This window comes from Leptosomus discolor, chromosome 11 (assembly GCF_034619465.1).
Source record: "Leptosomus discolor isolate bLepDis1 chromosome 11, bLepDis1.hap2, whole genome shotgun sequence".
Taxonomy (NCBI): domain Eukaryota; kingdom Metazoa; phylum Chordata; class Aves; order Leptosomiformes; family Leptosomidae; genus Leptosomus; species Leptosomus discolor.
Window position 1 is genome coordinate 19,491,622 of NC_141401.1, and position 144,179 is coordinate 19,635,800.

At 37.8% G+C, this 144,179-nt stretch overlaps 1 protein-coding gene across 3 annotated transcripts; it reads right to left on the reverse strand.

Annotated features, from left to right (window-relative positions):
* Positions 1–17,454: 17,454 nt before the first annotated feature.
* VPS13C (vacuolar protein sorting 13 homolog C) lies at positions 17,455–114,136 on the reverse strand. Of its 3 annotated transcripts, XM_086471594.1 has the most exons (85): positions 114,037–114,136; positions 112,350–112,393; positions 109,952–109,994; positions 109,087–109,182; positions 108,221–108,322; positions 105,710–105,772; positions 103,500–103,565; positions 100,929–101,038; positions 100,045–100,104; positions 99,373–99,432; positions 98,579–98,659; positions 94,311–94,368; positions 93,855–93,982; positions 92,869–92,975; positions 91,771–91,942; positions 91,269–91,331; positions 89,942–90,077; positions 89,263–89,357; positions 87,268–87,410; positions 85,737–85,929; positions 85,463–85,577; positions 84,994–85,130; positions 84,178–84,304; positions 83,396–83,513; positions 82,913–83,042; positions 82,450–82,528; positions 81,333–81,472; positions 80,642–80,813; positions 80,160–80,227; positions 79,940–79,999; positions 78,078–78,241; positions 76,616–76,725; positions 75,207–75,310; positions 74,734–74,901; positions 73,622–73,926; positions 73,158–73,305; positions 72,233–72,341; positions 71,680–71,813; positions 69,790–69,946; positions 68,942–69,021; positions 67,998–68,057; positions 66,805–66,970; positions 65,675–65,791; positions 65,021–65,124; positions 64,397–64,564; positions 63,664–63,968; positions 63,137–63,281; positions 61,920–62,076; positions 60,909–61,000; positions 59,682–59,851; positions 58,894–59,132; positions 57,221–57,450; positions 56,358–56,450; positions 55,700–56,065; positions 54,347–54,436; positions 53,772–53,927; positions 52,457–52,721; positions 51,453–51,613; positions 50,808–50,929; positions 50,275–50,569; positions 48,533–48,922; positions 47,390–47,494; positions 46,469–46,633; positions 45,979–46,107; positions 43,991–44,124; positions 43,487–43,613; positions 41,771–42,006; positions 41,284–41,434; positions 40,113–40,253; positions 38,971–39,052; positions 38,799–38,868; positions 37,834–37,945; positions 36,811–36,924; positions 35,127–35,263; positions 34,790–34,871; positions 34,243–34,356; positions 33,915–33,990; positions 33,089–33,252; positions 32,593–32,638; positions 31,435–31,558; positions 30,627–30,741; positions 22,752–22,843; positions 21,325–21,448; positions 20,922–21,005; positions 17,455–17,983 (listed from the first exon to the last, which is right to left on the reverse strand). In XM_086471594.1, the coding sequence occupies exons 1-85, from the start codon at positions 114,134–114,136 to the stop codon at positions 17,882–17,884; spliced, it is 11,262 nt and encodes a 3,753-aa protein (XP_086327720.1). In that variant the 3' UTR covers positions 17,455–17,881. The 3 variants fall into 3 exon arrangements, with proteins under 3 accessions (XP_086327720.1, XP_086327721.1, XP_086327722.1); XM_086471595.1 differs by lacking the exons at positions 103,500–103,565; positions 105,710–105,772 and having other exon boundaries at positions 60,909–61,039; positions 76,616–76,732; positions 78,088–78,241; positions 80,160–80,236; positions 80,660–80,813; XM_086471596.1 differs by lacking the exons at positions 103,500–103,565; positions 105,710–105,772.
* Positions 114,137–144,179: the final 30,043 nt, after the last annotated feature.

Consider the following 144,179-nt stretch of genomic DNA (forward strand, 5'->3'; position numbering starts at 1 on the left):
GTCATCATGGTTTGGCTTGCCTGGTGTGTCTGTATCTACTAAAATACTTTCAGTTCATTGGCTAGATTCTTGAATTTCCAGACATATTTTTTGGCTCTTTTCTCTGGCTTCCTGCTTTAATTAAGTTTAGGGATCTTGAAGTCTGCTCCCACTAGGAGAGAACAAGAGCAAACCTGCTATTCCTGTGATATAGGACATCACTTACAAATAATATATACATATTTGTGCCCAGCAGGTCGAAGGAGGTGATTCTACCCCTCTACTCTGCTCTCCTGAGACCCTCACCTGCGATGCTGCATTCAGCTCTGGGGCCCCCAGCTTAAGAAAGGCAGGTCCAGAGCAGGGCCACGAAGATGATCACAGGGCTGGAGCAGCTCCCCTGTGAGGACAGGCTGAGAGAGTTGGGGTTGTTCAGCCTGGAAAAGAGAAGGCTCCAGGGAGACCTTAGAGTGGCCTTCCAGTGCTGAAAGGGGGCTGCAGGAAAGGTGGGGAGGGACTCTTGATCAGGGAGGGTAGTGATAGGACGAGGGTTAACGGCTTTAAACTGAAAGAGGGGAGATTTAGATGAGATATTAGGAAGAAATTTCACATCACATAAAATGACCACAAGCATAACCAGCTATGTAGTGCTTTGCCTAAATTCCAAGTATCAGCCAGCTGCACCATACTCATAGAATAACAGAGGATAAGGGATTTTACTACAGCAAACTCCATATAAGCCGTTCTCCTCAGAAGGTCTGTGTAAATCACACAGCATCTCAAAATTTTCAGCAAGTGAGCTTCCATGAAAGCTATTATTTCTGCTGTAGCACAATGAAGGATTAATTAAATATGCTGTGATTTGAGCAAGAGGCTCTATTAGCCATCTTCTCTAGATAAACCACAGAAGAGCCAAGTTAAAATATTTTTTTCTAGAGAAACTTGCTATAAATTCATTAACAGAAAAAGAGGAGAAAAAAGTAACACTCAAAAAAACCTCAGTCACTTCAATAAATTTATACGAGAAACTTAGTTGTGTTCTTCAGCTTGAAAGCCACTGGGCAGCCCTCTCTCTGACATTACTACTGCACAATAAACTGAAGAAATTATTTACTGGTCTAATAAGCATTAATAAAATAGGCCTCAGAGTAAAAAACCAGGGACATTTAAATATGCCCTACTCTACATTTGCCAAGAAAAGAAATGCAGAATGGCTGCGTAAGTACAGAGTACAGAAATAATACAGCAGTCCTAAAGAGTTTCCAGGAATTAATTCTCTAGAATTAAGATGGGAGTGTTTACTGTATCCTCATTTAAAAACACGGCAGGTGGCAGCATCACTGCCAGGTAGTATTGAGAAAATAAGTATTAGCAAGAAAGCAGGAAAACTCTCCTTCAATCCAACGTCTACCTAACCAGAATGTGGGCAATAGCATTAGATAGTCTTATTTAAATGCCCTTTCTTGAATTCTTACTAACAAAGTCGTTCTGACAAGAAAAGCTTTAGGTAATTTTAAAGTGGATACTTGTTACGAAATAGATGTTCTTCAGAAAAGGTAACAAACTATAGGGACCCAATGACCAAATGGAATTTATTTTTTTTTTAATAGATACATACAGATACAGAAACATCCCAGACACATACACACAAAACCCTTTTGTTGGGCCTTTTTCAGGTGTTCCATGACCATTCACTGATTTAACCAAAGTGTGCTCACCTGCACACTTGAAAATTCCCAAGCATCACATAACAATGCTCCGTTCCACCCCTGAAGGATCTACCATGGAATCAGAACAAAGTCGGCAGCCTTTACCCCGGTCAGTACAGCATTACTGATAACAAATGTTTCCTGCAGCATTCATTAATGCAAAGGACAGCACAGGCCTCAACACAACAATGCAAGATTTCCAATCCAAACAATTGCTAATGCTTATATCTGGTTTTCACACGCTTTCTGGCCCCTGGGCTCCAGAGGAGTTGCTAACCTCCATCTTTGATAACTATGCCATTGCATTTACCCTGCTAGCTCTTTGAAACGATGCAGACTCAACCATTTTGTATGCACTGTATTACTAACAGGTCTGTACATTATACAAATGTGTGTCATGCCCTTTGAAACCACAGCATGCAATCTCTTCCCTCCTGAGATTCTGACTTCATACACACTGAAACTGGTCTCTGGATTTAGACAGCGCGTGACTTGAGCCACCATGTTAAAACAACTGATATAAATCACTTGTGGAGGAGAAGGACCTTAACTTTTCAAAATCTTCATTTTGACTTGAAGGCCAAAACTATACAATCACACAACTGTGTGTTAACAACCTCTCATAGTCACAGAAATCTTTTGGATTTCAACTAGATGTTTAGAGAATAGTGCAGGAAATGACAGGGTATAACAGCAATCCATGCCTTTTACCAAAGTCAAGTCTGAAGGCATTGTCATAACAATGCCAATAGAAGTTCTACTTCATCTTCTTCCAGAGCATCCACTAGCAGAGAAAGAGTTCATGCAATGGCAAATAAACAAGAGAGGAATGGAAGAAAAGCTGCTAAAATGGGGCCACTGCAAAGAACCTTAAGGAATAGTCTCAATTTTTCATTACAGTCTGTAAAAAGTATCTTCCATGAAAAGAAACAGCTGTATGTTGAATCTAATTGTTACCCATCTCTTCCTGCCTCAGGCTAGGCAGTTGATGGGTGTTTGGGTTTGGGGTTTTTTTGTGTGTGGGTGTGTTTTGATGGTTTTTTTCTTTCAGGAAAAAACCCACAAAACAGCCATATTATATTGGTACCAATGATCTTGATCTAATTATTAGGCAGGAAAAGGGAAAAAAGTGAGATGAAATTCAAAATTACAAGGCCAAAACCACATATAATTAAAAAAGACACATAAATTAAGGGTTTAAGAAACAAGTAGTGAATATTCTTTCCAGATAAGAAATGGAAGCTTCCAGGTATTCGCATAAACCTCTTATTTAGTTCTATAGACTTAGAAACCTGGTTTTTAGAAATCTTAAAAGAACATCTGATCTCAAACATCGATGTAAAACTACCTATGCACTTTTTTCCTCTACTTAGTTGCTTTCTTCAAATACATACAATTTACATTCTAAGGAATGTATTTTCTCATCAGAATCAGAAAATGTGACCAGAATCACAGAACCACAAAATCATATGGCAAAAATAACTACTCAGCAGTTGCTTCTCTATGGTACTTTAATTTCAAATAAAGATAGACCAGAAGGAAAGACAACTGTGTGCTTTCTCGATGTTCCTGGATGTCCTTAAATGAGCCACTGTCAAGACACTGTGGTTTAGCGTGGAATACAAAGATCTTTTATGTAGGAATTTAACATCAAAACAAGAAAAACTTGTTTTTTAAAGTTATTTTATCATCAGGTATCATTAACAGTATCAGCCCCTCCATAGGCTTGTTTTGGGTGAGAAAGTTTTAATTTCTTGCAAGGTAGTTATAACTTTATATCACAACTTCTTTCTTCAAACTGCCAGTGCTGATACTTCCTAGATTCTAAACCACTGAAAAACACCTTTCTATGTGGTCAACAAGAAAAATAAACACTGTGTACAAAATTAGCTTCAGCCCAGAGGAAAACTGAACTCAGGACTAATTGTTCAGACTTCTCTGCACATAATAACCTGTTTGGACAAACAAACAATGGCAACTGTCAGCTACCATTGATCATTTACAGTATGTTTAGAGTGAATCTTAAATCACTGTCTCTTTGGAAAGAAAGAGAAAATTGAGATAGATACCGAACTGTCAAAAGCAGAAAGCTTTGTAATTGAGAGTCTTTCACAAAAACTTTTGAACTCAAGTCAACCAGCGGCTACGCAAGTTATTGTGCTTTTAAACACCATGACGACTCACTAATGAGCACATATCCATAGAACCCCTACACAAGACAAATGCTATAAGCTTCATTGTGAACTAGAAACAAGAGTCTTGGGAGGGAAATCTATGCATAATCAGAGCAAAAGCTATTTTCTTACAGTATATATGAAATAAATGCGTTAGAAAATGAATTTCAGCAATTAGAGGTGCTCACTGGTTCAACACCAACAATACTGAAGATAGAAACAACTAAAACACACAGATCAGCTAATTTTTGTTTTTCAAAGTTTAAGGCTTTTTTAAACTTTGTGGAAATTCTTTGAGGAATTTACTTATCGTAGAGGTACAATTTTAACTAACTCAATGTAGACCTCAGAACGCACAAAGACTTCTGAATTTAAATACAATCTAAAAATATTCACTGCTTTTATTTACAATCCTTCTAAAGTTCTTAGGAAAATGCTCCAGATAAGCATTACATCTTTTGTAAAAAGGAATGGCTAGCATCTGAACTTCCTCTATAGATTAGAGCTCTCGTTTAATTCTCAGACTGTTATAGAAATATCTCACAAAGAAGAAAACAAAGTTTAAGCAATTTGCTGTCCCTACAGATGGCCAATTCAAATGCTCAAACACCCACACAACAGAAATATAGCTCCAGCCTCTCTAGAATACTGATAACTTGAGAAGAATTCAGCATTATCTTGTGTTCTCCATTCTACAATATCACGAGAAGACTGATGGACTCAGCAGACAATTTTTTCCTAAGGCTTAATAGGATAACATAACAGGACCAAGTTGAGTTTAAAATCCAGCTGAGATTCACAGCTATGAGAAAATCTGATTTCCTGTTCCACTAATACCTTTTTCATTTTTTTCTTCATCACCCATTAGGGCGAAAACACTGAGTTTTGAAGGTTTCATGACACAATCAAAAAAAGAAAAAAGTTTCATCAGCATATGGTTACCTGGAATGTGGGAGACTGGTGCTCTAACCACCATGTTATGATTCTTAGCTGAGTGAAGAAGAGGGAGAAAGAAGTCTCTTGTTTTGATTTCAGTTTTTAACTGAGTATAAGCAACTCTCCTTCAAGTCAGTATGTGTCAACATATTTATGTTTTTAATTAATCTGCTTTCCCTCCCGTTAACACAATATTTCATTTATGAAAATTCAACAATAACACTCTGCTAAACTTTTTTGCATAACGTTATTCACAAGGCTAACAAGCCAGTATGTTCACTGTGGGTACACTCTCAGAGTTTTGGCTCAATGCAAGAAATTTTGCACTTTTGCAAGGAATTCTGAAGTTTTAAACATTTGTTTTCACTAGGATTGAAACCACTCACGTTTCAAAAAACATTTCCAAGACTCATGTGCCGCCATAATAGGGAACTGGATCTCATCAAGCAATGAGTAGGAGGTCTGGATAGCAAAGGATCAGTTTGTCTTTAAATCCATTTCTTGTAAAAAAAAAAAAAAGTCAAGTTTGACATAATCTGGCAATTTTTAAGATTTTGGTGAATCCATATATTTTGATTAAAATATTGTTCAGCAATTACTATTATATTTTCCAGTGCCCCACAGGAACTCTCCAAGTAATGGTTACAGAAGTGAAAGGCAAGGTATACAAAGAGATAGAATTTATTCGGCCTGCTTTAGTTTACAAGCATCAGCCAAAATGAACGTGTGTAAAGGGATTAATATTATCTGATGTTCATAAAACATCAAAGGACCACCAAATACCTATCATACTTTGCTACTCATACACATGCACTGCCAATGCACAGAATCACTTGAACAAAGATTTAACTTCAGTTAACAGTGTTTATGTAATTACATTTGATTACTTGTCAATTTTCAATGTCAAATACAAAAGCATTGCAATCCTATTTGCCAGATGGGAAACTGGAGTGTTTATGGGTGAGGCTTTAAAAAGTACATAAGAACTCTGCTGCAAGACACACTAGAAACCTGGGACATTGTTAGTAACCGCACAACAATCCCCAACTAGCATTGCAATCCCCAGCTCATCTTTTCTCAGTGAAAAGCAAATGCCAATGCCTTGGTGGATCAGCTGTGAAAGGAAATTTTAAATTATTTTGATCAGTGGCTACAGTACTGCTTACCTAGTGGCTAAGAAACCTTTAAATGACCATCACTTCTGCATATTTTGTTGCCGAAGTCTGCTACTCTCATGGCGTTCCAATGTTCCAAGCAGCAAGTGTTTGTTATGCTCCATAATAGACTATTCTTGTCAGCACTTCTTTGGAGATCTCAGCTAACGCATCTTGTATGCCACTTAGCTTGTACAAGCTGACAGAATTGTAAGACATAGAAGTCTCTTAATTTCATATTTTAACACTACCACTATATTCTAATATAGACCATGCTAGTACTCACTAGCATACAGCACCTTCATCACTCACATAAATGATATTTTAACCTCCAAAAGTTTCAACATCGAAGTAATTTCTCCTATGATGCACCCTTACAACTCTTATTGTAACTTTACTGAAGAAATGCAAGACTATATTGAGCTTTTTTTTTTTTTTTTTGCACCTCCCCCCCAGTTCTAGTCCAGAGTGAATGTGAAAAGCAGGGTTTGTAACTGTCTTAATTATAAAGGTTTTTCCCAAATGGAAATGCATTACCCCTGAAGACTTTCTTCCAAAGCCCTTATCACCTGTAATAGAATAGGCCTGGTGGAACAGTTGAATAATATATTACGCATGCATTCACTTATGCTATGATCTCCACCTGGATGCTTAAAAAGAAGCATGTTTTCTTAAGAAAAACAGACAGTAGAAACATTCATCTGTGTCGAAAAGGCAATGCTATTATTCTGCCCTGTGTCGCTTTTTATCTTGTGAACTGAATCTATTTCAGGTTCCACTGAAAATGCACAATGTCTCTTGACTGAACTGCTAGAAATTCAGGTGGCCCCAGTTCAAACACATGCTGTGCTCTCACACAATTTTCTTTGTATATTTATAAACTCGAAATGTTAAGAGGTCTTTCTTCCAAAACTCCTTGGAAAGCACTATAGTCTCGTGGCAAGTGGATAGCTGCCCTGATCCCAAATGCGTAGGTATGCTCACACCTTTGATGGACTTCATCCTGCAACACTTTTATTTCAATTTATCTTCAGTAGGTACGCTGGTGACTGGATCCTAAACCATGCCCCATTTATTGCACATTGGCATCTGTTTGACTACCGTCAGTGGAAGGATTTGGAGGTTTAACAGCCTAGCTGTTGCTCATCTGCCATAGGCCTTTCAAAATGTCACACACTTGTGTACCTGTTGGAGGATTAATCAACTACCTGCCTGCCAATAGGCTCCCTGCTAGAGTTTCAGACTCCCTTCTTTGCTTCTTGCCTCTGGTTTTGGGGCACTGTGTTGGCTCCACTCTGCCAACGTCAGCGTTATTCATCTGCCCCAGAAACAGGTCACAGACCTCAGATACAGAAAAGAACAGAGGCAATGCAGCCACTCGAACAGTGGCAATGAAGCCATCTGAACATTAAGACCTCACATCAGGGAACACTGTAACACTTCAAAACCAGAGTATTTCAGCTTCCAGTGGAAATATTTTTTTAAATATCTTTTCCAGTACTTAATTCTTCAATTACAACAAAAACTGAAATGTTGAGGAAATCTGTTATTTTTCAATGAAAAGTTTAGTTCAAATGAAACTCCATATCTTTAGCGTACAGCTACAGTTAAAAAAATTCAACTATTTTTTCAGCACTGCTAACTTTTGGGATGAGGCTGAGCCAACCTAACATCTTGCCATCATCCAAAGGGAACATTTACTCCTCTTCTTTCCCTTTCCTTTCCCTCTCTACCTACTCAGCTGACAGTTAACCTGGCAGAAAATGTATCCAGCATAGGAAAAGTGAAATATGCCTTTACTAAACTAATCCACTCCAGATAATCTAGTCGACTGTGTTCAGGTGTTGGTATCACCATACTTAATATACAGGCAAAGAGTAATATTTAACATGTGTATTTCCCACCCTTCCATTGTTTGTTTGATCTCAAGTTATTAAGACAATTGGTACCACTTCAGTTTCTTCCCAACACTAAATCACACCACTCATTTGAATTTACAAGCAGTCTGTATTTGAACGAACAACATCCATGTTCCCTACAGGTTACAAGAAGCTGAAGAATACCTAAAGCACAAAAGTCTCCTATAGTTGTCCTTCCATTAATCAAATATAGGCTGTGTCAAGCATACTAATATCTACTGGATTGTAACAACACTGTGGTACACACTGTACACATATACCATGTACTGATACATGAATTTTGGTGCAACTTTTGCCAAGGTGAGAAATGTAAGGCTGCCTTCTATTTTGGTGAACCAAAACAGAGAAAAGCAATCATTTGGTGCAGAAATGCTTTGATTGCTGCAAATGATCAAAACAGAGGAGGAAGGTTGTTGATGCATTGTTTGACTTAACTACGGTATTGCAGAAACCAAAACCCTAAAGAATGTGGATAATTGAGTAGTTTCCCCAAAAGATTAAGCAGGATAGATCAATTGTGTATACCTTGTGCTTAAGAACAGAAATAACCTTTAAAACTCCAAGTTCTCATTCTGATGTATATAAGTATGACATGTCAGAAGAGTAAGCGCAAAACAAGCAGTACTTAAGCTAAGTCTGTGATATGATGCTACAAGCATTTGGTGGCAATCTCACTAGTTCTTCCAACTGCTCAGTCCCACCACTGACAGGTTTCACTGGGGTTAAGCCACATGACTCCCCTGATCTGATTTAGAGCTTGGTTCGACAGACAGTTGGATTGACTCAACTGAGAGCATGGCATAGAAACAGAAATGAGTGGCTTGGACTGCCTTTGAACTCTACAAACCAATATTGTTGCTAAATGCGTCATACTGTCACACAACAGCCTGTTCCATGTGCCATGGTCCACAGAGGGGCCAAAACAAAGAGGAAGGCAGAACCATGATGAGTATCAGGGCCTCCTTGCAGAACTGCAGCACCAGTAAGACTGCCTGCCTAACTGGCTTTAGTATCACTTTAACCATATTGTTTAATGCTTATTATTTGCAAACACGGCCCTAAACATGGGCTAAGTGATGTATTTTCCAGGTCTACAAGCTTGCTTCAGTCCTTCGATTAGGGAGGGCTCCTACGTATGCCTCCATGTAGGAGCGCATACAAGAGACTAGATGGTTAGCTCTGGAAATGAAGTTTTGTGCTCACAAAAATCCCCCAAAACAATCACGTTAGTAGCCCCATGAGTACTTCCCCATATTATATGTTATAGCTATTTTCACAAACACATGTGCATAGAATTGCAAGGACTTGAAACAGATAAGCTACAACATCAAGAACGTGTGCCTTATATATAGGTTCAATTTATATTTCACATTGCAAATGTGCAAATAGAAAACTATTAGGAGCAGGACATGCTATGAGACATCTACAGAGGAAACAAAGAAACCCGCCATATACTCTTATCTATGACAAAAGTCAGTGTTATCCCAGTCTAAGAAAACTTTTAAAGAGCTTCTTACGAGTCAATTATAAATGTTATGACAGCTAAGTTATGTTTCTCTTTTAAACTTCAAACTACAGATCCCAGGGAGCAAGTACTAGTCAGACCATGATTCTCAAGTTTCCTGGCCTGCCCAGGTTTCTCCATTCCATTTTTTATTCCCCATTCGTCCTTTCTTCTAAGGTCCTAAAACCTTCAAATCCTCTAGATTAGTCAGGCAGGTGCCACAGAAATGACTAGAAAGAAATTAGAGGCCTTCCAGAATTTGTTACTCGGCATACGTAAAGAGCATCAGTGCTGCCACAGTCAGCTCAGTTTGCCCTTTGTGTCAAAGGAAGCCATGAAGCTTGCCTCAAAAAAGGCTAGACATTAACCCAGGACACAAAGAGAATCTAGCAGAATCCCAAGAATAAAAAGGCCAAATTGGGAACTGAAAAACAATCCAGGAATTACTTGCTGGCTACCCAGGATATACTAGATGAGACACAAAGTCACAAGGTCTTATCTTCTCGTGGATAGGATGAGAATAGCTAGGCAGAGACTAGAAAAGGAGTAAGGCAGCAATCTTGTTGCAAGTGCACGCAGTAAGCAAGTGCCTTCTCTCCCTCCTTCCTTTCTTCTCAGTTCTCAGCCCCTGTCTGCAAGCACTAGATGCTACAGCGTTACAAAATTGTAAGGAATGGCAGGAGGAACTGAGCAGCCCTCAGAAGCTAGCACAGAGAGTACTCTATGCCTGATAATACTAGAAATAGCCTGTTTTAAAATGTCTGATTCCCCTACAATGAAGATTGTCTTTTCTCCCATATGCCCACCAAGTAAGATTTTCTCTCATTAAATATTTTTTGCTAGCAAAAAGATATGGCGAAATTATTATTTTTAAACATTTAGACAGTCTTACCTACCTCCTGGTTTAGGTAAGTCTTTCCATACAATTGGCAAGAGAACCTTTAGAAAGTAGGAATTGGAAAGGATCCTAAAAGCAAAGAAAAGGACACTTGCAACAATACAGACACAAAAAAAGCAAATGGGCTAATACATCAATTCTTGCACACTGCAAAGGAACATACATGATATTCTGCAGTCCTGGAAGCCCACAAGTGGAAGAATGGCTCCTACAACTGAACTACAGAAGTAGAGTGAAGACAAGCTTTCTTTGGCAGCTGTGGCAGTAGCTTGTCGTGGCAGTCATGACCCAAATACACAACAGTGGTGCCTATTTTTTAATTTTTGCTTTGTTTGCAATTATTAGTCTTAGGTAGTTTTTTAAGTACAAATTGAAATAGGTGTAATATATACCCTAAAGTAATCTCTCCTGTTTAAAAAACCTAGGTGTTTATTAACTCAAGCTAAACAGTGGAAAGAACAAGTATGCAATCCTGTTAAACAGTTCTGCAATGGCTTCTTGGGCTGCCTTCACTACCCCTGAATTTATTAGATCCACAGAACAAAAACAGGACATACTTTATATGATGCTGTTACACAGCCATCTTCAGATTAATTTCTGCAATTCAACAGTAGCACTAGCAGAACCAGCACTTCAGTAAAAACCACATGGAAATGCTTTCATTCTAAAACATTACCCACTAAGAAAATTTGCGCACGTGGAAATCTGTGCCAATCCCTATAATACTATGTAAAAGTAAGAAATAACACGTGAACTATCATCGTAGTACATTTTTTCAACACTTCTAAAACTCTGGGCTTGGATCTACAGTTTGTAAAGCTTCTGACAGCCTCTGATTTCTAGCTCTCTGCTCTGCATTGACCATATCAACTAGATTATTTCAACAGTATGGTATCCAGGCGGGAGGAGGGTGGGCAGGAAAGCTGTAAGATAATAGCAGTGAAATATAAAGATTCATTCCCCCACCTTGTGGGTAACTACTGGAACAACAATTTACAGTAGCATCCTTTGCAACCTAGAGACACATTCATCTGTCAAATTTCACACATAGATTTCTGCTATACCATAGTGAGTTAAACTTGAAAAACCTTTGCAATTAAATCAAAGTTGGTTTAACTAATATGCTCTATTTTACTTCTAAAATATCACAAAAATGTAAGAGTATGTCTACTCTTTTGATGCTTATCAGCATCAGTAATCAATTACTCAAGGTTGGTCTGCTCTGTTAGAGTGTGAAGGATGTCTTAACAGTGTACAGAAAAAAAGTTAGCTATCTTTTTTAAACTAGGCTTTAAATTTAAAAGAAAAGTTTCTCCAGGACTGGCCCCATGGCAAGTCTGCTGATACTATTATAATTTATAAACTATTTTACATTTGCTCCCCAATACATTTGTCAGAATGTCATTACACTGAACATTCATTTTCTCTTGTTACTTGATTAAACACCTTTGAAGCCAGGAAGAAGTCTAAAGCTGGGTTGCTTAAGCCTAACTTACTGACTTCAAGATACTTTCTGTGCTGCTTTTACTGACAATTAACTTGCAACAATCCTTGGAATCAAGTCTTTTCGGACCCCTTAAGAGCACCTTAGACCAATGTCTAACTCTTTAAAAGTCAACAACAGATTTCTTTCAAGCAGGGAAATGGAAAGCACAGCCAGAGGCGAAGACGATAATAAAGACAAGAAGAAGCTTTATAAGGAACATACAGTCCACACACATCAACTAAGTCAAGGGCAGATTCAGGGCCACATTTATCAGAGCAGAGACTAGGACATGCACAGCTCAGTGATTTACTTATAAAGCTTTGACGATGTGTGAGAGGAATTTATGTCATACTTGATGGGGAAATGTTTCAAATTCCTAGAAGTTTGCTACATGACACAGTGTATGAGCAGCTTCCCTATTTTTCAAGTTTTTGTTTTGGACAAGCATTTTTCAGAATTATATATTACATCCTTACTGTGCTTACCTTTAACAAACAGCAGACTCTAGAAACAGTGTGGGGACACACACACACGATGAACACTGGAATTTGAGTGTTGTCGTATTACTAACAGATTTTTCAGTGCTCCATCTGCTGACTCTAGTAAAGTGTCTGGGAATGGCTCTGCCTCCCTGACTGAAATTCAAACAAAAATTTCTTTCCCTTGTTAAAATTCAACACAGTTATTGTTTTCAAGTAGCACAGTTTGTCGTCATAACTAGATGAGGTATTTTCCCAGTTACGGATGTAAAAGGAATTTGTAGCAGGATTTCAATACATTGTATTATCTTTTTATCAATTTTTTACCTCTGAAGATTTAGCCATTTTACAGATTTATCACCATCCTGCTTTCACTTTCCTTCATTTCCAACCTACCATGCCAATATTATGGAGTTCTTCCCATCTCCCTCACCCCCCTGCCCCAAAGCAATCTGAAGACTAGATCAGGATAGACAGTGAACATTCTCACCCTAAAATAAATAACAAAGAATATAAAATAATTTCAAAGTAGAAGTTTACTTGTCGACCTGTAGGAAGAGTGAGGATATGATGAACTGAATCAAGTTTTAAACTCACACGTCTCTTAACAGGTCAACTCTTCCCTTTTTGAAGTTATTTCTCCTTTCATACTCAAGCTTTTCTCCTTCAGACAAGTCAGGTGACTAGATTAAGCTACCATCTTAGTTGCTGACAAACATCTTGAAAACTCCAAAACAGGAGCAAATTGTAGCACAGAGATAATAAATGCTAAAGTCTGGACATCTGTATATTTGCGTCATTATTACTTAGTGACTATGCAAATGAGATTCATAATCCAAGGAAGGGAATTGCATTAGGATCATTAATAAACTGAACAATTTTCATATACTTGGAACAAATTTTATTTTACATCTAGCTGTCTAATAATCTTTTTTTTCCTCTTCTATGTGCCCTTCATGTGTTCTGTGGCATCTCCTGTTTAACTGATAACTGCCCTCTCCCTCAAAAGCATACCTTTATCCAGGAAATTTTAATACAGAGACTAAAGCTCTGATTTTTCCATAAGAACCTGAGGCTGTATACATTGATTCTCAAATCCCTCCACTTGTTTCTTATATTAAGATTTCTCTTGAAGTAGTCCGTTCGCTGGCATCTATTCCAAATTAAGTCTTCACACTCAGGTTTGACTAAATGTGACTTTATGAGCTGTTGAAAGAATTATTTTGTCAAACAGATACTAGCCAGTTTCAAAAGGCTTCACAAGTCAGTTTTCACTTTTAAAATCAAATCCTTTTTATTTTATTTTTAACTACTCCGAGTGACCCAAGATCCCCTTATACAAATAATCATTGTTAACCAAAGACCAAGATTAGGATATACCTAGTGTAATCTCTGTGTTACTCTACTGCAACAAAAGCATAATTACTACCAGCAATTAAATAAAAATATTGATATCTTGATTGTTAAGCTGAATTAAGTTATCCCCTCCTTCAACTTCACAATTAATCCCCTCTAAAACTATTTAATCTCTTACTACTAAAACAGTCCCTATTCAGTGTCTATAATAAAACCCCCCACATTCTTCCAGACTCTGCAAGTGTTGAGAAAATCGTTAAACATGATGGTGAAAGGTATAAAGTTGTTTTGATGGGTATAATTTAACCCAGGAAACACAGAACCTCACATCTTTGGGTTTCTTCTTTCTTTTTGAGGGGGAACAGGGGGTATTTCAGATTTCTTACTGCAAAAGAATCATGTAAAAGCTGGGCTTGGAAGCTATCTCTTGAGATCATGCAGTCCAACCACAGGTTGTCCAGAACCATGTTAACTCAAGTTATTAATATCTACAAGGATGGAGATTCCACAGTCTGAGTGTTTTTAAGTGTGTTAAGGGGTGGTGGTGGAATTTGGTCCTTTTAAAAGTTCACTTAAGCAGTTTTAAGTGGTTAGCTTATTGTAATTCTGTACAGAATGACTACTAGTAATAAACTTAATGAACAAAGGATCCTTTTAAGAGGAGAAAGTCTGAAAAAAATCCAATTAACATTCCCACTGTGAAAGAGATCCTAAAAATCCCTCTGAACAGTTAACACCAAAATGGACGAAGTTCGTGTAGTAAATTAGTAAAGAAGCTGACTGTATTTTCAACATACAACATTTCAGCATGTGAAGACTGAGCAGTCTCCCAACTGGATAGAAATTCAACGAAAATTATCAAAGTAAAATACTCCCTAAAAAAAAGCACACAGTTAAGTGGAATAGATGGCGCCACTCTGAAGAACCACACATATCCATTATCTATTCCAAAAGTTCTCACATCTTTTTTTTTTTTTAAAGCATTAGATGGTTCTAAATTCACAAGCAGAAGTATATTAACATTTTTTACATGAAATAGTTTGATTATTATAATTTTCCGCTGCTATCCTTTAAAAGGGTCACTAGGTTGAGATAGATCTACATTGAAGAAGGACATACTGTTCTCTACCTAGGAAGCAACTGAACATGCTGGGGGAGGGAAGGGCATGACAGAAAGGAGGGTACAGCTCAAGCAAGACACTGAGAAAACAGTTGTAAGGACTAAACACCCATCCAGTCCTTGCAAAAAAATACAAAAATTGTTTCTGAAGAGCCAGAGAAACCTATGATGAGCCTGAAAGCGATGGAGTAACCGAAGCAAAGCAAGGATACAGGCCTGACCTAAATGCTTGGAGTTCTAATTAACAAACTAGTATTCCACATCTTATACTCAGTAAAGGGTTTTGAGACAGCAAAAACTTCTGGTAGCTCATTCTAAGGAAGGTCTAGGAAGATCTCAACAGTTTGGCCAACTTGTGTGCTCAGTAATACTGAAACTTTAGGCTTCATAGAAACATAAAATCTTAAAGGTATGGGAAATCACTTTGTTGCCAGACATGAAAGAAAAAAAAAAAAGCCAAAATCTTTGAAAAAAGCTCTTTCACTTTGCATTGCAGCACCTGGTTGACATTCATCACTAAGGTTTGTCTGAAAATGCTCTCTACCCCAACAACGCCTCTTTCCTCCAGATCATCTACACAGGATTTATTTCTGCAGTTTTCTTATGCTGGACACATAGTTATGGACTAGACAAGAGACCTTCCTTGTCCCTTAAGTCCCTCAGCCAGCCCTTCAAGAAGATGTACCAGCTTCTTGAGCAGAAAGGGAACAGGAAGAGAAAGTTGCCAAAGTCAGAGAGCAAAGCCTAGGTACGGCCAACAGCATTTGCAGCTGGAGAATGCAGCAATGCAAAAGGCTAGATAAAAGACAAGTGTAAAGACAGAAGGGCACTTGGTAAAATAGAAAAAAACACTTGAGGTAGGTACAGGACAAGCACTGGAAACCTACTGGACCCAAACATCTATCTTCATTTAAGCAAGAAATGGAATTCCTTAGCAAATGATATCTCTCATGTCCTCTTGAGTGTGTGGTAAAGAAGGTCTTTCATTACTTCTTCAGCTGGGATTTTTAGTGCCATCTACCAGTCCAAATTCAGCTAGCAACCCAAACTGCGAAGACATGCATTTCAAAACAAAAAAATTGTTCTGTAGAACCCTTCTACTTCTTCAGACTATTTTAAATAGGAAGCTACTTCATTGTACCTAATCACATATGAAGTGAGAAAACATAAAATAACTACTGTTTACAATTCAAGTCAGAAAGTGAAGAAGTATAGAACTGAATCAAGCAGAAGACCGGAGTCAGAAACACATCATCAGAACTATTTTAAGCTCTAATTCTCCACCTCAAAATAGGCACATGGTACCATCTAAACATGCACTGAGAGTAGACTAAAGTGAAATCTATTTTCAACTATGAATTAAGAAGCAGTAAACATACCCCTATGCCTTACAAAGCCAGAAATCAAGCTGAAAGAAATGCTGGGCTGTAGAAAGCTCTTCTGCAGTACAACAGTACTCCAGTAATTTTTTTCATATAGTGCCAGTGACATGTGGCAAACCAACAGCATATAATGTATTTTAGAAGCAACAACTTTTAAAATCATAGCACAAACAATTGCATATAAAAATTTATTGTCTTTTTTTTTTTTTTTAAGCACAGGCTTGAAATACATACAACCTTAGTTAACGTTTGAGCAGAGCTTTCCAGAAAATTGGTGATATCACAGAATTAAAGGTTGCACCATGTTTTTTCCATCATAGGAAACTGGATTGAGAGTCATGTGCATACAATAGCAATAAAATCAGGTCTGCAGATGCTCCCTTAAAGTTATGTTTGGCAGCTTACTTTCAAATATCTTAAGCTTTCTAGTTTTGATGAGATCATAGGTACATGTTAAGAGTACATTTATAGAATCCACCAGCCCTTAAGTATAAAGAGAATTTAAAAATCCAGGACTAGTTCTCACAACCACTCCACTTAATGAATAGATCTATGCAAGAACATTGCCGTTTTTATTCACTGAGTTCCTATCTCTAGGTATTATCTGGTACAAAACTAAATAAAAACTCAGAAATCATTCTTTCCAAGTCAAGTAAGGTGGAAAGAGGAAATCTCCATGAGTATTTGCAAGGACACTTTGTATCTTATTTGAAAGCCAAGGACTGACACCAAGAGCTCTTAGTTCGCTGATTACTGAGCTCAAGTCTGTCTGCTCATGCAGTCCTTGACCCAGACAGTTACTTACGTGCCTAGTGTTAAGAACAGAACTTTTCTCAATGAAGTTTGTGGGATCATTCATACCATTGAGAACTAGGCATACACTTGAAATGTGCTTAAATATCTTGCTAAACGGAATGCTAACAGTCTTCCAGAACAGAAACTGCAACAAAAATATTCTATCAGAAGGGACTTTTAGCTTAATGAGATCGCACTCTTCCAGTGGAGTAATATACATTGAAATATGGAAAGCTAATTACTTTGATTTAAGCTTTTGACACACAATGCTGTCTAAAATCAGTGTGCTGTTCCTCCTGGAGAAGGCTTTAAGCTAGAGCAATACAACCAAAACTATGACACGTGAATAATACTTTCCATTTTTAAAGTGTAAATTTTCATTTACAGCATAAGTGACAACATTCCAAAGTAAGCATTTCCAGACAATAAAAGCCTATTTCTTTTATACATATTCAATCTTACATTGCTTCAGTGCAGTGTTTTCTAATATTAAACAGACAGGGAAGAAATTATAGTAGCTAAACTATGTAAACTTTCTTAATTTAAAGAGAATGCTGCCTAAAATAGAGAAGTTTTAATTAGTTTCAATTAGTAACATAAGTACTTTATTTTGCAAAATGTTAGAACCACAATTACTACAACCTATCTATAAACCATAAACTTAGATTGCAAATCAGATAACCACTTTATTTTAGAATCAATTTACAAGAACACCCAACATGAAAAAGGGCAGAAAAAAAATTTCAGAGTGGGAAAACATTTTAGCAAAAGTTGTAATTTTTTAAACTTAAGTGTGTATTTTAGAATAATGAAATCCATAGATCTAGAAAGAGTTAGCTTCCTAAAATAAAGTGTTTATGGCTGTTAACTTTGAAGGAAGACCTCAGATATTTTATCTTTACTTTCTGCACAGTATTTCCATGTCGCTTCTAATCAATTTTAGGGATAAAATTGCATACCAAAGGTCAAACCCAACAAATCCTGCCATTATCAAGAAAGCATTTGTGGTTTCTTCAACTGCAACGATGCTTGCTTCACCAACTTTTGTTGTTTTCTTGTTGCCTGGGCTTCCTGAATGGCACAACAAATCCTCTGTAAAGCAACATATTGAAAGAAAGAAAATTAAAGCACACAATGTGCAGTTTTCTTCCATAAGATGCTACTAAAAATAGCTAATTCAACAGACATTAAAGCCTACATACACACTGGCTAGCTTCTGATTCACATGCATAATACTCAATCCAGAAAAAGCTTCAGTGATACTGCCAATGTACTTCGATTTTTCAAGTAGAAACAGGCAGCACCCCAATACAAGTGAAGTAATTTTAAATAGATAAGAAAATGGCATTTCCAATACTATATGCTCTGAAGGCTTTCAAAGTCAGGCCTCTTAAAGATCCACCATTAAACTCGTGTCCAGTCAGCCTACACTGCTGGGAACTACAGCCTGTACTATTAACACACACACACACACTGTAAAACAGCAGTTAGCATTTAAACAGCCATTTCACGGAAGCGATATCCACTAACACAAATGTAAGGATGCATTCCTTCTGCCTTCGCTGAATTTTCAATATTCTGGGATCAAACGTCTCAAACATACTGACCAAGTACTGCAACATACTAGACCCATTAATCAGCACTTGTCAACTTTTAACATCCACTGTTCCTGTTGCTACACAGTATTTTTAGCAATAGTTTAAAATGCTGCAAGAGTAAGGTCTTTTGAGGAAAACTCAGTGTCAGATCAAATTAAGCAATTTTTTCTCTTCTAAAATGGATAGAAAAGTACTGAGACCCTACAACTACGAGATTCAGTCTGAGGTAAAGAACCTCAGAAGAGGGCTATGTTCAGGCCAAACAACCAAGAAGTTTGTATTATCATTATCTGGAAATATAAGAGAATCACTCACGATAATTAAAAGGAAATACAAACGATGGCAGACACTTGTGAAAATATTTACAATGAAAAGCTCTCTCAAACTGGATAGCCAGTTGAAATTAACAAAAGAATAAATCAAAAAAGAACCTAACAATAACTCTAAAATTAGAAAAAAGTTACATGAACAAAGCAGTGCAACTAAAACAGTCACTTATTTAATTCCTGAATCCAAGCAAACTAACAGTTAAAAAACTCCCATGTCTCAACTGTCTAACAGTAAACATATTGTTCATTATGCATAAAATGTGTATATGTAGTAATAACATAGTGGTATATCTCTCGTCTGAGAAAATTAATGTCAGTGTGACATGCATAAATGCCTAGGGGAAAAAAACCACAAAGCAAAATGTACTGGGGTAGCTTGGACAGTCGTGATGATTTTACCTAAGCCATTCCAGCATTTAGTGAAACATGAAGTGCTTGAAATGCTTGTCAGGGCTTTTTTATCCATGATTTCAATAAAAGTAAAACTCACTTATGCAACAATTAATATTAAAATAAAGAGTAAGTTAAGTTGGATGGACAAATATCATGCATCAGGTGTACTTGGAAGTATTTCAAGCATTTATAGATTTCTGATAACTTATGGAGGCCGGGGAAAAATTCAGAGGACAAACCTAAAACCCTTGTTTGTTTTTTAGGGGAGACAGAAAGAACAAGGAAGCTATAGACAACCTTAACTGGATCTTAAAGACATTTGTTTCATGCACATACAAAGGGCACCACAGAAGTCTTCACAGAATTGACAATTACTTGTGAAGTGTATTTTTTTGTGTCAAATTGGTATAGTTTTACAAGCAGGAATCTACGAAAAGGGGGGCGATGCAAAATGAAGAGTAACAGTGACAAGAAACAAAATTCCATGGAAGGTAAACGGGTAGTGTTCCGCTTCGGGACAGAAAAATTTATTTTCAGCGTATACATACTGGCATAAACACTAGTAAAGGAACATGCAGTTACGCAGTAACAGACAAAAAAAAGAGAATTAAACACAAAGCAGCATCCTTCTAGTGTGGCCTGTCTGTTCCATACAATGGTGCAGCTTTGGTCATGACACTAAGATACAAACAAACTAAAAGGATTTAAATCAGTAAACCAAAGCTGTGACTTGGAAGACACATGTAAGAAAAAGCTGAAGGAACTTTTTCTTTAGACAAAAGACATTAAAAAAATATTATAGACTCTTGCAATTTATCTGGAAGTGAAGTGTCTATAAAAGTGCCTCAGAATGATAGCAATTTTTTTTTCCCCTCCCCAGTCTAACCCATTCTTTAGAAGGCTCAATCAATTTAATAGAAGCAATTTGGCCCCTATTCCAATTCTAACTGCTGACTTGACATTTACTGGAGCTACAATTTCAAGTGTGCTTCCAAGATGCTGTGGATCTAATTGATTTCACTTTGGGTATTATGGAGAACTCCTCCTCTCTCATCAGGATACAGAACAAGAGTAAGAAGCATGGTTTCCTAGGTAAATTGTTCTATTGTTGAAGTACCTTGGAATTTATACAAATTGTTAGTTCAGCTTACGTGAGTTCGCTATGAGACCCAACCATTCACAGAACAAAAGCCCTCAAAATAAATCAGCCTCTCCAGCATCAATATGAACAAACATTTAGAGATAAACAGTAGAAAAGCCAGATACAGGGAGGGTGGGGAGAGGAATCGAAGTAAGCCTTTTCACAGAAGGTACACGTATTAGGTTAGTTCAGTGATCCTGAAATAACGAGAAGGTAGCAGGATTCAGAGGTATGTTGAATCCTAGAGACTACAAAGAACTTAACCTAGTACTTTAGGTATTTGAATTACTTTTCTTTAACGAGTTTTTATATACAAAACATAAGACTATGCAACTTCAACCATAAACTATTATTGCATATACTGTATTAAATGCTTTAGACTATCTTGTCTCATCATTCTCCTGGTTAAACTCATTTTTCAACACGAAAGTATGGAAAATGGTCCTCAGGCCCTGCAGCCTATTCTGTAACGGGTCTTTGAACATTACCATTTTTTTTGCATGGTGAGTTTCAACAATTGCTTATGATAGCATAAGGAAAGAAGATGAAAGAAAAAAAGAAGAACATACCCTTGCTGTAGTTTCATCCTGAAGCTGAATTGTCTTCACACATTCATGACCTGTACTGTTCTTCCTTTGGAACATCCTTTGATCCTGTTGTTGAGTGGAACAAAAATGTACTTCAGGTGACTCTCAAAACAAGAATCATAGAATCATTCCGGTTGGAAAAGACCTTTGAGATCATCAAGTCCAAAAGTCTTCATCCATCAGTCCACCTGATACTTAAATGGCTTGAATGTCAACTTCAGGTTAGATTTCAGTGTGGCCTCTGTCCAACCCAACTCATACTTTCAAGAAATCTTAAGTAAATCCTGTCTCATAGTCCCATAGTTAGCAGTTAGAACCAAAAATAACAGAATGCTTGGAACTCTAAATAGAGTTAAATAAAAAAAAGTTTACATGCTTTTCTTACCAAAACAGTTATTGTTAAAACATTTGCTTCATAGAAGGGACAGCATGTGAAGTCTTCAAATAAGTAATCCCACTCGGTTGTTAAATGGCCTAAGATTTCCACTTCTTTTACATATATCACTCTCCTGTTCAGAAGAAAAAAGTTAATGCTCAATTTCTCCCTGGGGCAAGAACTTTGCCAGAAAAACAACATCAAGTAAATAAACTTGTTTGAGAAGGTATTTTCTATGCAGATCAAAAGTATCCACTCAGTCACAGTGGAACCATATTTCCTTAACGTATATTCTGAGATAATCAGTTTATTCTTAAGACTCACAGATGATTCATGATAGTGCATAGCATGTGCAGGCCAACTTCATCAAAACCCACCCAGCCCTCCGAATCCAAGCATTTTACTCTAACTGGATACTAGAGGGTCATCAGTTAATTCAAACCAGCTCCTCAAAGCCAGCCTCCACCAGATGAAGGCAGTCAAACAGCTACATACCAGCTACACAGTGACACAATTACTACTAGACTGACAGATGATCAGTTGCTCCTGTTTACAGCTGCTAGCTAGCTGCCCCTTCTATTACTCTGAGGCTCCAATGTCAGCTAGCACAGCAGGACAAAAACAGGTGGCAGTTTTGAATGGAGTTAAATTAGAACTTTTATGCATGGGGAGAAGAATTGGGATAAGGAGAGAAGTGCATTATCTGAAGCTGCAAACAACTAAATCACCTAACTATCATTAAAGGACTTTGCCAGTATCTTGAAAAAGCTTGCTCAGCTGCAGCATGAATTTTGAGGTGTGCCAGATATTATAAAGCACAGTGGGGTGCCTCCTGTAGTTTCATGATGGATAAGCCTATCTCATACACTCACGCAAGGTGGAAATTGGTGACACTTGGGATGTGAAGATCATAATCCATGGGTTCCTTATCATGACCTGAACATACTTAGAAAGTTTTGAGTCCTCAAACTGCATATCCAAGATTAGTAACAGCTTGAATTCTAAAAATTGTCTGATAAGTTTAATATTAATTTTCACACTCATACAAAAACTTAGGACTCCATTTAGAGTATCTTTACTTCACAAAATCTTAAACACGTGCATTAGCAAAATGTTAGTTTGACTGCAAACACTTACCACAAACTAATTGGAAAAATTAGGAAAAAAAAAGAAAAAAATAGTATTTCCCTGCAGTATGATGAAAGGGTCACTGACTTGAGAGTAAACTATCTTACTAAAGTAGTATCCAGTATTGACATCATTACCATATCACATTTTCCACAGAGGAAACAAAATAAACTATAAAAAAAATCTAGAAGAATATGGATAAGGAAAGTACATATGCAGAGAATAGCAATCAGTTTAGACTTAGCCAGATGTCTAACCCACAAGTTGAAACCAAGACAACTCCTTAGAAAGCCTTCAAAACCTAATACCTATTGGTAACAATAAGGCTTGCTCTTCTGCCTCTCGGAAGTGCACAGTGGTATCGATAACTCTCCTTTTCCAGCTTTCTGATGTGCAATTTCTGAAACAGAAATAGAAAATAATTTGGGGGCTGTAAAAAGAAAACCCAAAGGGGTGTTTTCAATTCAAAAGCCTTGTAAAAAGTTACCTCCTTGAACTGGCTCTCACAGTATGCTCACTCCTGAAGTTGAGTCACTGAGAGGTCTGATCCAGTCCACTCAAAAGGTGGAAAATTGACACTGCAGTATGAGACTATGTCTTCAGCTCTAATTTGTTTTCTGTGTTAATAATTGTTTAGTAATTTTCCTGCTGTTACACCCCACGCTGCAGACTTGATTCAAGAGTGAAAATCCTGCAACAGTACCTTTAAAAGGCAGCAGCACATGACTCGGACACATAGAAATAAATCATCAAGTTACAAATACTCGATGCACCTCAAAATCAGGCTTCTGAAGCACTGTACAGACATGCCTATTCAACATTCAAAATAAGAAGGTATATGAAAGTGTAGATCAAAGCACTCATCGTGTCTGTTAGACAACTACAACTCAAATGACAAACTGAACACAGAGGTTAAAAAAAGTTTCAAAATAAAGTACTGTAGCGTGTCCTGGTCTCAGCTGGGATAGAGTTAATTTTTCTTCCTAGTAGCTGGTACAGTGCTGTTTTGGGTTTAGGATGAGAATAATGTTGGTAACACGCTGATGTGTTAGTTGCTGCTGAGCAGCACTTACACTAAGTCAAGGACTTTTGAGCTTCTCACACTGCCCCACCAGTGAGTAGGACGGGGGCGCACAAGAAGCTGGGAGGGGGCGCAGCCGGGACAGCTGACCCAAACTGGGCGAAGGGATGTTCCAGACTGTGTGACGTCATGCTCAGTATATAAACCAGGGGGAAAGCTGGCTGGGGGCCACTGCTGAAACTGGCTGGGCATCAGTTGGCAGGTGGTGAGCAATTGCATTGCGCATCACTTCATTTGTATATTCTAATTCTTTTATCATTATTATTTTCCCTTCCTTTTTTGTCCTATTGAACTGTCTTTATCTCAACCCACAAATTTTACTTTTTTTTTTTTTTTTTTACCCCCAATTCTCCCCATGTGAGGGGGGTGGTGGTCAGCAAGCAGCTGTGTGTTGTTTAGCTGCTTGTCAGGTTAAACCATGATAGAAGTGCTTCCTAGCTTATTTTTTTCCCCCAGTTCTTTGTTAATTTCTTGATTACATATTTTTCAGATTTCCTATTCTGTACATGCTGTTTAACTGAAGTATAGTATCTTCTAGAGCATGCCACCAGGTTTAAAATATTCCATCAACAATGAAGAGCAGCACAGAAGACAGTCTCACAGTCATCTCTAAATCAAGCTCACAGTAACACTGGCTTAAAGGCAACAAGGTTCACAGAGCGATACATCAAGGTATTTGTGGGAAATGGATAAACATCAAAACGTCATGTAGCAAAAGATATAACTGAAATCAATAATGTACTACCAATGGGAACACAACCTCAAACTGGGTATGACAATAAATCTGTGCCAACTACTGGTTCTCCAGCTATGAATTTGTTAAAAAGTAGGCAATTTGTTTCTGTCCACCCTACTTTGCCACCTGCTCGATTAACTAACATAACACATTAATTGTACTTGTGTAACTAGTTTGAATGAATGTTAGTTTTCAGGACAGAAGTGCTCTACTAGAATTAAAAACATGTTTTCTGTTATAATCCTGTACATATTTAGCAGCTGCAAGTTTGCTACAATCATGTTCCAACTATAACTGTCACGTACATAGTAAATATGTAATTATTACTAAAGAACCTTACCTGTATGTAGGTTGCATTAGATACAGAGATCATGAATCCTCTGGGTAGCAAACTTACCATAGTAACAGCATCATATCGCACCCATCTAAACCCAACTCTACTCTACCAGCAGAGCACTCCAATGGGAAGCCCCTAAAAGACCCATGCTTACCCTTCTCTTCGGGGAAGCCATATGTTGTTACATTTAAAGATGAAAACCCTTAGCACAAAAAAATGGAAACAAGGAATACACACATCAGGCTTAAAGCTAGTTCTACGTTTATTTTGGACTGCAAAGCTGAGAATAGTTTTAATATGCAATACGTACTTTCCTATACTTCAACCATCTCATGTCCCTGAACCTGCAAGTCAAAGTGCCATCCATTGATGTTGGAATTCTGTGAGACTATTTATAAGCAACTAGACAATGTTTAGAAGCCAGCAATACTGGTAACAGTAGAGCAGTTGGATTACAGTGTCAATCTCGGAAACAAGTGTTGGAAGGAGGATGAGCATACCCAGGTCTTTGTCCCAAGACTCTAGCTAATGAAAGTATCTGGACTCCATTTATAGCCAAGAAGCTTCTAACAAACACAGGGTGCCAGCACAGTAGTCACCAAATCCTGGTCAAAACCTAATACGTTCTTTGGGAACCGTGAGCTCTTTATACTTAAAAATTATGATGGTCATCAATAGAGGATTTTATAGAAACCCCAGTACTATAGTTTTCCTAAGTCAGAAAATAAAACTTAACATTTATTGCTAAGATCAAGAACTTTCAACTATCACTACAGAGAAATCAACTGAGATGCTAAAATTTAACTTACAGTACATGCATCTCAAACATCTACTCTACACTCTACCACTAAGAATGTTAAATCGGTGCAAAAAAATCCTTATAAAATACACGTTTCACTTGTAAATGAAGTTGAATTAGTAAAAATTAGCAAAGACAGTTAAATAGGCATAATGTCAATGCATATTAACTTTGTACTCTCTAAGCCAATACAACCACCTGTTTTAGCACGCAATCTGTTTTAATGGAAAATGTGCAGCTCCTGTGGAAGAAGCTAAGGAAACATAAGGAAGAATGAAGGCCGTACATGCTCTGCCTGGATGCAGAATGCATGCACCTCAGACCATCATTTAGCAAATGCCTGCAACTCGGTGCCCCAAAATTGGTTTACTGTTCTTCACAGCATAATAAGATGACCTGCAGTTCATCTGCAGCTGCTACTGTGGAATTCAGCCTCTCTGTATCAGTGAATTTCTCAAGTTGTTTCTGTGAGAACAAATTAAGGAGGGAGGACTAAAGATTCAGTACGTTTTTAGTTATTCCTTGTAAAGATACATTTCCTTCTGCATTTCCATAGCTGGACCTATAAGACTGGTAAGATGACAACAGAAGCTAAGACAACTTGACTCCACAATCAACATCATGGGCTAAGAACTCCATATAATTGAAGTAACCAAAATGGAAAGATCTTTTGTCAACTCAGCTTACAACAGTATCAGAGAAGCTTCAACGTTTACTTATATTTGCATTTTATTTTCATATATTTAAAAGTTCAACAATGTCTTAAAGCATCAACACACATTGCAACTGACCCCAAAAATTCTTTAAGCTCAAAAGAGGATTAATATTCAAGAGTTTAAATCAACGGCATAGTGTTTTCCTGGATTCTCTCCCTAGTGATGTGACGTTTTAAAAAACATTTTAATTCAGCATCTTCCAGCAACCAAAAATACAGGGTCCACATCTTCTATAAAAAATATCACTTTCTGACCACCTTAAAAATTTCTGAAACTGTAAAACACACACAAAAGGGAAGAAAAAAAAAAGCCAGAAAGACTGCTTGTCTCGAAGTCTCCTCAAAACATCCAAAGAAAGATCGCAGCATATGACTAAAATCAAAATATGAACTCACATTTTATACCTGAACCATAGTTATTTTAAAAACAACTAAAAATTAAAATACATAAACCACTGCCATCTATGACTGCAATTCAAAGGCTGTAATCCATCTTCTGAATCCTTTTGCTGGATATGCAGAAGTGAGATGTGCCATATATTTAAACAGATTTATTCATAAGCATGTTGCTTTATTTAAACTCAAAGCTTTGGAGAGAAAGCCTGTTTCTCATAACTTCAGAAACAATCCCGACGGTATTTTTAGATTTTATATGCAATATGTTACTAAAGAGTTCCCACTGAGCTCTGTGCCTAAGAGATGCAATATTTCTCAGAGCTATTCTCAATACACCTGATAGACATCAGCACAATGGTGGTAGTATTATGTAAAAAGGGGGTTGCACTTGATGCAATTCACCCCATGATCTGCACACTCTTAAAATTCAGGCATCTGTATCAAAAGCTTTTATTTTTATGAGAATACTAGAGCACTTTAAAGAAGTTCAACTCATTCTTATTTTATACAGAAATGAAAGAACCAGTGCAAATCTACCCAGCAGAACAGTGACTCAACCAGAAATAGAATCTGCAGTTTCTTGAAACCCAGCATAGTATTCTCTCTGCCACACAACACTGTCTCACCATCATGTCTCAATTATTCATGAAGCGTCCTGCATTCTTTATAAAGCTCCATGCTTTAACTGGGAAATGAAATGAAGTAACGCCATAGACATTGAATAATTTATGAATTGTACCATGTCAGACCCTAAGCACTGGGGGTAGAAGACAGTCTCCTCGCCAGAGCAGGCAGCCATACCTGTGTATTAAAAGGTAAAGACTCACAAAGCCAAAGGCATTCATTACCTGTTCTAGCAAATCTCATCAACTGCAAACACTCCTCCAAAGATTAAAACTCACGAGAACTTACTCCTTGGAAAACAATTCTCCTGGAGTTGCCCTATTTGTTCTTTGATTTCTCCGGCTACACATACTGCGCATTTATGTTTAACAAAATGCATTCTGTACTACTAAGCCTCACGAGCTAAAGACATTGCTTTTAAGGCATCAAATCTGACCTTCCATGTTTTGAATTGACTGAGCAGATCCGCCTATATACATTAGATCCAGCACTTCTTGGAAAGTGCACTGAGTAAACAAGTTTACACAAGTGAACTGATCTACTCCATCTGGCTACTGTCCTCATTCTGCACAAAAGAACCTTCTAAGTGGACAAAAGTAACTTGTCTTTTAAGACCTACATATATGCTCCTCCTAAACTGAGCTCTAACATCTTCCAATGTCTATATTTCCTCTACAAGTGAGTATTTAAGTGAAACATTTTTTGTCCAGCCACTGTATTGGACAGTACTGAGGCATTCATTCCTTAAGGTAACCTTACAAGGTTTCAACGTTCTAAGTGTATATTTATTCTAAAGGGACACAAGCATTAAAGTTAGTTAAAATACATGAGGGGGTAGGGATTCTGGTTAAACTACTTGTAACACTGGGTCAAAAATTGATCAAAAAATACACAGCACTGGTACCTGTAAGTTAAGTTATTTGCAATTAAACCTGTAAATGCATATAAAACTGACTTTCTGACTCACCTTCCTTGTTGAATATCCTATTTCCTGTAATGACACTGTCCCTCTCTTGCTTAATCAATTAAGCATTAATTGCTTAATTAATTCACATTAGAAAACAAAACCTTCCCAAAACTGACCTCTAGCATACCATCAGGCAGAAAAAAGAAGAGCAGAACAAAAGAAAAAAGAAAAAAAAAGAAAAAAGAGAGAAAAAAACCCCCACAAACACAAAAAACCCGACCTATACTCAGCTGACTTCTGAAAGGAATAAACTGTATTTAGCTAACTATGCAGAGGATTAGAGGATTCATTTAGTTAGCATACAATTCCAAGGATTGGATAAGGATCGAGCTGGAGAAGGACAAGGCCCCTGTGACTGGGAAGAAACATGTTAAAAAGATCAACCTGTGACAAAGCCATTTAGGATCTAAGAAAAATGCAAATATTAGACGGGCAGGAACTGCATAATACACAATTTTCAGTGTTAATTGTGCTACCTTTTCTTTTCTGATAGATTGAAAAAATATAGTGAAAAAAATTTCTAAAAATGTCACTACATGAAGAAATTTGGTCTGCTTACTATGTCATGACTTAATTTCATTTAATTAACTAAAATTAAAATTCAATAATTTTTTAAAAATAATTTTAAACCGAGCAAACTGACTATTGACCCCTAAATTCTAGAAAGGCATTAGCAGCAGAGAGATGTCTCTGCTCAACTTGTTTTTCATGTATGATAAGCAATATGCTCTGAGAACAGCTTGTTAAGCTTAGCTTGTTAATTTATGAGATGTTGAATTAGAAATGAAATTTATGGCATCACTTAATTTAGAAATATATATTTATTTTTATATATATATATATCTATGTCTATGTAAATTCTTGTTAACAGCTGAAAGTTTACATTTAAGTACGTTGAACAGTAAAGCCCCAGAAGATTCTGTGAATGAAACCAGAGCCAACCGAGCTGGCTTTATTTTTTAATTATTAAAATTTCATACAGAATTAGTGGTAGTAACCTGACATGATGGTGGTTCCGCAGATGTATGACAAGCCTATGGCAAATTATAGAAATCACAAATTTAAGTTCCCTTCCCATTTATATGGAAACAGTATTTCTATATCATGAAATTATAAGCATTTTCACAGAAGAACATTCCATTCAATACCACTATTTTAAATTTTACACAAGTATCAAAATGTTGCTTTCTCCCTTCATCCACATCCGTAGCTCTAAGAGAATGCTAATAAATTAATGAACTCAGCACATGCCCTACCATGTTTTTTTTTCTCCCAAGTGCCTCTGATGTTACCTCATAAGGAGGTATGAGGTACCTCATAACATATATATATATACGTATAACATAACAACATAACATATGAGGTACCTCATAACTTGTAAGGAGCTAAGCATCCTTAGAAAAACAAATATACAGGAAACAAACTCTCCCTGTCTCTCTCATCTTACTCACTCATCTAATCTTATTGAAGATGGTTATTCCAGTTTGTTTGTTTTCTTATCCTGGACAACACAAAACACTGTTGTATTCAACTGCTACACAGAAAAGATATGAATGAAAGGGAGAGGATATGTTAAACACAATCATGCCCTCAATCTAAATATGTAAGGCAGATAAAAGGCCATGATGGAAATAAAAAAGAAATATGGAAAATGTTTACGCCATTATTCCAGTTCTTGCTGCGTGAGCCAGGAGAGAAAGAGAAAGGAGAGAAACATTAGAAACAGAATAGGAAATTCGGATTAAAAGAACATCTGGAAGGAAGCAGCAAATATGCAAGTTTTGTTCTTAAAATGTTAATGTAGACAGTTATTTTAGCGACAAAATAAGCATTTTAAGGTAAGTTAAGATTGTGAAGGCTGAAATACAGATTAACTGGATTCCAATTATCCAGGACTTGAAAACAACTGTTATTCATCATCCGTATGTTAGCCACATCCTGATGTAGAAGCAGGCTAAATGTCCGCACAATGCCTACAGTCTATGACATATTGCTATAAAGAACAACATAAGGAAATACCAAAGGGTGGTATTTTGAGAATTCATGCAATTTTTTCAACTGCTGATAGCACAAAATAAAGGGATTTCAGTAGTTGCATTACATACTAAACAATTCATGCTGTATTCATCCTATTTAAAAGTCGCTTAATTTGTAAACCAGCCTCAGCTTTGTTATTAAGCGAAACATTAGAACTAAGTATCAAAATGGTTTTGTTTCCACATATTCAAATCTTAATCCTACTAATTCTTAATCCTACTACCTCCTTCCAGAGCATGAGATAAGCAATTACAGAAGATAACCTGCAGAAGATCATTTAACAGCAATGCTGCAGTTTTCTTGTCGCGTACAGCTTACTACAAGCACTGGGTCTTCTCTGCTATACGGGCCTGCCTTATCACATGGGCTGGGCCAAATTTTTACTACAGATAACAACTGCCACAGGTCGCTGGCAGCTTTTTTGTAACATAACCGTTTCTGGAACACTGTAGATTAGAGAATGTTAACTGTATTTACAACGCATGTCATACCTCAAATAAATCGTAACCCTCCGCTTCCACCCTATCGTACGGCCGGATGATGCCGTCTTCCCGAATGAAGCGTGGAGGACGGAGATTAGATACTTCTTCAGTTGATTCTGCCACCCTGCCATAGACAGTGGAAGAGCATTCTGGTAAGCTTACTGCAATTCTGTGTTTCACCAATGTATCTTTAAAAAGTCACCCTTTCACTTGCTACCTTCCCCACGTACACTTCCTAGGTACCCTACAGATGTAAATAGTACAGACACACTGCTAGTGAGAAATCCGAAGTAACAAGAGCCAATCAGACAGCTACAGAATTACTTGGAGAAGTAAACTCACAGCAGTGGATCATTTACTAAGGGTTCTCATGTTTATTAACATACTTTCCAAAGGTCCCCTTAAAACATAAGAAGCCCCTGATTTCAAACTAGCAAGTTTTTCTCCAAAAACTTCAATGGTCTATTTTTTTACAGTAAGTTTAAATGACATTTAGGTATTTGCATTCAGCAGTACACAATCCTACCTCAAAAGTAAAACACAAGATCTTTTACTTTCTCATTGGGAGAGAGAGTGAAAGGAGAAAATGGACTAGTTATCATCCACCTGAACTACAACACTGCAAGATGTATTTTCAAGCACCAATTTGCAGAGATCATAAAATACGTTAATTACTGGCTACTAGACATCTCTCAACCCCATATATCCTATTGCTTACTGTATTCAACACAAATTGTTGTGTGTCACTACTGGACCACTTTACTACCTGGCATCCAACATATGGAGAGTACTTCAAAACTTCCTCTTGACATTTTACCTTTGAATTCCCTGGAAGGTGCTGCTTGCCATATCTACGATGCCACCTGTTGGGCGAGCTACCACTCCTACAAGTCCCTTTCCAATCCCTTTAAAGAATCCAGCTGCACCTTCTTTCTTAGCTCCTTTAAAAGAAAGGAAACAGAAAGAGGAACAGTTTTAATGACCTACCTGAAAACATTAACCACAGAATTAAACCATTACTGCTTCAGGCTGCACTAGAACTGTTTTGTATTGGAAACAGCCCACAGCAATTGATTGCGTACAATCCACTTATCAAAAGTTCTCTATGAAAAGTCACACATTGCTTCCTTGTCTGCTGAGACACATCGCTGTTCACTTAACACCTTACCAGCCTCCAAAGCCAGCAAAACTGAGATGTTAACTAGATTCTCCTTCTCACACTTTCAGCCTGTACTGTAGGCCAATATATCAGGTTTTATAGGTTGACAGTAATAAGAAAATAATCTGAAGACTCAAAGATGCAAACTACAGTGGAAGTTAACTATTTCTATCTCAAAATGACATGGTTCTGGTGATACACAACTATGGAAGAGCCAAGACAGTTTTTAGAAAGCACGTGTGTTCATCTACCAATGAGGGAAGGACTACACCTCAAAGTATCTGCCAATAACCTATAAAATACAACACAGTAACAATTAACTTCCAACATTTAAATCACTTTGACATGAATTTTAATAAGAGGCATTTTATCTTGGACTTTTTCATCATGTATCATACTGATAAAGTGACAGTCTTCACAACAACAAATACTGATCTCAGGCATAAAACCAAACTGATTTTTAAGATACCTCCAACCTTGGGAGTCCCAAAAAACTTTTTCAATTGGTGCTTTTTAATTTATTATTGTTAGTAGCCTTATTGTGGCTTTAAACAATAACTTGGGTACTAGAGCAGGCCTAACAAAATACATCACAAAGCCAACCATTCCTTAACTCATCCAAAGGCTGAAAAGGTGGTAAGCCAATAACAGCTGTATTTAAGTAAATCATTGTATAAGGTCATATTTGAATTGGAAACATAAAAATAATCTTGCTACACCTTAGCACCACCACACTTACATTAATATTGCTTAGAATTATGAAATAAATCATGAAATATTGGGAAACTATCTAAGCAGTGTAACCTTAGTACCTACCTTCTACAGGTTTAGTGATTATGCCCGTCACACCTCCAACAACACCCTAAAACAAAGAAAATAATTGTTCCTACTTAGAAACAGGAATGCTACAGTCCAACTAGGCAACCAGATCTATCTCAACCTTCATTTTAAAACTTTATAATGAAGTTCAATATCAGAAACACTGTTTGGCTGGGGTTTTTTTGGTGTGTTTTTAATTAGTTAGCATATTTGCTGGACACGAGTAACTGTTTATTTATATAATTCACAGGAGAAACTGGTCCTTCCCACACTTTTCCTTTCCGAGACCCTACCTTCAATTCCTCAGGCTGGCCAAAAACAAGACCTCAAACACTAAAGCTGACACGCTACACTGGAGCTGCCTATAAACTGACTGCCTGTTTGTCTCTTCTGTTTAGTTCATGAACTCATAAAGACATCAAATTTGCTTGCATATAGTTTTCAAGCATGGATTAAGAGTTGGTACACCATACCCTCAACTTCAAATCCATACCCGTAACAAGCCTTTTCCTCCTTTGGCCAGGCTGTCACCGAAGTCTTTTGGCTGCCGACCCATTTCCTCTCTCCGTTTCTGCTGAAATTCTTTATCCATAGTAATAGCAGCCAAACCTTTTCCAACAGAACCAGTGATCCTAGATACCACCCCTGCTGCTCCACCTGATTGAACAGGGCAGAAAGCAAAAGTTCCTGTTCTTTCACAATTTAACAGCAGACAACACACAAGGAGCTACAAAGTTCATAGCGATTTTCCTGCACATTAAGTTTAAATATTATCAATTTACACAAAGCGACTACCACACGTTGTCCACGAGAAGGCTCCGGAATCTAGCCTGAAATCCACAAATACAGCAAAAGGTAATTCTTTACTCACTTTAGTACATGTTGTATAGCATATTGGAGGGAATCATATCTTCTCTAATTACTGTAAGACATAGCTAAATAAAAAACTAAGGTAACTGTAACAGTAGCTGGTATTAACAAACACTTCTCAGGCTTCTCCAGACATTTTAGGACCATCAGAAGGACTTCCCTTATTCATTCACAGCATGTTACAAATTCAGTTATATATTCAATGTTTTATGGTTTGCTTGCTCAGTCTACAAAACAGACATTTAGATGGTGTCAAGTAAGTTAGGTATGAATTATTTCTATCACAAATACTGGCAATAATATCTGACAAACTTAAATACTCATTAAAAAATTACCATATAGATATTTTAAAAACATAACTTTCCATTCAAAATAATAATAATGAAAAAATCTAAATGCAATCCATGAGTTAACCTGATTTATTAAAAAGGTAACGATATGATACATACCAACTGTGTGCCCAAGAAGACTTTTAACACCAATTACAAAGCCTTCAGCAAATTCTTCAGGTCCTTGAACAGCACCCTAAAAATGAAGCTTATTATGAATAGCAGAAAACTACAGATTTATGCACTGTTTCAGAAAAAAATAGCTACTCCTTTACACTTAGGAAAGCAAGGCCATTTGAATATGTTACTTCTTTAAAGTTAACATAACGAAGTTACCGCTTTCTTAATTGTTCAGGGTGTGAAGTACAGTGACAACAAAACTACAACCCTAACAGTCTATTCAATCAGGCTACTATTCATACGCAGTGGAAGAATCAGCAAGTCATACCTGGAACGGCTCATAGAAGAAAGCTTCAACTCCCTCAGACAAGCCTCTGATTAAGCCAAATGGATTTCCAAGAACATCTAACCCAAGTACAAGAACATACATCTGTTTCAGGAGCTAAATAATGAGGGGAGAAAAAAAAAAAAAGGCAAAAACAAAAGGAGTTTTACTAGTTGCTGTTACACACAGTTCCATGTCAGAACCCAAGGCTGGTAAATTTTTTAGCTTACTAACTAAGGTGTTAAAGAGCACTCAAGTATTCCTACTAGAACGAAGATAGGCTTAGGCACAAGATGCAGTATATGTATGGATAACTATTAGAACACTTTGGTGAATATAAATAAAAACAGCAGAAGCAATCACTTAAACGACATTTTCAGGACACTTTTGGATTTACATTTCTGTAATGTGCCACCAGATTCCTACTTCAGTACCATGAAATAAAAAAAATCAGTAACTTTTAGAGGTATTCACCTTTCTTTCCTACTTTCTGCATTCTGTAAGATACTTAGTCAAAATTTTATACAAAGGCTTGACTGAATAAGCTTACTTGTTCACTGTAATGTCTAACAACTCTCTTCATCAGCTGGTCTCGCTTGTAGAACTGATACTTAATTTCAAAGAAAGCAAGTCTGAAAGACAAGTAATTACACATTAGTTATAGATACCCTTCCTCCTTCTAAATAGTTCTCTTTTTGTTTCAGATAATCCTGAAGCCCTATTCTCTTAAAAAGGAGCCCAAACCCATCTTCCCTCCATTCCTCCCTTTCCCCAAAGGCTGGATACATTTATACTAGAGTCAGTCAGCAAAGTTCACCTTGGACCCAATTATTAATTGCACAGTAGACTTATTCAAAATATTTAAAAAAACACCTTTATTAGCTTACTTGAAAATAAGATCATCCACATCTGTTAGAGTAGCTCCAATACTTTTCAACAGCAAATTCAGAGAATGGATGGCTATCATTTCTTCCCCCTTATCTGATGCTTCTCCACCAGCAGCCAGAGACAGACTCAAATGCAACTGTCAAGATAAAATTAGTAAAACAAGACAATCAAGACAAGAGACACACACATCAGACAGGCTGCATGGTGCACATGTAAACAAACAAGAGGTGAAACAGTGGTAAGCGTATTTTTACTCACTTTGAGGAAACATACAATTTCAACAAACATGCTTGAACTCACAATGGTACTACTTTGATAACATACATATTTATTTATATTTCCATACAGAGAAGTGTCCAATTGCCCCAGAAGTTTAACTTTTGTTATATTTACATCTGTAAACAACTGTGTAAATGATGAGAGAAATAATACGTTAAATACGTGGAGCTTAACTTCCAGTAAAAGTTAAATTTTAAATTCTGATTTACTTAACTAGCTCGTGTGTATTTTTGCAACTAGTCACTATTTTGGAGAAATGCATGAGCTTTAGAGATCTGTCTTTAACACTGTAAAATTGGATTGTTTAGTGTTGATAAGACACTTATTTTAAAAGAAATCCACGTGCTTTTCTTAAGGATAGAGAGAGCAATAGAAAACTATGTTCCTTTTCCCTTGTTTATCATCATAGCCAGTATTGCTCCCTTCTACTCATTTAAAGAGAGCACAGCAGTTATCTGTATGATTTGACTTTTTAAAGATTCCCAATTTTTGTTTTTGTTGGTGTTTTTCAAAAGGCCACACAGCCATTTTCAGAGTCTTCCAGCTATTCAATGATTCAGAATATTGAGACGAGTCACTGAAGTAAGGTGAAAATAAACAAGGAGAGAAAAAGAAGCCCCTTCCCATACTTACAGGCAGGACATCTAGATATTTCAAATAAAGATGCAGAAGAGCCTTACAATTATAACCGTTTCTTCAACAACTTTAACCATACTAGCTAAAGGATAATACTAAACTATCACAATAGTGTCTTGTTCCTCTAGTGTTTTCCCTGGCTTCACATTCTTATAGATTTATAAGAAAAAAGAAACTCAGAGAATCTAAGTGTACCCTGATAGACATCTAGTGAAATCAGTAAAAAGCTGCAGGAAGTACCAGAATTTAATCATATGTACTGGGGTTTATGTACAGCTTTTATTTGTTCAAAGAAAAAAAGTCAAGTAATTTTTTTGCTCTAAATTCTTATTCAATCTATAGCCTTAGGGGAGCATTCTGTTGACTCAGGATAATGTATAATTACTCATGATCCTTCTTCCCTTGCTCCAAAAAAGTCTAACTGGCTCAAGAGACATAAAGAGAAGCCCGTGAAAGTGTATTTTATTACAATTTATCATACATTACTTGGATACCTTCAGGCCACCATTTTATCTATCTTTCCTCATCATTATACCCATTGACTATTCCCACTTAGCAGTGGTTAAGGGTTTGTTTGTACTCATGGGCAACTAAGAAAGTTTTCCAACAAAGTATCAAGTTCTAGAGGACATTGAAAAATCCCCATTAGGAAGACAGCATGAAGATCTCAGTTACCCAGAAGGTTGATCTGAGGATGTATTTATTTAAGGAATTAAGAGATCATTGATATCAAGTGTTTTATTAACCAAAAATATCTCTATCACATACCTTAATTGGAGAAATATGGAAATGCTCAAAGAAGCTGAGCATTGACAGGTCTGTTAAGGAAGACTCCATTAATTCAGTGTTAAGTGCATCCACATCTTGCTGAATTAACTTAAACTGGTTTTATTAAAGAGAAAAAGAAAGTAGAACAGAAGTTTATCTCACCAACGTATAAGTTATATAGCTAACAATATTATCTGCAAACATACGTTAAAAATATATACATATAAACAAACAGCAGAAGCACTAGTCACAGCCAAATGTAATAAAAATTAACTAGTTAAATAGCCAACACCTCCAAAACTGGAAATAGACTAATCACTTTTGTACGCCAGATTATAACAGTACTAAGACATTTCTTTAATCCAAGGTAAAAAAAAAAACAAAACAAAAAAACAAAACAAAAAAACCACCCCAACCCCCCAAAAACCCCCCACAAAACCCAACAAAATCACAAACAAACAAAACCAAACCACACAAAAACCCCCAAAACAAAACCCACCACCCCCCCCCCCAATTTCTGTGTGAATTTTTTTATATTCCCTTAAATTCCTTAATCACTTAAGGTATCACTTCTAAATTAATTTAGAAATATTAGTAAAATAACTCATTTCCTGAGGTTCTTTGCATCTTTTGCATTTCCCTCACAAAATTAGAATTTTTATACAGCACATCTGAAGACATGGATTTCTAACAAAAGCAAACTTTTAAGAATGATTCCTCTGCGCACACTAGAACCAAATAAGACCTTTCTGAGTACTACCCACCTATATAAGACTTAGAGACATGAGAATCTGAAACAGTTATACATAGTCAAGTACCAGTTACTCAAACTTTCAAATTAGCTACACTCACAGCCAACGTTTAACAAAAATACCAATGCTTCCACTGAAAATGATCTTACTGTGTCCCTTTACTCACCGTTGTCCAATGCAATATTCACTCAAACTGAAATTTTCAGAAAATCATGACACTCTTACCATAAAGGTCCTGTTTTGGCAAAAATCAGTTTCTCTCACACATTACCCTTTGTCTTTCAGCTTCTGGGTCTGTAGATGGAGTGAAAAGTTCACTAAGAGCTCCTAAAAATCCTTGGTCAATTTTCAGTGCCATTTCCTGGATAAGAACCATGAAGTATCTGAAATCGGAAAAACAAACAGTGTATACTTGTAGAAGTTTAACTTAAATACCACATGCTCACCCTATGCAATTGAAGGTTTGTTATGCAACGTGGCATATTGAGACTTACGATCTACAACAGCAACTGTCTATTTACAGTCAGAAGGGCTTACCAGCCTCACAAAGCTATACATTACTGTAAATTAAACATATCTTAACACTTTCCAAACTTACCTTACAAATTAAGCATCACAAAATACTTCTTATATTAATTAATTATGAAACCATGTGCTCCATGGATAACATCACCTGAACAACATATTTCTTGCTCTTATCCAACTGCCTCTCTCCAAAAGTCACATTACTGAATATTTATTTTATTAAAATTCATCATCCTCAAATATTATACCCACACTAGTTAGGTACAGATACTTGCATTAGAAACCATCAGTACAACTTTTTATCTCATTTTTAGTACAAAAATTCAAGACACGGACATATTAACTAAAGAACATACATTTCACAATAGAACACACTGTACTGGGCTACATTAGTCACTGTATGAGCTGTCTGTTGTTAGAGCACTAAATAAACCCAGCAACCAACAGGCAGACACGCAACTCTGATAGTATAGTACAAGAGGGAAATAATTCTGATTACTAAAGAATTTGCATGACAGTCCCTTCATGTGGTCAGGCCTTATCATTCTAAGAGAGACTTACTTTTGAAAGTGTTTTTTCACTGGGGACATTTCAAAACTCAATCCCAAGTCAAGAGTTGTTTGGATAGGAGAACATGAACTTTAAAACAAGATTCACTTTCAAAAAGCATTAAATCTCTAAAACTGTATTACATCACACCGTTAAACTCACTTGAATTGCAGTACTTTGCTGTACTCATTGAATCTAGTGATGACGCTGATGTCAATGAAGGGTTTTGGTTCTAAACAGAAAAAAAAAAATCTAAGTATACGTAAAAAATAAATTGCCAAGCTACTACTTCCAAGGCTGAACAAATCTGATCTTACTAAAGGCTTTCTCTTACCTGAATCCAAAGCAATTGACTTGGGAGGGGCTACAGGGTGAAATACAACAGGAAACATTGATCCTGGTAACTGATTATCAACCTAAAAAAATATTGCATAATTACAGGAATATTTTAATGACACAATAATCAAAGTCCATTTCCAACTTGTTTACAGACTGTCTTCAAGAACAATGTCATTCTTATTTGGGGGGAAGGTAGAAAGAGGAAGAGGATTACTCTGGTATTATTCTGGGATGTTACATATTTAGTTACAAAAGGTCAGATTGTTGGAAGTGTTGCACAAGGTTCACACTCACAAAGATTCATTTAGAACATTTGCAGCTGATGGCATACATTGATATGTATGTAACAGTGAAAGCTACCTTCAGGCAAAAATAAAACCAAAATGTGAAAGATAAAAGGAAAAACAAACTCTTCTCCATCAGCTGGTCAGGAAAAGTACCAGGGTCCTCAATGAGTGCCCTCCCCTGGGAAGGTGTATAAGTGCAGCAGGTGAAGATGAAGACAACAATGATGATTTCTCACCATTATTTACCTCTAGTACTAAACACTTCTCACTAGTACCTGCTTAAGTGCTCCACTGGTTAATTTAGCAACATTATTAGTACTGACTGGAGTATGCTAATCAGGTGCAAGTGTTGCACATTAATTCACTGTTAAGCTTACATGCAGATATATTATTACATACATTTTGAGTATTTAGAAGTGTCTGTTATCTATCCATCTACTAGACAGGTAGTTTTTGACAGCAGATCTCTGAACCTCTAGATATATTCTCTAGAACAAAGTGTTACATGACTATATACAAACTATGGTAAACAGACTTTGAAAAAGGTTGAGATATGTGTTTCTTTTAGAATGTCAAAACACCTCTCAAGAAATAAAACTTCCCATTATAGCACCCTGCTTTACCTTAACCCACAATTTCATGGAATTTTTTCGATACTACTTGCAAATTTCTGGAATGGCAGTTCTGCAGTACTTTTCCGTCAATGGGGCATTCATAGCACTTCTGCTACTCTGACATAGTAAGCAGAGCACCACGTATCTAAGATTTGGAGAGACTTCTTAATATAAATAAATAAAACAAAAGCCCTAAAGTGTCCGTTCAGTTTATAGACCATGATGAAAGATGGTACCTGCAGCCAATACAATTGAGCCCGTAAGCTTCTTTGGTGAGGCGACTGTTTGAATTCAACCTGAATTCCTGACAGGAAGTTGCGTCGGATGCTGCATCTGACTGGGAGACGCATTTCCATTGGAACCTTACTGAAATTCACCTGCAAATGTAAGAAAGCAGAGCTAACGTACAGTTTAATTAGAAAAATAATAAAACGTTATGTTACTAGTAAGTGAACTAGCAAAGAAAACCTGCATTTTTCCTCATTTCATGATCACATGGCTACTGAATTACTCAATACAATTATCTGTCTGGAAAGTAACGAAAACCACAAGTTAGTCTGATAAGCACATTATATTGCAACTTCAGTCGCCTCAGGCGGGAACCTCTGTCAACTTAATAACACTTTCTTCTTGAGTTATATATTACACACAGGCATAATTAAAGATATTTACATGGAGCTGACCACCTCCTCAACTGATGCTTTTACCCTGATCTTGAAACATTTAAGTTAAGAGAAACAAAAGGAAAAAGCTCTCCTTTATTCCAAGTCAAATGTAATGACCTGCAGATACAGGTTTTTGATACCACATACTTTAAATGTAGTACTGCAACGTACAAAACTTAAGTGTTCATACAGCTGAGGGTACATCTGTTTTTCAAATGGAAGGACGACACAGAAAACAAGCCTGATTATGGTGTTATAGAACACCTGTATTTTACTTAGCTATTCCAAGACGTTGAATTTATGCATCAAATATGTGTACGCATGTCTGAAAAAGCTCCGGTAAGTGAATTAATTTCAGGAGTGAGTCTTTGAACACTATAGGGTCCTTCATCATACGAAGTCATGGGAACTGCAGCTTACTAAGACAAAATGAAGATTTCTGCAGAGAATTTAAGTTATATCAATAAGAATATAAGTTCGTAACTAACATGCAGACACCAAGCAATCATTTCTAGCACATAAAACCAAAATTGTTTGAGATTCCTACTTCATAATACAAGTCTTGAAAATACCTCAATAGAGAAATATTCTGCTATATAAAATGTTAACCTATTCTAAGAAAAAGCTTGTTTTATGTTTGTGTTTCTCAATACAGCGTCTATCCTTACTTAGCAAAACAGAAGTCTGTTTAACTGTTACACATGTTCTGCAATCATTTAAACACTGAAAGCTCAAAACATACCTCAGTATTGCTGTCCAGTTTATGCCAACCTGGTGCTTGGAAAGCACTCTTACAAAGATACTTTTGATAGGCTTGTTCCAACAGGTTTATTTGCTTTTGACTAAATGGTTTCCACTTTTGCCTCGGTTTCAGTTCCCAAACAACACCAGAACTGCAAGACAAATACCAAGGTTAAAAATTTCAAAGTATTTAAACCTTTCTTATGTATGCAAACCATGTAAAAAGATATTATCCTAACTTTTCAGGCTCAAAACCCCCCTCCTATTTACTTTTACTTAACAGAAGCTAAGAAAGGAGGCATTGAAATCCTATTTATTCAAATTGCAAAACAGGAATAAAGGCAGAACTTAATTTTACTTAAAAAGGTTGCACTTATATTAATTTCATTTGAAAGATGTCCCCTTCAACTTGACTATATTGCTAAAATTATAATATGACATTAAATTTTGATTATTCAAAGGAATATTTAGGCTTCCATGTGCAGTACCTAGTAATTCCTATATAAGAGATTTCTTTTTTATTTTCATTGTTAACAAGCGAAAGTCCAAGACTATGGATTGACAAGTTTATTTCTTGATCAGGTTGCTCCAGCTCCTCTGCTTGTCGTGCTTTAGAAACTAATGCAACGTCATCTGTGAAAAGCAGCACACGCTGACGTCCATCCAGGAAAGACACCCAGTGTATCTGAGTATTTGCATTGTAAGGGAACTGGCCACATTCATCCTGCATTGGGGAACGGAACAAAAAAAAACAAAACAAAAGAAAAGAGTATATTACAGGAGCAAATCCATGATGTTGCTGTATGTTTATAAGCAAGTTTACTGGCACACATACAAAACCAGAACTCAGTATTTCTCTTGTTTATTCAGTTTACTGCATCAATCTGCTTTTGCAGTGTCTTTTATCCCAATCCTGGAAAGAAGCTGGGGCTTGGGATTTCCTCCATACCCCGCTTTTGAGAAGCAGGCATTCCAGCAGTATTTGTGGATGAGAATAATACTGGAAATTACTAGGAAACAAAGGCCTTCACAACAATAGAAAAGACTTATAATCGTAGGTGATGAGGGAAGGCGGCATTAAATCATACACCATGAAACAGTAAAACCAGACAGTGATTAAGGTCTCTGCTTTTCAAATGCAGATATTCCTTATCTGTTAATTTGTGAGGCAAACCTGAGGTTGTTAAAGCCCTTTTCTCAAAAGCCCAAAATAATCACAAATGTAACTGTAATTATATACTGAGGAAATCAGTGTCAAACTAAAAACAGTTTTAAATGTCAAAAGTTTTACCCAAGTAAGTGCTCATACAGTAAAGCACACTGTAATTGGTTAACTGTCAGAGGTTCAGCTGTGAGAAACTAAATCCATTCCCAGCATAACAAACACAAACTTGCTTTCCTGTCCCTACTTTTAGCTACTAACATTTTCAGTTTTCATTTTAAGTTTCAGTTAACATTTTAAGTCCTTGCCTAGTCAACAGAAAAACCAAGACACCTCTGAAGAATTCAGAGTTTAGTAAAAGGTGCAAGAGGGCTGCTATTTAGACAGACACATAGGACTTCATTTAACCTGCCTTCCAGTTAAGTGAGAAGTCTTCCTCCATCAATGCTTGCTTCCCCATTCTTTACCAAAACACTTGCCCAGTCTTATCCTAGATTTACCTCTGCTTCTAGCTATAGCTTTCCTCTTTCCCCCACTCATTTTTCTGTCTTGATCACTGTTATTTTGCCCCCACTTCATACATTGTCCTATTTTAATATTGCATGAGTTACAAACACCGAAATAGCTCTTAGTGAGCAACTCAATTTTCTGCTCCATGCAAGCATTTCCCATAGGAAGCTAGAGTCACCACAGTGAGGGGTTTTCTCCATCTTTAGGGAGATACTTCAGCTGAATGCAGCACTGCTACAAAATTGGTGAATTATTTATCCTCTATACTACTTAGCTAAGTCCACAGCTCATATATTTTATCCTCCTTCGTTCACATCCAAGAAAACCATGGTGAAAATGTAGGTTGGAGTTTATGTCCAATCCTCCAATTATATTAATGTAAACATCCAAAATCTTGCTACTTGACAGCCAGCTCAAAGACTCTTACAGGACAAGACAGATACCAAGTTACCAAAGAAGCTTTCTCCCAGAGAATTTTAATCTTGTTATAGTTCTAGATTGGTTCAGGATCTACTTCTCTTCTGAACTTTACCTTAAGTAGGTCATGTTCACCAAAATTTTGAGAGTAGCCCCAAGTCAATTTTCTTCTTTTAGTTGGATCTGTCCATGCAAACAGGCATACTTGCTTTGGTTTCAATTCCATTTCCTCTTGTAATCCACTGCAGGTTAAAAGAAAAGGGGTAAAACAACAGCATTCACTGAATATTGAAGTGGTGCAAGCAGCTCACAGTGCTATACACTCCACCCCTATAGCCTCCTGGGGTGAGGCATGAAGGGCCTAGGCTATCTGCTCCAAACCAGTCCAGCTGTTGCTAGGCTCTTGGTAACCTAAAATCTATATTCCCACTTTATTCTCTGCACTTTCTCAAACTATCAAGACTGCTTAAAAGGAGACAAAATACTTCACTAAAAGAATATGATAAAGAAAAGGGGTTTTCGTATTTTTCAAGGTACCATAATGGTAAGAGAGAACTACCTTTCTCACAAAGGATATCCCTGGTTAAACAAGCAATGGTGAACTGTTTCTTTCACATACCTCTGTTTATATCTGAGAGAGTCCCACGAAGTATGGTTAACAATAAGAGCTGGAGCAGCCCCCTCGTGGTAATCTGAGAAGCTTATGAGAGTAGAATGCTCAGAAACATTCACATCTACCAGTAAGCCCCCATTCTGGAGAGAAAGTTAGAAGAAAGTTCAATATATTTTCTATGGATAAATTCAAGTTAGAACACACTAAATTCTTATGTTTAGATCAGTCTCACACCAGCCTCTTAAAAATGAAAAGAAAAAAGGAAATGTACTCTGTGTTATCTAGTAACAGTAAGCTTAAACACATTGGTCACTGGCTTAAGACAGACATCAGTAGCATCCACAAACTATTTGTTCATTTAACTTAATTGAAAAATCATATTCAAATTATAACATTTTTAAGAACTACTTTATTTGGCCAAGTTCAGTAAAAAGTACAGGCAAGCATTCCCTTCACTTTGTCACAAAACTTCTAAAAGTTCTATTTAAAAACTGCAGTTTCCTGCATTCTCCTTAAAAATCTGACAGACTACTCTAGACAACTGGGCTAAAGGTATGACAGATACAGCAGTAGCACATTAACAAACTGATCACTGAGCAGAAAAGTTCTGATGATTAAACCTCTAAACAAATTATCCTAAGTTTTTCTTCTAAAGGCTTTCGAGATCCTGCTTTCCTCCAATATATTTGCAAGAAATTTGTGAGATAGGTACAGCACAACTTCTCTCATTTGCTTATGCGAAGGAGGTACTTCAATACTTTCCCTTTTGACAGCCTCTTCAGATGGCCGTCACAAATGCTGGTCTAGCAAGATAAATTGACAGTTTTGCTATGCTGGAGGTCTGGAGGAGAGGTGGGAGGCAGCACTTCTACCTTTGAAGAAAGTGATCCTACAGATGCTCCAGCTCACATCAGAGGGATGCAAGAAATTACATTTAGCACTCTACACAGCAGTAGTAAACCTCACTACATACAGGACTAGAAAGGATTCTCTTGCAAAGCTGAGCCATCTACTATTTTAGAACAATGACAGAAAAACCCCACTATTTTAATCAAATGCATCAACTAGGACACCAGGTCATTGATGGCATCTTGTTCGAAAAACATATTTTCAAACTGCTTTGGCAAACTTGGAGAGCTAGATTATCATCACAGCCACTTTTATTTCAGCTATTTATGATCATCTTTATCTCTAGAGACTTGTCTGAACATGCTACACTTATATACACATTCCCTAATGCTAGGCTAGGGTGAGTTCTGAAATAACTAAGATTCTACTAATTGAATTATAAGTTATTTTAGCCATGAACTGTGTGTTTCCAAAGTGTATTAGCTTATCAAGAAAACAGATGGACTTTTTACCACGGCATGTAGTGACAGGACAAGAGCTAATGGCTTTAAACTGAAAGAGGAGAGATTTAGATTAGATGTAATGAAGAAGTTTTTCACTGAGAGGGTGGTGAGACACTGGAGCAGGCTGCCCAGAGGAGTTGTGGATGCCCTTTCCCTGGAAGTGAAGGCCAGGCTGGATGGGGCTTTGAGCAACCTGGTCTAGTGGAAGGTGTCCCTGCCCAAGGCAGGGGGGTTGGAACTAGGTGATCTTTAAGTTCCCTTCCAATCCAAACCATTCCATGATTCTATTTTAGGATAAGTATCTAAATAAACTGAAGGCACCTAATAAATACCCTCTCCAAAAGAACAGATGTTAGAGGTGTCGTATGCTATTTTTAATTCAACAGCAATAGAGCTGTTCAGCTTCCTATAAGCTTGTCAAACTAAATCCACTTGACCACTTCACACAGCTATGAAAACATTAACAACATTGCAAATTTGATTCACAAACTTTTTTATGCAACAGAACTAAAGTGCAGTGCACCAACATCTTAAGGCACAAGGTTTCAATCTTGATGATCTCGGGGAGTCAAGCTTTCCCAAGTTCAATACCATAAGGCTAAAATGGAGTATTAAGAACAGACCACACAAAGTCAGTCTCACCAATTCTTCCAGTTTCAGCAGAGTACCATTATCCTGGGCTTTAAACAGGAATGGTTTGGACGAGCTTTCATAGCCCACCACTCTTACACAAAGTTCACCAGATGAGTCTTCAGGCCAAAATGGAAGACACTGTAAAGCAAGAAGTATGCATGACTTCACAGTTCATATACGTTCAGTACAGTAAGCCAGCAGTAAAACAGTCCTGCGTGACTAAAACTACTTCAAATGCTTTAGTTCTTATCCCAGTATCTACTGATGAATGTCTCATTTACATTTAGTAAATTATCCAAACTGAAGGACTTGATTAATTTACTAACATATGCAACTTGTGCTGCTCGAGTTGCCCTGAGATGTGAAGTGTATTCCACATCATGCCATCACAAGTGACAGAGCTTCTGTAAGAGAACCCTTTTTTCCCCTAAGTCACAGCTAGAGACCACTTGTTTGTTTACAATAACATCCAAAAGAAAAAAAAAGCCTGAAACACTACCTCTGAAGACGAGATATAATTCCATTTATTAGTTGGAAGAGAGCCATCAGGACCAATTTCTCCAACTTCCAGTTCCAGAGAAGATTTATTTGCTATTGTATAGAATGGAGTGAAGGTAACTATCCTTGTAAGGTTAAAACTGCTCATTTTGATGCTAACTCCAACCTGTTGAACAAGGACAATTTGAACAAACAATCAACAACAAGCTTAAGAGAATAGTCAGGATAGGAAGAAAGAAAAGCCAACATTACTGTAATTACAAAGGCAAGAACACCACACTCCTGCTCTGAACACCTCTAATAAAAGAACGAAACAACACGCAGTAAAATCCATGAACTATGCAACACAATTAACACAGTGTTACAGAGACAGTTTTAGCCGCAGCATTTTGTAGCTGTAGCATTTGCGGCGAAAACCTGACAGGAATCCCTCTACAGTAAATCAAGACAAGCTGAAATGACTGTATCTTCAGGGAACAGTTCAAGAATATATGGAAACACAGCTCACCACATATCTGCATATTATTATAAAGTGTATTCTTTATTCTCTGTAGTTGTGGAAATGTAGTCTTAAACAAGGCTGCTCAGTGAAGATCTAAACACTTGCAAACAGTTATGAATTTTGAATGTGAACTCTGATTTCCACTATGCAAGTTCACCATTGTATTTTCGAACAGCCTAGTAGTACACATTTGTTATATAAACCATGTCTATGAATTACACTGAAACTTCTGTTGGTGAAACTACTTGTCACCAGGTGCAGACCCGAATAGCTGGGGCATAAGAATTATTACCCTAGATGTTAAATATTTACATGATTTTAGAAGCAGCGTAAGCAGTGAAACAAAGGCCTTAAGGAGAAAAAGAAGTCAAGGCAAAAGAACCCCAAGAGATCTCCACAAAACACAGAAACCTGTCTTACCAGATAGTCCATGTTATTAGCTGAACACCTGACACATCCATAGCTTCCTACAGTATCAAGGGAAAAGCTACTGGACCAAGTGCTAGTTGAAATACATAACTGGATCTACACACAAAAAAAAGAACAACATGGAAAGTACTTCAATAAATTCATTTTAATGTCATAGTTCATGCATTATGGAGTGCAATTATGTCACATGTAGCAGTACAAAGACGACACTTAAGTGCTTTTAAAACCTTCTGTAAGTTAAGATGAGCTTGAGCATGTAGTATCACTATGTATATTCTGATTTATTAATCTGCGCCTGAGTTCTGGGAAAGATGTTACAGTAAAAGGTAACAAAATAGAGGAGTCCTCATTGGCTCTAATGTTCACGACAGCACACACAGATGGGAAAAAAAAAAGTACAATTTTGTGGTGCTCCACAAACTTGAAGAGGGTGGAGGAAATAATCAAAAGAAAATCTTGTCAGAACTCTACCTTCAACCATTTCTTCAGCTACTGTTGGGTGAAAAAAGCTATTTAAAAGGACAGAAGGGTCACTTCAGAAATTATCTTCTACTACAGCACTCTTCACTTGACCATGCAAATACCACATCAAAACAAAAATATGTTTAACATAGGACAGAAAATTTATATTGTGCATTTTAAATGTCAGAGTACCTAGCTGAGTAAAACATAAGCCTATGATTCCACTTTATTCAGTGGAAAATGCCTCCACAGGAAGATTCAGAGCAGCCTTCCTTTTCACTACAAAGGGAATACACACTTAACTTACACATCTACATTGAGTTCCCCTCCTCAAGCGAACAGTTTTCTGGTAGGGCAACCATTAAGCTTTCAGGACCTAATCACTCTACACATCAGCCAGCCTCTGGCCAGGATGAAAGTCAGTCAATGGGATGCAGTACAAGACCTGGATAAAGTCGCACAGACTTTTTGTCTACCTGCCTTCCCCTCTACTTAGCTCAAAAAGAATAATTAACAAGAAGAATGCAGCAGCCAAGTGAAAGCCTACACACTTAAATACTACCAAAAAAATTCCTTTGATAAAATACGCGCATGTTGTTTTTTCCCTCCTCAGAGCAGGAATTTGAAACACCACCACACCATCACCACCACCACCACCTAAAATAAGCATACCTTATTTTTACTAAAAATATTTTTCTTTTTGAAGGAGAACAAAACAATATCCCTGTAGTCTGCTGGGTGCTTCACGTGAGTGTCTTCAGCTCGATACTGCAGAATACGGGAAGTCTTGTTGATTATCCAATAGGGACTGAACACGGACAAGATCATACGGCTTCCAATTCGTCTAGTATGTATGTAAATATCCACTGTCATCGCTGTTGCGGAATGAGATGTGAAACACACAGAAAAAAATTCAGGCATGCCATCACAAATTTTAAGATGTCCATTCCAGTCTTTGCCTTGATATTTTATCAACACAAGCTCCATTATTTCTCCATTGATCCTTGAATTAAAAACATCTGCAGCGCTCCCTTCTGTCAGTTCACGGGCTTCTGCTGTTCCCTGTAGCAAAATTAAAAGGGGCAAATTAAGTCTTTAATATATAAAATTTATGTATTCAAAAAACCGGCATTTTATTCTTCTCTTGCAGGATGCACATGTTTCACATATCTCAAGTACCAAATGAACCAATCTCCAATCACTTTCATTTGGGCCTGATCCTATGAATGATTTGAGATCAATTGCACTTTTCTTGCAGGACAGTAAAGACTCCCTAAACCCAGATTTCAAGAAGGCAAGCTAGTTGCAATGTATTCCCTGTCTCTGTTCCCTCCCTCCCTCTTCCATGATTTCCAGTAGATTTTGGCAATGAGTTCTTATTCATGTACTTACAATACTGGGTGCAAAACTGAATTGGACTGTGCTGGAAATGTACAGCCAGGACTTTCCACATTAAAGAACATGCAAGGCAGAAAGCCGGCAGCTGTGCCATACTGTTCGGTAGCACAAATTTCCTCAGATAGTAGAATTGCACAACAGCAGCTTTTCCAGTTTTTACTGAGAAACAGTACATTTTACTGTATTGAACAGTAGCCATACTTGATTAGCCGAGGGATGTGAAGACAATAAACACACACCCATCTACAGGTATAGTGACTTCAGAAACAGATGCGAATTACTAGTTTCTACCTCCTCAGTCAAGGCCATGACACTCTGTTCTTCTACATTCTGTGACTCTGAGTACTGAAGTACAGTGAAGATAAGGAAAACTGGAAATAGTGCCATTAAAATGTTGGACAGAAGTGAAAGAAAGATCTAAATATATGCCACAGCCAGTTATGCAACTAGGACAAAACAGAACAAACTAGGATGATAGTTCTAAATCCTCAGACCTTTTCTATTTACTAAAATCATTCAGCTTTCATGAAGAAATACTAGATACTGAAAATACTGAAAGGAAAAGAAGTCTGCATAGCATCCTGCAAAGAACTCTTCCAGTTTGTGCAAGGGAGACCTCACAATAGTGCTCAGTAAAGAATCAGTCTCAGAATGGAGAGAAGTTGTGTTTTCTGCATAGAAGAAAAGGTGCAGAAATTTCAGATGCTTTTTCTTACACCTCTCCTTGTGAAACAAAAGATAGCTTGCAAAACACAAACAGGATCTCAGAAAAATGTAAGAGAGAAAGATCAATCCAGTCCTTCTGTAAGACAGAACTGGTCAGGTACACCCAAATTAATAACAATCCCCAGAACTCCCATAATCAATCCATCAGCTGACTCACTCAATGACAATAGAAAAATACAAAAAACAACATTCAGTATCTTCCACACTACATTCACCTCCACTTCTAAGTAAATATAATCTTACTTAAAATCAAGTAAGGGGTTTACAAATAAAACCATAAAATAACATACCTCAAGTAAATATCTCAAGGAGTATGGTAAAAGATTCCTCACAGTCAGTGTAGGGTAAAGGTGGATAACATAGGCAGGATCCCACTCCTCCCCATAAGTTGAAATAAAACTTAGTTCATCAGGTACAGCTGTTGAGCTGACTATTAGAGGCAAGAAATGTGTCTCGGTGGCTGGGCACTGTAATAAGCACTTTACTTCATTGCTCCTATGCAGCTCTTCCCTCCAGGCAATGTAAGTCGTGGACTCTTTAAACTGACCCTCTAACGTTCCTGTTGGTCGAACATATAGACGACACCTATGGGAAGATGACAGGTAACGGTACACAAGAGCTTTGCATTGACAGCTAACCACTATTGTAAAGTAATCACTAACATTCTGAAGGGCTTTTGCAGCACTAATTGTGTAACAATGGTAGCATTTTGGTTCCTAAGCCCAGGCAGGAAGAGTTCCAAACGCAAATTTAAGCTTCCACACTAACACTGTATTTGTGCATCAGTGTCACAAAGATTAGCCCTACAGAACAGAAACTGTACCTGTATGAATGTAAAGGAACATGAAATTCCTCTTCTGGCTTGGACATGCCAATTGGCTCCAGCAACTTGGAATCTCTGGCCAGTTTATAGATCATAAATGGGACTGAGAAATGGTTCTTGATCTAGGATCAAAATGCATAATTTTCATTACATTTCTATGGTACAAATTTTAAAAGAAAAAATATGAATAGCAACAAGGAAAAAACAAAATTAGTAAATTTAATTAAACTCTTCTGGAAAACAGACTTCTATGCATCTTAGTAAGAAATACAATTCTGAAGGAGAACAATATGCTAGTGCATGAGAAAACTATGCTACTTTAAAGTTCCATGAATTAAAAACATGCTTAAAATGTCAAGTCACATAAAAAGTATATATTCTAACCTCAACGCTGAGGATATTAGAAAGTCAAAAGTGAAAAGTAAACCCCAAATTTTTCATTTATCAGTACGACACACACATACAGAATACTTACTTAAAAAGTCATGTAACAAATAGAGTAAAATACTTAATAATTTGCTTTAAGTTACTTTTTGGAAAAGTATGATCTCAAAAAAACGCATTAAAGAAGAAAAGCAAAGTCACCCAGAGAAAAGCACTGCTTTCAGTCTTTTAGTTTCTTTGATTTTTTTTTTTTTTTTTTACCTGCAGAGGAGATCGTACAGTAATAACCTTATTTCCTTCTGTAGCATCTATCTGTACAATGATTGAGTCTGAACGATCAACAAGAAGGTTTTTTATGTTGTACAATCGTCGACCTGGTTTGGCTATGGGAATGTTTACCACTTCTTTATATCCTTGAAGTTCTAATCCATAAAAATATACAGAAGTCTTAATTAGGCAAGAAAATCACATCACCATTTTCTATTTGAAAAATATTTCAGCTTCTCTAAACTCAGCAACCACCAGGATCAAAGCACTCACTGGCAAAAGCACCTTGAAATTGTATTTGAGCACCACTGAAGGAAAGTTTTAAGGTCAGAATACCCTTGAAGACCATGATTTAGATTATGATTTATACATAGCACAATAAACACATCATACAGTAAACAAGGGTATTTGTTGGGCAAATTAACAAAATGCAATACAGATTATGATCTTTGTATCATGGCCAAGTACATTCATATGGGATGGGATGGAGAGCAAAAAATCCAGAAAATTATGTATTAGTAATTATATCCTATTCTCCTAGGAGTATTTTCTGGCAAAGCTAAAATCACAGAAAAGTCATAACTGCTCTCAGGTAACTTCATAACTACAGAAAGCTGAATCGTAGTAAGGATATGAGAAATGAAGATCCTGTTTAACAGGAGTAGAAACCCACAGGCCTATGTCCCTTGGGTCTGTAAGATGGTCTATCAATGATCCACTAGAATGTCTCTCATTGCTTCCAAAGGGGAAGGTAAAAAAAAAAAAAAATAGGTACTTTTCACTCTCTAAAAGACTGGAGGGAAGGAATTTTACATCTTTTTTAAGGAGTCCAGTAGCTGGTTTGATTTTTATTTTTTTTATTTGCCTTCAGTGTTCAAAAGTAGTTTCAGCACAATGTACTTCACCTAAACTTTGATCCCATTGAATTTAACCATGTTGACTCCCCCACCTTCCCATTCTCAACATGTCATAACACAAACTGTTCCCCAGCATAATACCTAAATTTAAAGAGAAGACGGAGCTTTCTTGTCGGTACAATGCAGACAGCTTTCCTCGTTGGGGTGCTTCAAAAACCGAGTATTCCAGTTCCATGTTCTGACCAATTTCTACATCATTCATGTTTTCTTTTTCAACTGAACCAACTATCCGAAAACTGGAGCTAGGAAACACTCTGAGAAGAACACCTAAGGCATTTTTCACTATGAAAGGTGCTGCCTCTTTAAAGGAATAGTCAAACGTGGATGCAGTCCCTTCTGAAAATGCCTGTAATTAACAACGTATATAATATGTCATACATAAATAGCCACAATAACATACATATAAAGGCTTTAAAAGACAGATCCCAGCAACTACCATTCTAAAGGGGAAAAAAAATAGCAATACCTATGCTTTGTATAGCAGTATTTCAGGGAAGTAAACATTACTTTCAGAAAATGTCATTATTATTCTGTGATTTGCAGCAGATGCTGATGCTACAATAAGCATTCATGCTCCTCATAGGGAATTTTTTTACAATTGTTGGGTTGCAAGAGAAAAGCAAGACCTGGGACACCAGAAGTCCCAAGCACATTCACCATGTACATACTCCATATTTAACCAAAACTCACGCTTACAAACATTCGTTGGATTACACAAAAACCATGGTAACTGACTGCCAATATAGACTTACACTATAAGCAAGTACTAACTGAGAGAACTGCCGCTCATTTAGAATTAAAAAAAATAAATAGACATAAGTCATGTTCTGTAAAAATAGCTTGATTTAGTAACCAAAATTTCCTTCCCCCATAAAGGAAGGGAAAAAAAAAACCCTAGGCCATTCATAAGCACACCTACTGATCACAAGAAAAACAGGGAAAAAGTATTTTTAACACACTGGACATTCTGCTTGCCCAGTTTAAAGGCCAGTCCTAAAATGCACACTTTTCTTAGTATTCTATTAAGTAGAAAAGATGGAAGTAAATTTCTCTTAACATTTCAGAAACAGGATTTCAGGAAATAGTTGTGTTTATTGGAGTTGTATTTTCATTCAGTCTGCTTGTAGGACTGCTCCTTAAGTACTGCATAAGCACATTTGTTCTTCTGACACAGAAATTGCTTCTTTCAAAAGCTGGGACCACCTTTTTGTTAACCCTAAAGGACTAATCAGAGTAAAACTTCTCAGCCCTGCCAGACAACACTTGTTAGGGCTGCAGAACAGTAATTGGCTTGTGACTGGCAGTGCAGGAAGTTCTTTAAAAAACAAACAAACAAAAATAATCACAATTTCCTACAGAACTACACAATTTGGCACCTTCTGCCTGTTAAGATTACCTTGGCTAAATTACTGAAAACAGCAAGACAACATTTGGATATTGTTATATTCATTGTATCCTTCGACGAGATGTTAACTGCATGTTGTGGCTCAGGAAGAACAATGAAATCATCCCCAGGCATCAAACTTCTCTCTTGGACAGGGTTAGTCTTCATCTGAAACAAAAATTTCATTAGGTGATTATGAACACATAGATTTTTCTCCTATGTTAAAACAGGAAAAACCATGACTGCACTTGACAATTTCGCCAAGCAAAGGAAAACCTGCTTGACCTTGCGAATCACAGGCACCTTACACAAGCATGGAAATTTTATACCAACATTGAAGGCAAGCAAGTTATTTTCTTTCCTCTCTGTATATGTGGTTACGCACTACGTTTTGCCCAAACACTGGACAACTAACATTATTCAGAAAACCCTTGAGATGTCTAAAGACTGTTTTGGTTTTTTTCATGTGAAATTGCATAGCTCCCTCAAAGTAACAGCAGTCAAAAGGTCAATGTTCTGTCACATGAAACTTAAGAAAGAGCTTTCTATTCACACAATTTCACATAGTTTCAAGTATGTTTACATACTTCCAGCTTTAAACTCCATTGCTTCTTTCCTCCTTCAATTCGTTCAATAAGCGGCTCCCACACTGCATAAGTTTCATTGTAGTAATGAATCTAAAGAAAGAATCAAAACTAAATAAGGCATCTAAAAATAAAAAGGACTGAGTTCCTTCCATTAGCATCTAGTATGAAAAACATCAAAAAGAAAACAATCAATTTTCATTTCACATTTTGGAGGTCTAGCATTAACTTTTAATGGCTTCAAAAATTAATACACCAAAGTGTAACATACCATACATTTTTCGTAAGCAACCTAATTTTTGAAGAACTGACTACCTGGCCTGCTTTCAGAGCAACCAGACAGCCTGTAACCAATCTTTTTAACATCTTCCCTTATGATAATGCAGTCTCTACCCTCTCCTACACTGTTTGAGAGAATGACTTTGAGATCAGAAACTTCAATGCCGCAAGTACTTCATTGTACTGTGGAGTAACAGCCTGAGCAAACAATTTAGTCTGAATCTGGTCCACTGGAACATTTCATCTAACTCACAGCCTACACCAAATTTTTACTTTCCTTCAGCCACTGCAAATCTCAATAGATGTTGTGGACCAAATAGTTCTGAATGCTCCCTTTTGGCCACCTTCCTCATCCCTCCCCCCTTCTGGAACCACAGTGCCGTCCCCCAGCTGTAGATGATCAAGCACGTATCTTCCACACTTTATTACGTATGCACACGTGGCGATGAAAGAAGGCTACCTGTATATCCTGAACAGAATGGAGTATGAGGTGCATTTGGTAAACTGACAAAATATCAGCTGTAGTTAACCTACTGCACAGAGCAGCACGTGCCACATGCGCACATCTGGTGGCACAATGTTTTAACATGCTGCCTCCACAGGAGACTTGCACCATCTCGGAATTTACCAGATCTTGGGGAAAAGAGTTGCAATAGCTGGCAAAAAGATGGTGCAATTACAATCCAAGAGGCAGACAAGATTTTGAGAAAAGAGTGTACCTTCCATCTTAACAATAAACACAATGCTAGAGAAAGAGCAATAAGAGTTAAACATGAATATTCAATGAAGCCAAGCTCATTGTTCATGCAGAAAAAAGTGTATGCAAGAATAACAGAGAAACAGAGAGGACTAGATTATTCCACAGTAGGAAGTGCCATCATAATCTACTACTGATTGCAAAGTTTCTGTAAAAACCATGTTATGCTTAGTTAAGCTCACCTGACTACTAAAGATCTCTTAAGAGCACTACAATTTAAATCTATTATTAATTTAGCACCTAGAAAGTGAACTAAGTTACTTGAACATTATGAAATGTGAACAAGTGGTTTAAATTGCTAACAATTAGATTCTACATACCTCCAGTGACACATCAGCTGTGCCCTCCATCAGCGAGGACCAGTTTTTAAGGACACCTGAAAACACAGATTCTACTAACAATAAAGGGACAGTACGATGTCCCAAACCACATTCCAAGGTGATCTGAACAGATTTCACTACAATGTCAAACTTCTCTTGTTTTGGACTATCTTCATGGTCCTTAAAAGCTTCTGTTGCTTCTGTGGCTACATCAACACCAAGAAACCAAGCACTGCACTCATCTATAGGCTTCACTTGCCACAAATTCTCAGAAACTTCAGTTGCTCCTCTAGAATCCTCCTCTGTTGTTTTGGGTTTTATGGCAGCCATTATAGTAATCACAGTATTCAGAATTATTGGTGAGATCTTGAACAAAGAAAAAAAAATTCTAGCTCAAAATGTTTTAAAACTGATGAACATACAAAATATATGATAAATGGAAATAGCAGTTAACTCTTGGGTTCTCCATACAGGTACACAGCATAAAAGGCCATTATAGTGACATGCAACTTAAATCTAAAAAAAGGATAAAAGCCTATTTCTCGAATTAAACCAATGGGGAAAATGGAAATTTTAAATAGCAGTATGTTAATTAAAAATCCCCAAGCTACAGTTTGAGAAACACATCTGTTCTTCCAGACAGTTTTAATAATCTTACCTTTATAGTAAGTTCTTCTATTGTTACTACCACAGTGTGTAACCCTGAGACATGCATCATATTCTCCATGACCAAAGAACATGGCCGTAACACCTGAGTGAAAAAAATGCAATTTGATTATTAAGGTAACTCCTGAAATCTAACCTTTTCAAACGGTCTGGTATTTTTTAATCCCATGTGCAAAAGTGATGCTGATCCCATAAACAAACAACATGTTTCAGAGTAACAGCATCCCTTCTATACCGTTATTGTGCTTCGTTCCAGCATCTAAATTTGCAGACGAGCAATTTTGCACTGGAAGGTTAAAAGTTAGTGAAACACAAGCTTTTGACATAAAGCTTAAAAAACCAGACAGAACAAAAAACCAACACATTAACACAGAGATAGACTGATGGTATAGTCAAAAAAGCGCCCTGGATCCTTAAGAAAACGAAATGCCTCAGGAATGACACCCTGTGTGAGATGAACCATAGAGGCCACCGTAGGCTCCCTGCCAGGAATGAGTAGCTAAGTTCCAGACAACATGCTGTTCAGCCTAGTCTATTGCAACAAGTAACCTGATCGGCAGTAAACCAAGTTGCAAAGAGGTATTCTTAGTCTTCAAAACCCCTCATACAATTTCTTCACTGAGAAACTTTTAATTTAATTTACAAATGCACTACACAGGTTTTAGACAGAGCTCTATGTGACGAAGTCTTGCACATATTGATAAGAGAGTCATCTTCAAATGGCATACAGATGCACCATCCCTTCCTAATAATCAGTGATAAGAAAACTGAATTTTCCAAGTACTATGGATATGCCAACTAAACGACATGCCAGTTCTCATCACTTTTTTCATTACGAAAAACGAGTTTTCTTACTGTAGTAACACTCCTGTCTTGGGTTTTTTTGAGAAAGGCACAGGCCAACACTTTGAAGCCATTCACTTGAGCAGTCATCCTTTGTGCAAGTTTTCCAGATGTCAGCGAAAAGTCACATTGGAAGGAAACTTTTAAGGCAGGGGCATCAGCATTGGTCAAATTAGCAACAAATACAATTTCTGGATCCATGATCACAGCTTTTACTGTCATATTTGGCCGTACAGATACTTCTGTGAAAATAAGTTAAAAAAAAATCCTTGACTATAAAAGGTTTTAAAGCATTATTATGTACGTAATACCTAAACCATGCATAAAAATTGCTACATAATTTTAGAGGTACAAATTTAACAAATAATGTTAAGTTATCTCACAGTGCCCAGAAATCAGCAGCAAACTGGTCAGAAGTTTTGTTTCAAAGCAACTGTTTGTTTCAATATTGTAAGAAGACAGCATTAGCTGTATACACTGTAGTCAACCTAAGCACTGGCTCTACAAAGCCAAGTTGGAAATAGTTATCTTCTGGCTCAGTAGCTGAAGTAACTATGTTCTTTAGAGTGCAGACTTGCTAATTGAAACCAAATTAGCAATACACAATTTCTTGTCTGAATATACACCTAGTCTCCAAACAGGAGGAGAGTATCATATTATCTCCATTAAAAGCAAGAGTGTCTAACCCAGTGACAGTTCGCAGTGACAGGCAGTATAGTGATGTGTGACCCTCCTGCATGTGAGGACTCACTATATGGCTTACTCGCACCTAACACTTGCTCAAAATACCAGAATATCGCACCTATGCAATGGAACCAGTGCCAAGTGGAGGCTTGGCGCACCACAGGAAAAGCAAGGAAAGCTAGGCATCACCGGGTGCAGGCAGCCACACATCTGGCTAGTCCTGAGCAGCCCCTGCAAGTGCCATTCTTCTAGAGTTTGTAACATCCCTTTCTCCATCAGGACTTGTGCATATCCCCAACAAAGGGAAAAGGAGAGGAAGTGAGCTACAATTCATAAAACCTAAGGCTCACTCCCAGCAGTCTGCCAAATTCCCCAAAAGAAATGGAGGGCTGTTGGGAACCAGCTAGACAACATAACCCACAGCTTAGGTCTCACCACAAGAAGTCTAGCAATCACCTAAAACCAAACAAAAAAGGCCCAAGGGTGATCTTTCTCGCTCTTGTTTCATTATGCTTTACCTTCAGTCTCCACCCAAAAAGAGGAAAACTCTTCATCAAAAGCTTAGTTTCCCATAGGTCAACTGAAATAATGAACTACAGTTTCAAAATACACAACTTGCAGAAGTAAGGGTAAGACATTCTTGACCTTTAAAGACTAAGTTGTTCTTTTTACTTCCTTAACTGCCATCTACACAGCACTTTTTACCCTAAAGATGCTTCCCTTACAATATTACATGGGTAAAAATTTCATTTAGCATAAGTGATTTTCAATATTTAGCTCTACTACAGAGTACAACTCCACTACTTAGCACAGTTTTAGAACTACTGCTGCTTACAACAATCCATGATATCAGTGACCAATTTAAAACATTGTGAAGAGTAAACTCATTTCTTAAGCCCGATAGCAAGACAGCATCTTGAAAACTTTTGGATGATTTCTTTTCAGTATGAAGTCTGTAAAGGAGGGGAGTGGGGTAGGGGGTGGATAGCACCTTTACAGACCTGTTTCTGGCTTGGGTTTCCCAGAAGGAACATGCTTTAACTGGAACTGTGCAGATCTTTCAGTTGAGGATGCCGGCATTGAGTTAATGAAAAAATCTGCTACTGTCAACAAGAACTCCATACTGGCACATATGTACAGCTTGTCAAGGACAGCAATGACTTCAGTTCCAATTTTATCCTGCTTGTAACTGATATCTATCATAGAACTGCCATTTGTGTCATCTTTCTTGTCTATCATTCTGGAAAACAAGTTTAATAAGAAATATTTCAAGCGTCATAACATATAGACCTAGGAAAACTAAGGATGCACAAGTAGTGCCAGTTATAAATAAGAATTACAACATAAGCAATCAGTGTTTCCTCCAGAAATTATGTGGTATAGACTTCTCTAACAGAAGAGTAATTTCAATTTAAAATTTGTGTGCTATAGTTTTGAAACTACGTAGGCAGCACGTAACAATCAGACTGAAGTTTCAGTGCATAGAAATCCCTAGCTGAGGCTGGGTGCTCTCTACTCCGCTGTTCTACACAGTTTACTGTAATACTCAAGCCTCACAGGTATTTTTTCTTTTGTTTTGGATAACCTGTGAAATCAACACCCAAAAGAAGACGCTTGCTTAACATTATTAAAATTACATCATTCAGTTGTTACAGTGCACAGTATGACAAGCAACAACTGACAGCCCCACTAAGTTTTATCAATCCCCTGTGAAGCAAAGCATAGAACAAGGGAACAGTCTTCCTCACAAGCTACATGTTTTTTTCATTTCTGATGCACTCAAACTTACCTTGCAGTCACATTCTGAATTCCTTCTCTGAGATCATCTAGGGTACACGCCTTGAGTTTAACATTAATATCCATTGAGCCATCTGAAAACATCTGCCCCGACGATGCCATAAGATGCAGTCGAAGTTCACCAAGGCGTAATTTGTCACTATGCAGTGAAAGCGGATACTTCTACATAACAAGAAATAATAGGACTAGTTATCAGAGAACAAAGCAATAAGGACATTTCCCATGCTGCTAGCCACATGCATTTTGATCCATGACCTGAAGGATCTGATTAGCCTGTTGCTATCATCAGTCCTCCAATCATACAAATTAGTTCAAGAAACTCACTAAGAAAACAGAAAAAACAAGTTGGGTTTTAGTAAAGTGGTTTCTTCACCACATTTCTAGCAGTTGCTCAGAATGCCTGACCGAAGGATAAACCCTCTGAACTCTGAACCTCCTACCAGAGCATACCTCTGCTCCCATCACACTAACTTTTACAACAAGGACCTCAGCAATAAGCAGAAAGGATATGAAGAAGACATTAAAATCCCATTACAGTGTGTTTCGTCCCTGTGACGCTCATTTCACAAGAACTTTTTGAAATTATACACTCCTCATACAAAAAAGCACCACAAACTCCTGCATTAGAGTTATTTTAAATACAAAGCTACCACACATTCACTATATACCAAGACTTCTAAAGCAAGAACCTTCACATCTGGACAAAGCATATTAAGTCATAAAAACAAGGCAACATTGCACATCTTTCTCTTCTGTTTTCAGCACGGGAAGGATGTTCATTATTGCTTACACTCAGGGATATGTAAGAGGTAAGTATGGGCCATGTACATCTTGGATCTGCTTACTAACTACATAAGCACCATGCATAGAACCAGCATCATCTAGGCTAGTAATCTCCGCTTTTCAAATTTTCACTTTTCTTTTGATTAACAGGAATCAAGGCCTGAATGACCAAATCAAATTGTGTGTGGTTTTGGTTGGTTGGTTTATTACCTTTTTTGGGTGTGACTTTTAGAAATGCACTTACATCCTTCAAATTAAGGATATTCTTCGTCCATAAAACCTCAAAGCTTCTGGATAAACTGCAGAAGCTCAATAAGGCAAGCATTACAAGGCCAACACAAGAGATGAAACTCTTTGTTTTACTACCCTGAGTTCTGTCCACATGAAAAGCCCAAGTTCCCCATCCCACCTGTACGGTAAAAGCTTTGACACAAACCTGATTCATATCACTATTGTAGAGAGTTACTGAAAGTGACTCAAAATTAAAGTCAAATTTAAGCGTTGTATAACATTCCGCAGAAGACTGAACTGTAGAAACACTTTTTTGTCCAAAAGCAAGATGAGGATCTGTCAGTGAAAAGAAAATATTTTTACATTTCTTTTAGGACACTGGGCCTGGTGGTGGATTTCTGGGTTTGCAGGGGGGTGTTTTGTTGCATTTTGTTTTGTTTAGTTTTTTAAATTAAGATCAGAAAGTCATAAAAAGAGCAAAAGCTCTAAATCTGGAAGACTACTTGGAACAATTCACACTTTTACTTATTTAATATCACTTAGTTCCATCCAATACATGCTAAAATTATGTAGCATAGAGTGGTTTAAGAACCTTAAAAAAAGCTGTTATTAATTTCTGTGGTTCTTCATTCGCTTTACCGAATAACTACAGAAAGTACCAAGACTGCTCAAGGAGTTTGCACTGCTCTTCCTTCCAGTTTCTTCTCATAATATAGCAATTCAACTATTGTTGAACAGCATTTTTTGACACTGAGAATGTTAAGTTTTGGACCAAAAAAAAGATTTTGGCAAAGTGTAAACAACATTTCATCAGAGATATACACGTTTTACATTCAGACACTATTTGAATAATAATATCTAATCGAGTAATAACATACTATAACATCCTCGATTGTTATAGTTGTGCATTAACATTCTCGGGTAGTTGGTTTGGCTTTTTTCTTTTTTAAGCCATCAAGTGTTGATACAGACTGAAGAATACCATCCTATAAAAGACGAATCACAAAAAATATGCTACAAAACCATCTGACCATCAACAGCTCACACTCCATGTATGCGCACACATTCTTATTTATAACTTTTCACGTACACAATACCTACGTAACAATTAAGAAAAAGAATTTATTTACACAATTTAAGTGCTTCAGATAAATATGATGTTTGATTTGCAAATAGCCCTCTGCCTAAACATATTCAGCCTTTGGATTGAACATACCATCACAGAAATCAGATTCATTTGGAACTTTCCCTTTTTTAAGTATCTGTGTATCTTCAATGTTCTCTTGAGAAGTATTTGGCTGGGAAGAAGCTCCTCCAAGGTTTTCAAGTAAAATTTTCATGACAACAGTTAGATCATCTTCACTGAGTGCAATCTGTAAAGTGATAAATCCACAACTTCATTTTTGGTGACAGTATTTCTTTCCAACACAGTATGCAAATGGTGAGAAGAAATCCTGCTTCCACCATAAACAACCTGTCTGAACAGGAGTTACAACAATAACTAACGCTCTGCACAATAAACACTTTCTAGTCTGGTAAAGGCTCTTCACTTGCTAAAAATATGAGTAATTGATGGTCATAAACACTTTCTAACAATCCAGTAATCCAGAGAACATTAAAGCTAAGATTTACATTGCATACACTAAAGCAACTGTCATTGAGTAGGCCTTTAAAGATTTAATGAATCTGAATCCAATTATAATATAACATGATCGTGAAAAAAAAAAATAAAGCACTTAAGTGACAAAATGCAGTCACTGAATCCATAATTCCTAGTATTACAACATTTTTCCCACATTTAGCTTTTTTTACTGGTACTCCTTCAGTATCTTACTCCTCTGTGCTTCACCAGTGCTACATTTGGCCACAGCATGGATACAGGAATGAAATAGGACTCATGAACAACTAAAAGGCCCCCCAGGCCCTTTACCCACTTAAATCCAAGGGGTTAATGTCAGAAAAGAGAAAGTAAAGCCCTCCCTCTGCGAAGACATCAACCATAATTTTGAACTGTGTATATCAGAGATCCATATCTACCCTTTTAACTTCTAACAAATCCACTAAACACTCAAATATCCTGAATATTACATTAAGCAATTTAAAATCTTAATTCTAGATTTTAAATGCTAACTCAAAATGTAACATCAATGTCTTTACTGATTGTTGAGGTGAAGGACAGCTCCAACAGACCCCCAGAAAAATAGAAATAGGTTTTATTCCATTTGTATGCAGCTACACCAAAACTATTCATTATGCAATACCAAAACTCTAGCAGATTTATAATCTGGACAGTCAAGCTAGAAGTCTTTCATCTGTACACATTCTGTGAAGAACACAAATTGCAATGAGTTTACAAGCTCCTTAACTAGGCTAAGTACTATTCTGAGAATTTATGTAACTTTTTGATGTAGCTCTGATTTGCCATGATAATACCTGCATTGGTTTTAGGTCTCCTTTGATACCAATTGTTGGGGTTTTATGATACCAAGTTGCTGCTAAATTTCTCTGGACCAGCAAAGTCAAAGTGACAGGATGCAAAATTTCAGAATCTGCTTGAGAATCTGTGGATAAAATGCACCTACAAAAGACAGTGGAAGCAGCAGAGGAAAAATATTTAGTAGTTACAGAATCCCAAATATCATCATACTAATCTAGCAGAATTATGGGTATACTTATTTTTAAATTAATGATCATGTGAGCTTACATGCACTTATGCCCAGGTATGCACTTAAGAACTCAGGTACTGTCTTATCATTCCTTTCTTTCAAAGTTTCAGAAATTGTGGAGATGTGTCCCTATCTAAAAGCACTCCTAAACTTACTTTGGGCGGGGTTTTTTGTTTGGTTTTCATATGTTTTCATCGCCTATCCTCTTTAAATAATAAAACAAAGCTGCATACTTAACACGGACCCATCTTCTTTACAGACACTTTTTAACTCCCAAGAAAACTCCATGTATACCTTGATAATTTCAAATGAGTTAGCTGCACATCCATGTTGTCAATGACTGGAGGAAGAGAAGATTCATCTGAAGACACCAGCCTGAATTCGTTCTGAACTCTGATTAAGCCAAGATCAGCTACCAAACCGTTACGTGAAGTTGAAGACTCAGGAATAACTATAACTGGAGCTTTTAAGTTGACATCCATTAAGAGACGGAAGCTCTTTTTAGCAAAGTCTTTCATGCTGGAAGCAGCCATTTCTGCTGCCTGGACAGTGACTGCAGTCAGGGCTTCTTGTGCCGTTTGGAAGTTGTTTAGGAAGTTCTATTAACAGGTAGTGAAAAAAGTATGAGTTCCACGAGAGCAAGTAAGCCTCACAAAAAAGGCAAGCCCCAGGCAAAATGTAAATTTAAGAAAAATAGTATAGCTGTGGCAGAAATATAAAACTTCTAATTCAACCATGCAAGTTTTAAAAGAGAAAAAGGTTAAAATCATGCACAAGCTAAGATATTGCTTATCAATTTTTAAGATATCATTAAAGCTCTCAACTCAATTCATTACTTGTTTTGTCATCCTTCTCCTTATTTGTCATTCTGCTATAAAGCAGTGTAACTTAAGTGACACTTATGCAAATTATTTCTACATGCTTGTACATCAGCTCACCGCAAGGTACGGGTCACAAAGAGCTGATTACATTTTATTTTATTAAAACACTTTTAATGTCAAGAAAGGAACTGAAACTAATGTCTTACCACAAGAGACATAAAGAATTTATGTAGATAAATTATTTGGATGCAGCCCACTTTCAGAGACATTTTACCATCCACCCTTGACATATCAGCATAGGCTTCCCCTGCAGTAGCATCTGGATAAAGTGACACGTGAAATCTAAACACTTCATCTCCCATTATGGAGACAGCCTAGAAGATTAAGTCCATATAGTTAGTACTCCCGGGCAGTAATCTGTGACAGAATTATTGCTTAAGTTATCAAACAAGAAATATTTCCACAAAAAGATCAATTGCAACTTATCAGCAAGACCTGGACACATATATATTAGGCATAAAAGGAAACTCAATCCCCTGTTCTGTGGTATGTCTCTTCCCACTTGGTTATCCTATAGTCCATTTTACATTTAACCCATACTACTCAGAATTAAACACATCAATGCAAACATGATTAAAAAGAATTAAATAGTGAATGGAAGCATGTTTTGCTTCCCTGAGATAAAGGAAATTAACCAATTAAATTTTGCTTAATATTTGGTACATTATATCATACTTACTATTGTACAACACAGCAAAACAACTAGAGTGCTGTCATTAAATAACTTAAAGAACTAGGTCTTTTTGTTTACAATCTGCACCACACATCACCTTTTTATGGATTGTTTGGGGATCAACATTTGTAATTACAATGTCCTCAAGTCTGGAGAACACCTTAATCTTTTTAGGTTTCATAGCTACAGATGCATCCATTCCTGATTTGAGACAAAAGGAAGAAAACAGCAATTTGCTTAAGTGCATTGAAAGTAAACACTTTTTAAAAAAGAAGCACTATTTATTACTGAATACAAAGACTAACTTAAAATCCAGCATTCTACTAAGTAACAACCAATGCTAAGACCAAGACGTGACCTTACTAAACATGACAAATTGACCAAGACAAATTGACCTAAAACTAAAAATTCCCAACACTATCTAGAATCTGCTATCAAAAAATGGAAGCTTGTGTTATTTATAACACAGCACCTTCATTTCTTTTAATTTTAATCCACTTAGAAATTAATTGCCTTCTTTTTCAGCGTCAAAAATTTTCTTCCCTTGCAGGCATTTTGGCTATTAAAATACTTAACCGCAGTCATATGATATTCATCAAAATCATATGATATTCAATCAAAACATATTCAAAGACATGTTAAGACACATCTACACTGCATTTACTAGCCTTTCATAAGTGAATGAATGGAGGGGAATAACATATTTCCTGCTACAACTAACTAATCTAATATTTAAATAAAAATCCCTTACCTTGTATTCTAATGTCTGCAATTCTACACGTCTGATCACACACTGTAATACTGAATGCATTTAGCTTTGCAGTGAGTTTTAATTCACAGACATCATCATGGACTGCATTACTAGACACTGGATCAGAAACACAAAAGACACAGAAGAACTTGATAAGTTAATTTTTTAAAACAAATGTTAGATCATTTCTTTCGTACATATATGAACTCTTGAAAAAGCAACCTGCAGTTATTCCCTAAAAGTCACTGCTAATTAGTAGCAAGACATGAAGTCTTTTATTAACACTGTTTTCTTCTGGCACAAGAACAGTCACGGACTGACAGGCAAACAGCAACCAAGATGATGCTTTTTCTCCTCATTAATATCTAGTTTTCACACACAAAATGCTGAATACAGTGTATATTTCCATTATTTGAAACACTATTTGACACGAGAAATGTTGCTCTCTGCATAGATTAGCAATGCTAATTTAGGCGTATCAGGTGAAAAGTTCCTGCAGCAAAACTGAAGGTGTGCAGAATACAAAACGCAACAGCCAGCCACTGTAAACTCAACCCCAACAGATCTAGGATTAGAAAACCTTGGATTTCCCAAACAACACTATAAACACGAGAATCAACCAAACAGGACCTGACAAAACATTCTTAAGGAGCTCCCATACAAAAACTCATACTATGTCAAGGTTATAGATACCAATTACTAAAATAAGCACAACACCCTTCAGTTCAGAACTTGTCTTTGCTTCCCCAGGACTCAAGAACATTTATTTTCAGTCATGTAAGCACTCTTTAGAGCCCTCAGATTGGAAAGCAACAAAGTTGTGACACTGATACTTTGGAAAGGCTTTTGTACTGTTCACTGCAACATCATTTATTCAACTTTTCTAATAGAAGTCAGACCACTACCTAGGAAAAACCTGCATTGCGTAAGGAGAATTTGTAAAATTAAGCAACAGCAAAAATATCTGGCTTTTTCTTTAAATGAGGTTATTTTCTCCCCACATACACTTGTGCATGCCTTGTTTTCCCACCAAACAGACTGCAGTGCCGCCACCTGAAATGGCACCCTTTGAAACCAAAGGCTGGATGCTATCAAGCAACAAAAGTATGACCTTTCTAATACCGCATTACCTGGTCTAAGAGTAATTCCTTTTTCTTGTTCTTTTGTTTGAGGCTTGGGGTCTGATGCTTTATCAGTACTGGGAAGACCACCTGATGGAACACTGAATGTGAGAAAGCTCAGGATGGAAAGCAAAGCCTCTGTGTGAAGTACTATATCCAAACATGAAAAGACAACCTAAAGTGAGGGCAAGGAGACAAAGTAATATTATTATTTAGTAGCAGTCTATTGTATAACAAATCAGAGTTACTGCCACAGAATTGAGAAAAAAAGTGTCTTGCTTCAATTTCTCACCCTCCCATCTCTTTCAACTTAACACCACACAAGCTCCAGAGCAGATGAGGGAGCTATGGAAGGGAAGCTTAAAACAGCTACAGAGGAACCGTGCCAGTCTAAAAATTGGTGCTTCATGTGATTATGCTTTTTCAGTAAGCTCTCTTAGTTGTGCTGCATTTCACTGGGGACTATCAAGCACTTTGGTTGATATCTTCAGCACCATGTATAGAGATATTTTAGTAGATATGATACAACAAAACAATAAGATTCGAAATTTGCAATCAGAACAGAAAGTACGAGAGTAACAACTACTCTAGCTGGTATTACTTAGTGAAACCTAGCATCAGCTAGCCAACTTTTCCTAGCCCAAAGCAACTCTTGGTAAATGTTGCTTTTACTGAAACAATAAGGGATGTCAGCTTTATTGACTCTAAAGTGGTCCAGCCTCTCCAAATTCCACATATGGCTGTCAAGAAGCAAGTCCCACCCACCGCTACTAATTTAAAGGAAATATTTTTAAAAGCAAAATGGCCTGCTTACTTCAGAAGACACTGAAGTCATGGAAAACTACACATGAATAATTGCTTTCAGGAGAAGTAAAAAAAAGAACTGATTAAACACACGACCTCTGAGAACGCCTGTTTGACATTTCAAGTCACATCTCAATTTCACTGTTACAAACATTCAAGCTCTGAAACACAAGGCCTTCATTTCACAAGCCGCTAAGTGTATCACTCCAGAAATAACATCCCACTGGATTTCTCTTTGAAGTAGTAAAATATAAAGCAGTAAACTTTAATAGTGAGAGAGTCAGGGCTTTGGGTTGTTGGTTTTTTCCCCTCTTCAATCAGAAGAGAAAAAAAGTGCAACTAACACAAGTGTTACTATTTGAGAAGCTTAAAAAAAATTAAATACATCCAGTACTTACATTGACATTTTGCTTGGTGCTTCTGTAAGTAGTCACAAAATCTGGTCCATCAGCATCAGCCTAAAGCAAGAAAACATAAACCAAATCACACAGTCAGTCTCTACAGAATTACCAAATCCATTAACTGAATTTAATACGCACACATATAAAGATTATTCACATTGCAAAAGAAAAACCAAAATGATGAAGCCTGAAGAAACAAGTTCTGTTAATAAAGCACACAATCAAGGCAAACAGAATGGGGGGGGGGGGGTACTCAGTGCTCTGCTCAGTGACATTTTTGTGAAAAAAAGCACATATTTTGTGAAAGTTCAACCAGCCAGTTACAAAATTTTCTCTTACCTAGGATCTATTTAAACCGGATCAATTTATGCTTAGTATTTTGTCAGAACAAATTCATTCGTTTTTCTCTGTAAAAATTATGTCATTATAGATAAGAGTATGAGTAGCCCACTGGTTCTACAACTTACCAGATTCCCAAATATTCGTGCAGTTTTTGAAGGGCACTTTCTTTTTTTAAATATTTTTTTTAAAATAAAAGCTCAAGAACTCTAGCTGCCAACATATCACTCCTCAAATGCTAGTTTTACCACCTGTAAAGAGCCACCTATCACTTATGTAGCCAAAGACTCTCTCACTTAAGTTTCACTAAGGTGCTAGTCTGCACTGTTCACAGAGAAGAATGTATACAAACATTTGGCTTCACCAGTGACTTCAGTAATTGCGTTGACTTATGAAGCAAGCACTACATGGAAGCCATGGAGAGTGACATGAAATGGTAAGTTGAAAAATAGTTGAAAAGTATTTTGGGAAAAGACCTAGGTAAGTTTTAGATACAAGTCCTAGAGGTTTTAAAACAAGAACAAAAAAAAAAATCTAACACAGTCTAAGTATGGAAGCCTTATTTTACTCCCCACATAATCTTAGTTAAAAGGTATTGAAACCTTAATATATTCCATTTTCAGAAGATGTTCATCTGTCTCACTTGAAGAATTAATAATGCAAAGAGGATCTCCTTTTGAGTCTGTAAACAAAGAAATAAAACTATGAAGTATTTCCATTCACAAGCTTTATTCCACCTACGGAATGCCTCCATGTTCATTCTCAATTATATACTAATTACATACCATTCTTGCTGAAACAGTGAAAGTAAACATTTCTTTTCACTGAGAATCTGCAGATTAAGTATTACCTTGTAAAATGCTGTATTCACTTGGATTTTTGTAATTAAACTAGTCAAAATTAACTTATCCTGGTCCTGAAAGAAGATTCAAAATTGGAAAGTTTTTTGCATTCCTAGAATTAGTTTTGCATCCCTATCTTTAGGGTTTTATACTCAAAATCATACTTTTCTGCTTTGAATATATGGCTATTTCAGTTATTACTTCAATATCACTTTGAATTGTTACCTAACCAATCAAGGAAGCACACTCGATTTCCAGTGCTGCCAGAACTGGTTATAAAGCACAGATTCAGAAGATCATCAAAACACTCCGAACAGACAGAATACTTCTCAGGAATAACCATTCCTACTCAACGTAGGCAACTAATTCAAATGAATTAACTCAAGCTAACTCTAGCAACAGAAGCAAAACTTGGTATCAGGTAATACAGACTAATTGTATCTAAATCACACATGACAGCATCATGAAGTGAATTTGGCATGTAACCTCCTGCCTTTTTTTATTTTTCACATGCTAACTATTATTACTTTTAACCTTGCTATGGTCTTGCTGCAAAAGCTGACTGCACACACTGTACTGACTGCATACCAGTTCTCTAGAAGACTTACCACTTATTTCAATGCATTTCATAGTAATTTTTTTCAGATACGCTGCTGCAGTCAATTCATGATTTCTTATTTTGGTTTCAGTTCCAAGTTGTAGCACAGTTAGAATATGTAATGGACATCTCTCCTTCTGAGTCTGCTTCATCAAGGTTATTACAACCTTGAATATGGAAAGGGAAAGAAGTTCACTATTTCAGTAAAGCTGTCCAGATTTTACAGCATGCAGTTACTACCTCCTCAGCCAAGCATCAATAGTAGTATTAGTCTAGATATTTTGCCTTATTACAAAGAGAACCTACAAAACCAGTTCATTAAAGATTTTTCCCCCTTTCCTCCTCTGTTCCTCTTGGCCAAGCATCCAATCACTTCTTAACTCCTTCAACAACAAAACAGAAATCCCAAGTCTATTCATTTGGCTACCATTTCATTTTGCTGGCCTAGCAGTACATCTTTACCTCGTCAAGCTATGCTTCAGTTTTGTAAATTAGACCGTACACAGTGCTACATACAGAGTTTGAACATGGAAAAAGCAGTTACTATAAATCGTACTGGACTGGAAGGAAGGGCAGTAGAGAACAGACAGCAACCAGAATCAATCTTTGAATATCTGATGCTATGCAAGTTATAATTAAGAACACTGAAATATTTCAACATTACAATTCTTCATTTATAGAAGATTTTAAGCATTTATACCGATAAGAGTGTTGAAAAAACCTTGGCTTTCTAAATGTAGCCGACAAAGTAGAAGAACTACAGAAGTTATTAATGAACAATGTTAATTTCCATGCAATTATTTTAGGAGGCAATCATCTTTAAACTTTGGGAACTAAAAAATAGTGCCTTAATCCAACAATTTACCACACAAGGAATTAAAAGAATTCTACTTTGTCAATGTGGCATACTCTATACACTAACAAATTAGCATTTTACCATTAATCACCCAACATACACAGTCCACCGACAATGTGGACACTACCCTAGTAAAAATTTCCATGTGAAGCGTCTGTAAAAACATATATTAATATATCTTATGAACAATTCTGTATTGTTTAAGTAAAACAACATGGAGCACTACAGGCTAGCCTGTAATATGCCTCAGTCCTACCATTAAAAAAATTCTTCACAGGCAAGACAGCAAATCTGAAAGTTAGAAGCTGCTAGAAAGTACTAGTGATACGTGTTGGATAACTACGTGCTATTTGTTGACATTCACACGAAATATGTTTCCCCGGTAGCCGGGGATAGGAAGAAGTTTCTAGTCTTTGAATGCAACTCTCACCCAGTAATAGAACAGTTTGGGGTTTGAAGGTGGCTGTTTTGCCCTATCTACAAAAAATAGGAACCCAGATTTTGTATTGGATAAGAACATCACAGAGATTTAGCGAAACAAAAATTACACACCAAAAAAAAAAAAAAAAACAAACAACCAACCAACAAACCCCACTGTTACTTAAAGTAACCTGCATACCTAAGCCATTTGGTCTGACCCTTGAAAAAAATGAGGGGCCACGCTCAGCTCTTCACAATTAAGTATCACAGGCATCTTCAGAGAAAAAAACATGCTTGGATGATTTCTTATGCATAGGTATTTTGTTAATTGATTGCTTGTACGTTTTGCCAGTACTTCACCTACAACCTAACCTCAGACCTAGTACCTCCAAAGGGAAAATACTACTTCTAGCTTAACTATTACAACTGGGTTCTGGGGTTTTTCTGTTTTGTTTTGGGTGTTTGGGGTTTTTGTTTGGTTTTTTGTTTGTTTGTTTGTTTTCTTTTTGTTGGTATGTACAGTCTTCTTTAAACAGTTAAAATGGACTTTATAGGCCACTACTTCTAAGAAACAGACTGGAGTACTAGATCCAATAACAATAAATTTTGCAGGTGGATACATACCTCTTTGATTTCAAAATTAAGTAGCATATTGATTACATCTTGATTTAATGTTCTTTTTCTCTTTTCAGACAATATTCCTTCTGGCACACTCTTACCCTGTGTCAAAACCGATTTCTCCATTTCTTTGGTTTTACCTGAAGCATTCAACAAATTGGTTAACTTTTGAAACTGCCACCATTTGTTTAGCTCAGGAAACTTATCCAATTCTTTTATTTTGATGGCTTACATTCACTTAAGATCAGCTAGCAACATTTCCACAAGCACAGCTTTTAACTTTAGAGCAGGCAAAGGAAATAAAAACACATTCTGGCAACAGGACAACTCTGACATCTCAATACCTTGCTAGTTCCGTGACAATTTAGCTAACGTGATTACCAAACTTTTTTGAAGTATTAGTATGAACGTTGTCCTTCCAAAATTAAAGACAGAAGAGTTTAATCACTTAGAAATTATACTCTCAGATCTAAGCTTGCTTTCCAAATAATAAATTCTCTTCACTATTCCTGAAAGTGAACACACTTAATATTTGTGACAAACAAATTCCATCTCTGACCTTCCTTTTGCGGTACTGATTTCGCATGAGTTTGTTTTTCTTCTGCTTCACCAAGGTTTTCCGTCAACACTTTGAGAAAGACATTCAAATCTTCTTGACTTAACACAACCTACAAAATTGCAGACCATAGTTCTCAGAAAAAACACATCGTTCTCTAAACTTAGCACTAGCTAGCAAAGCAGAACAGTGCTTCATGGCAAGAAGAGTGCTTATTTACAGATATTTTGTCAGCAGCAGCATCCCTTAAATAACACAACGAACTTCTTTTAACCACTTACTGCTAAAGGATTGGGAGATTCAAGAAGGTTATGACTTCTACAGCTGTATCAATACATATTGCAGCCTTTATTTAGCATACCTAGGCTTTTCTGCAACTGACATGTTACTTCTTGATATTTTAATTCCAGTTTCACCCAAGATGTGCTTGGTATTTTCATTCACAGTATATAAATTGCCACAAAAAACAACTACTCGAGGTCATTCCAGGGACACAGGAAGTTATGAAGCTGGAGTTACCAAGGCAAATATTTGAATAAATTTAAATTCCTCTCAAGAAGATTCCGTTTAAAAAAAAAAATGCACTGAAAAACAAAAGACTTGCTCAGAGAACTGGTCACAGAAACATTTGATTTAAGTTGGTCCTGCCTTATGGCAGGAATAAACATGACTCCTTGACATCCTTTTCAGTTTTCTCTTTTCTTTCTCTCAATTTACTAGATGTACGCAGCAGTTTGGGTGTTTTATATGACACTTCAAACCTCCACATTCACATAGGTAGGTGAAACCCTGTTGACAGCCCTGTAACTCACTCTACAACTACTAAAAATCTACCAATTGCACCTTTGTGCCCAGAAATAACATAAAGGTTAGTCTTACATTAAGTATTACCACAGGCTTCTCACCACTTTCTTTTCACAAGACTTACATTCATTGTATCCAGATACCCCGTGATCTCCAATACCGGTAATGTGTGAAACCAAGCTGCAGATAGATTCCGTTTCACAGACAGGCTTAAATTAATAGGGTGAAGTATCTGAATGTCTGGATGCAACAAACCCGTCTCCACAGTGGTCCTTTAAAGAAAGGGAGAAAAAAAGAAACAAAACACATAGTGGAGAAGTTAGAAGTTAAGTCATATTTTACATTTTCAAAGTAACATCCTAAAAACTCAAGCATAGTATCTATCTCTTCAGGCTTCAATGGCTTCCTGAGCAGAACAGTGTCTTATTTTACTACAGATTCATTTGCCCATAAGGTAAGAGGTTAGTATTTTAACACCAAATATTTGACACTGTCACCAACCACGGTTTCTAAGCAAGTAGATTAATATCCTATAGAGTATTAATATTACCAGGTAGCTAATGGACTACTTGGTAAAGCACACTTTACCTAGACAGTTTCAGCTTTGTCAGCTGCACATCCATTTTGTCAATGACTGGAGGGAGTGAACTGCCTTCTGGAGACACCAAGCTAAACTGGTTCTGAACCTTAATCAAGCCAAGGTCTATTACTATAGCATTGGGGGAAACCGAGGACTGAGGAATGACTATAACTGGTGCTTTTAAGTGAATGTCCATTGCAAGTCGAAAACTCCTCTGAGCCAGGTCTTTTACACTGGTAGCAGCCTTTTCTGCAGCTTGGACTGTGGCAGCACTCAGTGTCTCCTTAGCTGTCTGAAAGTTGTTCAAGAAGGTCTAGAAAAAGCAGTGGAAGAGAAAGGAGAAATGTCTGTTAACAGTTTTTAAATCTAAATTACTCTCTCATTTTACAGCATTAACCGCAACCAACATCAGTCATCAACTATGCTGCCTACTGCATTAAATTTCCCTTGGTGAAAGACAACCGAGTGCCTCCCATCGTCACCTCTAACAGAGGCTCAAACATGTACTCACCAGTACAATCCACTCATTTTAAACCCATCTCTACTTTTTCTTCCTTCATTAGCTGCAAGATTCCTCTACTGCATTAGCTTCTGGGGACACATTTTTAGAGCCACTCTTTGCCCCCAGTGAATACTAATCCCTATTGAAGTCAGCACTGATGACAGAAAGCCTGCTAGCACTTTATTGAAAAAGCCAAGATTAGGATACTTGATGAAGGTGCAAACATTTACAGCGACTAATTTGCAGTCCTCAGAGCATCTAACCTTGCACAAAGTTTTGCCTCAAATGTTAGCTCAGATATGTTAGCAATGAACTCTGGTTTTTGCCAGGGTGGAGAGGGCAGCAAACACAAAAACCTTAAAATACCTTAACAGCACCAAGCTTTTCTCTATTTCCAAAGCAGAAGGTAGGAATTGACCCACTTGCACTGTTAGTTCTTTGAAATTCAAACTAGTTAAAGCTTACTTATCGAAGTTTTTAAACCGTACACATGAAAAATTAAGCCTGTCTCTTCTTTTTCAGAAACTTGTTGCCACTTGTACTGAGGACATAAACAAGGAAGACTAAATTTGAGAACACAGCAGAAACATATGAAGGAGGAAAAAAAAAAAAACTTACCAGAAGAGCCATGAGAAATTTGTGAAGGTATACTATTTGAATACAGCCTACTTTCAAAGATACGGTACCATCCACTTTTGACATGTCACTGTAGGCTTCTCCCTCGGTAGCATATGGATCTAATGTCAGATTGAAACTGAAAACTTCATCTCCTACTATAGACACAGCCTAGAACGAGAGAAACAGTATCTACCAGCCATCAGCAGCTTCCAAAAAGGTACTTAACTCAAAGGACAGCTGAATATATCATCAGCCTATCCACTCTAAGAGTTAGGGGGTGTTTTTATCTTTTTGGAGATCCATTCTTCTAATGTGAAAATTATGCTTTACCATGTATCTTATTTGAAAAGAGGTACTCATGACAAATCAAATATTTTTAAAAGAGTGGAATAAGAGTATGTATTACATTTCACTTTTACACAGACAAAACTAACCAAGAATCAAGTAAAACTTAAAATCTTGTAGTTGAGTACTTTTTTATGAAGAGTCCTTGAATCAACATCTGTGACAACTATATCTTTAAGTCGGGCAAAGAATACGGTGTGACTTGGCTGAAGGAGAAGAGATGAGTCAAGACCTGTAAAGCATAAAGAGAGAAACAGTAGTATTGCATAACAGATTAACACTCATGTTCAAGGTGGGGACACATGACACCAGTAGGGGAGGTGACAGAAGTTACAGAAATTACACATTGCAACAAAAAATTATTTTGCTAATTTTGCTAAATTCAAAGATTTAAAACCCCACAAAGAATACCTAACCAATTGATTCTCTCCTTACCACATCCCTTGCCAAAAGGATTATAAATAAAAGCTCTGTTCAATCCAAGGCATTTTAGTCTCCCTATATCCAAACCAGAATAATTAGAAGTAACTCCCCAATTACAAGAACTTCTCCAAAAGAAAAAAAAGTATTGTAAATTCTGGAAATAGAAACTTTTTGCATTTTATCAGTCAGACATCGAAGATAAGTATATTGTCTAGAGTTCAAACCCAAGTCCATGCACTATGCTGTCTGTTATTAAGCGTTGAGAATGTGAGCATACTACAGCTTTGAATAAAACAAAATAGAAAAATTTCTAATACAGATACTGTCTCAATATCAGTCACGTCTGGAAAGAGATGGGCTACTGTTCATAGAAAAATATTCAAAAAATAATCTATCTTTTAATAACCAAGGTACTGAGTTAGTTTATTGAGATTTTCTATCAAAAAGATATTACTATACTGTATTTGTGTACAATACTTTTACATTAAAAAAAATCTTCTGTGAATGCTTCATATGATCTATAGATGAGCACAAGCAAGACACTTTTTGTGAACTGTACTAAATATTCTTGTATATCACACATTCTTAAATATTCACACTAAGAGAGAGTTTTGGCAGCTATTAGGATGGGAGCTATAGCCAAACTTGGAAGTGAAACTTCCCCCACTCCCCAATTATTGATAGACCCTCTGAGGGGTGGAAGAATAAAATAAAACCAAAACCAGAAAGCCAAACCAAACCTAAGAGTTCAAACCCAAAGAAACCAGTTTTAAGGTTGTTGGGGTTTTTTTATCCTAAATAATTCAGGTATAGCAGAAAAATATCCAAAGATTAGTACACATGAAAAGCCAGCCATAACCAAACTCCTTCAAAACAAGAACCTGAAGAATAACAACCCATGCTTTTCTAGTTGGAGGCCAAAACAGTATGACAGACTAGAACACCAACTTTGAAAGCAGTACCACTAGCCATGTTTGTACAGATAACAATAATTAAAAAAAAAAAAAGGTCAGATGGTGAAAATTTACACCTTAAATATCCTTTAGTCCAAGTATTAGCAGTTCCTTTGAAACTAAACTACTAGATCAGTTACTACTAACGAAGAATTTAATACCTTGTATCTTGATCTCTGCAATGTTCTTTTTTTCATCACAAATATTTAAACAGAAGGCATTGAGCTTGGCAAAAAGCTTGAAGTCAAAGACGTCCTTATCCTTGGAAGGTCTAGCCACTAGAAATGAAGAGGGAAGGATTTTCAAAGTACATATAATCCGTATTGTCACTTAAACTCATGAAAGTATTTGAGGGTTGTTTTGGTCTACGGGTTTTTTTTGGTATTCAGATGACTTAGGTTTTTTTCTTATAGTTTCCTTCATCGCCACTGTCATGATTAAGTCTGTAACACACCATCTCAGAGCAACAAGTTTTCCTCTGAAGGCAACTCTACCGACAAAAATATGTCAGCATTTGTTTTTCATTTTATGTCTGATATTACTGCTATCTAGTGATGACTTCCTGTTGGAACAATTTTACTTTTTTTAAATTAAGGGTAATTGATGGGTTAAAAGGAAGTAAATTGCACAGTGTACTTATTTTTAACATTAAGTCAATAACTCAACAGGTTCACAGTAATGGTTCTTTTCAGATTATCTAATGTTTTCTATTCCAAGATCCTAATGCAAGAAGTTTTCTTTCAAACTTCAAGCTTATAAGAAACGGCAAACCTTAGAAGCCTATTTCAGGCAGCCAACACCTAAATTTTACAAGAGCAAGCATTAAGCCTGGCAAGAAGAAGGTGAAGTCACGCACAAGTGTCAAAAACTATCTACAAGGGAAGAGAAGAAGCTATCAGACCTCACTGATAGTCTGCACCTTCACTAACCAGGAGTAGCAAAGTGTTAGTTCAAGATCTCAAATATTTACAGGCTTTGTTAAACTGTACAGAACAGCAGCTTCTTTTTCAGCCTGCAGATTCAAACCCAGGCCATTTAAAATTATAAATGATTCTGGACATTCTTCACTAGACACCTCATGTCCAGCTCACCTGATGCTTGAATTTTGTACTCAGGATTAAAGACAGTGCAGCTGCTTCCCTCTAAGCCTATTTTGATATACATTATTTTTTGTTTCAATGCCACAGGAACAGCAAGATTTTCATTCTACTAGCAAAGGACTCAACTACTTCTTGGAAAGTCTATTTAGATCAATAATCAATCAATAGATCAATAATATAGCATAATCAAAGTACTATTTGTCTCCTTTATTTTATCATGAACACTAAGATAATGCTTCTGTTTGAGTCCTCTAAGCTCACAGAAATCTCATTTACTCAAATTCAAGTCTGTTTTTGAAATTGCAATGGAACACAGGAATAGAAAGCTCACCTGAAGACACCACTTGAGATCATAACCATTCTTTCATTTATTGTTTTTCTGAAATCAGTCCTCCAGCCTGCTGAGCCACAGTCACATGAGCTTTGATCTTCACCCCACACTATAAAGCTAATCATGTTTCTCTGGATTCGATAATTTTGCCAGCATGCAACCCATCCTCTCAGAACCATCATTTTGACAAACACAACTGTACCTTTCTTCAATCTAGTGTCATCTTCTTGCTTTTCATCTTTAGTTGGTGTGTCTCCAGTCCTTCCATTGCCTGATGGACTAACAGCTGTTAGAAAACTGACAGCAGACATAAGGGCCTCTGTATGCAGTAAAAGGTTCAACGATGAAAAAGCTACCTGTTGAACAGATGAGACTCCATGTGACAAAAAAAAAAATTCAAAAGTTACAAGTTTAAGAGTTGGACTGAGGCTCAAGAGCACCCAATGGAATATAATAATTTCTTAGAAAGAGAAAAGCTGCATGTGTTACCAGCAATAGATCACAAAGGAAAAAAGCTTTCTGAAAAGTGGTAAGCTTAGAAAATAAGAAAACCTAACAACCACCTAACAGCTGTAACCGCTAACCTAGAACCTCCTCGTTACAAAAGCTAAGTGATACAAAATTAATTTAGAAGCATTAAATGAGTGAAAAACTAATTGTGGAAAACTTTCTTAAATAAGTGGAAAACTTGATGAGATGGCTAAAAGTGATAGGCTGAGAGGGGCAGCCTAACCCAAACCAGGATTCAGTCTCCTCAAACAACATGCTCTGTCAAACACAGACCCGCCCTTGAATGCTCCTGCAATAACACAGTACGACATGAATGGAGAAGTGGCAGGCAGCTGCTATGTAGATACTTAGTATACAGCTATTTCTCAACAATTCCACTAAGGGAATCCAAAAGGTAAGTACCTGCCACATAGTTTAGTAAAATGGGCTTAAAATTGGAAAAAGAGCCCAAATGCAATTCTTCCATACACAGAAGTCCCCTTGAAGAGTCACATGGCAACACCTGCTGATGATTAATAGCAAGCTGAGTTCTCTCTACATCAGCACTATCCCATAGCATGAAGTCAGTCAACTCAGTATGTATATCCATCTCAGTAACATTGGAGTAGTAGGACTGTCATCCCCTGCTGCGGCCTCAGGAACCTTTTCTTGGCAAAAAGATTCCAGTATTAACTACACTTCCTTGATGAAATCTATAGATACTCTAAAACAATTAGGTGGCAAGTGAAATATTTTGGTCTTCACACCAAAAAATGGCAGGCAAAATAATGCCATAATGTTATAAAGGGAGGGAAGTACCTATCACAGAAAACTGACAGCCCTTTGTAGTTTATTTCCAGCATTCCTCTAGACACCATTTTGCCTTAGACTGAAATATCCAACTCAAAAATACAGAGTTAGTACAACAGTCAGAACTTAAGAAGTTAGGTACTTCCCGTCTAAAAACATTTCCCTATATTGCAATAATTTTTAAGAGGCAAATTCTCATGCTACAGTCTATGACAAAAGTGACAGAAAACAACGCAGTATCACAAGAAGCTCCCAAGTCATATTTCAGAGCAAAGAATCAGCGTATGCTCCCCTCTGGCCTCACCCCACCAAAAAAAAATTAAAACAAAGAATTCATAAATGAATTTAGAGTTTTTACTAAATTTAGCCAACAGAGTGCTGATTATGTGGTGCTCACGATACAAACAGATTAGTTGACAGGAAAGGGAAAGACTTCTAGACCCCACTACATTTTCCCATACCAGGCATCTGAACTTCATGATCTCATGTGCACGAGAAGATGCATTCTTGTATCATTTTGAATTTTATCCACACGAGCTAGCTAGAGAGTTTTTCATCATAGTTAAGAAAGAGACTAACATACTGATACTATATTAAGCTGTATAAAAACTTTCAAATACATTTTAACTCTTTAAATCTCCCTGCTGCAAGGCCAGGGTGGAGGGAAACAGGGAAACTAAAACACTCTTATTGATTCCTCCTTTCTAAGCAAGCAAACCAAAAGAAAACAAGCAATAAAATATGCAAGGACTCACTTGAACCATCTGTTCAGTGTTGTCAAAAATTGTCCGGAAGTGTGGCCCATTTCTGTCAGCCTGAAAATAATGATTCACATGAAGGTTAATATTAAGTCCAACCAGTCACTGTCAGCTCTTCAGAAGATACAAAATAATCCACTAGCTCTGAATAGTAGGTTTAAGACTTTAAAATATATAGAAGTGCTTTAAAAACAAATTTTAAAACTTTTATGTATACCTTGATATATTCCACCTTCAGAAGGTCGGAGTCAGGTTTATCTGAGGAACTAATTAGGTGAACAGGTGCTTTTTTACCTGTAACGTATCACATGAAATACATTAGAATTAGTGTAATTTCTGTACTTTCAGAGAACCAAAGAATTTGTGCCTCAAGATAGGCATTAACTTTCAACACTGTTTGTTAAAATTACATTGCACCACCAAATATGAATCATTGGCTTCTCCTCGTTAAGTCCAAAACGGCAAGTCTGTATCCCTTCTCCACCCAAAGATGGAACACCAAGCTATTTATCTATTAAATAAGCATGGTGGGAGTCCAGAACTTATCAATGTACCGATGGGACAAGCACTGTCAATGGATAGTTGCATACTAAGCATTGTAACTGGGAAACTAGAACAAAATTCGGATTTCAGTGAGCACAGCAGAGCCACAGTTTCAGACTAACAGATACACACACACACACACACACACAAGTATACTTTGCTTCCGTTGATTACCTCCAACTTCGTAGTAATCCAAGTTTATTTTCTTTAAATAAGATATAGCTGATAAATTATAGGTTCTGACAGTAGCTTCCGTCCCAAGATGCATAACATCAAATACAAGTACTGTTTCCTCAGTTTTCTTTTGCCTGGTGAGTTCTACTAAAACCTGCATGAGCAAGAAATACATAGTTATACCATCTTTCCACATTCAAACCAACAATGTAAAAAGTGCAAACTTAATGCCTTGCCTGCTTTACAGCGTTGAAGTGTAAAAACGGAAAAAAAAGGTGATTGTTTGATGGTGAGAGATATAAAAACCACTGAAATATTTCGGGATTTGCTCTTTGCAAGTAACCTGACTAAATATTTACTTCATTGGTCCAGTGCAAATTTCCCACCCCTCCACCTTTAAATTATGACTTGGTACTATCATTGTCTACCAAAAATACTGTTTGGTTTTTTTTAATGAATACACACAGATGATGTACATGTTTTATTTATAAACATACCATATATAAAAAACCCCTCATAAATAGAAACACGAATGTATACACACGTGTATTTTTTTGTTTGCTAGCTACATTTTTGCATCCATTAAATCTGCAGAACACTGATAATAGAATATCAGAGTTTTAGTAAAAATACTCTTTACGTATAAGGTAAAAATAGAATTAAGGAGACATACCTCTTTAATTTCAAACTTCAACTGAAGATCGGTCAGCTCCTCTTTAGCAGGTTCCTTATTTCTTATTTCTTCTCCTTTAATTAGTGAACTGCCAGTTGGTTCAGAGCTTTCCTCAAAATCAAAATACTCTTCTTCAGAGTCTACAGAAGAGAAGTGACTTCCTCTTTAGTAAACTTTTTCCAGAAACAGAGGTAAACATCCCACCCTCTTTCCCATTCCAGCGCGATTTTAAACTGTATGAGCAGTTTAAACCTACGCTGACAAAGTATACTTTTTAGATCTATACTGCTTTCTCACCCGTTGGATGAAGAGTGGAGAAAATTAAAGCCCTGTTAAGGAAAGCACTAGAGTTTAGCTGTATCATTAGACATTCAAGAATACATCTAAGGAAAACCAGTCATCAAGCAAGCTCCAGGAAACAAGTTTCCCAGGTTTCACTATAAGAAAGTTCTTTTCTAGAACAGCTCTAGAAGTAAAGTGTGTCAAAGCAGTAATTTGCCATTTGTTATTCTAGTTTTGGATTTGCAGAAAAAGAGCTTTGCTAATGCAAAACACTCAGGACAGTACATGTAATGTTTGTAACAGTCTATTTTCGCCACATGTTGGTTGCTTAATGCAAGTGTACACACCCCCTGAGACATGTTACTCACCTTTGTCATGTGCCCACCCCAAAGTATGAGTCCTGAAGTGGCAGCAGCAGCAGATTAGTAATCGGTTAAATTAATACTTGGATTTAAGTCAATTCCAAAGTAACAGGTTCCTCAATACTCTCTGCTAAAAAGGTGTCTCATGACATCTGAATACTTAAATTGATTTCCTGATGACATCCTAATACAGTTCTTATCAACAGCTCACATTTGAAGAGGTTGCTTATGCATAATACTAATTAATCCCCAAAAAAGGTTTTTTTTCCTTTTTTAAAAAGCAAGATTATTATTCTGAGGCAACATCAGCATCTTAATCAAGTTATCTTATGCACTTGAAGTTAAAGATGATCAATCATACGCATCTCTATCATCCTCACAACATGTTTTAAGATCAATAGCAGCCTGAAAACATCAGCTATTGCGTAAGTTACGGCTTCTACTTTTACAAAGGCTTATCTGTAGCTTCTTACCTGACACCATTTCTGCTAACAACTGGGGTGTATTAAGTAATCCTTTACTGGTAACGGGAATTGTGGGAATAGCTGATACCTAGAGGGAGAAGAACAAGAGAAAATAAAAAAAAAAACAAAACACTATTTTAAAGTTTGTAGAACTTGGTGTGTTCAGTCACATTTTCTTCTGACAATGCATGTTTCAACTTGCCTCGCCCATATTACTTGGAAAGATCAGTTCTGCCAGCACTTATATTGAAACCAGCAGGACAATGACAAAGGCTAAGCCAGCCTTGTTTGAATAAGCCCAGTGCGTTCTGATGGCAAGTCACAATGAAGAACTTTGCCCAACTCAGCTTGGCAACAGATCTCTTCTTTCAAGCCAAAGAGACCACAGACATCGATAGGAATTCACACTACAAAATGATCACTGCAGTGATGTCTTTTTTTATTTCAGTTTTCTTATTTACAGTCAGCTTACCTTTGTGCTTGGTATTAACACAGATGACTTCTGAGGCAACGGGATGCTATCAATCAGATCAAAAATTGCTTTGATTTTCTGGTCAGAGAGTCTGACATGCACCAAAGGAAGTCCTCCTGACACTTTAAACCTTTTTTTTTTTAAAAAAAAATAATTATTAAACTCCATGACAAAAAAGTACATAATAATTCTTGATTTAAATCTTACCAATATCTATACTCATATATAAAGATCACATCACAACAAAGCTAGTGATTCTGCATTAAAAACGGGTCTTGGACTTATTTTAAACGTTATAGTTAGTAACCAGTGAAGGTGACAACAGAACTACTAGCCAAAAACGTTTCGTAAAAAGCAGTAAGCTACTTTTATTTCTTAAGCTAATACCTTCAAATTGTAAAGCGTAACTGAACCTTTGGGGAAAATAGTTTTCTTTTAAGTACACAGTAATTAAAAAGAAGTCCTTCAACATTAATATATTACTTTGCCATCCTGGCATCTCTTTCCACCATCGATTTTGCCAACTGCACATGAATATCCATAGGCTGTAATATGTGCAAAGTTGATGGATGTTGAAAACGAGCCTTCTTCCAGTCTTCACCTGCAAACATTCAGTAAATTTACATAAAAGAACATCACTTGCTAATTGGTTTAATTAAGGTATCATTAAGGTAATCAAATGGCATCACCAGAAAAGGATAAAGAACCCACTCACAAGCTAGAGAAACCTAAAACAATCTGGGTTAAGTATTTTAAGAGCATTTGAATCCACTTTCAATAGTTCTTAACACTATATTGCCTTAGCACCCTTAAGCCAAATTCAACACTAAAAGACCTATCTCAACACAGAACCCTAAAAAAATAGAGAGATACATGGAAACATAAACATAAAACAGTAACCTAGCAATCTGTTGACTGCACAAACGAAGTCCAAACAAAGTATTAAGGCAAATTTTAGCTGTATTTTCCTGCATATGATAGAAAAACACAATAGATCTATGCATTTATGTTGCTTGTTGACATCAAAGTAAGGGGATGACATACAAGTCCAAACAAAAAGCAAGCAGTTGTTTGAAGAGAAACTAATGATTTTTTTTTCACACTTTAATACCATATATGTGTATTATAATCATAGAATCATCTATCTTTTAGTTAACTACTGCTTTTGGTTTGCCTTTTTCTTTAAAAACACATTTATTTATTTATTACAGGTAGATAGCCTTCATCAGTCTTTTGAGTAAACAGCAACTATGTTGGTTTGTTACCTGTTCTTCCAAAAAGAAGTTGCACGTTTTTTATTTCCACATCAAACTTGTCGTAAGCTTTGTCCATAATCTCCTCTAAAGACGAAAAGCTAGAAGGTTGACTACTGCCTTGATTTATGCTGTTCAGCTGAACACATAAAGGACAAGATAAAGTTAAGTCTAAAACTTAGATACACATGCTATTAATTCTAGTGAAGACAAAACAGATGTTTCACAGGAGTTTATGACTGACATTTGGACTCTTACAGAGAAGAGATCTTAATTCATTTCACACTTATCAAGAATAAGTATAAATATTTTTTGTTACTTCTACCAATCCACTTAAGTTATGCAAAAGGAATTTTACTTATTAGTTTACTGCTGGAGTAAAAGTAAAATAAGTCAGCTAAAATCAAGTTAAATTATTGTAATCCTTCAATTTTATTGGAACAATGGTATCAACTTCCAAACTCCAAGAGAAAAATTATCTTCTCTTTCATTAACAAAAAGCTGTCATTTTACAAAAAACTAAACAAAGTTCATGTGTTTTGCCGAAGAAATGAAAGCTACTAAATGATAAGCTATTACAATTATGATTACGAAATGAAAACGTTTCCTGGTGAGATTAACTAGTACAAGTATGTCAAAGACAACAGCTCTGAGCATTGATCAAATTGCTGACCAAAATTTATTTGCAAAGAAATATATTAAGTTAAAACACATTCACACAGATGATCATCTCTGCCTTCTGAAAACAAGGTTGTTTCAGATGACAGTGATGGTAAGAGAAAAGACTATCTTCTTCCTCTGAGTTTATAAGAGAGGTCATTTATATACCTGAAAAGTACCAAAGTCCAAAATCAGCAGATCTGATTTTTCATGGTAGAAACCCATCTGCGGAACCACAAGGTAGGAAGGTTTCAGATTAATCTTCAAGTCAAGGACTTTCCGCATTTCAATAATACGAACTAATCCTTAAATAAAAAGGAAGGGACATTAAAATTGAAATGCTACTCACAAGTGAAACATTTGTGCCAGTCAACACATAAAAGAGATGCTATCTATCTGAAAGATAACACAGCTGGAGTAAAGACTTACTTCTGTAACATTCTACTGATTTCTCACTAAACTCCATGCTCCTTCCCACAAAACATCCACTAATCCTCCAAGTCAAAAGCTGAAGAAAAAAACCCAACTCTAGTATTCAGCCAGCCACCAAAACATAAGCAAAGTGTTTAGAAAATCATATTGAAACATTTGAAGACATTCAAGAGTTCACCTCAGGAAAGATTTCATATCATCTTACCTGTAGCAGTTCTTTCCTTGATTTCCTCCAGCTTCATTAATGTGGCTGATGTCAACCTTTCAAGATCCATTCCCTTACTTGTCTGAAAGAATTCTACCATTGCATTTATTGTTCTCTTTTTTAAAAAAACAAAAAAACAAAAAAAACCAAGAATTATCAATATACACTGAAGTCACTCAGTAAAAACTCAAAAATAGATCTTGACAGAGTAAAGGGAATAATGTCAGAGAAAGGAGAATCAGAAAAAGAGGTAAGAGTTTTGGTTCCTACTCACTGCATCATATTTTATTTCCACAGGCTGTGATTCAATAGTAAGACTCTGGTCAGCAGTACTATCCTCTGGGTTAACATTAAACTCTATCTTAAGTAGGGAAGACTCGCTATCCCCTATGGAAGCCACAAGAGACGGTACAATGTTTTCTTGTCTCAGGCCTGTGATGTACCAGTTTTCAAGCTTTGCTTCAACCCTAAAGATGATGAAGAGTTAAATATACTTAATTAGAATATAGAACACAGTTCCATCTACAAAAGACAAGCAAGATGAGAAAGCCTTTGATAAAGCCAAACACGACTAGCCTTACAACACTAACATACCACACGGTTAAGAAATTGTTACACTAATAAACTGGAAAAATAAATAGGAAGCAAGTTGTTCACAGCAACACAACGGTGCTATTTTCTTTTTACCGTCTGCTGTCTACAAGGTGGACTGAGTATGACCTTCAGCTTTTATTAAGAGAATCAGTTGCAAGAGGAAAGAAAGGCAGAGTATTTATTCCACAGGTGAAAAAGAGTAGCAATATTAACTACTGATTTCAAAATGAGTTATGGACTTGTTTTGGTGCAAATGGGTGTTCTTTACTGACAGCTTCCCTGACAATAGTGTTAAGTGGAGTCTGTAGAAAAAAGCCTCTGAAAGCAAGCCACGTGAACACCGCCAAACCACACAAACTTCATTTGTCCCAAGTACCACCTATTAGATACGAAACTGATTTTCAGGTCCTGAGTCTCCAACCATTGGAATCCCTGACTCTGGGAGGTAACACAGTTTGGGCATAATCAATGGCACAAGCCTGGTTCCATTGAGATATTTTTCCAGAAACTTAACATCAACAAAAGCATCTGGCTCTACTGTTTCAGTCCTGCCAATCAAATTATATGGCACACATTTATGTAAAATATTCTCAAAGCTCTTTTTACTTTTGTGCAGCATTCAGGCTGCACCTTTAATATTCCCAAAAATTGGTTTTAGCAAAACTATTTCAAGAGTCAAATGAAAGCATGAAAAGTGCACAGACTCATTTTCCAGTCACCAAAAATCTTACTCATTGACTGTATAATCAAATAATTTGTGTTCAATATTTCTGGTGTGCCCTCTCTTAAAACACAGGAAGGACTCTGTTACCTACATGCTGGTTAATTTCCTACCCACAACAGATTGTTTTTTCATTTCTGTAGAAGAAGCAACACATTCAGCAGCTTGGCTGGAGTGTTAACCAGACCATTTCACGCTGCTTAGCTATCACTTCCCAAAAGCAATATTCAGCACTTCAAAACTTGGATTCATAAAGAGCTTATTATTGTTTATGAAGGCCAACAAATAGTATTCCTTTCTTCATTCCACTCTATGTTATTCACCAAATTACACGACAGTAACTTCAAAAGAGTGAAACTGCAGAATGCCCATAAATTTAAAAGTCAATATACAACATAAGGCACTACCCAATAAAACATTTTAAAAGTTGGGGGGTTGGGGGCGTGGGGAAGAGGATGTTTCTACAAAAAGAAAATACTAGTTCAATTACTTAATGGCTTGTGCTCCTGGGCGCTGTGATATTTTGGTACTCAGATCAATTATCTGTACTTTAAGAGTTTCTGCCACATTCCTGTCTTCTTTAATCGTAAGAGAAGTGCTTAACAGCTTCAGTGTCACAACATGGGCAACATACTAGTGAGAAGGAGAGAGAAAATTAAAATTAGTCATCTTGATATGAATAAATTTTCGGAACTTTTAATTTCAACAAATCTAACGAAACGTGGGATTTAAAGCTATTTCAGTCAACTAAGGTAAGAAATATATCCCTATGTAGGAAGGAAAGTATAGCGTCTTCAGTCTCTTTCAACCCTTGTCAGTCATTTCTTTAACTTAAAACGGTGTATTTCAACAAATGCAGAGCAGATACAGTCTGTATCTCTTTTCAGGATTCAGGGAAGCTTTTTTAAACCATGAAAGCAAGCGTAGCTAAACTACACTCAGCTGCACTCTGTAGAAAGCTAGCAAGGTCAAAAACCAAAATCATCATAATCCCATCAAATAACTACGTTTTAGAAGACATTGCACATATGCCTTTGTTTTTGCTGCTGACTGTCATGTCTCAACCGTGTCAAGAAAGGGTTTTGGCTTCCTGACACATTTTATGACTGTGCCACTCAGCAACTTAAGAAGAATCAAATGATATTTCCTATCTGAATTTGAAGCCATCTTTCTTCAGGGTACTGAGAGAGATAAAAGCACCTTTACACTTAATTTGTCCAAATTAAAAATGGAAGTTTTTCTACACAGGTAAGCAAGGAAAGCATGAAACAGAGGGGGGGAAAAAAAAAAAAAAAAAGCACCAGTACTGGGCACAGTTTGGGTTATGTCTCCTCTTTGTTGCCAACGTGCTTGCTGCTGCTCTGCTCTTTTCAATTTGATAGGAACACCAGTTCATACAATAGCACACAGGCCTTCATATTTCCACTCCCAACAATTCTGGACTTCCCTGTTTGAGGCACATGTAAACTTATAAGAATTAAATTTAACAAAAATATACAAGGCTGGAAAGCTGGAGTGTTGGGTTGGGGTGAGGTGAGGCCTGCTGGGAGAAGAGACAACATCGTCCTTGAAGGAAATTGTCTTAATGTAAAAAGTGCTTCTGTAAGTGATGAGCAACTTAAAGCAGAAGAACCTGTCATGTTAAGATTTAAAACAGCAATGTAATAGTGCTCACAGAAAATAAGTATACTAAGAGAAACCTTACCATTTCACATTTTCTTAGTTTTCTACCTTCTAGATTTCTTCCTATAAGCCCTCTCAAGAATACCATACCTGTAAAGTTTTACTTTCATTGCTCTGTTTAACAAGCAAAAAAAATCTGTCACAAATATTTTTTTTTTACTTTTCTGCTTCCCTTTGTGTAGTAGAAAAAAAAAGTACTTCAACTGAAATCTCCTAATATTAATCATTAGGACAAATGTTTTAATAGAAACATAACAGGATCCTTTTAACAAAAGCATCCCTGGAAGTTATAAACATTGGGTCAAACATGGAATAATCACACACTAATGTTCACCTTTATATAAACAACAACTATTCGATTATAAGAATCAAACTGACTTTGTTTTTTTTAAAAAACCAAAACAAAAAGACCATACAGACTAATTTAGTTTTCACCACAAAAGAAACAGATCCAATGAAAAAGTTAACATGGAATCTTTTTTCATTTACAGTTAGCTTTTTTGCTCTCTTTCAAGTTGCAAATAGGTATCTATCATCCAGTTTCTGTTACTTCTAAATCACTCCAGATTAGGGTTGTGCACAAGGCAGAAAAACACCAAAGAAAACACTGGCCATTCTTCGTCTTTTCTGATTAATTATTTTTTTTAATCTTCTTTGCACATTCAACATAGATTTGACTTGCACTGCACTGCACACATTCTGCTGCTTGCCTTGAGGCTAACATGCATCAATCAAAAAGGTTTTTCTATTTGACTGGGTTTTGTTGGTTTTTTTTAAACCATCCCCGTAAGAAGTTGCTTACCTGCTTTGGTAAGGAAAGGTGATGGGTGCTATCACTGTATCCAATAGCAGTAAAAAGCTTAGCTTTCTCTTCTGGTGTCATTAGTTCATCAATGGCTAAAAACCAAAAACCCACAAAAACTTGCACTTTAATTCATAACGATACGCATTTTTCCTGCCATTTGTTTTCTACTGTACTTAAGTTATGCTGACACATTTATTTGATTCTTCATATTACACTAAGTTCCATATTGTAAAATAATTTACACTGAAGCAGCCTTCATATATGGCCTTACATATGTAGCAGAAACCCGGGTAATTTATATTACAAGAGAACCCGTAATTCCCAATGATGAAAACAGATTTGAGGAGTACTATTAGAACAAATCTCTGGTCCAGAAAACAAATCACCAGAACACCGTATTCCAATCATCACCTATTACACTACAGCTATAAGCTCCACACTCTTCTCTTCACCAAGCTCCTGAAATGCATATGGCCATTTCAGAAGTACGCCTTATTTGCCAGCTCAATATTAATTAACAGTAAGTAGTACCATAAAATGGATCAATGCAGCATATTGCACTGTTTATGCCATACTCTCTCCTTCTGCATAGTAGGAAGCAAAACATACTGTTACTTAATGTATATAAAAACTTAAAAGTTTCTATAGAAGTCAGTGCATTACAGTCTACACCTACTTTCAGCAACAGGTGATTCTTCATCTTCCTTTTTCTTAGATTCTCTTTTACCCCAGAAACTACCAAACCATCCTCCACTTTTTTTTTCTACTTCAGTGGTTTTCTTCTTCAGTAGTTTTTGTCCTGATCTTACTGTCTACAAACCAGACATTAAAATACATAATGAATAGAATTACTATAGATTTTGTTTTTCTGTAAACAATACATTTATGCATGTTGAACAGACACTTAACTGATCAACAGCAACACCACCCCGCAAGGGATTAAGAGCGCTTTGACTCATCAGACAGATGCAAAAAGAAGATCGGGGGGGGGGGGGGCACGTGCATGTGTGTACGTGTGTGTGGAAACAAGCATGTGTTACTTCTACTTTGGATGGCCTTTTTCTACACGCTTCATTAGTATTTAGACTACAAAAGGGCAGGAACCACATGAAAGCACAGTATTTAAGAGGATACAAGAAGCAATTACTTTCCTTAAATCTAGTACTAGCAAACCTGGAGACTGATCCTGCACCATTACACATATTTAAAACTTTTAATTTGTACTCAGGCTTTCACTTTGCATTTTAAAAATCAAGGTCTGACCACAAGCATCTCAAATATAAGAAAATAATTATTTTTCCTTCTTCATTTTACAGACATTCCTGATGTGTAGACAAACCCTGAGGCTACATTGGCATGAACAGCAATTATATGATGCAACTACAGAGATTAACTTTCATGTTAGGGAAACAGCTACCAGTAGCATGCTTCTCACAAGACAACTATTCTGAGCTACCCCTATAAGTGTGCTAGGTTGTTTTGATCTTAACTGCAGATACAACACTTTTCATAATGTTATAACATGCAACTCCTTGTTGAGTGTCACAAATGATTTCCAAAATAAACGCAACTAGAGACTTCATCTACCTTTTAACAATTCTCTTGGAGCTGTCTTAATTAGATTGGCTGTCCCCTAGAAAGAGAGTATCTAAAGATGCAGGTAGGATGAGAACAGCTGTACATGTTAGATCTTGAACAGCTGCAGAACCAGTCTTGAATAACAGAAGTCAAAGGAAGAGAAGAATCATTAAATCATCACCCTTAGACAATTCCCTGAATGGTACAAAGTGGGTAGCAGTAACACTGTGCACACAATGGCAGATTTTTGGAACTGGCTTCCAGTTTGGAAATTGATTTACTCTTGTCCTAGAAGGATAAGAAACTTGCCTTCCCACCTCCCTATCCTACCATACTCATCAGCACAAATTTTTACAAGACACTATCATGACAAAACCATCCTATCTGAAGTGTTACAATATTACTGAACAAAAACTATTTCTTACCTCAACTTGTGCTTGTTGTCTTGCTAAAATTATACTGAAGACATCAAGCTTCCTTTCGAGGTCCTGTAAAAATGGATGATGAAAACACATCTAGGAAAGGCTCACCACTACAAATTCTCTACCAGCTCCTTCATATTTACACTCCAACTTCTTTCTAGACCTGCTCCTTTCCTTTCAAGGGTATCCCCAACCCAGAATTTCAATACAAGATGAAACCTGATGTTAGGCAGTCTAATTTTTTTTTTTTAAATAGATTAGTCTTGCATCTCATCGAATGCATCCAAGTTCAATAATCCACAACCAAAAAGGGATTATTTAAAAGGCACTTTACTAGTATTTTCTTTCTTTCCACAACAGGTTACACTGAACTTTGGATTGAACTGGTATTTCCACAGTCCTCTTGTGCTTTTGTAAAACCACCAACCCCGATTACTGTCACATATATTTAAGAATCATTTAGAGGGACCAAATTGTACTTTCTCCAAAGAGAAAAAACACATACCTGAATTTGTCTCTGTGTTTCTTCTGACAGTTTACTCTGTGTCAGCTTGTTCTTGTACACACTTTTGTAACTCTTGAGAAGCTGCCTATGTTGTTTTATGTTACTCCATGACCACATTCGACTATGTCTTTTGATGTGAACTTCAAGAACACTGTTACCTGCATATTTCCACCTACAATAATTCCACACTTGTAAGCATCTTCTCATTTCGTTTGTGCATTACAACTTAAAAGATGCAAAGATAGTTTATTAATATGCGAACACTTTGTTTACCACTTGTCATTTGAGTAACTTTGTTACAAAAATTCTAATGGTTTCAACATTACTTTTCAAAAATGGACTGAGGGCTTATATTTAATGCCTGAAGAACTACAAATCTGCGTTCTCTAACGACTTCATGTTCACAAATTTGGGCTGTAACAGCATGAAGTACACTTAAGCACTTTGATAATCAGCATCAGTTCGTCCTTCAAAAAATCCTACAAAAATGCATATCAGCTCAAAACTTTAAAAATTGCAGTTGGCATGCATGTTTCCCTTGTAATGCATTTGCTTTTTCCTCTGGTCTTTCTAAAATTATATTCTAACTTCTAGAGACAACATCGTCATTTTGTTCAGAGATTTTGGGGACCAGCGTTAGCTTTGCAAGTCAGATTTTCATCACTTGGTTCTTTCATGTGTTCTCTCCTGCAAGCCTTTTCTACTGGGCTAAGCAAAGCTCTGTGAAAGCCATTAATGATACATGCAATCTACTTTTAAAACTACATTTAACCACAAAGGAGAAAGAAGAGACTGGAGAGGACTCCAGCATCTCCCAAAGAATCACAGAATGTCAGGGGTTGGAAGGGACCTCAAAAGATCATCTATTCCAACCCCTCTGCCAGAGCAGGACCACCCAGAGCAGGTCACACAGGAACGCATCCAGGCAGGTTTTGAACACCTCCAGGGAAGGAGACTCCACCACCTCTCTGGGCAGCCTGTTCCAGGGCTCTGTCACCCTCACAGGGAAAGTTTTTCCTTATCTTAATGTGGAACCTCCTGTGCTCCAGCTTGCACCCATTGCCCATCACTGAGAATGCACAAACATACACAGCTTACCATTGTCTGGCATTTTTATGGAGAGAAACATTTGGCCTAAATCTTCTGTACGGTGCATTGCGAATCATGTAATCTATGGACTCCAGAAGGTCTATCATGCTGAGGTACTAAACACAGGAAAACAAGGTTCTTAGCAGAGGCTCAGATTTTTTTGCACACAGTGCTTGATGTACATGTATACTACAGTCTTCAGTATTCCCCAAACTACACTGAAATTTAAGCCTATGCATTTTCATTAGCGTGTAAAAGTGGACCAGCGATACCCATGGCTCTCAAAGGACACCACCGTATGAATTTCCAGTTTCCTTGCAGAACTAAAGCAGTTTGTATTTCTCTTAGCCTGCTCAGTCCAAAGTCTCAGGCTTTCTCAAACCAACTGCATTTTCTTTATTTGTCAATACAGTTTCCCCAATTTTAGAACTGCCTTTGCATTGGTTAACCTTATTGGTACTGTTTTGAACTCAGATTACATTCTGTCATCCATAAGAGCTAAAAAGCTATCTAGCAAACTACCTGTGAATTATCACTGAATCAACAAAAACGCCAACATTGCTAGGGAGCTAACTAAATGAGTTCCTTGATACTTCAGCAGGCTGTGTGGCCACAGCCAGCATACTCCATTCATTCCCACCTCTGCTTGTATCTTTGCATCTCTGCAGTTGTAACATTGACTTCTAGTTTTATAAGGTAAGGGCTACTCCTAAGAATGACTCCACTCTCTGTGTGAAAAGAATGCTACTGGAAGGGCTGATTACAGATCAGATGGTGCCCAGAGGGTCCACAGCTAACAGGGTCAGAGCATCAGGATTTAGCACCTGGAAGTGACTGTTACACAAAGGGAAAATGATCCTACACTTTTCCCCACAGTTACTGCTAAACAGTTGAGACAGTCTACTTGTATAGAAGCAGAAAATCCCCAAAGAAGAACATAATCCAACAAAAAGTCCTACAGTTCATCACAAACTCTGAAACAGGTGATAACTTACCTGTGGCTTTGTGAATTCAATGACAATTCTCTGTACTTCTACATTACAATCAAGCTTGGGAGTTTTTAGTTCTACTTCTGCATACGGGTTGATATACAGTCTTGCAGAAGCTGATACTGGTCTAAAAACTTAAAGATAAAAAACCTGAGATTAATTTTATGTTTACAATTAAAGTATGGGAAGCAATCTTAATGTACTTATTTCCATTGCCTGATATATCAACCACTTTGTACTGATAATGTGTATGCTCAAGATCCACAGAATCAGGATGCAATTCTTACCAAATATTAAGATAGCCCAGCAGTAGTCAAAAAGCATATAAGCTCTACTATGTTCTATCATGTTTAAGTTTTTGTAAAATAAAGTTAGCACGGGCACGCCTGCATGATCAGGTCAGGCTATTGTATACTAACGTGCTCAGAACAGTTTACATTCACTCATTCATAGCTTACTTACTATACTGGTAGTCTTGAGGCTGGTTACCACTACATGGAATTCCTCTTTTCAGCTGATCCTGTGAAGGAATACGATACTGTTTAGCAATTGTTGAAGAGCATTACTTGCTCACAGTTCTCTAAGCTTGGAGCAGACCAGCTTCAGTTCACATGTATTTTGCAAGGGCCTCCTTCCCCTAAATGGGAAAGCTAACATAGCACAAGCACTTAAGAGTGAAGAGTTTAAACACACCAGATTAAAATGAGTTCTAAGTTTCTCATATCAAGTGGAAGGTTATACAGTTTTTATTCAACTTCTGTCTAAATCTTGCAGTAACAACTAATGTGTGTTAATTTAGAAACATATAGCTCGTGTACACTCAAACACATAGCATAACGGATAAAGCATTTGTTTTTAAACTCCTTGAAGGTACCAGGAGTATCTATTCACATTCTACCCTTCTTCATTTTTAGCACATAAGGAGGCCGCTAGAGTCTTCTAGTATTCTACAGGTACAAGAGGAATTAAAGACAGAAAGAAGTCAGGAAAAGAACAGAACAGCCCAAGAGGCCTGAGAAATACGCTAGAACAGAGTCTTAATTCAAAATGAGGCCAGTCCGATGCTATAATTCTTTGGCAATCTATCAAGAACACTATATTCATGCCCAAACATTTTATCTAGTTTCAGAATTGCAATGGCACAATGAGCTAAAGCAGAAGGCCTGCTTTTAGGAAGACGTACATATTAGCTATTACATGAAAGCAGATGAAGTGCTTGTTCCCATTATATTTTATAAAGACTGACAATATTAAGAGGGTTTTTTTTACAAGGAAAATATTTTGTAACTGTGAATTTCTTCAACCTAATCCTTTTCCCAGTTCCTTATTTAAAAACTGGTTTCTTTTTACAAAAGGTATACTTTCTCATTAAAAATATTTGTAGTTCAACCTGTATTTCCTGACTGCTGATCTGTATTAACAAAAGCTAAATTTCAATGACATTAAGTACAAAACAGCTAATCTCACAACCAGCCTTATACTCACGTTATTTAAATATGAAGACTGTTGTATGCAAGTAACAGATTGCTACTACAACATAGACCAATTAGCTACTACAGTAAATCTCATTTCCTGATAACATTGCTTAAAATTACAACCAAAACAGCTTGTCTGGATGGAAGACCTAGCTTTCCAGGAAACAAACTACACTAAAAATTACATGTAAAATGTATCCAGATATTTAATACATACAATGTTACTAAACAAGATGTGTTATTTGCTATTGGTTGAGTTCCTGTATTGGTTTTAAAATTCTGAAGCACAGAGCACTTAGCAAGTGGGAGAGAGTATTTACACAAGTATTCTTATGCCCACGATGAATTCCATTCTTCCCCTGTGCTTCTTCAAACCTTCTCAGATGTGTTCTGAGCTTATTCCTGCTCTCCCTCTCCTCCCCTTTTAGACACAAGGACACAAAGATGACTAATGACAACTGAGAAATTTAAACTATCAGGAGTCATCAAACAGTCAAAAGATGCAAAAAATACAAATAATGGAGATGATGGCAGTATACAAAGTGATACCGGTATACAGCACCAAAATTGCTAAGGATTTCAAGAACTGGAAAAACTGCAAGTGGCAAGATGCTTCAAGTCACTAGGTGGTCAGAACACTGGATACTATTTGCTATATGGGAATCACTCTGCCTCAGCACTCAAAAAGAAGTTTACATGCAAGACATGCCACAGGCTTTCGTAACAGGCAACTCCATTTTACAGTCATGGAAGTCAAAACTCCCAATTCTTTCAGAAAGAACCTGTTAAAATCTTGCTTGATGATGGAATAGAAAGTGGTACTTCCTGATATATAAAACTTAAGTTCAACAAAACCACACCAGCATCTTCGCTTGCAGCTTAGTCAATAGTAAGTTGAAGTCTCCTTGAAAAGGACTGAGATCTAAGCTGTCAGGTAAGCCCTCAAAGCCACGTGTCACCAAGCATGTCAAGGACTGATTCACAGAGGATCTTTCTGACAGTGCTGAAATGACACATTTGAAGCACTAAGACTTGCCGCTGTCAGTTGAAACTGTGTATTGGTTTGTGTTTACATTTCACTTCAGACTGAGATACAACAGAGAAAACATCCACAGACAGGTAATTCTGAAGACTCCCATTGCTAAACTAACTTGGCCATTATTAAAAATATGTAAGCATTTTGGCTGAACTAAAAAGGCAGAAGTGGAAGGGCTCTGATGAAATATAGCTCTTTAAAGAACAAAGCAAGAGACTGTAGACAGGAAATCAACATATTCATAATATCTTCTACATACAGTGAATTTACACCCCAATTTTGAGACAATAAACAGTGCCTTACAAGGGGAGCCAGAACAAAAACAAAAGGACTTAGGTTTCAAGTTCCACTGAACAGACAAGATTCCAAGAACATTAAACAACTGGTTGGTTTTAAACACTTCAGAGTCTTGATTCAACCTTCCATACTAGTACCGAGCTCACCAGGTTAAGTGTATATTTTGTTATGGAGAGAATAAAACAAAAATAAAGATACCTGTAAAAGATGATCACAAAAGAAAAAAGGAAACAATTACTGTACAAGGATACACCAGAATATCTGTATAACCTTTATAAACATAATGGGTCAAAACTGTACCATTTTTGCACAGAGACCACTTATTCATACCAGAAATAGAAGGCAGATATACAGACAGCATGCACTGCACATCTGATCTTCTCCACAGTAAAATGAAATGAGATTAATTTCATTTACTAACACAGTAATCAGGTGTCTGCTATTACAAGCGAAGTGACTTGTTTTTGTAACAAAGTTCTAAAGTTTACTTTCAGAACCTAAGATATTCAGTAATGTACTGCGCAAAAGCTCACTAGAATAACTGTTTCTCATTACTAAGAATAAGCTCTTTTAACCACATGAAGGAAGTGGCCACCTGAAATAAATTTCTTAATAGTAATGGCACTTTGGCTACTCAGAAGTCCTCAGCTGACGTACAGAAAGAGCATGTGTGCTCTCAGCCACAATTTATGTCTATACAACTGCTCTATACATACTGCCAAAGTTGCCAGTTCCTTTTCTGGGAAAGTAAGACTTAGAGGATAACACAGCAATGAAATGAAAGCAAAACAAGTACTTCACACACTTAAAATATTGCAAGTTGCAGTATTCCACTGCTCATCTAGCTAACAGGAACTCAAAAGATGAATGAATCAGGAAAAAAAAAAAATAGACATAGCCTCCAGGAAGCCCCCACACACAAATCTTATTTTATTCTTTCCCTGTAATTACCATTTTAAGGTACAGGCCTCGCGTTCTGTCTTGATTTACCCTCACACCGCATCTCATCTGTACTGCAGCACCATCATCTATCTCTCTAGTCTCTACACCACCTGAGTTAGCTTCATCAAGTTGGAAAAAATGTATTTCCAGCATCACTTTTTCCATACATTCTACCTTAATTATGTTCCACCCTAACCTAATTTTCAAAAGTCTTCATTATCCGGTCCTACTGTGCATTCCACATTTAAAGCTGTGACCCTCTTCTGTCTGTCAAGCACAGCATACTCATTAACTAATCCATATAGCTTATTCTATGAAAGCTCTTCACAATTTCACCAAAGCTACTTCCCATCATAAGGGTTGCTAACCTAAAGCACTACTACAACAGCGTCTCCGCAATTTTTTGTTTCTTTGTTTAGGTCTGACAATGGATACCTACCTACCCACGCTTTGATTTATTAAAAAGCAAAACACCCTTTTTGTTTTAACACCTTGTTTTTCTATTTGACTTCAGTCTATTGGTTAATTTCAGCCATGCAGCTTAGGCAACCTAGGCAACAAATGACTCAAGTTCCCCTTCTGATAAAGATCTAATATTCTGAATTTTTTATTAATTCTATGCTTGTTTACTACCTCAATATTGCCTTTTTCATTACAATAGCTATGTAATAGTTTATATAGCCCAGATACGTAGTAAACAGTAGTGGGTAAACAGCAGGAAGTCAATATGAATATGCCAACAGAACGTGATTTCACAGACGCAGCTTCTGACCTTTTCTAAAACTTATAGGGGTTGATAACATACGAAGTTCACCAAAAAATATTAACTATCAATGGTGCAACGGATTAACATATGACTGGTATCAGAATACAGTTGAGCATAAGTGTGAGGAGTGGGGCAGAAACTAGCATGGTGTAGTTTTGAATACTGCAACGGCTATAGAACATAGTACTATTTAATGCATTTTCTTCTACGTTACCAGTATTTGTTCACGGGAGCCATGATAATACATTTTGCTGTGTACGTTCCAATAAGCACTGAGGCTGTCCAGGCACAAAAGCTGCACAGGAAAGAAAACATTCAACAGATTCCATACTCAGTACTCGACCCATTCTATGAACTTAGCTTTCCATTTGTGAAGAAAGAAAACAAAATGAAAGCAGATTAGACAGCAAATCCACTATTAGCATTGTGATGTATTTAATCTTATGATACTATTTTTGAAATGAAGTGTGAATTGCTGAAAAGCAAGTTCTTAAAAGCACACAAGTTCATGCACATTTGTTAAATATGACTCCGGATTGCAGTGGCAAGGGTGCACAAAACCAACATTCGGACTAATAAAGAAGCCAGGACTATAAAACCCTTCTTATATCATTCCTATAATTTCTTAGGTCTCTGCATATTCCTTTCAGCATGGGGTTGGGGGAAGGGAGAACAGAGAGACTGCTTAGCTACGAGAATCCCAATTACATTAGGCATACAAACTAGCTCTTTGGAATCACAGTTACCATGCAGACTTGCTGTATAATGCATTTAATGAGGGGGATCAGTGTTTGCATTTAAGGGAAATTATTTAAATCATGGAGTTGAAACTCATGCCTTACATAAAACCAGTTATTTGTGCTTTACTTCTGTTTAAACACACAGCAAAATTAAGAAAAACAGGAGAATTCGCAAAGCAAACTATTTTTCCAATTTTTACTTAGAACCCCAGATTACTTCTCTCCAAGATCTTCACTTGGTTAGGGAAAAAGAAAACCAGCACATTACCTTGTATATTATTTTCGCAGCTTCATTCAGAATAGAAGGTGTCCAGTTCTCATTTGTTGTCTAAAAGTTCAAAGGGATAAAAGTTCATCTTACATAACACATTTGCAGTTTTATCCTATACTTTCAGGCACAGAATGCATCATTTTAGTGCTACCCAATTACAGAAGCCAGTTTCTCTAGACTGCATATACACAAGTCAAATTTCAGTACAAAATGTCAGTTTATTTTGATTTTCAATTCCCTATCCTACTCATAAAATCCTTAACATATAAGGAAAACAGGGATTATCTGAAATTTTCTCCTCCCCATTTCTCAAAAGGGCTGGCAAAATACCACATTCTTTATCATCATGATGTAACAATTGCCCTAACTTATTTATTAGGCCTGGAAATAACCTGCTGTATGAAAATAAACATCCAGCTTTAAAGATCACTTGGATCATAAGAACAAATCACTAGTCTCAGAAAGCGTGATGTTCCTCAATCACCCTCCCTTCTGCTTGAAAAAACTTCAAGTACTATTTGCACAAACTGATTTGCATGAAACAATTGCCTTTGTTTCCAGCTGTACGCATACTTTCCTTGTATCATCTTAACACGTTGCTTCTCCTTTCTGCTACTTCCAAGACAAGTTTATCAAAAACATAAGAACATGCATGTACACACACATTACCAGTAAACTAAGCTCGCCCAATGTCATTCCCAAGGAAATCGGACACTGCGGATCTGTGATCTACAAAAATAGAAAAATAACAGATATTTATTTCTCTTGCTGCAAAAAGAGATGTATCATTTAAAGTTGACCAAAATCCTGAGCTGTTTTGAGGATCCTCCTTTGGTTATTCTAGATGAAGCATTCTTGGAACACCCTAAGTTGGGCCAAAACTAATATGGGTGTAGCATAAAGACTTAGGACTTCAATTCAAGCTAAAAATTTCCTTTTGGCTTCTAAAATCTTCATACAGGAAAGAACTAAGAATTACAGAGGGTACTACATCTCAGTCAGCTATATCATTTTATGACTTCCATTCCTCCCAACTTTTTAAATTTAGTGTCTCTGAAAACAGTCACAAAATAGGTTTGAGAAATACTCTACATGCAATGCTTTTCTTTTACATTCAATTACCATTTCCCTAAAGGACGCTGGAAGCAGGCTAGAATAACACCAGTTTGGTTTCCATAACATTCTCATTTATCAGTTAAGTGTTTTCAGCTATTTGCCTTCTGACTCATCAGTAACCCCATCAGTTTCTGCCATTCTGGCCTTTACCCAGGACACTGAAAAATTCTGTACATCAACTGCATACACAAACAGCCACCATCCACACTTAGTGAGCAAGGCACCACTGGACAAGGCCAAAGAGAGAATATCTGTTTCACGTATCCAAAATATTTCTGGCTTTCAGTCGTATCTGGAGTACTTTATTTGAAGAGGTGCAGAAAAAAACACAGCATCTTTTTCAAGGTGGCAGGTAACAGTTTCTCTCTATGAACTAGACAATCGTGACTGCACTAGAGTCAAATTTAAAATTAAGAGAATATGTTCCAGCTACTTACGTCATCTTCGTATTTAACATGAATGCCTGTGATTTTGACTTGCACATTTTTTATAACTTGAGTTGCAAGCTTTTCTAAGAAAGTATCTTTCTTCTCCTCCTTTGGCTTGTCTAAAACAGTAATTTAAAAAAAAGCATTCAGTGTAATAGTTGCATCTTGAGTTTAACAACATGAACTGCTATACTAACGTGAACTTAATGTTTACTCTAACATGAATACCTAACATACACATGTCACTTATTTGATTATATATTTGCATATTTTTTCCTTTTCTGTACATTCATATTCTAAACATGTGGCATTAGCTATGTGTGCACAACATAACCATCAGAAAACCTGTGTCTAAGTTTCAGTCAAAACAGTTTAGCTTTCAGCAAGTTCTTGTTGAATATACCTCTCCCCACTCTTCCAAGGTAAAAGATTCTTTCTTAAGAGGAGCGCCTCAGCAATTAACTAGGGGTTTCAACATGCAAATAGGTAAGCTGGTGTAATTTAGCACAAAATACCCTTGAATAGCCAGATGAAATGATACTTGCACCACAACAGACCAGTCCATTAAAGCCTTTCAAGTTAAAAAGCTGGCATACCATAAGTGAAACAGTTACTCTGAAATATTCCATTTCTCCCATACTGGAATTAGACTATGACCATTTAAGATAGGTCCATATCAGACTTCGCTATGCCACATAGTGATACTTGAATGTATGCTGAACAAGACAGGGTAGCTGAAGTTGCATACCCACAGAAATTCAGCATTCCACCCAAGATAAACGTACACATGCAGAGGCAGCGGGGAATTATTTACAGACCCTCATTATTTAATGACATAACTCTAAAAATAATATCACCTCAGGCTGAGTATCTTAACATTTTATCCAAAATATGGCAGAGGAGCTGCTTGTTCTCTAGCTATCCTTATAGGCTACCTTGTCTTGTTCAGTACCTTACAAAGTGGCTATCCCAGTGAATGCCACTAATCAGCCTACCAAGCTTGCACATTTTCGTTGTAAGGGCTACAGATGGCTCATGCTGAAGAAACAGTTACGGCTATTCAAGCAGCGAGAAATAAGGACTGCATGTTTTGACTAAATTTAGGGTTGCACTCTGAGTTTGACTTCTCTGCTTGCTTTAACTCTTTGTAGCTTTTTAAATATGCAATGCACACTGAACACCACAGATACATAACTTTGTACATCTTGCTATAAAAATCGGGATTTTTTTTTTAAGCTCTAAGAGACGTTCAAGAAATTCCTTTAAAAATGAAAATATTTCACTATTGAACGTGATCTAACACTATTTTGATTTAAAGGAAAAAAATTAGTCAGCAATTCAGAAAAAACAAAAAATACTATGCCACTTCTATACGCAACTCACATTTCCTCCTATTAATCATTTCTTCACAACTCCCACTCCCTACTAACAGAAACCAACACAATACCGATAAACAACAAAAAAAAAAAGGCAGAAGTGCTTATCAAAGCTTCATGACCTTCAACTGCAAGCAGGCAACCCATTCATATTTTTCCAGACAGCTGCAGCTACCAGCAGCAATAGAAGTCTGACACCTTACAAAGCTTATCTAGGGTCCCCACGAAGCTCTTACTCTGATTACAAGTTTATGCTGCAGCTTCCTCGAAGATCAAACACATAACAGTACAACCCCACAGCAACCCGTTCGTAGTCCCATGCTAATACTGAAGACCTGCATGGTTTGGTACTTACGGACACTGACTATCCCCGTGGGGAAAAACATAAATTTCATTGCTGTTAAAATATCAGTCATTACACTATGCTAGCTATTTAGAACAGATGCTAAAATGTGCTGAAAAAGACTGTTTACTGCTATAACATCAGATTATAGTATAGCAGCAGATTTACTTCACATAGCTGTTACTGGAATATTACAAAAATTAGACAAACAGATCTCTCTTCCACAGGCAGTTTTTCCAACAGTCACAGCAAAAAGTGCCACTAATCAGCCTACCAAATATGTACATTTTTGTTGGAAATGCTACAGATAGCTCAAGTTGAAGAAACAGACACAGCTATCCAAGTAGACAGAAACAAGGGTGCTCCTCAGTCTTATTGGATCCAGAGAATGGATAAACAGCTAAAAAGAGCTCTCTCCAATTTACATCCTCTGTTTCAAATAGGAGAAAAACAGCTATCAGTGGATATATATGGAAGTTGTAGCGAGGCGGGGATCAGTCTCTTCTCCCCAGTAACAAGCAATAGAGCAAGGGGAAATGGCCCTAAGCTGCACCAGAGGAGGTTCAGGCTGGATATTAGGAAGAACGTCTTTACTGAAAGGGTTGTCAGGCGTTGGAACAGCCTGCCCAGGGAGGTGGTGGAGTCACCATCCCTGGAGGTGTTTAAGAGACAGGTAGATATTGTACTTAAGGAATGGTTTAGTGGTGCTGAGAGAGCTAGGACAAAGGTTGGACTCAATGATTGGTTTCCATTTGAAACTGTTCTATGGTTCTATATCCAAGACTAAGAAAAATTAACCCAAACAGAAAGCAAAAAAAAAAAAAGTCCTCAAACAAGTTAAAAGCCGTAACTTTTACCCACCTTTTGAGCGATCGTGACCTTTAAAGGGTCTCTTAAAATGCCTTTTATACTTTTTACGCTTACGTCCTTTTTCAGTGCAAGCAATTTTTTGGGAAAAGGATAAAATTCAAGTTAGTAAAGCAGAAAAGTAAGAAAGCATAAGAAAAGGTGGAAGATAGTTTAGCTTGTATTAAAGCAGAATGCCTTAGTGAGGTCTCACTAAAAGCTTTTAAAGAATTTCTGATCTGTTAAGGAAGCAATCAACTACTTCTCATAGCACAGAGCCTTGTTTTTCATAATTTATGTACACCTAAATTCACTTCAGGGAAGCAACTTAAGCCTTGCCTTTTTTTTTTTTTTTTAAAAAAAAAAGTCATTAAAGTTCAAAGACCAGGTAAACTAAGCAGTCAGTAAAAACTTTAGATTACATAACCAAATTTCTACTGGACCAATCATCCTGCCAATTTTAAGGTCAAAGCACTTAATCCAACTTTCATATATTCCCTATGTAACGCCGCAAGAGTTTGAGGAATTACAAATAAACACCAGGCTTCTCAGCAAACACATACCCAGACTTCTTCATAAGTGCATTCCATAACATAATTCCAAATCACTTATGTACAAGAGAGCGCTAAAAATAGAGCCATGACTACTTATTAGAAATCCTGGTTTCTAATAAGTAGTTTTTCTGTAATCCAACTGTTTGTTCTTTATTTAATGACCTCAGGCAAAGGCATAATGAACAGTTAATAATATAAACATGTGGGAAGAAAAAAACCATGGAAGTTTAAATCCAGAAAAGGCTTCTAGCATACAAAGGCATAAGTTCCAGGTTATGATGTTTGAGGGGTACGTGGAAACCCAAAGACCACTTTTCAATATGTTTCTCATGCTAATCATGGTATGGCATGAAAGCAATCAGAAAGAATTATACCAGCAACTGCAAAAAAAAGGCATACAAAAATGATGACTCTTTAAAAGCTTTATATTAAATTATATGCTATTATTTACACACAAATTATGACCCACACAACACCAACCATTTCAGTAATTAAAGTTTTTTATTTCTCCATATTTCTAAAGAAAACCAGTTTAGTGAGTTGAATTGTTTCCTTCCCCTCTCTGGCCATCCGGGGGGGGGACACAACTTAGCAGTAGTGCTGCCTGCGCTTAAATTTAAGTGGCTGTAGCATGAGAAGGGTGTATCCCACTAAAGCAAGAAGGAAGCAAGTGCAACAGTGCATTTAACTTCGGGGAAGAACTTCATCTTCATGTAATTTGCATGCCTCTTCAAACAAAGGAGGAGAAAGTGGCTGCCAAGACTTCAACCCGTCTTGCAGGTAAGGTGATCACCCTACAAACAACAAAAAGGAAAAACTATCCCAAATAGAAACAATGTTTTCTTTTGGGTAGTTTCTTTTAACCATACAAGTAAACCTGCATAAATTATATTTTAAAGACAGCTTCCTTCACTTACTATTAAATTTGTAGTTCGCAGGCTTTCACTCCCATGTATGACAAAACTCAGGCAACATGATTTTTCTTTTGATTACCTGCACCCATTACTATGGAGAAACTAAACGCATGATTTTAAGCTCATTTTAAACCTACACTCAGATAAAAACCCACCAAGTAATTTTGGCTAAGAATAAATTTCTGAAAATCTGGTTCAAGAAGATAGAAACACAGCAGGTACAATATAATAATAGTTCCTCTGAAATTCAATGGAAACTTGAGAGCAATCCAAACAAACAGAACCAGGGAAAAGTATGCTGAATGCCCTCAACCTGCTTTGGCTCATTTTGCCTGTCCACAGTTTCAAGACAGCCTGACCTTCCAGCCTCTTAGGCCCAGACACTTTTAAGTAACAGTAATTACCCTCTACTCTCAAACCACCTAAAGACAGTGTTTTAAAACTACAGCAGAATGCTGTCAGCATTTTATAACATTCTTAAGCTTGACATGGCTGATGGAAATCTTTCTAAATGGTCTCGTAGTCTTCTTTAACAGCCACTCAATTAAGACAGAACTAGTCACTGCAAGTTTCCACTTGAATCCACAATCATTAAAATCTTATTCCTAGAACCACCAATACGTGGGTGCTTACTAAACTGGTATTGTTTTTTCATTTCTACACTTGGCTGCTTGGGGGGGCGGGGGAGATGTTTTTAAAAATGTAAGCTGCATAGCCACCATGCATGTGCAAAATGTAACTAACCGTGCATACCCACCAGGCTTGCTGTCCTTGTAAATCAGGCTCTCCAACCCATACAAGGAATCTTGTGAATGAGTGCCTTGGTCCACATGGCAGCAAGTAAGCAAAAAAATGTGGTTTGTTTAAAAGAAGGAAATCAGTTCCTGATTTAAGGTTAAGTTTACAAAACTCACATGACACATCAGTATTTCCACTACAGTACCTGACAGACACAGTCACTTCAGAATATCTAGTTTCAAAGATTATCTACAGCAGCAAATTATGCAATTTTCATTTTACCAGCAAAAGACAAGAGCTGCAAGCTTTGGTCTCTATATATGAGTTTTGATACTGACAGATTTTAATAGCTTAGAAAACAGAAAATAATGTTTTGTCAGCTTGTGTCAGCAGAGCTTGTTAGCAATTCCCCATTACACCACGCTAACCACACAGTGACATGACCATTTTGCTCAATATTTGAAAAGCATGTCCAAAGAAAACCTACTCTGGTTTATGCTAAGAGAATCTTAAATAAATGCAAGCACTGAACAAAGATTTTAAACACATTAATGTAAATTGAGCACCAATCAGAAAAGCAAATCCAGCTGAGACCTCATGGACCCTGATAACTTTCTATTCAATACATTTCCTGGATTTTCACCAGCTATTGTGTGCTCTTAAAAGCCTACAGAAAGAGATCAATTTCTTAGAAGTTTATGGGTGCAGTAGAGCATCTTGGGCCTTAAGACTTATGTATCTAGCAAAAGCAACGGATCTGCTCGTGCAAGAACTACACAAGTCCTCCCGAGTACAACATTCTAGTCCAACACCAGAAACACAAATAGCTACCACAGACATATGATCATAAAGTATCTCTACTTGGAAAGGACGCATAAAGATCATGATGCAGTATGACTGAGAGGATAACTACAGTTTGAAATAATACAATTCGAATGTTCCTCTAGCTTTTCCTTCACAAGGCTGAAGTTTAAAACTGCAAAACATGACTAAATCTCATTCTCGTTTTTTATATAAGGAGTTGAGCTACTACAGTATCATTTTTATATGATTTTTTTTCAAAAGCCTTACAAATGCTGGATGTAGTTTCTCTCAAAAAAAAAAAAAAAAAGGACAACTTATCAGGTGCACTGACTCACTCTTAATTATATGAAGTTCCAGAATTGGAATTCCTCAAGCAGTGCCCATTAGGTTAAATTCTTCTCGTTATATTACCCCTTAATCCCATTGCTACTGGTGCAAAGAATAATTGCTGCAACACTGCTGCTTTACATCCAAGTCCTACACAACCAAGGTTAAACCTCCATGAACATTCCTTTGCCCCAGTATGAAGTAATGGCTGCAAAATTCAATCACTGAAGCTGTCTTAGCTCTCATACAGTTTCTGGCATATTAAAGACAAGGAATACAATAAGACTTCTTTCTCCACTGTAAACAGACCGCCAGATTGCTGTTTGAAGGAAACTGCAAATGTGTATCTCAAACTAGCAAAGCAGGAACAAGGCAGTAGAGAGCCCTGTAACTTGAAAATTAAATAAGCAAAGAGATTACAATCAAACTATCTATCTTTTTCCAAGCATTCTAAGCGTCATTTCTTTTTCAGTAACTTTTCCAAGGCAAATGACTTGCAAGCATTACAGGTATCCCAGAGATGCATCTTAAGAACCATTGTACCACCCAACAAACAGGTCTCACTTCAGACAAAAACTTCAGTAATAACTTTTTCTCCTACCGTACGTAGTTACCTCTCATTATCTCTGAGCTTGGTTTCTGTCCAAACAAGCCTAATTTATACCATAATTTTGTTAAAGATATTTGTTATGACAAAAAAAAAAAAAAGAAAAAAACCAAAACCACAAATCAGGTTAATTGGAGTGAAATAATCAATTATTTTAACCTATAATTGAAAGTTTAAAACTTTTTAAAAGACCTACATCAAAGTGTAAGTAAAGTTTCCTATGTTCATGTTCAATTGTTTTCTTGTGTCATTTATTATTTCCTGCTCAAGAGAGTCTCATTCCTCAAGCAAGTGAAAAGAGGTCATAAAGGACAGCAGAAACTGAAGGGAAAGCACTATCGTTGAAGTAAAACTTTACAAACCTTACCACTCTCCTTAAAGCTTCCTTTAAGCAAAGAACATGTGTCACACCTCTAAAACACATTATTAAACACCTATTACTGAAGATCTAAAGCAAGATAACAACCATTAGCCTCACGCAGTTTCTATCTTTGGTCCTGCTCCCCTAGAGCTTTAAGAAAAAAAAAAAAAAAAAGAGAAGAAAAAAAAAAGACATACCAGATCATCAAATTCACATTTCCAATGGAAGCCGACTGGACAAATGAATGGTAAACAAATAACATTTCTTTCACGCTTTAGAGGAAAAAGGCTTGTCGAAGCACTGTAGCAAGATTAGCTACACACTTGAAAAAACCCAAAACTTATGAAGTCAATCACAACGCAAGACTTTTCTTTCATAGCACAGTGTAAGTCCTCAATTTCCAATGGGGATTTGTATTATTAACTCAGTACCTTTTTCTGCCGCTTTCTGCAATGCTTCCTCAATTCTTGCCAGTTCCTTTTGTTTATTATCCTGCAAGTATTTTTCTTCCTTCTCTGCATCATATTTAATGCCTGTAAGCCAAGTTGGGACAGCTTTAATTCTAAATTTGAAGTTACGAAAATGCATAATCAAGCAATGCACACCATATTCAACATTATGTTGCAAAAACACCTTGTTTGAGATAAAGGCTATTCTAGGTTAAATTGCTGAAAGCTGCATCCAGCCTCTGAAATGGTTATTTTTACAGAGTCAGACACAAAAGGATAATACCAATGTTTAAGCATTACTTCATAGAAGAACCTTCCCATGGAAATGCAGACCTTTAAGTGTGGTCTGTGAAACAGTGCAGGTTTGTAAGTTCCACTACAGGTATATTTGACACTCCGGAAACTTCCAAGTTCTCTTAATATACCAGCAGTCCTGATTTCAGACAGAACTAATTAAGTTCTCTGCTCCTCTTCCCTCCCCCTAAACACAGTTCTAATGGAATTACTACTTTCGACTGCCGTCAGTTAGAAGCAGATGAACTATATCATGCAACAGCCAAAAGATCTAAACCATGCCAGAGAAGTGGATTCAGGATAAGTACACTTGACAAGGAAACTTGGCTGTTGAATTGAACTTGGAATGGATACAACCAAGGATTTCCACAAAAGCAACAGGTGCCATTTTCTTTCACTAACTTGCCAGCATTTGTCTAGAAATTTCCCTGAGGCAACAAAATGTAAAAATGGCAGCTTATATAAACTACTTGCTATTAAATACTCATTTATATGGTACCCTTAGATATTCTTCTCTTCCATTATTTAACTGTGTTGTTGAAGAGTTTACGTACTTGCTCCAGGAACTATTAGAAGATACAAGCCTTCTAGAGTTGCAACAACTGCCTCACCATAGAGATTCTTCCAAGGAATCTTCAGAGTAAGTTTATCTAAACAAAGCAGATAAAGTCACATCAAAATAAATCTACAGTGTGCTTAGTCCAAACAACACCTCAGGCATCAAAAGCTTTAGTCCTATCTATATCTTCAGTCCTAAACATCCTGGAAGGTAAGGAGAAACTGTCCATGCCTAAACACTTTGTAAAGTGATAAAATACACGCAGAGAAAACATAAGACGTAGATTTAAGCAAGAAGATGCTGTTTGAGTCAAAAGACTTCAGATCAAAACCTGAGGTCACAACTAGAGTTCAATTCACTGGGATAAAGGTGATTTTCCCAGGGAAGTAGAAGAACAAACACAACACACACCCTTCTCCAACAAATGTTTCATGTGGAAAAGCAATGCTGTCTTACCAGGGAAAGAAATTCTTAAAAAACCATATATCTAAGAGTTCCTAAACCCTTGGCATGTTTGTCTGTTTGAGGCATCTTAAATTCCTCGTATTCCTAATCTGTTCTTTAAAGAGCCACACACACTCTGCCTATACTAAACAGCTCCCTTGATCATTCGTGTACCTGGGAAGAACCTGTCAGACATGTTTTTCATACCCACCTGTAACGTTACACCAACAGGGTTCGCCACATAACATTTTATGACTTAGCCAGGGCATTCACGTTAGACTTCTGTGTTAGTTTCAACAGCGAGTACAATTACAGAGATCATTTAAAGCTTGATAATAGAAATTCGGAGGCAGGATTGACCTTAAGGCCTGTACTGAAACTTGCATTTCAACACTCACACTGAAACAAAAACTTACCTATCTGACCAACTTTTATTCTAAATGGTACATCCAGTTCACTCTGTAAAAGAAAAAAAAAAATATTAAACAGATCCAGGTATTTTAAAGATAAGCTGGTTTATACAGCAAAATTATTATCTTTACTTCTATTAAAACTGTTTTCCCCCGAACTGAAGTTCCAGAATGGAAACAGGCTCCATGGGAGAGGTTTAATTATTCAGCAATACTCACAAGAACTCAGGAATCCGTAAGACTTGTTAGGCTTGTAGAAAGCCTTAAAACAAAGCATTTACACATTTCTGACAATTCTCTCCTGCAAGTATGATAACACCTTGCTCCAAGGTTCCTAAAAAGTAAAATTATCTAAATACAAGAATTTAATTTTACATTTTTATTAATTTGCCACATAGGTCTTTCCTTTTTTGATAATAGCACTTAGTATTTACAATCATATAAAAACTTTCACTAACAATACTGAGAAGCTCTTTGTAAAATGTCTGCTAAACATCAGGAATAAGACAGGCTTACAAAGGTGAGGAATGTGACAAGTGAACAGTTACTTCCATTGATTAAAACCTCAAGAAGTATCTCTCCTATATAGCTTACAGCAAAAACAGGAATATAACCAAAGGAGTATCAAGACTATAAAAAGAGGGACAAAGTAAAGCAGAGGTAGGAGAAATTAATTAAATACATAAATGAAAGATTAAAAAAAAAAGTTAAACTATCAAGATTCCAGAACTGTCTTCCACTTCAGTATTCTTTTCAAATAAGTTAACCACAATTCAAAGACCTGAAGATAAGTCTTAATCTCAAAGATTATAAAAAGCAAACCCGTAATACCCATGAGATGGATACCACTTTTCTCTTCCCACGTACTAGAAAACAACCTGGACCACCACTTTTCCAACACCTTAAAAACATTTAACAGGGCTGCTCCAAAAAAAGATTAATATCCAAATTAACATCTCTGCCAGATTTCCACAATTTTTTAAAAAGTATTCTGAGCTGCAATTAGGAGCCTAACATCAATCAACTCTAATTGACTAAACTTGCAACATTATTTCGGTGGCTTGTTCTGTTTCAGCGCCTGGAAGAAACAATTGAAAAGCAAGAGCTATGGAATATTTTAACCCTTTGCTGGTTGTAACTGCATACTCCTAGAAACTTTTCCTTATGCTTATTCTTCCTGGTGATAACTGCTCTTCAGCACCTCCCAAACACTTCTTCCTGCAGGCTGCTGCACGTTAAAAATCTGGTCAATAAGTTTAACTGAAAGCTTCTCAGTTTTTATTTTTCATTGAAATATATCAAGAGAGAAGGAGAAAATAGACTCACTTATAACAGTTTGATCTCCAAACTTTTAGTAGTAAGAACAGGCATAAGAAGAGATTGAAACTCAGCAAGCATAACGCTAAAAGTAACTATTTGCCTATCCCCCTTTTCCTAAGGGCTTTCTTTTTAAAAGCTAGTTATCTTTTGGTGGAAAAACTTAAGAGGAAAACAAAACCAGTGCAGACAGACAAACTAGAAAAGAAAAAGTTGGACTGTATAACATTCCTTTAAACACTTCTTTTTCAAGAAGGTGTAGGCTATTTCTCTAAACATGGTGTTCGATATCGACTATCCTCTCATTACTTTTGCATAGAAATCTAACATATTGCAATTGTAAAGCAGCCAGAAACATCCCTTGTTTTCAGTTCTTGAATTTGTCTTAGCTCACTCTCAGCTCTGGTCAGTCACATATATGACTCTGCATTTTTCTAAGTCAGAATTGCTGGAACTGTAATCAAACTTGTCATCATAAGAAGGAAAGATGTGCACAAAGCAGAAAACCCTTCCTTCCTAACTACGAGATCACAAAGATATTTGTATCAAGAGTTTTAAAGTGCAACAAAATTATTGGGAATGGATGAAATGGGCAGGTAAAACGTGAAACTTCAGAACAGTGAAACCACTGATAAGGTCATACAAAGATCCTTCCATCCATAAGTGTAACAGCTCTCTTTAGTGAGGTCTGAAGCACACTAAAGATTGCACTGAGATTCTCTCAGTACTACAGGTGTTCATTAGCTCAACTAAAGAACATCAAAAACAGCCAAGGGTTTTTTTTTTTTTCCAGACAAGACTACAGATACTTAATGTAAGTTATTTCTCGTATTTCATTCACTCTGTCATTCCTCTTTTAAAAGAACAGAATGGACCATTCGAATAACTGTATTTACTTTCAGAGAGGTCTCATCTTTCTTTCTCTCTTCCAGTAAGATGAGCAAAATTAGAAGCAGTTAACCGAGGACTTACTGCCAATGATCAGAAAGAAGGCAGACAGTGTTAACATGAGACAACAGTTATGTTTTATCCTATGACTTAGTCTTTAGGCCCATAAAAACAACTTTAAAATTATCAGAATACTTACTAATGCATTCTCCTTTATCTGTAAATTGTCAAGTGCCACATTACCTATTGAGAAGAAAAATACAGAACAAGTGACTTCAACTATTATTTAAGTCAGAACAAGGAACACCACTGCAACCCTCCGAAGTACACATGGACAATATCTGAAAAACTTACTCCAGTTACAGAAGAGCACAATAAATGTCTAATTCGTAAGAGTCATTAAACATTGATTACTCAGACAAAATTTCATGGTGGAAGAGATTACAAAAATATCACCAACATGTTTCTAGTCTATGAAGTACACCTACAATAAAAGGTAGTCTTTCTTATTTTTCACTTTGTTATGAATGATAATTACAGATCTATCAAAGTAGGGTAGACTAGGAAAATTGGATCTTGTTTTTGATGATTGTACATAACAGAAAAATCATGAATCAGAGTGCCACAAAAACGCATGCCTGTTTTCACAAACACATAACTTTTCCTGACATAGGCAACATAACAGGATTTCCAAAGGGAACGCTGGCGCACAGAATTATACCTGAGGAAAGCACATATAATATACCTCTTAAGTGCTTTAATGCCAGATTCCTCAGAGCTATATTCCATTTTTAACATAGGTGTTAATAATTTATAAATGTTAAAATTCTTACTACCATGCCAAGAGCAAAAATAAGATGATGAGAAAGTCTCGTTCCTTACGGACAGAAGGCATCTAAGAGGGCCAGCCTTCTCTAGACAGTACTTCAACTGGTTTTTTGCATGCTCACAGAGTAGCAAACTGAAACATTCGGTACATTCACCAATAGCTACACTGCGTTATCGCACTATTACGCCTGTTTAATACACATTATTTACACCAATACATCAGCAGGTGAAAGACAGCCCCCCAAGCACCCCACCAGCTGCACTGCAACCAAGGCCGCCCCTCCTCCTGCGGCCACCACCCCGCAGGCAGGCCCAACAGCACACGCCTGCTTCCCCCCAGTACACTCTCAAGAAAGAGAAAAAAAAAAAAGGGGGGGGGGGGGGGGTGTTTCCTTGCCGACGGTTTCCTGCCTCAGACCACTGCGAGACCAGCGACCTAAGCCCACGCCTCGCGTGGAGGGACCCTCGCTTTGCTCGTTCTCCCCCCACCACCTGATGCCCTGTAACTGCGCGGAGATCCCGCCTCAGCTCCCCCCATGGGCAGACCCTCCCTCGCCTCACGGCGGAGAAACAGCCAAAGCCTCCGGCCGCCGCCGGGGAGAGCCCGCCAAGGGAGGGCGCCGCCGCCGTGGGCAGCCGCAGTCGCCCCCAAGGAGGGAAGGAGGGAGAGGGGACCGAAGCCCCCGGGCACGCAACGACCGACGGTCCCTCACGGGGGCGCAGGTCCGTGGCCACAGACTGACCGACCGCCCCTCACCAGGGGCTGCGGCCCACAGACCGACCGCCCCTCACGGCGGGAAAGGGGAGGGGGCGGTAGGTCGGCGGCCCCATACAGACAGACCGACCGCCCCTCACGAAAGGCCGCGGCTCCGCAGCACGCCCTCTTCTCACGGGGAGCCGCAAACCCACAGACCGACCGCCCCTCACAGGGGACCCCTCATGGGGGAACCGCAGCCAACGAGACCCGCTCCCCGCCGCGAGGAAGCGCCCGCCCCCAGTGACAGCGGCGGCCCTGCAGCGCCACGGAGAGGGGGCGGGAGAGGGAAGGGGCTCCTTACCCCCCCAAATGCCCAGCTTGAGCTGAGACTTGTTCAGGTTCTCCACATAGTCGCCCAAGAAGCGGTTCAGCAGATCCGCCACCACCGACTCCAGCACCATGGCGGAGTCGGGCCCCACCACACGCCAGCCGCGGCCCACCGGTGGGGCACGGGAGAAGAAGGGGCGGCGGGGAGCGGCGTAAACCAGCGCCGACCGCGGCCCCGGCAGTCAGGTGACGGGGCGAGGGCGGGGCGCGGCCCAGCGCCTGACGGAGGGGTGCGGAGCTCCGCGCCTCCGCCTCGGGGCGCGCTGCGACGGGCAGGGAAGGGCTCGGGGGCGGTTGCGCGGCAGCTCCCGGGCATGGACCGACCCGTGGGCGCGTTTCCCCAGGCCGAGGGGCGGGTTCGGAGGGGTCCCCGCGTTGGGAGAGGCGGCGGCGCCCGAGAGCCGCGGTGGCAAACGGGGGCGGGGCCGGCGCTGCGGCGGGCGGCGCCCCCGTGCGGTTCGGCGCGGTGCCTCCGCCGGAGCGCGGCCGCAGCCAGGGCCCTCCCCGGCTCCTCGGGGGGCGAGGCGACCGGCGTGTGCGAAGCGCAGCCGCGGAAACCTTCCTGTCCCTTGCCGACACCCCCGTCTTGCCTCCCCGCCAGCCCCGGACGGGCATGCCGGTTTGAGCGGAGGCGGGCGGGGCGCGGGAGGCGCTCAGCCCGGTCCGCCTCACGCGATTCCCGCCGAAAGCTGTTTGCACCTGCCGTACGGCCTCATAACTTGTGTGTGCAACCGCTAGGCGTCGGTGCGGTAGCGCCACCTTTGCTGTTGAGCGCTGTGGCGGGATCCAGGCGCGTGCCGGGTGCAGCCTGCGCGGCAGACACCGCTTCCCGCCCTTTCGCTGCGGTGAGGCGGGACCCGGCTGGTGCTCGCGGTGCGTGAGGAAGCTGTCCCTTCGGTTGACCCGGCCATGCGGGCCACCTGGAAACGCGCGGGGGAAAGGAGCACAAGTAAGAATGTCGATCGTAAACCGCATATTTTTAGCGTTAATAGTACTGCAGAGAAAGCAGAGGAGAGCGCGCTGCTCGGTGTGGTGAACCCGCAGGTAGCCGTGTCAGCACTGGGGCAAGTTTTAAATCTCGCAGGGACTAATCTCAAACCGGCCTATCAGTGACTGGTACCCCTCTGGTTCTGTCACAGCCTGTCTTTCAGGCTTGCAAGCTCCCTCTTGACGTAGTTAGGGTAAATCCAAAGAGCTCTGCTTTGATCTCTTCTGACTTTATTTCAGTCGTGGAAACATACATGAGATCACCCTCATCCAAACAATGATGTGTCAAATGTGTTGTGATAAACCATAGAGTCCGGTCCAGAGCATGCTAGCAGCGCAAGATTTATTACTTAGCACCTTTTATCACATTGCAAGAGACAAATGCCAAAATGGTACCCCATTGCTATTCATATATATGCCTACCTTTCCTGCAAGCATTTTTAACATCAAAGATTCAATGGATAATTAAGACCCTTGTGCCACAAAGACCAAAGTTCAGGCCTGCAGTGGCTGTCAAACACAATGGTCAGGGCACAGGTTTGCCTGGGAAAGTCATAGTATTGAATGCTGGAGGAGCATGGAAATGCGAGGGAGATTCATGGGTAGAAAGTCCCTCCTCATGCTCTTCCATAAGCGGCCACTGGTAGTGGCTGTGATGTATCAATGCGCACGGGAAGCCTTCTCCTTCCCACGTAGCGTGGCCGTTCTTGCACAAGCACTGTCACATGCTCTGTTAATAGTCACAGTATTGCTCAAAATCATCTGAGCGTGGTGCATTCCAGCCCTTTTGCAAAACTGGTCTACCCCTGAATGTGGATAAATTGGTTTTATGTTGAGTTGTTAGTGCCATTTTTTGTTCCTTATGCGAACTATAGCTGTGGCAACCCAGAGGTGATTTCAAGGACTGTAAGTCTGTCTATGTACCTTCAAACTAAACACATTCTGATTCTGACATCATTACTTCAACAATGAGATTACAGTACAGGCTTTCATTCATGGATGGCATTAAAATAAAACTATGGAAGAGTGAGGCATGCTTTACATGATTTTATATAAAGCTGTATAAAACAGCAGCATTGGCTAGAGCCTCTCTAATAAGTCATTAAGGCCCATAACAAAGGTCTAGAAGGGAATTGCGAATACCAGGTACCAACTCACACAACTTTTGTGTGACTGCAGAATTCAGCACACCAAGGAGTAATGCCAGATTGTTTCCTGGAAGAGCAGAGTTGTTTATTACCAATTGAGCACACTTTTGCCCCATTAAATGGGAATACCGTAATAAAAAGAAACCAGCTCTTATGAAGAGTTTTTACAGTTTTAAGTCAGCTGAAAACCAAAATCATCAACTCTTATTTCTCGTCTTCCAATAAGAACCATCAGCCCCCAAAGACCACTACAATTACATATATTTCTGCAGCTAAGGTCTCTGCGTATCTAGCTCTATACTGTGTATATTCTAGCTAGTGACTTACCAGTGACGTTTGTCACCGGTACAAACTTACTTTGGAAGGTTTCCTTCTTTCCATTATAAGAGGTTGCACTGACTCCTAGAATAAAGCAACTCTCTTAACAGAAATGATTCCTGCAGTACCTGAGCAACATAGCGTTAGTTTTACTGAACAAGTGCTTTCATGCCGTTTCTTCTTGTTTTCCAAAGTCAAATTGATTCCTGACAATTTTTTTAACCTTAAGTAACGTGCTAATACAACTTATCTTCCCTGACACCTTAGAAGTTCTTCACCACTTAATTGATTTCTGCATATCCCAGTGTTCCAAGTAGAGGAGAGAGTTTTAGTCAAAAATTACTGATTTCTCATTTTATGGTCTATTTAGCTTCAGATGGGAAGACAAATTGCTATTTAGGTAAACCATAGAAATTGGCGATTTCTATTTTATTTGTTTACTTCTTTTGTGCATTGTTGGCTGTTCAAAGCCATTCCTATCATAGGGAAGTGGCAATGCAAGAAAACATGACAGGAAATTGTGAATAGAGCTCCTGCTGCCATTCTGTTAGGTAACCAACTTTCATTTGTGATTTTTTTTAACAAAGTTTTAAAAAACTTTAGCTTAATATGCTTTTGTATATACAAACCACAGCTGAGTAACTAAGGTTTGAGCAAAAGTACTGGCTAATCAGTGGCAGCTCATGCTCTTAGTGTATGTAAATGTAAGAACAGTCATGCAAATCAATAGCATTATGTTCTCTATAACAATTATACAGTATAGCCAGGATGATATATCTGTTTTCTACTTCGCTTTTTGTAAGTCATAATGATTTCTGCACAGCAAAAAACCAAAGAAAAGTTAATCACAACTACAAAGGGTGTTGAAAAATATAAGAAAATAGCTTGTATGTGGTTAAATAATTTCCTAATTGACTAAAGTGTTTACCTGAAGCACTTGAAGCACTTAATTTTAAAAGTCATCTTGTTATAGCATATATTTGAGTAAATGAAATTTCTACTGCTCTTTACAAACATCCTTTCCTAACAAACATAAATGTATGACCTAGTAGATAAAAAAATTGCTCCTGAAGTAATGTGATTTCATCTGAAAAAGAACCTCAGCAAGCCACATCTGTGTCATATATCCTGTTTCAGTAAAACATACATGGTTTTTAAAAAAAGGAAAATTGAATGGAATTAAGAATGGAAAAACTGAAGATGGCAGTTTTAATAGATATTTTATCAACCATATGTGTGGTTACTTTAAGTATTGAGATATTACTTGAAAATAAAGATACATATTTTTGCACCTCTGTTACCAAACAATCCTTTGTTAGTCTTCCTGAGCCTCCCTTGCAGATAGGGTGCCACTTCAAAATGCTGTTAACACAGCTCTGTCTGTTGGTAGGTATCATTCCTTGTGTGTTCTCAGTGAAAAAGGTAAGCAGTCCAAGATGAGGGGGGGAAAGAAAAAACAACCCCCAAAAAAACCTCATACATGGTTACATGACATATGAGTTCTGTATCTAGAAGAACAAATACAGGACAAACAGAAATTTTGGTATTTGCTTACCATTCATTGAATACACAGATAACGTTCATCTGCCTCAGGGAAAAACTCATGCATTCTGCCCATTTTTTCTAAATACCAACATTGAATAGACATGACTGGTTTGATAAATATGAATGGAATCAGTAGTTTCAGCTGAAAGTCATCAAAAACAACATGTTCTGGTTGATGTATAGAGATGCTCCTTGTGTATTATTGTAGCACTTTATTAAATAAGAGGTTTTGATGATTCCATCACTACATAATAGTTTGCTAAAAAGAAAATATAAATACAACACCATAACACTTAACTTTGTGGATTTGCTATTGAGGTGGCAAGACTTGCTCAAACCTCTTAGGAAAGCCTTTGCAAAAAATGAAGCCTAAAAAACCGGAAAGTCTGCATTGAGAGTATCAGTTAAAGCTTCAGTTTCTATGAATAGAAATACACATTGGAACAACAAACACTTGTTTGGGGTTGCCTGTTACACAATCTTACATGCATAAAGAAGTAATAGTCACGGCAATTCTAATGCTAATCTGAGGTGGGTACATGGATTGATAGTTCGATAACCAAGCTTTCTTCTCTTCTTTTGCTGAATTAATGTTACAAACTCTCCAGCCTCCTACCATCTGACTGATGGCAAGTGAACAGATGGCAAATTTTATCCACTGTACCTTACTAAACAGAGTGTATGCCTATTAGCAGTTGGGAAATCAGCCAGATAATGTGGCATCCACTCTCATCACAAAGCCTACAGAGATGAGAGGACTTTGTGATGAGTTGGATCAGGTTGCCAAGAGCCATGTTTGGACAAGTTTTGAAAATCTCCAAAACTGGCTATGCCACAGCCTCTCTGAGCAACCTGTTCTTTATCTACTCTGATGACGAGGAGTGTTTTATTCCTTTCAGCTATTGAGAATTTCCCTTGGTGCAATTTTTAATTGTTACAGTCTCAGAAGTAGCTATATATTTAAGGCACATATTTTTGGACTTAATAGATGGAAGAGATCAGTATTGATGATTTTGCTATATTGCCTGTTCTAAAGTTCAGTATTCTGCAGAAATAATGATATTTGATGTTGGTTTAAATTTTATTTACTCTCTGATCTAAATTTTTTATAGTAACTTAATTTTTCACTGTTTTCAAGCTTGTTTCTGAGTAGTGCACAGGAGATTTCATTAATGCTGAATGCAGTTGCAGAAAATAAGGGAAAACAAAAGGTGTCTTAACAATTATGTCAAATACTAAAATACCCAAATTACATTACAAGAACTAGAATAGCAAAATAGAATAACTGCTAGTACTTAGAAGTTAGAAAACTGACAGGTAATAATTATTAAGTTAATTCTTAGAAATTTTTGCAACACTTACCTCAATTACATTAGCAATAAGTAAAACCAACAGATTAAGATATATTAAAATGTCTGAAGCACTAAGAAGATGCCAACACATAGCAACCTGCTTTCCCTTTCCCCCTGTGACAGCTGGAGGCTCTCAGTTCTCAGTGGAGGGCCTTGAAGAACTCACAGCTGCAAAATGCTGTGACACTGTATCAGTGTGTGTCCCCTCCCTCTCTGTGATGGAACAATAAAATACAAAAGACTCGCCAGGCACGAATATGCAAGAACTAAGTGATACACAAATGGAAGTGTGTCAGTATATGAAGTCAGTGTTAACTTCACTTGCTAACAACAGGGCACAGCCATTTTACAAAGGGACAAAGTTGATCTTTATTCATAAAAATAACTTCCATCATCTGGAGAAACCCCGATTTTGTTTCTCAGGATAATTTTAAGCCACACAATGATTCTATTTTTCCCCAAGATGCCACATCTGTTCCTAAATAAAAAATGTGCAGACTCTCCCATTATCCTCCAAGACAAAACTTGCATAAAATTATCCTCACTGGCTACTGTGAACAAGTGTTCAGAGAAATCGCGATAAAAACAGCATTCCCACTGACTCTTCTTCGTTAAAAGCCTAGACCCAAAGCTTTTCATAGCTTCCATGTGATTACAGAAAACAAGGACGGCATAGTGAAGATACCACATGGTAAGAAATAATGCTGTACCCACAAATGAGGAAAGCTCCATAGACAATCTGCCTGTGAAAGGTGGTTTTCAAGGAGGTTTGAAGAATCATTTCTTATCTACTGCACCTTATCTTCATCTAAGAGATTGATTAGAAATGCATTTCTGCATTAAAAATTTCTACGCAAAGAGGCTTAGTCTATCTGATCACACCAGCTGAGATCTGAAATATAAATTACATTGCTATCTTTTATCCTGAGCCAGGGAATCTTCAAAAACCAGCAAAGTTCTATCATAAGAGAATCTAATTTAATTTTTCATGAGGGCTTTATTTGATGGTATTTCTGAGAATCACAGCTGTTTTCTTCAGTGATGTGCTGTGAAGATGAAAAAGCCACTAGCTGTGTAAGAAAATTGATTGAAAGAAAAATGCACTTGTTTTAATGAATATGTTGCCTTTGAGTGGGGAGGGGTGCAATAATAGTCTAGTCTGGACCAAACACATTTGCTTTTAAATTATAAGTGCAATTTCATTTGCTTGATAAGAACTTGAACTTATTCCCCGTGAAAGCACATGTAAATATGTATTAATCCAAAGCCAAGCCATTTCGCTTGCTAAAACTTTCAGTCATTTGCACATTTGCTTGGACATTGTAACGGTCCTCCAGCAAAACCCACTAAGTTATAAATGATAGAATTGTTTGAGATAAATTTTCTGAGTGGCTTTTCTGGAAAAGTGCTGACCGATACTGAAAAAAAGGGAAGCTGGAAGGTAGCACAATCACTTACTTATTGTCAGCCCAAGTTTGATTTGGAAATAGTTAAGAACAGTAGAATGTTGCACAGTTACTGTCTACTAACAGAGTTAGTGATTTCCCAGATGTGGAGGTCAGTCTTTAATTAACACAGTAAAGAAAAATTCCAAATATCCCACTTACTATGAACTCAAAAAAATCAAAAGTAAGAGTTTCTTTCTTCTCACGGAAGTCACCCTTATTTCAGACATTGCTGAACTACACAGTGTTGCTTTTAGTGAAAAAAAAAAAATCTAACAAAAAGGAAATACAAAATGTTTACTGTCACCTACTTTTTTCAGTATCTATTGATAAGATGCCCCACTCTATTCAAAATCTTGGCAGAGGCTGAAAACATTGATATAGGTTACCTTATTTGCTAATGAGGTACGCCAACTGCACAGTCAGCCAGGAGGTCACCAGCAAAACAACCACTTAAGTCACAGGAAAAACTCTGAAAAAAAAAGGTCTCTGAATAAAGATGGGTGAACTGCTTCCAAAATAAATCTTAAACAGCAGGTATTATTCCAAAGAGCTATTGTCTTCAGATGTTTCTTCTTGGCAATATTTGTCTCTCATGGCAGTGCATGTACATTACATAATGAGACAAACACCATGTGTGATACTTTTGTCTCTTCTGTGAGTTTAAAACTGTATTAACTCTGTTAGAATTGATATGGGTACAATATACGAAGTCAACATGTGTTAAGAATTAATCCCAGCATAAAGGTTTTCCCTGCAGCAATAGAGCTGGAAAAGAGCAAGGATGTATCAATAGTTAACGTTATAGTTACCATAAGGAAAGAACAGGTATTAAGCATTTAAAGCAATATCAAAAGGTCAGATATGATAATACTGGTTGATAGGCAGACTACTAGATTGTTAAATTAAAGAGATTACTGGAGGATTCTGCTCTTCCACAATTTAATTCAGCAATGCTATTTTTAATACAATACATTGATTGTATCCATATTTATAACAATGCAGGTGACTTCTTTAATCCTATTACTTTATTATGTTAACTAATCAAGTAGAAATTTGGACTCAGATACCAGTTTGTTGGAAGTTCCCCCAAAATTTTGAAACTGTCGTCCGTGATGTCTTGTTCATGAAAATATACTGAGCCTAGCCATTATGGCAGTCCTAAAAAGGGACTGTTTACTGGAGAGCTTGTCTGTTCCTGGAGACAGAGGGCATTTATAGACATATCAAGAAGACTCTGCATTTGATATTTCTCATTGTATTAAGGGGTACAATTTCACCAAAATGTCTTCAAAAGTCCCCAAGCAGAAGCCAACCAAAAAAAAAAAAAAAAAAAAGCGCTAGTGCACAATAAATGCTCAGTTAAGTCATTCTCCATGGAAAGGGGAAGGATATGTCCTGATCTCCCATGTTTCTGTGTGATGATCTAGCTCTAACAACAGGGAAGGAAGGACAGGCAACCAAGAGGGAAAGGGCGGGGTAGTTAAAAAAAAAAAGAAAAAAAAAAAGAAAAGAGATTTCTATTCAAGGAAAAAGGTTTGCGTATCAGTTGCTCCTGGTGATTGAAGCTTTGACAGTAAAAGCAAGAAAAGTACAGTTAGAAGCCTGCAGAAAATGCCAGCTTAGATTGTAGCGATTTGTTACATCAGCCATTTCAACAAGTTGAGGCACAGGTGCAACACAGGAGGAATCTTATAATAAATTATAGTACTATTAGTGCCAATAGCATACTTTACAGGTTTGGTTTTGTCTTTCTTCTATTATTGCAAATCCATGCTTCTTAATGCAAATGTGTGCTTTTTCTCCTTTACCCTTAATAATGACGTTGACCCAGGGTTCCTCTCGCACACAGGCTGCGTGCTTCAAGGGACTCAAAATTCATTATTCAAAGCTGAACTTATGCAGACTTCTCCCCAGTGGGTCATGAGTTCTGCAGACCCTGCATTGCACTGCAAGGGCATAGTCATGGGTAGGTAAATTGCTGGTTTGGAGATACACACACCTCAGCAAGAGTCAAAGACAGCCTGAGGGTTACTGTAATCTCTCATTACAGAAGAACATGGTCTTTATTTACATTTTCAGTTCACTGTTGAGACTTAACTATTCATATGAGAACAAACCTTTGGGTAGTGTTTTTAAAGCTTATCTAATTTCAGAGTTTATCGTATTTAAATTTCCATTGAAAATAAATACACTTAGTGTTCCAACTTTATTGGTTTATATGCATAATTCTGGGTACTCATTATACAGGATACTCACATAAGAAATATGTACGTACATGAATGAAAGTGGCAAGTTATCAGTTATCTCACAAGTAAGGCACTTGAAGGTTAGGTCTCAACACATACCATATTCAAATACTGTACTTGAGCTCAAACACGTAATGTCTGCCCTTAAATTCTTTATTTTTTAGTTCTTCTCAACTGATAAGGGATACTGAGGAGCTCAAGCCTGATTTTTAAGAGCAAAAGTCTGCCACAACTTTCACCCTTGTATTTGGCCTTCCCCTCTTCTCTACAATATGGTATTTGGCTTCATCTGACATTCAGATACTTAAAAGTTGTAGCCAAGAATTGCAAGTTTTTTCCCCAGAGGCAATGCGATAGTGCTGCACTGCCACCACCCAAACAGGAGATCCATATAAATATTGGTACTGCTTTAGTGAAATCTAGACTTCATTTCCATTGGAAACTTGAATAGTGATAATTCATAAAATTGTTTTAAGTGTGAAGTTTAACACTTGGATTGTGCTGAATCCAAAGTTTTTCACCGCTCTAATATAACTGTGCCAAATTAGAAAGCAGGACTAGAGTGTCATGGTTATTAAGCTATCACCACTTTCGGTTTTCCGTAGAACATAAGAGCATCCTTCAATGAAAGATCACAGAAGAAAAAACATGTGTGAAATGGTACAATAGTTTTCATTTCTGATAGAGATATGATATATTCTTGTCTTGCAGGTGTATGTGTTAATAAAAATCACTCGATTCCACACGCAAATTTGTAAAATGCTTTTGAATGCCTGCAATCTTCAGAAAGTACTGAGCTCACCTGCAGGAATCTTGCTAAAGATATGCAACTAAAACCAAATGAACCTAGAATCACCAATTTTATTCTGACCGCTGAGGCCATATAATCAGCAAATTTGTAGGTGTAAACACAGAATATGAAAATTATAAATCCTCCAAGAATTTGAAGACACAATTCCACTATCCTTTGTTCTGCTGCAAAAGTTAGGAATGGTCAAGAAGAGAAAAATACCTTCATCTCCAGGTCATGGAGTTGGCATACGCCAGATAAAACAAACCAGTTTTGCTGTCTTTTGGTCCCCAAAGCTTGCGGAGTTTTTCATATTGCTGCACACGTTGTTAAGACTGCCTTCACCTCTCATCGGACTGTTTGATGACCTCACACAGGGATCTGTAGCTGCAGCGTGACTGAGCCACGTGCCAGCACAATGTGACTGCAGCAGGAACGCTGTTTTCCTTGCCCTGGGGTCAACAAAGGAAACATTTCACTGTACAAGAACCATCAGACATTATAAACTGAACTACAATAGCTAAATCTTCCGAGAGCTGACATAGTTTAGAAAGAGGATGTGGACTAGAGGACTGGGTGACCAGATACGGAGGAGACTGTGGGCAATATAAATACAGGCCAATCTCTGAAGGAAAGCTGCGCTTCAGTTTTTAGTGAAGATGGGGATATAAGCAGGAAAATAACGTTAGGGTACCTAAGGCAGCATGTACAGAGAAGTAGAAATCACAGCTTTTCAGGAGGAACCCAAACGTGAGCTGTTCCTGGTGACCTCTGTGACAGAATATTGAAAGAGCCACAACAAAAAAAAAGTAAAGTAAGTCCTGTAGCAATGATTTTTAATTATGCTGTCAGTTCAAATGTGAATCTCAGAACAAATATGGTACCAAAATGCTAGGGTAAAAACTGCTATAAGTAGATACAAGGCCTGTAGAATTAAGAATGGCTCTAAGGAATATCTCACACAGATTATGTCAAATTGCACTCTGCACTGCCCAGATTATGTGAGTGGCAAGTTCACACAGGAGGAATAGCACCTGCTCTTACCTCTGTCAGAGGAGGAGATACCCTGCCACAGACTGGTGCCTGGCTGGCTGAGCACCTCTGTCTCTGTTTTAGCTCCAAATTATTACTCTTATTTAACTCATCTGTTTGGTTTAGTCAGAAGTAAAGTTGAGGAAGAACCCCCAAACAGTAGTAAACAGCACTGCCTCTCATAACCCCTCCGTATTAAATTAAAATCCAAACTCTGTCCTACGTGGGTGTTCTGTTCCCCTCCAGCACTACGTGCCATGCAGGCTCTAGGTTACAACATATCCCTGACTTGGGATACGAGCAAATGTGAGCTAGGGAGGAGACGAGGCTGAGGATGCAGGTAGATGCCCAAAGAAATTAAGCTTGAGTCCCCAGAGAGGAATGATTTCCAGCATAGATTTATCAAAATTAGATCATGTCATACCAGTTGCTATCCTTGACTGGATAACTAGCTCCACAGACCAGAAGAATTTAGTGGACCTAATCTAGGTACATATAAGCAATGCATTTGATACAGTACCCAGTGGCAAATCACTATTTTTAAAATACTATTTAAAGTTCAATGATGCTTCTGAAATACTTAAATTATTTTAAAGTCATTGAATTAAAATAGAGAGGATGAGATTACATGAGTATAAAGTGGATAAAGGGGAGATTTTAACAGGTTGTGTTCAAAGAGAAATTGTGAAGATGGAAAAAGAATCGCACAAATTACAGTTATTCATAATCATAGTATTCCTCAAGGATTGCTTAATATTTAATAGTAGGGAGAGATGAAGTTCCAGAACAACCTGGGTATTTATGAAATTTGCAGATAAGCCGAAGCTGGATGGTATGACTAATACCGGTAATGGCTACTTTATCATTCAGGAAGGATTAGACAACAACGTAGTCTAGGCAGATGGATGTCCTGTCTGTACAGAATCTAATTATCAATACACTAGCGCTAGCCTGGGTGCTCATCACTGAGCCCAGTGGTTGTTATGAGACAGCATCTCCCTGAGCTCTGCTTCGGAGGTCCCAAAAAGACCATGCACACAGGAGCCTCCCCTCCATTAACTGCTGGAGTCAGTTCCCTGGTGTGGGGCAAAACCAGCTGTCAGTTCCCTCTTTATTATGTGCCTTCAGCAACAAACTACATCACCCTCGCCAGCGAAAACCATCTCTACTGCTCTGCTCTCTACCTTCGGCCTTCTCAGCAGAGTTGCCCCCAGAGCCTCTTGCATCCTGCTTAGGAAGAAGTAGAGGGAACCTGGCCTAGGCTACGTAATCTGTTAACTAGTTGTAGAAAATACTAGGAAACACAAACCCTTCATTTTCAGCATATTCCACAACTCTAAACACCAGCATTCAGTAATAAAGCTATTTATAGGTTTAGCCTCATTTCATAAGCTTGCCTTTCTCGTGAAACGTTACCCCTCTGAACAGTCAGCATACGTGACTTGGAAAGACTGAAGCTTATGGATACAAATTGTATTTTAAGTTGTTGTATATATTGTAAGCTGTCCCTTATCAGAAGGAAATAAAAGCCATTTAATAATACCTAATAAAAATAATAGCATAGCAACTACCTTTTACAGGTGATTGAGTTTTTTAGGTGAAAGGTTGTACTTGGCAGATGAGAAAGAAATTAAGAACCTCTGCTTACCGTGCTTCTACGTCTTTATTTTTGACGGCAGCAAACCATATGTACTTTTTTCCTGTTGTTACTATAACAAAGAAGCACCCTGTTAAATATTAAACATGTACATGAATGAAGCACTTACATGTTGTGCTGCAGGAGACTGTGCAAATCAGACTATTTGAAAGACAAATCTCTTTGTTTCTGCATTTTAAGAACTCAAAGTGGCAATCCTAAACTACAGACACACATCAAGAGCCCTGTTACCTTACGCATTATGCCAAATCTTAGTCACATAAATGGGTTAACTGCATGGGCACAGGGATCCATCTGAATTCCACTGCTAGATCAAAAACTTCTCATGTTCAAACATTTCTCTATTTTAATCTCAGTTTAAAAATCATTTGGAATACCAAACTAAATGGTTTTGCTCCAGCTGAAACCTCTAAATGGTAATCTCCAGCACATCTCGTAGCCTGCCTACCCATACTGCCCTTACTCACTTCACCTTTATATAATACCAAATTCTGTCCTGGTTAGGTACCTGTGTTTTGTCCCAACATTAAACATTTCTCCTGCAACTCTGAGCAGCTGACAGTCCTTGTCATTTCAATTCTTTTTTTTTATTTTATTTCCTCTAAAATGCATAGGATAAGATCTACACTGGGTTTAAATTAGACACTCATTTGTTTCAAATGCATATTCCCCATTAAATGGGAAGCAATTAGTAAGAATAGAACAGCGAGTCCTCACTTTAAAAACCAAGGACTGATAAACATGCAAGATGTCTCCTTTTCCTCTGAATTGAACAAAAATGTCTTGTGCTCTCTCGTAAAGAGGCTGGAGTCAGCATGGAGACACACAGCCTCCAAGGAAAATTCAGCTTGTGAGCTGGCAAACACCCTAGTGAGACACCGCTCTCCAATGAGGACCAAAGCAGGCGAGCACACGTAAGTAGGGTACAGCTGCCCACATAACACACGTTCTCTGCAGTTTGTCCATTTTCACTTTATGAGAAGAGATATGATAGGAGCACAACAAATACTTGCTGTTACAGCAACTGTCAGACCAGGTTCTGAATTCAGCATTTTAGTAGAACAGCACAAGAGTAACAGACAAACCGTGACCGTGGTGCTGAAATTGTCTCATCTGCAATGAGATTTTTTCCCTGGAGTCTGTGGTGCTGTGAAACAGATAGTTGCTCTCAGATAACTGAGATTTTTATGTACAAAGTACAGAACCAGCGAGTGTATGCAGTTTTGATGAGCTGAATTTTGCTAGCAGCCTACTTCTGAAACTCATCACCAGCATGAGAGGGAACCCACCGCCAGTCTCTAACAGTTTAGAAAGATCCTTCCACTATCCTAAACTTCATATGAACACTCTATGTATGTCTCTGTCATTAAAATGATCAAATCTGAAGGTGATGCTACTTCTTTGGAGAACAAGAAAGGTATTTGAAATCGGTGTCATAACAATTTCCATGTCACAATGATTTGGCCCATAATCACATCAAATTTTATCTACTTTGAGAATATACAATTTTGAGAAAAGCCATTTTGAACTGAAACACTCTCCAGGGTAGAAAATGTTCCTTGGCACTTAGGTACTGAAGCCTCCTGTCCCCCAAATCCTTGAACTCTAGCCGGCCTTTGTCAACATAGGTATTGTCTGATACAACTGACATCATCTGACTTCATTACAAGACAATCGGTAGGAACAAATGTATTTCTTGCCTAATGCCCACAGTCAGCTGCTTTTGCCACTGAGGTAAAAGTTATGCAGGAAGGAAAACACTGAGCAGATGGGTATGTTTACTAGGGAGTTAAGCTGTGTGCAGAAGCACCACCTACAATATTTCTGGGAATTAGCATAGTCAGGAAAGAATAAAAGCATATTATAATTAATAATAGCAGTAGTCAGCTCAATCATAAATGAGTTTTTCAGGCTGTGATTGGAAAAATACATTTTTTAAAATATTTATGTTTCATAGTTAATGCTATTAAGCTGCATAAAAATACGTTTTTTCACTTACACAATCTTTTGAAGAACACTTCTTTTTACTGAATGTTTAAGAAGCACTAAGAATATATAACCATGCAATGTTAGACTAAGATCTAAAATAGGTCAAACTCCCAAAATACAGCCTACTTACATACTGTAAAGACAAGACAAGGCAACTTCGAAAGATACACTTCCAACATTTAATTTTTTTTTTTTTTTTCTAATGAAAGAAAATGAGTGTTCAGATTAGCCAGAATCTGGAAGACAGCAGTGGATGCAGAATTATCTCGAAAAATACATTTGACACAGAAGTTATTACATGTTCTTTGATGAAATTAGAAAAAAATAATAATGTTTCCAGTTGTATGAGTCTCAGAACCTAACCTAAAAGAAGATAGATGGATCCTTTCTGAGATTTTCTTCTTTAGCATAGAGTAATGAAGATCAGCTCTGAAACGGGACTTAAGTTTAAAGAGTTCCCACTTGAAGAGGACCAGGTCACACAGACTGTGTCCAAAGTGCACAGCTAATTTGACTGTCAGCCGGTGCAGAAGATCAGACAGTACTGGTCTGTAGAGAAAGTCCATAATTAGCTGAAAAGCAATTTCCAGCTGTTGTTTAAATTGAGATCAAAAAGGAGCCACCTGAAAGTAGGCTATATTGACCTACTGTTGTTAGTCCCAAGGCTGGTCCATAAATTAACCTTGTGGCAAAACCCTCATCAAGCTTTGTGCTCATATGGGTAAAGGCAAGTAATAACTAAGGACGGTAAACAACAGCTTTCCAACTGGACTTAAGTTTTTAGGAGAAAGTGTTGAAGCAGAAAACTGCAAAGGACCTGCTTAAATCTCTGTAGTTGCTTACGACTAGCTAAACAGGCTTCATCCTCTCTTCCAGGCAGTCCTTTGTTCAGTGAACCCTGGCACTGGCAATCCCCAGGTTGCTGAAGTCCTTTGTTACAGATAGGCCTTTACCAAAAGGAAACAACTCTGCTTTCAAACACCTGACTCAAAATTAACAAATGGCAATTCTTCTCTTTGTTGGGCACCCACTTTGATTACACACTGTACTGACTTTATGACTTCATAAACTGGTGAACTAAGCCAATATAATTGGTAACACATGATCTAATCTCAGCTGCCACTTTGGTTTGATTATGATATTGTTCATTTTAAGTTTGCAGTAGTTGAGCCTATGTGATGTTCTTCTATGATGTTAATATTTGTCTTTCTCATAAAATAAGAAAAAGCACACAGAACTAGATTATGCCTTCATATTTAGTAGCCCTTTGTGGGTCTCTCACGTAACACAAGTTAGGACTTTTAAAAACAAAGGCCTTTATTAGAGTACGTCACCCCTTGTCAAGAAAGATGAATTGAAATGTATCCACTAGCATGATCAGAGGACAGATGAGCATATTTTACAGGAGAAGAATAGAAGAGGTTGGCTTGATTAGCCTAGCAAATTGAAGGACGATAGGGGTACAGCTTTTCTTCATAGCTGTCACAAATATTACAGAGGGAGAAGAGCTAGTGAAGCCAATTGACCCTGGTTGAAGATAAGAAGCATACTCCTCCAGAGGGTGAGGCTCTGGACAAGCTTTATAATAGGTCAAGACCTAGAAAACTGCAAAAATGGAAGTGCTGAACAGCCCAGTTGCAAATTTTTACATTTCTGGTGTTTCTGAAAAACAGTTTCTCTTTAGCAATGTATTTTTCCATTATTGATTGTGTCTGTGTTGTGCACCTGGTAGTCTGATTTGCAATTCCTAGAAGCATAAATTTCCCTAGAAATACCAGATAAATTGCCATGCTTTTTAATTAACTTGAATTAAAAATAAAAAAGAAGTTTTGCTCTGTGACCGAGAAAGATTAAAAATTATTTCTTTTCCCAAGAAGCAGATCAAAGGCTTTTGAAAGAAATGGAATATTTCCTGAATGGTTCAAGTGCATAGCAACACGATGTAATTCATAACGTAAGTGCAATTTATGAACGTTCCTTTTATCCTAATCCTTGGCAGGAATGGTACTTCACTGACAATTGGTAAGAAATGTGCAACTAACATTTTGAAGGGGTGTGACTAACATGATAAGTCTTAAAAGTAAGATATTTTTATGTTTTCGATATAGCAGGATGACCACAAGCACCAGATATGCTGTTTAATTGTTTTTGGCCAAAAAGCCTAGGCAGAGAACAGCAATGAGGCATGACAGCAAATGGAACACAGTAATTGCAAGCAATCTGCTGCCCAGTCTTCCAGTCACCATCTCGGCACTGAGAACTGTGTGATCCTGCAGTTTCAGATAGTTCAGTTTATAGATGTGTTTCAACAGTTAATGCCTCTTGAGACAGTTCCTCTGACCAAGTCCCTACAAAGAAAGACCCTCATGTAGGACTCCCCTTGACCTCCTCCTCCACTACATGGCCTGACCCATTTGTAACAGGCTTTGGTCTAACCTTTTGTTTCATGCACCGTCTTGTATATCCCATTTCCTCAATGAACCCTGTAGACCCTCTGGCAGGTGTTTTTTTTTTTTTACTTTAGATGCATTTGGGGGTTTTTTCTTAGTTCTTATGGCTCCCTTTTTGGGGGATGTTAATTCTAAAACCAGAGCTTATGCTCGTCTCTGGTTTTGTGATTTGGATGTGATTTTTTTTGAAAGATGTTTGTTTACTTCAGCAAGGTTCCCTTTCCTGTTTAGCCATACCACTTTCTTTGTGATCTGATCCTTTTGAAAGCAGGTTAGATAGGGATGCATACATTCAAGCCTCTTGTCAAGAGTTCTTTAAATGCTCTCTGCACAGCTTAAATTCCCTTTTCACAAGCCTGTGTTGTCTGCTGTTATGTATTACTGTAGCAAATCTGGTTTTTCCTCCTACGAGGCTGATATTTGAACACATGATGGTCTCTACTGCAAATCACAACTATTCATTCATTGTTATTTACCTTGCATACTCGTCAGGAGTATGTCAGGACTGACTTCTCATGCTGTGGGTCTCTGTCTACGTGAAGAACGAAGCAATTACTCTGCCCTGTGTGCCAGCCTGGCATTTACTCAATATGTCCAGGCAGTTTGAGTTCCTCAGTCTCACATCTGTTACAATTTCATGGTCACCATTCAGATTTTATGACAGATGACATTACCTCAACTCCCCTCACTTCAAGCATAGCATTTCAATTCATAGGATTTCAGTGATACACTTAGCATTAAAAAACAAAACAAGGCACAAAAAAACCAAAACCAAACCACAACCCCACAAGACTTACCAGTTTTTATAACATAAAACTAGAATGCAAAATATTTGGCATAGACTCCTATGTACTTATCGATACCTAACAGGTTTGTAATGTCCTCTGATTGCCTTTCCTTCACTGTGAGCTCAGGTTTGTCCCTAAGTTGCAGTGCTTAGCCATGAAAACTTTCTGTTCTCTGTTCCATCAGGAATGCTGAATTTGTGCTTTCCTGGAAGATACTTATAAATAACTCTTTTGCCAACACAAACAGAAACTGTCCAGTACTAGGGTTTTTTTAGACTCTGATGAATAGGTCTGTCTCAATATTAGCCAATTGAGAGAATTAATTTTGGCTTTCACTAATGATGCTCCAGAAACAGTTTCTGTGCAGTCATACCTAACCCAAGCTGTGGGCTCTTAGCTCTGTGCCAGCACAAGAGAGGGGGTGCGTGCCAGATTTCCCAGACCAAACTGCTCAGGACACAACCACGCAGACTTCACAGCAGCACCTCTGCTGTTACGCTCCTCGTTTTGGCTCAGCCCTCCATAATCTCAGGCTTTATTTTGCACAGCACAGCAGCATAATCTTCACTCAGGCTTCTGAAAAAACACTAACTTATGAGAAGGAGCTGTGAGACAGCATGGCAGCTAGAGCTGGACAAAGACAGGTAAAACTCACAGGCAGAGACAAGATTGCTGAGATAGTAAAGGTCACTTCCTGCAAAAGCATTAAGCCCTAAGGAAAAAACAGGGAATCAAGGATGGCAACTCAGCAACTCTGAGGGTGAGCCTGCCCCAGGGAACAAGGCAAGCCCATGGTTGTTGTCCTCCTCACGACCAGAACCCTGCCAGCTCTTCTGAGCCTGGGAACTTGCTAGTCCCACCTATCCACTGTGTGCACAGGGCAGCAAATAATTGCTTTGTACCTTGAAGGTGTGTATATCCTGCTGGCAGCGTCCCTTCATATGCACTCAGATTTGCCAAAGCCAAGAGACATACACAAGAAAGAGGGCACCTCCAGTATACCAAAAATGCCAACGCGGGGAGGCTGCCTGACAAGATGTCTTTCTCTGAATGACAGTTCATGCTCTGCATACACGCAGGGGAAAATAAACCAAACAACTGTTGGAGCTTTGTTACTTGCAGATAGATTGCCGCTAGATGGAAAAAGCAAATTTGTTCACTTGTGGCAGATGTTGAGGGGAAAGGAAAAAACACAAAACGAAACATCTGGTCACCATTCACATCTATTTTTATCTGAGTATCAAGCTTTATGGCCTACCAGTTTATTAGGGCCACTGCCAGGAAGACACTTCATCCTCATAGCTGGCAGCACAGGACATGGAAGCACAGCCCAGGAATCCTACTGGTGCTCAGCAGTCACAAGGTCAGGCTGATAGCTGCTGTTTTGAAGCATGATGCAACTTTTTAAAGGTTAGCACTCTTATTTGCTTGCTTTATCTGTAAGGCTGCTTAATTTATCTGCATGGCTGTGGAAAGTTTGTCGCATTTATCCACAAGCCAAAAGGAAGTAGAGATTGATCTTTAATGTCAGACAGAATCTGAATCACTGCTTAAACCAACATAAACCAGCTACTCTATAATCTCTCAGTAAATTAGTTTTACCTTTTCATGGCACAAGGAAACACCAGTAAGCTTAGAAACAGGAAGCTGAAAATAAGGCACCAGCAAAATTATATCATTTGTTTAACATAATAGAGGGTAAAATTCAAGAAATACTGGCTGCCATAATGTAATCATTTTTCCTTTGCTTTGTTCCATAATTTGGATTTGATAAATTCTTAAATGAATGCATGTTACCTGCAGGCATTCATTGCTAACAAGCACTGGTCATCAGATTGTCTCTAAGTGACTTTACTTCTGCCTAGGCTGCTTCTCCCCACCCTCCCCCAGCACTTTGTCCAACCATTTCCCTGTCCCAATATACTTCAGAAATAACTTGGGAAACTTCTGTTCCAGGAAAGATCTGGATGCTTCCTGCCATGGTAGCAATCATGCTATGATTAGCATTATTCTTTTGAAATAGCTTGTTTTAGAGCTTAACTTTCAGAAAACTGGTTTTGCTGCTTGAGAAACTGCTGGTATTGTTTTTTTCCTTATCTTGACCAGTGCAGCTATGGTCCCTCCCAAATCTCCAATGCTTTGCCTCTTCTTCTAGTTTGACTGTCTTCCCTGCTCCTCTTCTCTTCTTTTGTCTTCAGAGCCCCAGTTCCTTGAGGTGTTTTCCTGCCGAATCCTTGGCCAGTTGGGCTGGTCGACCCCAGCCACCACCATCTTACCAGTGTCATTATCTAGTCCTGCAGAGGACTGCCATGTCCTGCCAAATCCCTGAGGGGACCCCTCCCTCACTTGGCCTTTGCTCCTTCTTCTCATACATCCATCAATGTAAGCATAAAAAGACAAGCTCTGTGCTGGGTCCAGAGCAGCTTAGATGGCAAAAGTCTGACCGTACTTGCATGCATGGGCTGAATCAGGCTTCATTACTCTTCAGAGTTCATGCACTCTCAGCCTGATCCGAAACAAGAAAAATTAATTTTATCAAGGATGCACAAAACAGACAAGACTTACCAAGATTTTAGCTACCAAGGTCTGTCTGCATGGAGCATGTGCAAATTACAATCCACCAAAACTTTCTAGACTGCATGAAAACATCAAGAGGTCTGTCCCTGCTCCAAGAGCCATGCCAATGCTGTACTTGAATCATTTTTCCAAGCCTTTGGATACAAGAATTAAAAACCAAGATCTCATTCCTAAACTCTATCCTTAGAGAAGGCTGTGCCTTTTGATCCATGTTTCTCACTAACATGCAGCCCAAGGTTAACATTCAGGCTAGAAAACATGAGACCAAACATTTCCAATTTGACAAAGTTACAAACGACTGAAATCCAGCTCCAATGACAGGAAGTGTCAAGCAACCTGAATGACCATCATTTTCTGAACTACAATTGTAAGCAGCTGCTTAATGTTTCTGGTACCTGCGCATTACCTGCACTGCTCTGGAGCCATTTTTCAAGAAAAGTTATAAAAAGAATCTGTTTTCGTAGGTTATTTTTACACATTACACAGTGTTTAGAGCATTATACCTTCACTTGGTGAAAGGATGTTAAATCAGCTTCACAAATATTTAATCAAGCTGCAGCACGACTTTACTTCTCTCGTTCTGTAGAGAGCTAATAGCTGTGCCTGGTGGTTGCTGTAGTTACCCCTTACTGGAAAAGCATCCATGCTGTTTGTCTCTAAGACTTCCTTCTTGGAGCTCTGTATCAACTAAAATGCTAACTATAGCTTTTTAGAGAGTAAATCTACTATAGTCAGGCTATTTCACTGGCTTTCTGAAAGGGTGGGTTTGGTTTTAGCAGGGTTTGAAGTGGGGTAGGGTGTTGGATTTGGGTTAGGGTTGGGGGGGGGGGTTGGTTGGTTGTTTTACAGAATACTATTCTAGAGTGCTGGAGTAATAACTGTAAAGTTCATATTTATTATAGTATATTCATTGAAATGAAAGCTCACAGACTTCATGTAATGGGAGATATAGTTGTTGCTTTTATTCTTGTTGTGTAAATTCTGTTAAAGCTAGTCAAAAACAAATTGGAAGAAATTTAAGCACTGCATGTTGTTCCTGAAAGAGCTTTCCTAAGGCTTTCCCAGAAATGCTGCAGGTTTTTTTAATTCCAGCAATGACCCTTCAAAGAGAGATGATTAGGTTTTTTTTAGGTTGTAGGTATCAAGTTTCCCCTCTTGTTCAGGCTTAATTAGATTGTTGAATATGGCTGTCCGGGTATTTGCATTAGTGTGACTGAAAATGAGCTTTCTTCTCCAACAGACGGTGGTATTTCAGCATGGAGGCAGTGTTTCACTGCTGCCCAGTGCCAGCCCTGTCATGCTGAAGAAGTGCCAGACTTGGAAATAAAACGGACCTTGTTCTGCTTGAACTTCAGCCTTGTCCAGCATCATGCAGTGACACTTGGAGGTCTTCCAAGAATGTGTGTCACAGGCCCTGCTAAAGCAGACACCAAATAGCCCAACTACTACACAGCTTTGTGCTGTAGCAAAGCTACTCCCATGCATGCATGTTTGGAAATTTACTACTGAATAATGAAAGGATATTTGACAACACCTCTATCCAAAAACATATGTAAAAAGCGTGTTGTGGTAGGTTTTTTCACTACTAAATTTAAGTGAAAATCATAATAGAAGAACTACCAGAAGATGAAATTTTTTTTTGGAGAGTACCAGGAAGGAAGAAAAGGTAAGCAGTATCTGATAGACATGACATGCTTGTTAATCTGTTTTAGACAGCTACTCTACTACACTAAGCCTAACCATACCTGTTCTTCTGTGTCCTCCAGAAGCTCCAATCAGCATCTCCTAAATGGGTCACAGGGGGCTGAGATCCTCTTAGATGAAATGCAGCCATGAGACTCCAGCTTCAGGGCCAACACATTACCTGCTGCACAAGTTTATGTGCCAATGATTAAGATAGGTAGGTAAAATACTGATGAGGTAATAGAGGAAATAGTGATAAAGATAGGTACAAAAACTCCTTCTGTATCAGAAATAGCATAGAATTCTTCAAGTTGCAAAACACATCAGACGATAGAATAGACTTATAAAACCACAGGTGACAAAGACAGTGAATAGGGAACAATTAGTTCAGTGTTTCTTCCAACGCAAGACCTGCAGATCATCACATGAAGTTCGTAGCAAGTTCAAAAGAAGGGGAGACACTTTTTCCACATTACACACAGCTAAGGTATGAAACACTTGGCTACAGGAATGAATGTTTACTTCCATTCCAAAAGGTTTGGGACAGATTCTTAGAGGAGAAGCCTATCAGGCACTATTAAACACAACAAAATGGGCTGCAGGTCAGGAAGCCCCAGAGCAGCCTCAGCTCTGTAGTCTGGGCTGTGTCACCTGAGCTGCTCTCACACTCCTTTATTTGCTGGTCACCATTGCAATATCCAGCATCAACACTGCAGTAGAGGAGCATTGGGGGTCACCAGCTATACAGCCATTCCTATTTTCTCACACAGCTGCCTTGCCTGCGGGGCCATAACCTGACGCCAGCAGCACTTGTGGGCTGTGCAGCCGCTTCGGTGGGCAGAGCACAGCAAGCACAGCCATGCATTTGGGTTCCCTGCATGGTGGGAGTTAGCTTGCCTGTGCTTTGAGCCCACCACATCTAGAGACAGAGCATCACGTTTCACCCTACTACTATGTTTATTTTTAGTAAATTGCTCAAACATGGACTTTAACTATTAAAACATAACAGCATGAATATGCAAATAGTAATTCCCAGTCAAAAAGTAAATTAGCAAGATGCCAGGTACCTTATCTCTCCTCTTCAGTTACATCGTGACTTATCACAGTTGACATTTCAGTGAGGCTGTAGCAGCAGATCTCAATTTGAACATTCATAAGGAGAAGATGCAATACACCAGCTTTGATGTCAATAGAATGTCAGTCTGTCTACTCCGTTCAGACTGAACTTAATTGCAGGAACTGCATTAATAGTCAACATAAGCCATCTGTTTAAACATGTGTGTTTTGAAAAGAACTGCCATGTACAATAAACATGCTCAACTGTAATGACTCACATATCTGTGTACGTGAAATGAGGATTTGGCAATTTCCCCCACAAAAACATTAAATTACAGGTTAAAGGCAGTTTTATATCAAGTTCATTTGTTTACGTGGCAGGTCCAACTGTCCAACGGGTTTGGTGTAGTCTGGGAAGTAAGTTAACTGCAGAGCTGCTGAACCAAACTGTTTTGACAACCTTCCCTCAAGAACCTACTTGGTAAGTCAAAGCTGCATCAAGAAACATCAGCAGTTCATGGAATTAAGTGGCTCACAGGCTCGGAGTTACAGAGCCAAAGTGTTCTTCAATGCATTTGACCAGGGTGCACATGGAGGCAGGATACTGCATCCCAGCTGTGATGCAACGGTTAATTCCAAAACATCCCAAGTAAGCCTGGTGGAGCTGGCAGTTTGGCTAGGTGATGTCTGTAACCAATGTGGGCTCAAGGATGAGATAAGCATTCATCCTGATTATACATTATACTGATCTTCAATCCCTGATCTTGCATGGGGGAAGGCTGTTACTCTCTCCTTTGCAGGCCAAAGCTGCTCCAAGCAGCTGACACAATACCTGAGCAATTATGTACCAATGAGGGAAAAGTCAGAAATATGCAGCCTCCCATTTTACCTGTCAGACTGACTTGGAAAAACAGGTTTTCATTCCTTTGTTCTTCCTTAAAAGTAACATCTAATATGCACTTACAAGAGTGAAACAACATGCCATTTGCTATCATTTGTGGTGTCATTTCTAAGTAAGCTTTGTTAAATTAATCATGACAATGCACTGGTCCTGCACTCACTCAGCAGCAGCATAAATTATGAATCTGCTTCTGTATGCACTGAGCAGGGATGCAGAGCCTGTCTGTGTGCTCCTCACTCACAAGTACAGAGTAGAATTCTGTTGCATTTATCAGTCGTTAATATGCAAAATGTTTATGGGTGCCAGTATAGAGAGGCTCAGAAACTGGAGGGGGTGGGGCAGGGGAAGAGGGGAAAAAAAATATGGTGAAGGCACATTATGAATCAGCAACACCTTCACCTTTCTTCGCCTGGAAAGTTGGCTTGACATCAGTATGGCTTGGTTTTGGGTTGGTTTTTTTTCCTAGAACCATTTTAAATTCATGGGAGATATAAGAAGACCTCATTTTATTTCCTCAGCTTTTCTATTGCACAGACCTTTTGTTCCAATGAGGTGTAATGCTTCATTAAATTAGGAGGTCAGTAATTGTGGTTTAAGATGTACTTAAATATCACCAGTGTCCTCATTAAATATTTTCTGCTTCATATACCTGAGCGAGTCGTACTCAGTGGATTTTGTTAATGTTTATATTTCTGTAACTTGGAAGCAGACATGGCGTCTCTCCTTTCCATTTTACATTTTATTATCACTCCTCCTTTTCTAGTTTACAGAAATTCTGGTAGCACAGGCCAATGTTAATTTAACCAAATTTGTGCAGCTAACAAGGCTCCTAGCACCTACTGCTATTCAACATATAAGAGCACCACTAACAAGCCAAGCTGCAGTGTGTTGCCAGCTCTTTCCAGAGCAGACATGTTACCCACATTTTCAAAACCAGTCACCAGGGCAGTGTGAGGCACTTATGTGTCGATTCAGTAGCTTTGCAGGGCCCAAAATGCTCTTGTCGTTAGATGTGAATTAAACTGGGCTGATCCCCAGATTTCCTTATGATGTATCCACTAAAAAACTGTTTTTCTCATTAGCTGTTTTATAAAATTGTTCACACGTATTGTAGATACTCCGTGTTTTGTTCAAAGCCCAAGCCTCCCTTCAATAGACCCAGATTTCTGTTGTTGCTGCTGTTACACCTGTATTTTCTTGGGAGACCCATGGCACATACACGCTGCTTTGCCTTTTTCTTGTTCTCACAATCAGTACCACATGATAGGTGAAAATAGCGTAATTTTCAGGTTACTTTTAGATGGATTTATCCACTTAAGTCTACATATACAGCTGTCAACTTTTACTCTGTTTTTTCTGCATATAGCCCAAATCTGAAGTATCCAGCCCCCTCAACAACCCTCATGTAATGAAATGTGGATGAAGGGGAGGGCACACTGAGGCAGACTGAGAAGGCCCTACTGTGTCAGAGGAAGAGGGACTGGTGGAAAGCAGAGAGAAGGGGGTAAACTTCCTCTCCTGTCACACACAGTAATATAGTTCTTACTGCCACTACCAGTAACTCAGTTCTACCCTTTTTTTTAAAAAAAAAAAAAAAGTTACTTACATGGTAGCTGTAGGCCTGGTGTGTTTGAGAGCATGTAAAAAGAATTTTCTCTTCTGATGTATCCTGGGCAAAAGCTTCTCTTCAGACTTCGCTCTATCGCATGCACGATACACTAATGCATGTTGATCTAGTAAATTGCTTTGCTGTGAGGGTTCAGAGTCACTCTTCAGAAAAACAGTAAACATCAACTATCTTCACTTTTAAACTGCTGTCACTCTGGGTTATGCATTTGGAATTACCTTGAAGAAAGAAACTAAATTTAGGAAAGTGCTGAAGAAAATAAATCAAAAAGCCGAAAACCAGCAACAGCTGTTCTGTTCTTGCATCTGACAGACAAGAGCCTAAGTACAGAACCCTCAAATAAAACACAAAACATACTGACCTATTTAACAGCTGCTAGCTACAGAAGAGCTCAAAATCAAGAGAAGACATTTTTCTAAGTTGCTTCTCAAGGCCTTATTGCAAATTAAATTCAATAACCAGGATCATAAACCACCTGATTTCAAGGAAAACTGTTTCTTCTCCCCTATAACAGAATAAAGAAAATAAGGAAGAAAAATTTAAAAATTGGGTTATCCCCCTCAACCTTTCAAAGAACAGTCAGTTTTTATCACTTTATATTAAAAAAAAAAAAAAAACCAACTTCTTGTCCCATTTTTTATATACGTTAGCATTTTTATATCCTTTCATGCTTTATATTCTATTTAGACAGCGATGGTTTCTAGGTGCAGATAAGATGTGGGTTAAGTTTTTTATATATCCCACTTAAACTGATGTATGGTTTTGTCACATGCTGCAAGTCTTCACATCCTTTGAGCCCTTAGTCCTGCAGCCTATGCAGTCAAAAATTTTGTTAAGTGTAACAAGCAGAGAAACAGACCATGGCTGAATCCCATCTTGTGTACGGGTAATTGACCAAAGAGGCAAGCCTTCAGCCTTGCAAATCATTTTTGTCTGTATACTCTAAGCAGTGGAGATGCCGGACTTAGAAATGCTGGGGGTCAAAGTGTCCATCAGGAATGAGTCCATCTCTTCAGTCTTTACAACTAAAACACAAAATAAGCTGAATGCTCAAGTACTGGATATGGAAATAGTTAATAGAGTCAAAGCTAGCTGAAGGCACGGGTAAAGTAGACATAGCTATAACAGTAGCAGGCTGCCTTCTCTGGCAGCAAGTAGCTCAGGAGGGGAAAACAAAACAAAACAAAACAAAACAACAAAACAAAACAACACAGCCAAAAAACCCCACACAGCCAAAACCCCACCACAGCTGTTGTGTGCTGTAGCCTTCCCAGGGAGGGTAACATCAGCACCAAAGGCAATGGCCTCTTCTACATCAGCCAGCCCTTTTATTTTGTTCAGGGTCTGTGTGTAACGACTTACAAGTCCAGAGATACTATATATAAAACAATAGCTTGAAGCAGCCTGCATGATGAAGTATTACTTTTTCAGTTTGTGTGCACATCAGTCCAACCCTTAGTAAAGGGAATAATGTTTTGACTTTTGAGGCTGTCTCCTATGTAAAAAGTATGATGTTTCCAAGAAAAGAGCTATAGTAACTGAACTATATTACTATGTACCAATATGGCCCTTGTCCCATAGCTTGCATTTAAACAAAGCAACAATGAGCTGCACTGAAGCTCACGCTTTCAGTTTTAGTCCAGGTGCTCAGATATTACCAGTCCATTCTTTGGATAGAATTGCCTGCTGGAACCAGGAGACAAGTGATGTTGGTGCTAAGCTATACCACTTACAAGGCATGACATCTGTTTAATGTCGCAACTGGAAATGACCCAGTTTTAGCAGTCCAAGTGGAAAAATACATTATCTTGGACTTGGTATTCTGGAGCAAAGAAGACATTGCCAAAGGTAAATAAAGCCCTTGCAAAGAGGCAGAAAGCCTTAGGAGAGGGCAAGGAGATGGAGATGTGGAGAAAGATAGAGGAAAACAGGTGATCAGCTCCGTCTTTACCAGAAAAACATTTTTGACAGAGGAACACACCAGGGAGAAAAGAAGAGTTCACTGCGTTCAAAGGAGGAAGATTGGAAAGGACAATAACTTCCAGGAGAGAAGAGTCAGAAAAAATAGGGAGGTGATGTGCTAAAAGTCTGAGACAAAGGCTTAGGCGGAACTTACCTTTGAAACGGTGGCAGCTGATAAAAGAGCAGCCTATGAGCTACTAATGCATTAGGTAAGACTCTGTGCTGCAACACAGCTATGTCATTATAGACTTTACCCGTGAAATAACTACCAGTTTGTTGACACTGTTTTCTGTTTATCATAAATAATCTAATTTAGTAGCCATTGCTGGTAAGCCTGCTGAGCCTTCAATAGCAGCTCCCATTACATCCTGAAGGGCAGCACCAACCACAATTTGGAGCCATGCATTGTCCCCAAGAGAGCACTGGGGTGGCCACCCAGAGAGGGCTTCTCCCAATGTCAGCATGCACTGCCCCCAGCCCAGCATATGGGGTGTTCACTGAAAGGGCACCTTTCTCCCTAGAACTATCAAATCACAGAACTGAATGGCACAAAATGGTAAAATTAAACCCTGAGCAGGATGGGCTCTAAATACCTTATACTGAGGTGTGTTTTAGGAAGGAAGTTGTTGCGTTAGCCAGAATTGTTTTGCCTGTGCCATAATTCATATTTTTACTTTAAGATAAGCTTTTATTGTTTCAGTTCTTGCAATACTGAAAAGTCAAAAATGCACCAGCAAGCTGGTAGACACTGCAAGAAAAAGGGCAAGAACACCTTAACTTCAAAGCATGAGCAGCGAACAATGACCGATCTGAACAGCTGCATGAAGTCGGAATACTTTCTCATAAAGTAAACCTATGCAGAACTCATGCCTGTGAGCTCTTGAATACAGCGAATGTATCAAGAACTACAGGAACTACTTGTGCTGGAACAACGTCCACAGGCCTAGAACACTGGCCTCAACTTTAGACTGCAAAGATGAAATCTTAAAACAGTCAAGTCAGCCTTAAAAATTTAGATATTCTAAGCTGTTCAGACAGGTGTTCACAAAGCAGCCAGTTTCTTTCAACAGCACCAATAGGAAGAACTTAAGAAGCCAGGAGCAAAGCTGAGAAACATTCACATATTTTAACAAACCGCAGAAGACATCGCTTCGCTCGACACAATATCTCGATCTACCAATACACCATCTGGTTTTAGTACATGGTCAACTGAAGGAATGTTATTCTGATTTAAAGTTTCCTGGGTGATTTCAAGAGGTTAGGGTCACAATTCAGTGGGTTCCACAAAGGCAACATTTTGAGACTTGACTACTTAATTGATTTCCTACTACTCTTTTTACATTAGAGCAGGAGCCTTTGCTAAGAATTGCCACGTATTTTGTGCAGTTCCTAGGTGGCAGTGCCTCCATCAGCACCCTCAGGTGAAGCTCTCCACTTTTCTGTGACGTGGGTGCAAAGAAGAGTTACACGATTCTAGACTCTCGCCTGGAATAAACTTTGCTGTCTAGCGGATGTGAATGTAAAGGAGTTTTAAGCAAGACTTGGGCTTTTTCTGATGTACCAGACCATCAATTGTGAAATCTGCAACTGGGTTTGAAGTTTTTGAAGCGGATGGTGCAACATAAAGCCCCCTGCAGCAATCCCAATGCAGCTGTTTTCCTTAGGAGAATATTCTTAACTTTTCCTAAGAACAGAATTTTAAAAAGACATTCATGGCCAGAATCATAATTCACTGTAGTTGTATTACAAATGACTGTGTTCCTTTGCAGCATTATTTGCAGCACAACTTTTATCCCAAGGTATTCTTGAAAGAAACATTTTACCTAGAACATCCAAAGATGACATGAAAGGGAAAGGTAGGACTGAGCAGGGAGCTGTACCCTCATTCCCAAGCTTTCTGCCGGCACCACCTCCAACACCGATTTAATGACCAATGACAGCATTTATCTGCCCAGTACAAAGATGGCCTGAATCAGATTATGCTTACTTCTTTCTCTCAGCAGTAATTGTGTGACAAATGTCTGCAGGCTGTAGAACCAGAGCCAAAAAACCCCACACATATGTGTCTTCAAGAGACAATTTATTGGGTTACATTAGGCAATGTAGATGTTCTTTTCTCAAATTACTCCCTTTGAATTAAGTTGCCTGTATTCCAGCTAGACCTCTTTGCCAGGTAGCCCTTACAGGCACAACAAGAAGCGGTCTGTGCAGTTTGGGCTTCCTTCCCCCAGCATGACGGTGAGCTGTTGCTTACTGACAGCTCCGTGGCTCCTCTGCTATCTACAGAATGCCTCTCTGGAGCAGTTCTGAAACTGCAGACAGTTGGAGTTCCCCTAGCTGGGCTTTAAGGTTAGACACAGACAGGACAATGCACCTTGCATTAAGATTCTTGTGGGAAACCTCACACATGAAAGCAAAGAATGGCCCCATAGGCTATGTCCCGTTTTAGCTTCCTGCACTGCTTCCCCTCTGAGCCTCATTTGCAATTCAAGAAGAGGGGAGGCCATAGATGATGATCTTATTTAGCAGATCAAGCAGTATGGAGGCAAGATTTCCATTAA

Coding starts and splice junctions, on each gene's coding strand:
- VPS13C (XM_086471594.1), bottom strand. CDS start 114,136: ATGGTGCTGGAGTCGGTGGTGGCGGATCTGCTGAACCGCTTCTTGGGC. Junction 50,930..51,452: donor CTGTACGATCTCCTCTGCAG/GTAAAAAAAAAA, acceptor TTTTGATCCTAG/ATCAAGAACCATTTCTCAGT. Junction 32,639..33,088: donor GAGGAAAAGGCTTGTTACGG/GTATGGATTTGA, acceptor TCTTTGTTTTAG/GGTGTTGTTGGAGGTGTGAC.